At 41.0% G+C, this 129,592-nt stretch overlaps 5 protein-coding genes and 1 pseudogene across 5 annotated transcripts; 1 reads left to right on the top strand and 5 right to left on the bottom strand.

The window, feature by feature from the left end:
* The first annotated feature begins 10,782 nt into the window (after positions 1-10,782).
* Positions 10,783-44,524, top strand: ASAH2 (N-acylsphingosine amidohydrolase 2). The gene is made up of 20 exons (XM_087871743.1): positions 10,783-10,896; positions 12,526-12,617; positions 13,450-13,602; positions 13,827-14,003; positions 18,282-18,409; positions 19,687-19,764; positions 21,447-21,567; positions 23,688-23,813; positions 24,605-24,691; positions 28,655-28,759; positions 28,856-28,937; positions 31,365-31,480; positions 33,905-33,999; positions 34,619-34,658; positions 37,578-37,673; positions 37,811-37,906; positions 39,463-39,609; positions 41,567-41,623; positions 41,979-42,067; positions 43,945-44,524. The coding sequence occupies exons 1-20, from the start codon at positions 10,791-10,793 to the stop codon at positions 44,117-44,119; spliced, it is 2,166 nt and encodes a 721-aa protein (XP_087727869.1). The 5' UTR covers positions 10,783-10,790; the 3' UTR covers positions 44,120-44,524.
* Positions 44,525-51,165: 6,641 nt separating this feature from the next.
* On the bottom strand, positions 51,166-56,519 carry LOC148113144 (interferon-induced protein with tetratricopeptide repeats 5-like). The gene is made up of 2 exons (XM_087871734.1): positions 56,391-56,519; positions 51,166-53,675 (listed from the first exon to the last, which is right to left on the bottom strand). The coding sequence occupies exons 1-2, from the start codon at positions 56,393-56,395 to the stop codon at positions 52,244-52,246; spliced, it is 1,437 nt and encodes a 478-aa protein (XP_087727860.1). The 5' UTR covers positions 56,396-56,519; the 3' UTR covers positions 51,166-52,243.
* Positions 56,520-60,837: 4,318 nt separating this feature from the next.
* LOC148113145 (interferon-induced protein with tetratricopeptide repeats 5-like) lies at positions 60,838-66,167 on the bottom strand. Its single transcript, XM_087871735.1, has 2 exons — positions 66,041-66,167; positions 60,838-63,325 (listed from the first exon to the last, which is right to left on the bottom strand). The coding sequence occupies exons 1-2, from the start codon at positions 66,043-66,045 to the stop codon at positions 61,894-61,896; spliced, it is 1,437 nt and encodes a 478-aa protein (XP_087727861.1). The 5' UTR covers positions 66,046-66,167; the 3' UTR covers positions 60,838-61,893.
* Positions 66,168-70,413: 4,246 nt separating this feature from the next.
* Positions 70,414-84,443, bottom strand: LOC148113146 (interferon-induced protein with tetratricopeptide repeats 5-like). The gene is made up of 2 exons (XM_087871736.1): positions 84,378-84,443; positions 70,414-72,899 (listed from the first exon to the last, which is right to left on the bottom strand). Exons 1-2 carry the CDS (start codon positions 84,380-84,382, stop codon positions 71,456-71,458), a joined length of 1,449 nt encoding a protein of 482 aa, XP_087727862.1. The 5' UTR covers positions 84,383-84,443; the 3' UTR covers positions 70,414-71,455.
* A 6,983-nt stretch (positions 84,444-91,426) lies between these two features.
* LOC148113147 (interferon-induced protein with tetratricopeptide repeats 5 pseudogene) lies at positions 91,427-95,016 on the bottom strand (annotated as a pseudogene).
* Positions 95,017-100,948: 5,932 nt separating this feature from the next.
* On the bottom strand, positions 100,949-121,690 carry LOC148113148 (uncharacterized). Its single transcript, XM_087871737.1, has 5 exons — positions 121,600-121,690; positions 113,382-113,993; positions 108,250-108,861; positions 104,030-104,641; positions 100,949-102,038 (listed from the first exon to the last, which is right to left on the bottom strand). The coding sequence occupies exons 1-5, from the start codon at positions 121,602-121,604 to the stop codon at positions 101,381-101,383; spliced, it is 2,499 nt and encodes an 832-aa protein (XP_087727863.1). The 5' UTR covers positions 121,605-121,690; the 3' UTR covers positions 100,949-101,380.
* Positions 121,691-129,592: the final 7,902 nt, after the last annotated feature.

Raw genomic sequence — 129,592 nt, forward strand, 5'->3', positions numbered from 1 at the left:
GCCTATAGTTTCCAGGGTCCTTTCCTTTTTCTTTATCTTTTTGGATCAAAAATGTCCTTCCAGTTGTCATCCATCCATCATTTTCAGGTGTTTTTAGGATCTGGTTCATCTGGGTTGCCAATCTTTTGTGCAGACTTGTAAGTGCCTTTAACCAGAAGCCATGCAGCTCATCCGGTCCAGGTGCACTCCAGTTCTTCACTTTTCTTGACTGTCTTTGCACCATTGCTTTTGTTATTTTCACGTCTTCCATTTTATGCATTTTAATAGAGTCCTCAACCTGTTTGATCCATTTTGCATTTCTGTTCTTGTTGTTTTCCCACAAATTCTTCCAGAATTTCAGAGCTTTCTCTTTATCAGGCTTTTCATTTGTTGTTACTCCATTTCCATTTTCTAAATTCTTATAAAACTGGTGCTGATTTGCTCTGAACTGTGAGTTTTCCTTGAACTGAGTTACTTGGTTTTCATACCTTTTAATCTTTTCAGCGATGGCAACAACCCTCTGCTTCAGCTCTTCAATTACTATTGCAATCTCCTTATTCCTTAAATCGTATCTTGCTTCCAGGCTGCTTTTGACCTGCTTGTTCTTTAGCTGACCTTGCCTTAGGTTCTTCAAGTTGCTCAAATCTCCACGTACTTTTTTGATCTTCAATTCTAACCGAATTTTCCACTTAGGCTTCCCCTTCTTGCCTCTTTGGTTCTTTTGTATTTTCAACCCTAGTTCTTTGGTGGTTATGACAGCTGCTGCATACATCAGTTGGTTAGTTTCGGCTAATGTAGTGGTTCGAATAGTTTGCACAGCCTCATTGACCTTTTTTAGTACATTTCTCAATTCTTTCCGGTTCACTTGGTTCAGCTTTGGCAAACGTGTTCTTTCATCATCTTCCATTTGGTGCTTTATTTTTCCAGCTAATTGAGCACTATCTGTTGGTGTTTGTTCTTTAGTGCTTCCTTGTTCTTTATCTTCATCCATTTCAGTATCCTCTTCTTCCCTTTCTTCCTCAATTTGCTTTTGAGTCTGGAAATCATTCTTGATGTTACTCCTCTTTGTTGTTGTACTCAGACCATTAATTGCTTTCTCTTCTATTGCTATTAATTCTTCTGTAGTGAAAAATTTGTGGTTTAGGATTACACGTCGTTGGTCCATTAACCTTTGTTCACTGGTGTCACAGTCCGTATGGTTCATCTTCCAAATCTGATACATTCTTTTTTGAAATCCATGTTTTGCTGGTTCAGACTGATAGTAAGCTTTCATAATAGAGGTGTTTTCTTCCCTGGTCCAGATTTTTCGCTTTTTAGGTTTTTCTTCCAGTAGCTTGTCAGCTCCATGCCCTGGTTGCCTAGCAGAGGGAGTTGAGCCCTGTAACTCATTTTGCGTAGAATGCCCAGGAGCCATAGCATCCAACGGAACCCTTGTTAATCCGGGCGACAGTTCAGCCGGCATAAATTTCATTTTTTCTGTATTCACCATATTTGAATGGGTTATGGAGCAGATTTTGTCTGGCCCTTCACCTAAGGTCTGTCTGATATGGTTGTACCTGTTCAGCATAGCCCTTAGGATCACTAGAGCACGCAAGCCCCTCCACCACAACAAGGTAGAGCTCCTCGGAGGGGTTTTCATTATTATTATTATTATTATTATTATTATTATTATTAATTAATTAATTTATTTATTTATTTATTTTAATAAATTATAGGACTCGGGGCAGTGAACAGCCAGCAGATAAAATACAGAAAATACAAAAATTAAAACAATATTAAAAAACCAATTAAATTAATTTGGCCCACAGTTAAAACACCCCCATATTAAAAACCATAATTTAGCAATTTAAAATTAAAGCAACTTAAAAAATATGGACAGATCAGCCCTGCTTGATGAAACAAAAACGTCTTTAAGGCACGGCAGAAAGTGCGCAGATCCGGGATCCGCCGTATCTCCGGTGGCAACTCGTTCCAGAGGGTTGGTGCCCCCACAGAGAAGGCTCTCCTCCTGGGGGCTGCCAGCCCACATTGTTTGGCCGAAGGAACCCTGAGGAGCCCCTCTCTGTGGGAGCGTACTGGTCGGTGGCAGAAGGCGGTCTCGTAAATACCCGGGCCCTAAGCCATGGAGCGCTCTAAAGGTGGTAACCAATACCTTGAAGCGCACACAGAAGACCATTGGGAGCCAGTGCAGCTTGTGCAGGAGAGGTGCACCGAGTCGCCTCCATCACCACCCGCGCAGCCACATTCTGGACCAGTTGGAGCCTCCGGGTGTTCCTCAAGGGGAGCCCCATGTAGAGAGCATTACAGTAGTCCAAGCAGGACGTGACGAGGGCATGAGTGACTGTGCGTAAGTCATCCCGATCCAGAAAGGGACGCAACCGGTGGATCAGGCGAACCTGATAAAAAGCCCCCCTGACCACAGCTATCATATGCCCTTCCAAAGACAGCCGTGTATCCAGGAGGACACGCAAGTTGCGAGCCCTCTCTGTGGTACCAATGACTCGCCCCCAAAAGTCAGCGATGGTACCAACTGACTATATCGGGATGCCAGAAGCCACAGCCACTCAGTCTTGGATGGGTTGAGCCTGAGCCTGTTTCTCCCCATCCAGATCCGCACGGCCTCCAGGCACCGGGACATCACATCAAGGGCATCGTTGGGGTGGTCCGGGGTGGAGATGTACAGCTGAGTATCATCAGCGTATGATTCACCCATCCCCCAAAAATAAAATAAAATAGAATTCAGTTCTTTTTTTGGATCCAATTTAAGAGGCTTGCTGCACAGAAGCCTCTCCTCTCCTATCCCTTCTTTTCCTCAAGCTTGCCGCACAGAAGTCTCTCTCCTATCCCCTTCTTTCCCACAGGCTTGCCCCACAGAAGACTCTCTTCTCCTATCCCCTTCTTTCCCTCAGGGTCACCCCACAAAAGACTCTCTTCTCCTATCCCCTTCTCTCACTCAGGCTTGCCCCACACAAGACTCTTCTCCTAGCTCTTGTTCTGCTAGGTTGTGGGGTGTGGCTGCAAGTTGCACCCAATTCAATAAAACATAATTTACATCAGAGAGGTGGAATTACCTTTGCAGATGCTTTCATAGCTGTTTATTGTTAAATAGCTTAAAATTAACTGCTTAATACCCTGATTCTTTTTAGATTGCATCCATTAAAAAAAATGTTTTGCTGTTGTTGTTTTGCTTCCTCTTTTCCTTTTCCCTGCCTTAATTTTTCTTGTCATTACTCTTGGTCTTGTATTATTGTCACTGGAATTGTGTTGCCACCTCCAAAGGGTTGGCCAAGCTATTGCATATTGATCTTGCTCTTAAAAATCAAAGCCTCCAAGCAATAGTTCAATTGCCGGAGCCAACTCAAAGTAGCAAAGGGAGGCATTAGAAACTGAAGAAACCAAACAATGCCTCTTTCGGTATTTTGTTTATGGAATAAATAATAACCCAAAGCCCCACAGAAGACTCTCTTGTCCTATCCCCTTCTTTCCCTCAGGCTTGCCGCACAGAAGTCTCTCTCCTATCCCTTTCTTTCCCTCAGGCTTGCCCCACACAAGACTCTCCTATCCTATGCCTTCTTTCCCTCAGGCTTGCTGCAAGAAGGCTCTCCTCTCCTCTCCCCTTCTTTCCCTCAGGCTTGCCCCATAGAAGCCTCTCTTCGCCTATCCCCTTCTCTCCCTCAGGCTTGTCCCACACAAGACTCTCCTCTCCTATCCCCTTCTCTCTCTCTCAGGTCTTCCCTCACAGAAGCCTCTCTGATTGCCTTCACTTCCTCTCTCTTTCCCCAGGCCTCTTTTCCTATTCTCTCAGGCCTCTCTTTCTCATTTTCCCCAGGCCTCCCTTCCAATCCTTCCCTTCCAGCTTTCCCCAAAGAAAAACCCTCCCTTTCCTTCCTTCTTCCTTTTCCTCTATCTCCTCTTTTCCCGCCAAAACCTCCTCCTTTTATTCCCTTCTCCCCCCTCCCCCGCTACATTAAGCTAACTGATCATCTGACTGCAGCTCACTCCTCTTCCAGTTATAAACTTCAGTCAGGTCTCTAATTAATTGGGTTTCTTCATTTATGAGCCAGGTACATAAATGTGGTAGCCAGACAGGCCAATTCATATGAAGATATTTGGGTTTGGTGTCTGTCAATTTTCATTCGTCAGCCACTCATCAGTTATAAACAGTTGATCATTGGGCTTCTTTAGAACAGGGATTTAATGGAAGACAGCGTGATACTTTTCTGCTACACAACATTTTAGTAGTGATGCAAAATTCCTGTTCATAATGTACCCAGTAATTAGGAAATAGTCCTGGTTTCTTTAGGATTCACCTCTGCCAACAAATAAAATAAAATAGAATTCAGTTCTTTTTTTGGACCCAATTTAAGAGGTATTATTTGACTCTTCATAGAAATACTTCTATTAATGTTATTTTATAATGCTGAGCTAACAAAAGAAAAGCAAATACAGCAGAACCAACAACGTCAATACTGATAAGCATACCAATAAAAAGGTCTGCAAATTATTAGATATCATCTTCCAAAGTACACTGTTACCAGAATTCTAAGATTAAGAAGGGGGGGAAAGATATGCTTTAATAACCAGACAAATCCTTGATTGAAAAGGATTGTACGTTGTGGGGCTAAGAAGATAGATTTGTAGACTCTTGGTTGACGAGGATAATAGATAGAACAATTTTTTTTTATTTTCAAGAGTACAGCATAGAAATTGGCTTTTGAAAATGGTAGGCTACAGAGTTTTTGGTGCTGAGATCTAAGCTTTTTATAAGGAAGAATGTGTATATATGTTTATGGGAGGAGTATGCATAAGGGAGAAGGGTGTATGTGTTATGCAGTTTTGTGGTCATGCAGTTTACATACTCTATTTGAGTATGTAAAACATTTGCATGTCTGGGTGCAGCATGTTGAGTGTTACTGTACGTTTTTGTGTATCTGTGGAATTGAATGTTTTGGTATTTTCTTTGTTAGTGTGTCTCTCACTTAATCAAAGAGTCCCCAGCATTACTTTCAGCATTACATTGGCATTGACATCCTTCAGTCTCAAGAGACTATGGTATCGGGCTCTGGAAAGAGGTCCTAAAACAGCATCTTGTGTGACTAAAAAGGCCAATTTGGGAGTGGTCATTACATTAGTCTTGCAATATCTTATTAGTCTTGCCACACTGTTTCCTTGGGTTATTGAAGGTCAGATTAAGAAATTTATCTTAAATTTTTATTGAAGGTCAGATTAAGAGATTTAGTGATTAAGAAAGCTTTTAAAGCTTTCTTAAAGGGTTATATTATTATAATAATATAATAATATGAAGGGAGGGTTATAATAATAATAGAACAATAAGAATTAATCTGACCTTATGTAGCTGCTTGCAACTCGTACTTACAAAATACATCATGTATCCATTAAAACTTGCAACATACATTAGTACATTTTTTTAAAAAATCAGCCCAACATTAAGACAATATCTGCTGATGTCCTCAATTAAAATCTTTTCTTTCTGAAGGTCTTACAAAAGAGGGAAATTTTTACCATTTTTTAAAAAGAAAAGATAGAGCGGGGACAGTTAGACCAAGTAGAGAGGTGCATATCCTATTGGTCCTGAAGATACAAATCAGATAGTCTTTGACTTACGACCATGATTGAGCCCAAAATTTATATTGCTAAGAGAGAAATTAGTTAAATGAGTTTTGCCCCATTTTATGGCTTTTTTTGCCACTTTTGTTAAGTGAATCACTGCAGTTATTAAATTAGGAACATGGTTGTTAAGTGAATCTGGCTTCCCCATTGACTATGCTTATCAGAAGGTCACAAAAGGGGATAACACTGTGATAGTCATAAATACAAACCAGCTGTCAAGCTTCTGAATGTAAATCACATGACCATGGGGATGCTGCAGTGGTCATAAGTGTGAAAAAGGGTCATAAGTCATTTTTTTCAGTGCTGTTACAACTTCGAACGGTCATTGAATGAACTGTTGTAACTTGAGGTAGTCCTTGACTTAAAACAATTTGTTTAGTGATCGTTCTGACTAATGACTGGTCCTCACACTTACAGTGTCCCCGCATTGATCATGAGATCAAAATTCAAGCTCATGGCAACAGGCATTGTCCTTAATGATGGTTGCAGTGACAGGAGGTCTTGGGATTACAATTTGTGACCTTCTTAGCCAGTTTCCAACCAGCAAAGCCAATGGGGGTAAGCTGGATTCATTTAACAATTTAACTGCATGATTCGTTTAATAACTTTGGGGAGGGGGAATGGTAATAAAATTGGGCACAACTCATTTAAAAACCTTCTTGCTTGGCGACAGAAATTCTGCTCTCAATTTTGGTTGTAAGTCGAAGGCTACCTGTAAGAAGGGCCCAAGCCAGGTTGGGTTTTATAGGTTATGACCAGCAACTTGCATTAGACTCCAAAGTCTGTGGCTGACCAAGGCAGTTCCTGAAAAGTAATCGGCATTGTACTGAACTGGATAGTGCCAATCAGCAAATAGGCACATGCAGGGGTGAAATTCAAAAATTTTCCCTACCGGTTCTGTGGGTGTGGCTTGGTGGGCGTGGCAGGGGAAGGATATTGCAAAATCACCATTCCCACCCCATTCTGGGACCAGCCAGAGGTGGTATTTGCCAGTTCTCCAAACTACTCAAAATTTCCGCTACCAGTTCTCCAGAACCTGTTAGAACCTGCTGGATTTCACCCCTGGGCACATGTATTCTTCCCAGCTGCTATTTATAGGACATTTTCAAGGTCATGAAAATTCCTGTAGTCTCAGAGATTACAAGGGCATGAAATTTCAATTCCTTCCAATGAAATATGAAGTATGCATGAGGTTCACATCTAAAGTCCCATTCAAACCACGGGCAATGTGATTGCAAGTTATTAATATCATAGCCATCATAGTTAACCATTAGTTGAATTGGGATCAATAGATGAACCCAACCATTTTCAATCTGATGCCTTCTAAATCCGTTGAACTTTATTTTCTAGCCTGGAGTTTATATCAGCAAACAATACAGTATTTGATAACATTCAAGTTTCATGTGATCTGTTGGTAATGAATCAAACGTTCGAAACAGCTATTATCATTGCACAATTTATCAAATCCATCATGTCCTATAGAACAAACTCTGATAACACTTAATGGCGTTTTGTACAGTGAAAAATCTTATCTTCGCAATCAGTAATTCTTAGCCTTCAGCACAAAAGTTGCTGGTTACAACAGGCGGTATCTGTTTTCATGTTATTTTATTGCTTAAACAGGATGTCAGTTGTGTATGTATATCGTTTTCATCAGTAAATACACGCCAACATTTTTCACAAGGTTACAAGGTTACATTTCCAATCTGAAAAGTTAAAAAAAAAAACATCCTGGGCAGCGGTGGGTCTCACATTTTGTTACCACCAATTTGCCACACGTGTGCACGTGCACTTCATTTCCACGCCTTCCGTGCATGCGCCCGGCTTTCTGCGCATCCATTTTGCTCACGCACGCACCTTCCGCACATGCGCTCGGCCTCAAAAATGTGCCTAAATAGGACGGCATAGGGCGGGCTCACCTGCAATTTCCCCTACCGGTTTGCGCGAACCGGTCTGAACCGGATGAACACCACCTCTGATCCTGGGGAAGAAGGCACTGGCCCTCCAGCCTTCCCAGGTAAACCAACAGAAAACACAACCAGATGAGCTTATTCTACTCTATGATAAGGCTACGTTAACAAAATCTTGCAAGTCTGAAAGTACAAATCTTCTACCTTCTCTTTTTGCAGCCTGATAAACTAGGCAGCTTCCTTTCTGGTTTTTTTTCTCTGCCAGTTTATGTAGCTTTAAGCTCCCTCCCTCCCCATCTGATCATTCACTAGGCATCATCTCTTCCCCCATTTTTCTCAAGGTCATTCCCAGATATCATTACAATTTCGGGATTGAGTTTTCCCTAAATGAAGGCCTCCTTTGTAGCTCTTGGGAGGGGAAGCCTGGGGTGCTGCTCAGAAAAGAGTTGGACGCTTGCTAGCCCCATATTCTGTTGATTTGCAAGATCTGCATTGCATTGTTGTGCCAGACCCTGGCATTTTTATTGGGCATCATCTGGTTAAAAGAGCAATAAAAAAACAGCCCATGATCTCTTCTTTGCTTCTCTTTTGATGATAGGCATATATATATATATATATATATAAAGTGTTTTTCTGTTGAAGCACCTGGTCTACCCCAATATGGGAGGGAGCATACTACTTCCCTTTCACCTTTCAGCTCCAATCCAGGAGCCCTCAAGCAGTCGCATTCATTACAAACCATTTTATACAAAATGTATATATACACATACAGTAGCTGGATACCTATGTGCCACTACAAAACTATGTGATCGGGCTTGATAAATTGACACTTACAGCTTGAAAATTAATTAGTAGTTATGATCAGCCTCTCCTCTCCCCTTCTTTTTCCCAGGCTTGCCCCACAGAAGCCTCCTCTCTCCTATCCCGCTACTCTCCCTCAGGCTGGCCCCATTGATCCTCTCCTATCCCCTTCTCTTCCTCAGGCTTGCCCCACAGAGGCCTCTTTTGTCTTATCTCTTTCTCTCACTGAGGCTGGCTCCAATGATCCTCTCCTATCCCCTTCTCTCCCTCAGGCTTGCCCCACAGAGGCCTCTCCTATCTTATCCCCTTCTCTCCCTTTCAGGTGGAGAGTAGGATGTTTAAACTCCCAGCCCACAGGCCAGATGAGTCATATGCTGGCCAAGCCCACACCCAAGTGGCAGTTGGAATAGAGTTCTTTTGAGATGGGGAAGGGGAGTAGAAAGTCTAACTCCTTAGCATCAGAGCGTGTTAATAATAATGTAAAAAATACCAAGTCATTTTGAAAAATCCTTTCTTAGTGAGCACCTAGAAGCCATGAGAAACATATGGGCCAAATTTCAAGTTTTTAGGCTTTAAAGGTTCTGGAGATTTTGTGATGATGTGTGAGTGGTATTTCACTTTTACATATGTAGATGTATATATTTGTGAGTATATACACACATACATACATATACATACATACATACATACACATGGACTTTGCTGTCTAAATGCTGCAAATTTCAGGAGGTTAGGAGTTCAAGGTTGAAGTGATATATGATCTTGCTTACTTGTTTTTCTTCCCCAGTATTAAATGATAAAGCAGAGGTTATCAGGGAATCCTCGTTAGATAATGCTATTCTCAATTGCTAGATTATAAAAGCATTGCTAGATTATAACAGTATGATAAAATTTCTATATTATAAAAGTGAGAGTAACATGCAAAACTTTTCTTTCTCAGTGGAATGTCGTTAGAAACCACTTCGACTGTCCCCCCACGCTACCATGTTATTTTGATAGTTCTGTGTTTCTTTCAGTATCCATGAAGAACAAGGAGAAGAGTCCAAATTCTACACAGTGAAATACAGGAATCTCCAGCTTTCTTCTGCAACCATTCATCAGGTAAGGGTGCTTTTGTATTTTCCAGTTCAAGACAATAGCTCTCTTTTTATTTATATTCTATCTCTTATCACATGGGGATCGACTCGTGGGCCAAACTAAAAAAAAAAAAAATCACAATCAAAAGAGTCCGGCCTCAGAAAAACAAACAAATAGCTCCAGCTATTTGGTGGTTTGCTGAATAGATTAATATAAATTAACTAAGGATGACTGTAATTGAATATATTCAATGTTTTGATATATTTGTCCCCATGGACCATAGCAGGCTAGGCTCCACCATCCTCCACTGTCTCCCTGAATCTGCCCAGATTCATGCATTGCGTTGGTGACACTATCATTGCTTTGGTGACATTATCATTGTGTTGGTGACACTGTTTAACCATCCAGTTCTCTGCTGTCCCTTTGTCCTTTTGCCTTCAATCTTTCCCAACATCAGAATCTTTTCCAGTGAGTCCTCTCTTCTCATTTGGTGGCTGTTTTTGAGCTTTAGCTTCATCTGTTTTGATATATGCATGTCTGTAAATATACATTTTATACCTTTCTGTTTCTTTTTTCTAACTCTCCTCTTTTCAATAATTTTGTGCATTCTTTTCCTCTGCTTTTGATTTTGGTTGGTTAAAGAACAGAGAGAGAACACAACATAGTAGCTACCCAGGCTCTGGGCATGCTGCATATGTAAAAATAAAATCAAGACAGGATCTCCTATGAGCCATGGTGGCGCAGTGGTTAAAATGCAGTATTGCAGGCTAATTCTGCTGACTGCCGACTGCCAGCAGTTCAAGTGTCACCAGGTCAAGGTTGACTCATCCTTTCGAGGTTGGTAAAATGAGGATTCAGATTGTTGGGTGTAATATAGTGGTGGGTTGCTACCAGTTTGCACCGGATCAGGTGAGTCGGTAGCGGCGGTGGTGGAAGGCTCTGCCCACCTGCCTGGACGCTTCTGCGAATGTGCAGAAGTGCTGCGCACACACACAAGCAAACCCGTAGCAACAGGATTTGGAACCTGCCCCTGGTGTAATATTCTTTCTCTGTAAAACACTCAGAGAAGGCTGTAAAGTACTGTGAAGCGGTATATAAGTGTAAGTGCTACTGCTATTGCTACTGTTGGATAATGTGAAACAGTTGCCCAAGGATCAATGGTAGTATTAAGTAACTGGAAGCCAGAGTTATGGATATTTTGTAATCCACCTTGCAGCCCTAACCACCTGTCTTATTGAGATTGACTTCCGTCTGTGAGACTGTGTGGTCTTCTTCTTCATGAGTACAAAATATTTGAGGTTATCCAAAGATATATAAGACATCTACCTAGGTTACCGATACTTCTTTTGACTTATTTCCTCTACTTTTCTTTTTATAGTTGCTGTTCCATTGATGAAATCCAAAACAGCAATTGCTCTTGGCATTGTTACTGTTGCCTTCGTGATGGTAGTGCTAGCGGTGGTCATATCCCTCTTAGTCCTCTATGTTCAGCCAAGTGGTAAGTCTCTGGAGGTCTTCTATCAGTATTGTAATAGTGATGGAATAGTGGTGTCCATGAAGTTATTATCAATTGCACTTGAGAGATTTCCTACCAAGGATGGGATTGGAATGACTTTGGTCCATTCATTTTCCCTCATAAGATTTTTTTTTACCCCAGAGTATTCATGTTCCCATATGCTCATTAAAAAAGAAGACAGATGAGATGACAATGAAGAGAAAATACTGGGCCAGAAGATTTTGAAGAAAGGATGGTCCTGGCATAAAAGAAGAAAAGGATTAGGTGTTTACAATTAATTCTCAAATTGTATTTCTTTTCCGATGGTAATTGTTACATTGCCAACTGCCAAATAAAGGGAATGTTTATATGCAGTGTTGAAGGTTGTACTCTGGTGACAGGCATGGATATAGCAAGGCACATAATGGGGGGAAATAAGAGAAAAAGGGGAAACTAAGCTAAATTAAAAAAAAAAGTTAAGGGATAGTAAGTGCCTTGAAACATTATTCCCGAGGGACTCAAAATTTCCTAAAGCTTTCTTCTAAAAATGGCACTATTTATACTTTTCCCTTGGTTCCTTGTGTTCTCTTCCTTTTTGCCCAAAAGAAAAGAAAAAGCAAGACAGCATCTGAAACCAATCAGATCTTTATTACGGTCAAAGTCCAGCATAAGGACAGCGGGGCGCAGTCAGTTTAAAAGCAAACATACTGGCTTCTTTGGGATCTATTAACAATAGTGAGAGACAGATGTCATAATCTTCCATTCCACCATTGATTTTGTTGCTTATCAAACTTGGAAATAAAATTTGCAACAACAACCAAAAAAAAAAAAGAAAGAAAGAAAGAAAGAAAGAAAGAAAGAAAGAAAGAAAGAAAGAAAGGTGACAAAGAAAATAAACTAGTTGTTTTTTTAACCGGTGTTTTTGAGGGTACCAAACCTTACATAGAGTATCGGTTCCACTTACCTTCGCTACTGGTTCAAAACTGGGAGCATGCGCAGAGCGTCCGTGATGATGTCCGGTTGGGTGGGTGGAGCCTCCCGAACTGGGGCGAACCAGTAGAAACCCACCTCTGCTTACATGCTTTTAGAATCAAAATACTGTTCCTCACAAAATGGCTTATTGCAGTCACCACGACTGAAATCTCCCATCTGAGGAAACACACTTCTTCTCATCCTGAAGGTGCTGTGCTGTGTTTCATTTCATTGGACTTAATTTTGAACCCCTCAAGCAGTGTTCTTTCACCCGTATCAACCTAGGTTTAAGATTTTAGATAGGCTTTTAAATTTGAAATTCTGCATAACCCTGCTCCTGTCTTGGAAGGAATGCCTAATTTTTTTAAAAAATTTTTTTTTTAAAAAAATCTGATTTATATGCCGCCCTTCTCCGGAGACTCAGGGCGGCTTACAATGCACTAAGCAATAGCCTTCATCCTTTTGTATATTTATACAAAGTCAGCTTATTGCCCCCACAAACTGGGTCCTCAATTTACCTACCTTAGAAACGATGGAAGGCTGAGTCAACCTTGAGCCTGGCGAGATTCGAACCTGCAGTAATTGCAGGCAGCTGGTCTTAATAACAGGGTGCTTTAGACCACTGTACTACCAAGGCTCTTCTATCTATGTTTTTTTCAGATGCTGTTCCTGAATTCTCTAAAGGTTCTGAGGGTTACTTAATCGGTGTTGGTCGGGCGGATTGTACTGGTCCTATAGCTGAAGTACCTTTGGTGAGTATTTGCCTGGCCTCAATAGCTCACAGCCTAGTTATCAGGGGTGAAATCCAGCAGGTTCTGACAGGTTCTGGAGAACTGGTAGCGGAAATTTTGAGTAGTTTGGAGAACCGGCAAATACCACCTCTGGCTGGCCCCAAATTGGGGTGGGAATGGAGATTTTGCAATATTGTTCCCCTAGGAGTGGGGAGGGAATGGGAATTTTGCAGTATCCTTTCCCTGAAGTGGGGAGGGAATGGGAATTTTGCAGTATCCTTCCCCTGAAGTGGGGAGGGAATGGGAATTTTGCAGTATCCTTCACTTGCCATGCCCACCAAGCCACGCCCACCAAGTCACATCATGCCCACCAAGTCACGGCCACAGAATTGGTAATAAAAGAAATTGAATTTCACCGCTGCTGAAGAGGTAATACCATCAGGGATTGCAAGGTCTTCTGCATTTCTCCCTCACCCCACTTTTTTTGGAACAGTATTTCTCCCACGTTTAATCTGGCAATAATCCTAAAAAAGGTTGGCTGTTCCAAAATGGGATTGAGATGATTAGATTTCCTCTTACAGTAAAATCAGGGGCATATATGAGTTTGCTTGATGTTCCTTGGTTCAGGATGATGGCATGATGTGAGAGACTAATTATCGTTCCTATATGAGAATATAGAGTATAACAATATGAGTACAGAATGTAAGGATTTATGAGTATAGAATGTAAGGATTTATATTCCTATATTTTATTTTTATTTTTTTTTACTTAGTCACTCAAAGTCAATAACCACCAAAGCAGTTTTTAATCTTAAACAAATGAATTAATAATGACATGTTGTGTTTCACTGTAGCTGGGGTATGCCAATCCTGATCAGAAAGGTGGTGGCATCCTCTCACGACAATATTGTAGAACTTTCATCCTTGCAGAGCGACAGAATCCCACCAAACGAGTAGTGCACATAGTTGCTGAAATAGGAATGATGTCTGAAAGAGTAAGGCTAGAGGTAGGTGAGGAATGACCAGTATCTCATCTCATCTCTTCTCTTCTCTTCTCTTCTCTTCTCTTCTCTTCTCTTCTCTTCTCTTCTCTTCTCTTCTCTTCTCTTCTCTTCTCTTCTCTTCTCTTCTCTTCTCTTCTTCCCTCTCCTTGTCCTATTGAAAATATTTTATATAAAAGTAAAATGGAACAATGAAAGACAATATATTTCTTTCAAACCTTTCTTTTAAGGTACTGAAGCAGTTAAAATATAAGTACGGAGATCTCTACAATCAGAACAATGTCATAATGACTGGAACCCATACCCATTCAGGACCTGGAGGCTTTGCCCAATACACCCTCCTCATGATATCATCTGGAGGTCTTATAAGGCCAACACTGAATGCCATTGTCAATGGGATCGTTAATGTAAGGCAACATCCAATTTAGCATTTTAACTTCATGTAATGGTATTTTTTGAGGCTGAAAGGGATTCTTATTCTCCTTTGGACATTCCTTTAAGAGGACAGTTTCTTTCTCCATACTCTAGAGAAAATAGCTACAGGTAGTCCTTGATTTATGACCATTCATTCCATGACTGTTCAAAGATACGATGGCACTGAATGAAGGGAATTGCGACTCATACCCAAAGTTATGGCCATTGCAACGCCTCTATTGTCAATTTGATGAATTTATTTTATTTATTTAGTGTATGGTATATCATACAGGGGCAATGTATCCTCCCTGTGGGTGTGGCTTACTGATGAATCATACATGAGATGTGGGTGTGGCTTACTGATGAAGGCTAATGAGCTAGAAATAGATCTATATAAGTCTCTCACCTGGCAGCAGGAACTTGCTGGCTGCCAGAAAAGAAAAAAGCCCAGAATCGAGTGGATGTGATTCCACTGAGCTAGGGTATATATATATGTTTAAAACATGCTGCCGTCTAGTAATGGGCCACGGCCCGGGGGTTGGAGACCCTTGTTCCAGCTGATAATTGAAGAAAATTAGCATGTACCAGTAGGAGAAATTTGATGAAAATTTGGGCACTTGGCAGCTCACTTGCACTTATGATCACAGGGACATTGCAACTCCCCCATCCATCTATCTTCCTCCACTTCTGTATCATTTTGGACCCTGCCACTCTGTGCTAACCTTCACCACCATGTTCTTGTTCCTGCTGCTGCTGGGGTATGCCCAGCCTGGCTGTTGGACTATATGGTGCTGGCTTTGATTTGCAAAAATGGAGAGTGGGGCGGGGAAGCATAAAGCAGTTTAAAGTAGCCAGAGCCCTTCTGGTTGTCTTCCTGAACCATATGGGACTGGCTTTGCACAGTGAAAAATGGAAAAAGAGAAAATAAATCCAAAACAGCCTTCCTCCCCTCACTTTTATTTTCTGCGGTGCAAAGCCAGCCCCGTGACCTAGTAAAGTGGTAGAAAGGGGCATTTTGACACTCTACAGCCCCTTTAACCTGATTTGGGAAGCCATGCTGGTGCAGTGGTTAAAATGCAGTGTGGCATTATTACTATATGGAATATAATTATAATGTCACTCGGGTGGTTGTTTTTACTTTTATACATATAAGAAGATATTTACTACTGATGGGGGCAGATATGATTGAAGATCCTGAATAAACTGTTGCACCAGTAAGCTATGTTACCCGATTATGGATGTTGGTTCTACCAATCCAGTGGAAAGACCTCAAAGAAGATACTATATGGATTATAAATTTAAAGTCATTGTCTTTTCTTTTTTTTTATTTAGATATAATGGAAAATATAGACATATATTTTTAAGAAGTGTGGGCAGTGAATCAAAGATGTTAAGAAATGTTGTGTATGGCAACTTTGCATGATAGTGGGTGAATAAGCTATTTAGTAGATTGATTAGTCTAAGAAAAGGGAGTTTTAAGTGTTATATTTAGGGGAGTGGAGGAAATGGATAGAGTGGAATAAATGTTAAACTAGATTTTATGGGGAAGGCCGCTTTGGAATGTTATAGTAATATATATAGAAGATTAAATGTTAAAGTAGGACTTATCGTATAGTTTTAAAGTGGAGAAGTTATTTTATAATGTCATAGTATAATGTCTTTTTTTTCCCCTTTCTTTTCTCTTTTTTGATATGTATGGATAAAGGGGGATGTTATAATATTAATAATATTTTTAGTAAGTAAAGGTCAATATCTAGAGGAGGGAGTAAGTAATCTGTTATGAATTAGGTTTTTTTTTTTGTTATGAAGAAGTCACAGGGGGGGATGGGTGGGGAGGGGGGGTTAGGGAGGGGGAGGGAGAGGGGGGAAAAAAAGGGGGAAAAATTTGTATTTGAAAACTTTTTCAATTAAAAAAAAATGCAGTGTGGCAAGCTAATTTGCTGACTGCCAACTGCCAGCAGTTCAAGTCTCACTGGGTCATCCTTCCAAGGTGGGCTAAAATGAGGAGCCAGATTGTTGGGGGCAATATTCTGATTCTGTAAAACGCTTAGAGAGGGCTGTAAAGCATTATGAAGCGGTATATAAGTCTAAGTGCTATTGTGTTTTCTAAAAATCTTTGCAATGCATAAAGCGAGCCCTGGGTGCCAGCGAGGCCAGGCATGTCTCCTTAGCAGTGGGAGCAAGAAGACAGCAACAAAGATCGGCTGGGGCAGTGGAGCGCAAGGCCGCAGAGCAGGGATGGTATTCACTTACCTTTGCTACTGGTTCACAAATGTGAGCACGCGCGCCTCCTCCATGCATGTGCAGAGCCTTCTGCGCATGTGCAGAGGGTTAAAAACGGGACGTGATGACATCCGGGTGGGTGAGTGGAGCCTCCCACCACTGGCGTTACTGGATCGCACGATCCGGATAGAACCAGCTGAATTTCACCACTGCTACAGAGGTCTCAGATTGTGGGATAGTGAGGGTAACTAGAATGGGGCTTAAGCAGTTGTGGCTTCCTGGGACATGACTCTGAGTTGTGTGGTTCTGGTGTTACTTGCTGCCCTGTAATGGTTTTTGTGTTAAATACACATGGGATTGTGATGTTAATATTCAATTGCAGGCTGATGATACCTGGTCCTGATCTATCTAGTGGCATATTAGGATGTGTTTAATTTATTTATGGGATAGGATGCAGCCTATCTCTGCGCATTTCTTTGAAATATCATTTTATTTATTTCTCATATTATTTAATGTTCAGTCCATGATTCCCATTCTATGTTACAAAACATCTATGTTCAAGCAACCACTCTTGCCTTTGGAAGGAAGGCTGGTACATGAGGGCCATCCAGGAATAAAATTATCCCATGCATTCTCCCAGCTACTTTTCTTACATTTATTTTATTTTATTTATTTATAAAATTTGTATGCCGCCCTATCTCCAAGGACTCAGGGTGGCTCACAACAACAATCAACCAAGCAACTGTTAAAATCAACAAATATACACAAAAATATGAAAAGTTTTAAAAATTTTAAAATATACTACCCCATCTGTCCAGGCTGGGGGACATAAATAGCCAGGTTTTCAATTCACGGCGGAAGGTGCGAAGGTCAGGGGCCAACCGGAGCCCCAAGGGAAGTTGATTCCAAAGAGTGGGGGCGCTCACAGAAAAATCTCTAGCCCTGGGGGTCGCCAGCCGACATTGTCTAGCCAATGACACCCTGAGTAGACCCTCTCTGTGAGAGCTCACTGGGTGATGGGAAGTTGACGCTGGTTGCAGGTGGTTCGACAAATAGCCTGGGCCTAAGCCATGAAGGGCTTTATAGGTTAACACCAGCACCTTGAATCTCATCCGGAGGGCAACCGGCAACGAATGCAAGCCGCGCAGGAGAGGTGTAATATGGGAGTATCGGGTCCCACCTGCAACAACCCACGCGGCCGCATTCTGTACCAGCTGAAGCCTCCCGGTGGTCTTCACGGGCAGCCCCAGATAGAGAGCATTGCAGTAGTCAATCCGGGCGAACCTGGGCAAACGCCCCCCTGGTCACGGCCGTGATATGACCTCCAAACTCAGCCGTGAATCCAAGAGGATGCCCAAGTTGCGCGCCCTGTCTACGGGAGGCAACACCTCGCCCCCAATAGACAGCGTTGGAACTTCTTGCTCGGCCCGAGATGCCGGTATCCACAGCCACTCGGTCTTGGCCGGGTTGAGTCGAAGCCTGTTACTCCCCATCCAGATCTGTACCACTTCCAGGCACCGGGACATCATGTCGAGGGCATCACTGGGCTGGTGGATATAAAAAGCTGGGTATCATCAGCGTACTGATGATACCCCAGCCCAAAACCACAGATGATCTCTCCCAGCAGCTTCATGTAAATGTTGAACAGAAAGGGCAAGAGGACCGACCACTGGGGCACTCATGGCCAACCTCTGCCCTCCTGCCAACACCGCTTGCGTACGACCCGAGAGGTAAGAGGCGAACCACCGTAAAACGGTGCCACCCACTCCCAACCCCTCAAGGCGTCGCAGCATGATACCATGGTTGATGGTATCAAAAGCCGCCGAGAGATCTAATAGGACCAGAACTGAGGAATGACCCCTGTCCCGAGTCCTCCAGAGAGCATCCACCAGCTATATAATAGCTCTATTCCATGATAATATCTTTGAGATCTTCTGGGACTGCAAGGTTGATTTTTCTGTTATGTAACTAGTCTTGTGCTGAAAAGCTGGATGCAAATCAAAATGTCTCAGTTTCCATGTTTTTAATCCCTGTTTTCTAATTTTCAGAGTATTGACATGGCCCATCAGAATATGGTGCAAGGACACATTTTTATCGGTACAGGTTTGGTAGAGAACAGTCAGATCAACCGAAGTCCTCTTTCTTACCTTCAGAATCCAGTTTCTGAAAGACGCCGGTAAATGAAGGAAAATCTTGAGGCATTTTCATTTATTGTAATGGATGTATTGTGAATCTTATAATTTAGCTAAGACATAGTATTTACATCTACGCAACCCTGGATTAAGATTTGCTTGCTCAAAGGGAGCGTTTCTCAATTTTAGTAACTTTAAGCTGTTTGGATTTCAGCTGCCACAATTCTCTCCAACATATTGACTGGGGAATTTGACAACTGAAGTCCACAGAGCTTAAATTTATCATGGTTGATAAATGCTCTGAACAATTATCTGTTTGTTTGTTTAGAACTTGCTCGATAAAAAACAGAATCCTATAGGTAATGTATAGCAGCCCTATCTGAAATACTGTATAATGAATTACTGTTTTGTTCTCTTTCCAAAATGCCCAGAAGGAGAGGAAAATATATTTAGAGGGTATTATTTTTTCCCCTCCTTCTTCCATTTCTTTGATGAGGGAAGGCCACTATCAACTGTTGATCATAGGAATGGCAATGCTGGAAGGTTCAAGAGACAGACTCCTTCCTCAGCCATTCATTTATTCATTCATTTTAGACCACCTGGAACTTACGTTATTCAGCAGTTTACAGACAACAGAACATCCATGGTATAATAATGACATGATTGAAATTATAAATTATAATGGTAAAGCAACATGGATCGTTAAACGAACAACCAGAATCAACATAAAAATGGAAATTGGCACATACTTGACAAAGTCTATCTATAGTAAAACCTCCATGACATTAGGAGTGTGAATATAGGTAAAAGTGGTACATATGTGAATCAGTGGTGGGTTTTTTTTACTACCGGTTCTGTGGGCATGGCTTGGTGGGCGTGGCATGGCTTGGTGGGTGTGACTTGGTGGGCATGGCAGGGGAAGGATACTGCAAAATCCCCATTTCCTCCTGATCAACTGGGACTTGGGAGGCAGAGAATAGATGGAGACGGAGCCAGTCAGAATTTTTACTACTGGTTCTCCGAACTACTCAAAATTTCTGCTACCGGTTCTTCAGAACTGGTCAGAACCTGCTGAAACCCACCTCTGATGTGAATGTCCAAGAAACATTAATGTTGATGTTGCTAAGGATGTTGATAATGCTGAGAATGAATTTTGACTGCTCAGAATGCTGAATGCTGAGAATGTTGAATTCTTCAAGCTGGTGAGGAATTCTGGGAATTGAAGTCCACAAATCTTTGTTAAGATTGAGAAGCTCTAGTCTAGTTGCTGTGAAAGTCTCTCTTTTCTCCTCCCTCCCCCAACTTCCTCTCTGTTTTCCAGGTATTCATCAAACGTAGACAAAGAAATGACGGTGCTGAAAATGGTTGCAGATAATGGCCAAGAGATTGGAATGTTTAGGTGAGAAGTTGAAAACAAGAAGCAAGTCAACTCAGGCAGACTGTATTGGTTCATTTTATTCCCAGCAGGGCTTACAGCCTACATATATAACAGTTCATAAAGGCTGGGATAGTAAGGTGGGTTGGGATAAGGCAGCAAGAATGACTGGTTCAAACATACAGGTGAGCTTGAATGGCCAAAGGTTGTCTTGAACCTTGGTCTTCTTTTTTCAAGTTCATCCCCTTTGTCTTCTTTCATACGTTGTCTGATGAGTTAGTGAAGTTGAAGGTGGGTAAGGAAAAAAAGTTGAGAGAAGCTGACTTGTGTGATGAAGAACAAAGGAAGTAAAGTAAGACCATACCCCCATTGTTTTGGAAGTATAACTTACTGGAAGTGACGTTAAACATGTGTTCTTGCTGGTTATTAATCATTGACTGCTTACTAGCAGTCTGCATGCTAGCATGCTTCCCTTTCAAGAACAGAGATTTAAAAGAGTGGTTATTGTTTTTTTGTTTAAAAATAAAAAAAAATGTTCCCACAAAATGTCGAAAGGGTTATATTAAGCTTGGGTTTCTTTTAGCATTAATATGTTGCTTAATGTTTTTCCCCCAAAAAAAGAGTAAGGATAGCTGAATCTGAAAGCTTTCATGCCCTAATCACCTTCCAGTTGGATTATTATAATGTATTCTAAATAGAGTTTTCCTTGAAGAACATTCTGGAAGCTGCAGCTGGTGCAAAATCCTGTAGCTCAGGCAGTGATGGATATGCTCAAATATATTTGAGTGATCTTTCTGCTGCAGGAGTGCCATTGTTTGCCAATGGTCTGGATGAGATCTTTTGGTTGTCATTTTTAAAGTCCAATAGGACTTTTATCTAAGGTATCTAAGAAACCATTTCCTTTGGCATTCCTCTATCCATCCAATCAGATGTCAATCCAATGAGTCAATGATTTCCAGGTCCCAACCCTGCAGGATTATTATTGGAGAGTGCCTCAGAGACAGGCATTTCCATCACAGCTCCATTGCCTGGAACTCCCTCCCAGTAAAGTTTCATTCCACTTCATCCCTCCTGTATTTCAAAAAAATAAATTTCTGGAATGTATTTAATTTATAAATATATTCTCTTCTGGTCTGCACAGAAAAGTGCAGAAGAATGCTTTACATTATACAGGTGGGACATGTGGCATGCATGGCAAATTTACTCATCACAGGAGTTGAGATCTGCCACATCTCTTTTAACATTCAGGAAAAGCCTTAAAACCTGGCTATGTCAATTGGCTTGAAGTCCTGAAGGAGAAGCTGTTGGCTGGAGGTGGTCGGTGCAGTAATACAGAAGGCCCCATCCGCATCTCTCCACTCCAAACCCAGGCTTTTGAATTTATTGTAATTTTAACCTGTTCATATATTTATAGTTTGGATATTTGCATATTTTATCACATTGTAAGCTGCTCAGAGTCACTGCAAGATGTGCGGCAAATATATTTAATAATAAATAAAAATAAATGGATTAGTGATAGACAGGATTTTGGGATAGGAAGTGTTAAATCATATTTTTAGCTGCCTATTTCCTTTGGGAATAGATGGCATACAAGTAAGTAAGTAAGTAAGTAAGTAAGTAAGTAAGTAAGTAAGTAAGTAAGTAAGTAAATAAATATTTTCCCAACAGTTACTTTCTTAACTTTCCCTTTTTAATTTTTTTACTAGCTGGTTTGCTGTTCATCCTGTCAGTATGAATAACACCAACGTTTTAGTTAATAGTGACAATATTGGCTATGCAGCTTATCTCTTTGAACAAGAGAAGAATAAAGGATATCTTCCAGGAAAGGTAAAAACAATTAATGTGCATCATTGTATATAACATAGTTTTTTAAAAAAAAATATTTAAAATTTATTTTTATATGCCGCCCTTCTCCGGAGACTCAGGGCGGCTTACAATGCGTTAAGCAATAGCCTTCATACTTTTGTATATTTTATACAAAGTCAGCTTATTGCCCCCACAAACCGGGTCCTCATTTTATCCACCTTAGAAAGGATGGAAGGCTGAGTTGACCTTGAGCCTGGTGAGAATTGAACTCGCAGTAATTGCAGGCAGCTGGATGTTAAATGCTGCCTTAGTAGGAGGCATTAGCCTCCTACGCCACTCAGGCTCCTTGTACTGACACTAGTAAATTGGGTCAGCCCTTCTATTGAATGTAGCTAGTAGTTCAAATAGCTCCATGTGGTTGGCAGTGACTGACAGCTACCCACAGTTTTATACAGGAAATGTTATATTTCTATGTGAAGATCTTGGGATTTGCATCTGGGACCTTTCCCATGCAATACATGGAATAATAGCCCCAAATGGTTATTCCCCATTAGGTTTTAAACCCTGTCCAAGATACTTTAGTACTTTAGGTTTTATCAATCTAAAGTTCAACTATATTACTCTCTGGAAGCATTGCAAATTCAATTCCTAGAATTCCAGGTTCTATTGACTAAGAAATTTGGAGATTATACTCACAGTACAGGTGAGGAGGTTAAGGTGAGGAGCCTAAATTGGAGAAGTGCGTTCCTTTCTTCAGTTGGCAGGAGAAATGTGGGACAGTAGCTCACTCTTCTGGAGTTCTAGAAAGCCTTAACATTTGGTTCTATTCCCAGACCTGTGGGTGATGTGCTTATTGGTCCTTTGGTGTGGATTGATTTGTTATTGTTTGATTGCTTTGGTCTGGGTTTCCTGTGGGATTGTATGTTATTAACTGTTTTTTTTAATTGTTTTTGGATTTTGTAAGCCACCCAGACTTTATACATAAATAATAATTATATCCCAGATACCTTGGAAAGGACTAAATAAGTGAATAAAAATGCCAAATCCAGTCTGAACATCTGGCTGACTGTGCAACGAACCACAACAACAAAGCATGGCAGTACAAGTGAAATGAAATAAATACAAGAAAGCAAACTTTGATTTCCATGTGACTACTCACAAAATCTAAAAGCACAGAATATTATTTGAATGTGGCAGGCAATGAAAACATTGCAGTAAATGTCAGGTCTCATTAAGTCATTTTGATAAGTATCTGTTTGATCAAATTTCCTCAAATATTGTTATACTGTTTTAGTCTAGTCTCATAAGGGAAGCGTACTCCTTGACTTACAACCATAATTGAGCTCAACATTTTTGTTGCTAAGTGAGATGGTTGGTTTTTTACGACCTTTCTTGCCTCAACTGTTAAGTGAATCACTGCAGTTGTTAAGTTAGCAACACCTTAAGCGAATTGTTAAGCGAAAATGACTTCTCCATTGACTTTGCTTGTCAGAAGGTCACAAAAGCTGATCACATGACCCCAGGACACTGCAATCGCCATAAATATGAACCAATTGTCAAGCAGCCCAATTTTGATCACGTGATCAAAACCGCTGCAACAGTTGTAAGTGTGAAAAACAGATATAAGTCATTTTTTTCGGTGCTGTTGTAACTTCAATCACTAAACAAATGGTTGTAAATCATATATGTTTTTGTAAATCATATATGCTACCAAGAATAATACACAAATTTCTTACTTGAGACTTGAGGATGTTTTTTTGTGGCAATGTCTGCAGGTTACCATGTATTTGTATCAATATTCACACAAAGATAGGTGTGGTGTTATACAGTAGTAGGTTCCATGCGCAGAGTGTCTGTGATGACGTCCCGGTGGGTGGGTGGAGCCTCCCACTGCCATTACTACTGGTTTTCCCGAACCGGGCCGAACCAGTAGAAACTCACCACTGGTGTTACAGGCCAATCCCAACAATTTTTCTACATACATCGACCCTATATGCATTTATAAAGAGTAGGGCTTCTTTCTTTTCACCTTGCCATCTTGCAATTTTAATACTCCCACCTCCATCAAATGCTGATGATTCTGAGCTATAAATGTTGTGGGATCAATGGGAGTCACTGATATGACTTTCTTCCTCTTTCAGGGTCCCTTTGTAGCAGCTTTTACATCGTCTAACTTGGGTGATGTGTCTCCGAATACAAAGGGCCCACACTGCATCAACACTGGAGAGCCATGTGAAAACATGGGGAATTACTGCCTTATAGGTGGGGTAAGTATTAGATCTGGATCAAATGTTTGTGCATTTTGTGGTTGAAATTATATGAGGTTTCATATAACTCCCTCTTACATACCAGAGGTACTCAGGAGGAAACTAGCAAGAACCTTATAAATTCAACTCCAGTAAGACTGTCTTTCAAAGAGAGCAACTAATTGTTTTGATTTCAGGATAATTTACCTCATAGATTACTGTTCAAAATGCTCAAGATGGTCTAAGTTCCCACTGATAAATATTGAATATAATCATTCCATTGTGCATTTGGTTACATCATAACCCACTGACTGTTGGATAATAGTATGTATTCGTTCAAGTCCACATTTTGGAGAGAGAGGACCGCTGGTTTGAAAGAGGGGTAAAACAGGCCATCTATGTCAAAATTGAACAGCCCTCTTTCATCAGAGGGGAAGAGATACAATGTCATCTATCTCAGTCTATAACACAATCCTTTCAACAATCCTAAGAAGGCTCCACATCCATTTGCACCACTCAGGTGATCCTTTTTTGACAATTTTTTCAGAAGAGGTTTGCCATTGCCTCCTTCCTAGGGCTGAGAGAAAGTGACTGGACCAAATGGCTTTATGCCTAAATCAGAACTAGAATTCATGGATGCCTACCTGTAGTCTCTGACCTGGTGCCTTAACCATAACTGGCTCTGATCTGCTGCTTGATTAGTGGCAAGTTAAAGGGAAATTGAAAGGGGTTTATAATTGGAATTTAGAATTGAAGGCTGATCAGCCACATATCTTTTCCCTTCTAATTTGTTGTTCTGAAATCCAATTTAGGCTAAGTTCTGCATTGCTACAGGTCCTGGGAAAGACATGTTTCAGAGCACACAAATAATTGGGACACACGTCTACTCAAAAGCAAAGGTATGTCTAAAATCATAACATTTTAGAAAAACGTTGTTGTTAAGTGCTAGCCTCTATATTTTCTAGGAGAGCATTCTAGGAAAATATACTGTAGAAAATATGCTAGAATCTTAACATTCTTGGTAAATATAGATGATAGAGGTTGTCACTTTTCTAATAATATGCCAACTTTCCTTTTAACTAGAATATTTTTCTGTTAAAAAGACTTTATTTAGCAATGATACAATGTATACAGATATGCAAATATGATTGATAGATGATAAATAGATAGATAGATAGATAGATAGATAGATAGATAGATAGATAGATAGATAGATAACATCATGTTCAATGTAAAATTTTATTGCTGTATGGCATTTGACAGACCTGGGAAAAGCTATCTTAACTTTGCATCTGTTTCCTATGAAGCCTTGGACCTAAATTTTGTTCAAATGGATTGTAGGATTCAGGAAGGGTACAAACTATTCTTCCGTTACTACTACAACTCCCATACCTCCAACTAAATTACCCTTCCGGGATAGGAGGAAGTTGACACCTGTCATAGCTATTTTCTAACCTTATCTTATATGCTTAGAGTTCTTACTTCCTAACTACCCTATTTCCCCGAAAATAAGACCTCCCCGGATAATAAGCCCAGTCGGGCTTTTGAGCGCATGGGCTAAAATAAGCCCCCTTGAAAAAAAAGCCCTCCCCGAAAATAAGCCCTTCCTGAAAATATTTAAATGCATGCGCAGCTGGTCCCCACCATTTCCTCTGGTTAGGGTTAGGGAGACAGAGCTGGAAATCAGGTAAAATGGCAAGAGGAGCCCCGTATTGCTCCACAGGCCCCAAAATAATAAGACCTCCTTAAAAACAAGGCCAAGCTCTTATTTCAGGGTTAAAAAAAATATAAGACAGGGTCTTATTTTCATGGAAACATGGTAGTAAGAAATCATGGGTGTATGAGTTATATTGGGGAAAAACCAAAGCTATGGCGGGAGTAGGAGGCCACATCATGTTGTGGGAGTGCGTGCTCGCTGTTTGCAAGCGGTGGCTCGCTCCGACCCTCAAAACTCTTCTCGTTCCCCTGGTTGTATGGAACCTCAGGCCCTGGGCCTTCGGCTGATGCTGTGCAATGCAGATCCGTGGTAAATAAAGCTTCCCTCATTTGCGAGCTTATTCAGGAGGGGGGCGCGGACCTGGCGGATATTACGGAGACCTGGTTGGGCCAGGAGGGGGGAGTCCCCCTTGTTGATATGTGCCCACCTGGTTTTCGTGCATTCCATCAACCAAGGTCACAGGGGAGGGGCGGGGGTGGTGGCGGTTGTTATCAACGAGGGTCTTGGTCTGAGGGAGGCCACTGTTCCTCAGACGGCCGGATGTGAGTCCCTCCTTGTGAAGTGGGGTCATAGGGTGCAGATGGGCTTGCTAGTCAAGTACCTGGCTCCCTGCCACATGGCAGTGGCCCTGCCCGAGCTGCTCGACGTTATAGCCGTGGTGGCGGTTGATACCCCCAGGCTTATGGTCATGGGAGATTTTAACCTGCCATCAGTCGGCCAGATGTCCGAGGCGGCCCGGGAGTTCATGGCTTCCATGATGGCCATGGACCTGACCCAGCTAATTTATGGCCCTACTCACATGGGGGGACACATGCTGGACCTGGTTTTTGTCTCTGGCCAGTGGTTGAGTGATCTTGAGATAGGGGATATAGCGATTGAACCCTTGTCATGGTCAGATCACTCCCTCCTTCACTTAGACCTTCGAACCACCACACCCCACTGCAGGGAGGCGGAACCGACGAGGTGGTTCCGCCCCAGGTGCCTGATGGACCCTGACAGGTTCCAGACGGAGCTTAGGCCACTTCCTGAGGCTCTGGCACACGGCTCGGCTGAAGACTTAGTGGCCGCCTGGGATAGGGCGGCCACTGGAGCTTTGGACCGGGTTGTGCCTTTGTAGACTGAGTGCGTCCACATGTGTATTGGACCCGTGTCCCTCCTGGTTGGTGCTGGCCTCTCGGGAGGTTACACGAGGCTGGCTCCAGGGGATTATAAATGCTTCTTTGAGTGAGGGTGTCTTCCTCACCACCTTGAAAGAGGCGGTGGTGAGGCCTCTCCTCAAGAAGCCTTCCCTGGACCCAGCAGTGTTGGCAAATTATCGTCCAGTCTCCAACCTTTGCTTTGTTGTGAAGGTTGTTGAGAGTGTGGTTGCACGACAGTTGCCTCAGTACCTGGATGAATCGGCTTATCTAGATACATTCCAGTCGGGCTGCAGGCCTGGGTACAGCACGGAGACGGCATTGGTCGCATTGGTTGATGATCTCTGGAGGGCTCGGGACAGGGGTTGCTCCTCTGTCCTAGTCCTGTTAGACCTCTCAGCGGCTTTTGATACCATCGACCATGGTATCATGCTGCACCGGTTGGAAGGGGTGGGGGTGGGAGGCACCATGTTGCGGTGGTTCTCCTCCTTTCTCTCCGACCAGTTGCAGTCTGTGTTGACAGGGGGGCAGAGGTTGACCCCGAGGCCCCTTGTATGTGGGGTGCCACAAGGATCGGTCCTCTCGCCCCTTCTGTTCAACATTTATGTGAAGCCGCTGGGCGAGATCATCCATGGTTTCGGGGTGAAGTACCACCAGTACGCTGATGACACTCAGCTGTACATCTCCACCCTGGATCACCCCAATGATGCCCTCGAAGTGATGTCCCAGTGCCTGGAGGTCGTGCGGATCTGGATGGGGAGAAACAGACTCAGACTCAACCCATCCAAGACCAAGTGGCTGTGATTTCCGACATCCCGATATAGTCAGTTGGTGCCATCACTGACTATTGGAGGCGAGTCGTTGGCCCCCATGGATAGGGCTCGCAACTTGGGCATCCTCCTGGACTCACGGCTGTCTTTAGAAGAGCATTTGATGGCTGTGGCTGGGAGGACTTTTTATCAGGTTCACCTGATTAGCCAGTTGCATCTGGATCGGGACTCGTTACATACGGTCACTCACGCCCTTGTCACCTCACGCCTGGACTACTGTAATGCTCTCTACATGGGGCTCCCCTTGAGGAACACCCGGAGGCTCCAGCTGGTCCAGAATGCGGCCGCGCAGGTGGTTATGGGAGCGACGTGGCGTTCCCATGTGACCCCCCTCCTGCGCGAGCTGCACTGGCTCCCGGTGGTCTTCCGAGTACGCTTCAAGGTTTTGGTTACCACCTTTAGAGCGCTCCATGGCTTAGGACCAGGGTACTTATGAGACCGCCTTCTGCCACCAGTAGCCTCTCACCGACCAGTACACTCCCATAGAGAGGGGCTCCTCAGGGTGCCGTTGGCCAAACAATGCGGACTGGCGGCCCCCAGGGAGTGAGCCTTCTCTGTGGGGGCACCGGCTATCTGGAACGAGCTCCCCCTGGAGATACGGAGGATCCCAGATTTATGCACTTTCCGCCGCGCCCTCAAAACATTTTTATTCCAGCAGGCTGGTCTGGCTTGACTCTCCCTTTTAAATTTGTTTTTTAAGTTTTATACAAATTGGGTGTTTTAAATTTGTCTTGGGCCTAGATTATTTAATGTATTTTTAAATGGTTTTTAACTTTTGTATGATGTATTTTATTTTGTGGCTGTTCACCGCCCTGAGTCCTTCGGGAGTAGGGCGGTATATAAATTGAATAAAATAAATAAATAAATAATAAATAAATAAATACTTCTCCTGTGAGGAAGAGTTTTACTCTTCTGTCAGGGTAAGAGTTTGGTTGTGGGTATTTCATGTCTCTCCTGCCTGCTAGATTTGTTGAAGAAATGATGCCCATTGTTGAACTGCAAATCATAGTAGCTTCCGCTTGTATGAGGGTCCCTGGGAGTTGCAGTTCAGAAGTCCAGAAATTCCTTATCACATATTCACACATACAGATCCACACTTAAACAATATATATGTGCTCACGTACAGTAATAAAATTATCACCAGATTCGAGTGATGATTGGTTCTCATTTGTATTTCAGGAAATATATATGAAGGCCTCAAAAGAGCTTGATGGGCCCATCAGTTCAGTTCATCAATGGGTGGACATGAGTAACATCACTGTTCAACTTAACTCTACACACACGGTAGTGTATCTCCATGGTGATGTTCCAGGCAGATGGTAACAATATAGAAGTATTTACAATGCAGACCGTAACTCTTTACATTGTTTTTTTCCAAAGGGTAAAACATGTAAACCAGCCTTGGGATACAGCTTTGCTGCAGGTACCATAGATGGACCAGGAATGTTCAATTTTACTCAAGGCAAGTAGAAAGAAATATTGACATTACTATTACTGTTACTCTTTCTGTTACACAGCATTCCCCAAGCTACTCGTCTGCATATGTGATGGGACTGCAGCAGAGATGAAATGTAAAATTTGTTACTACTGGTTCTGTGGGTGTGGCTTTGTGTGTGTGTGGGGGTGTAATGTGACTGGGTGGGCGTGGCTAACTTTTTAAATAAACTTTTTTAAAGCATTTATTTATTTATTTATTTATTTATTTATTTGTTTGTTTATTTATTAATTAGATTTTTATACCACCCCCTCTCCCGAAGGACTCGGGGCGGTGAACAGCCAAAATTAAAAAACATACAATATAAACAATTAAAATACGTTTAAAACAGAATTAAATCCAGGCGAATAGGTTGTAAAAAATGCTTTTAAGGTAAAGAAAAGGCTCTGATGATCACACACTACAGTTGTGATCATCAGAGCCTCTTTTTTTACTTTTTAAAAGCAGAAAGTAACGACACCCGGGAAGATGGGTGGAGCCTTATGCCGCCATTGCTACTGGTTCTCCGAACCACCTGCCACAATCGCTACCGGATCGCCTGATCTGGTCTGAACAGGGAGCATTTCACCCCTGGACTACAGATTCTCAAATTCTCAGCCACCATATTCTGCAAAGCATCTGAGTCTGGAAGACAAATTTGGAGAGCCAGTTTGGGGAAATGGCTACGGTGCTGGGCTAAAAATGAGACTGTGAGTTGTAGGCCTCCCAAAACCAAGGTTGACTTTGGACCAGTTACACTCTTTAAGCTCAATGCATCTCACAAGGTTGTTATTGTGAGGAAAATAAGAGCATTAGGTATGTACACTGCCTTGAGTTGACTGAAAAATAAAGGTAAATCTAATAATTTTTTTTTTAAAAGTGTGCATTCTGCCTGACCCTGCAATATGAAGAAATAGATTTTGAAAAACTTGTGAACTTGTATTCAAATATTTAAAATAGTTTTGTTCTAGAAGTTTTATATCGTGGATTTTTGTCCCTGTAATGGTATGTGGGGAAAGACCTTGGGATACAAGACTAATAGATGCTGCTTGGGGAAGACTCAGATAAGAGAGGGCAATGTGGGCAAAGATGAGGCTCAGAAGGGGTTCTTCCTAATTTATCAGTAGCATCATCCAATTTACTTCTAGGTAGAACAAAACCTGCTGCTTTCTTTCTCTAGTTTCACCAGGCAATAAAACACTGTTCAGTAGGGTAGTTTCCAAGCTTTCTATCACCACAGTGCAAAGGACACAAGATAAGAATGTCATCAACAAAACAAAATGAACTGAGATAAAATAATCCGTGAATACATGATTTAAAGATGTAGTTAATACATAATATTAATTATTATTAATATTAATGTATTAATAGTCCATTCTTATAAAATGGCATAGCAGCCCATGGGTTTGGAGTATCAGCGAAGTTACTGAAAACAAATCATGTTCCAGTTATCTGGAACATGTTAATACTACCTACATTGTATTTCTGCACTGAAGTTTATTTAATTAGTTACTTGAGTATTTCATTAATTAATCATCAGGCCAAGCCTTGTTGAACTAGGGAAGATCAAGATAGCAAAACCTATACAGATTACAATAAAACATATTTAATGCTAATCTGGGCATCATTAAAAATTCTTAGAAATTATAAAAGGAATTTCCAATCCTCGTTCATAAGGAGGTGATTAAGTATTTTTGAATGATCTGTAGCACTTTACCCCCAGATTTCTTGCTTGCTGGGATAGGTTGATGAGATAAACTGCCAAGTGTCTTGCCCATTATCTGTTGATTGGAAATCTATTCCATTTTTTGTTTCTTTCCTAAGCTCCCAACAATCTTTCTCACATCTGCAACTTCTGTTAAAAAATTAGATTGCTGTAAATATCAGTCATCCTTAACTTTACAATTAGTCCTCACTATCAGTCAAAACAAATGGTTTATATTTGTAAACATTTTTAGATGAGTTTCTTGTTTGTTTGTCAAAAGGCGAAAGGAAATTAGAAATCTGTTAAATGCCTTTTGATAGTTATAGGTTGTATACATTATACTGGGGTTTTTTTCCCCCAAAACAAAATAAAAGCACGCAAACTTTTAAGTTAGTTTTGGTTTCTGGCAACTACATGGACAAATTCCTGTGGGTTTTTTTAAATCTACATTTTCAGAAGTGGTTTCCCATCTTCTTCTTCTTAGGGAGGGGAGAGAGGACTGGCCCAAACTCATCCTATGGCAGGTCTACAACTCATAGATTCCCAGCTTCCTTCCTTTTTTTTTTATAACTCCTGCACCAAACTGGTTCTTTTTTAATGATATTTACTAGAATGCAATGAGATGTTCTTAAATATTTTATATTAATTCAATAATGTATTTTAACATGATGGAAAACATTCTACTATTACATGCTTTTTTAAAAAAACAGGCACCACTGAAGGCCATCCATTCTGGGATTTTATCCGTGATGCTTTCCTTGTTCAACCATCCAATGAATCGATAGAATGCCACAAACCTAAGCCTATTCTACTTCCTGTAGGAGAGGTATGCACCATTAGGTCTTACTGGGAGAAGCAAGCTCGTTGTTTAAACCAGGGGTTCCCAATGTTTCGAACCTCAGGGACCACTAAATTCATAATTTTAAATCCCGTGGACCACTAATATGATCTGCCTAATGACCGGCTGGGTGGGCATGGCTAGGTGGTCATGTGATTGGGTGGGTGTGGTCAACTCAATGTCACTCACGTCAAGGGGCACCTCAACAGCCTCTACTTGCCCCTCCCCTCCCAGCCACTCCTCGCCTGCCTGGCTGGGCTCCTTAGGGCCCCAACAGGAAGCAGTTGTTGGAGCTAAGCAGCCACCATGAGAAAGGGTTGGCAAAACAGCTGGCTCAGGTCAAATTGGATCTGACTGAGGAGGTGGCTCAGCAGAAGCACCTCACTGAGGACTACAAGCATAGGCTTTCCAAGCAGAGGGAAGACCTGTGGGATTACAAGGCCAGGTACTGGTGCCTGGAGGCTCAGCGGGCTGAGATGGTTAGCCAGTTCCAGGCCATGATGCAGTCCCACTGGAACAAGGCCCTCTGGCTCTTCGCCACCAGCAGCCTTTCCCTCCAGCCTTCGGCCAAAGCCCCGCACCAGGAGGCTGAAGCAGACCCCAAGTCGGAATTTCTGCTCCCCTCTGCCCCACACAAAAAGACCCCAAAGGGTGAGACTGTCTGCAGCAACAGAAACATTCATTGCACGTATCCGGCCCAGGGACCATAGTTTCAGGACCCCTGATTTAGTGCAATATAAAAAAATGCAAATTATTTTTCTGCAGACCACCAAAAAATTTTCTGCGGACCACCCGTTGGTTGCCACAGGTTTAAACTAATTATTGCCTCACAGATTATATTTATTGCACAGAACCAGCAAGAAGTGCAGCCCTTGCTCAGATGTATTGTTTTAGGAAAGATCATAAAAAGGACACATTTATTTAGTGGGTATTTATTATTTTATGGGTGTGAGCTATCCAGAACTTGTAGTGTAGATGATCCATACAAATACGTGTAAGCAAGCAAGCAGCAAACAAATGGAAGGAAAGAGGCAATGCCATCTCCTTTGAAGCACTTGGTACCTTCCAGTCTTCTCTTATCATCTTCCTGTGCAGAATTCTGTTCTGAGGAGGTTGTAGAAGAAAGCAAAGCCGAGCATGAAATATTATGCTTCACAACATGGGAGTTTTGCATTCTACTTACTAACTGGCGCAAAATATTGGAAACAAAATATTGTATTAAAGGCAAAAACAGGGCTGTTCAGAATTCATTCATTCATTCATTCATTCATTCATTCATTCATTCATTCAGCAATAGCACTTAGACTTATATATCGCTTCACAGCCCTCTCTAAGCAGTTTACAGAATTAGCATATCGGCCACAACAATCTGGGTCTTCACTTTACACACCTCAGAAGGATGGAAGGCTGGGGCAACCTTGAGCCAGTCAGAATCAAACTCCTGATAGTAAGCAGTGAGTTAGCCTGCAATACCGCATTCAAACCACTGCACCACCACGGCTTGCTTATTTATTTATTTATTTATTTATTTATTTATTTATTTATTTATTTATTTATTTATTTATTTTCATTCATTCATTCATTCATTCATTCATTCATTCATTCATTCATTCATTCAACTAAGTTATATACCTACCCATACTTGACTCTGGATGGTTTACAACAGTTAAAAAAGTTAAAAATCCACCATTTAATAAAACTGTTAAAATCCCTACTACCCACCCACCGCCAATGGCAGCAACAATACAATCAGATTAGCCACTTGATCAGCTCCAGAAAAGGCAGAATTTTGGCAAAATACTCATATTTGGCTGTTGCTATACTCTTTGGGGCCCAAGGCTGTCATCATCAACATCATTTGGGCAACGGAAGCCACACAACAACAAAGTAGAAACTTCATGACATCAGCGAAATAGTGGACATATTTTTTGAAGTTTCAGAAATTTGGAATTCAAGATTTATTGTGTTTAGGTGTGCTAAATCCATCAAACAATTTGTGTATTGTATTTCTAAAGTGTTCTGCTGGAAAACAGTAACGAATCAATTCTAGGGAGAACCGGTAGTGGAAATGTTGAGTAGTTCAGAGAACCAGTAAATATCACCTCTGACTGGTCCCTCCCCCATCTATTCTCTGCCTCACGAGTCCCAGCTGATCGGGAGGAAATGGGGATTTTGCAGTAACCTTCCCCTGCCACGCCCACCAAGTCATGCCACACCCATAGAACCGGTAGTTTTGAAGCCCATCACTGTTCTAGGGGTTGGTTTGAGAGTTCCATGTGCTCACTTTGCCAACCCATTTCTAATCTTTCACAAATCCCTTGAGCGACAAAGGAGAGTAAATGTGGTTTTATTGTTGATGATATTATTTAATAGAAAGGCTAAAATTTCTTCTTCTCTTTTGAATTGCTTAAGCTTACCAAACCTTACCCGTGGCAGTCCAGTATAGTTGATATCCAGATGTTTACCATTGGATCTGCAGCCTTCGTGGCTGTTCCAGGAGAGTTTACGTATGAATTCATATTCTGTCTTTTATAATATAATTCATGCACATGCTTTGTGTTTTATGGTTAGCTTAGAAAAAGAAAGCAGGTTTATTTAGGGGGAAAGGCTTGTTCTAGAGGACAGATAGTGGGAACTATAGAAAGACAGACGAGACCAGCTGAATTGGTGTGATAGATGGAAATTTGGGGAACTAAAACTGAACTGAAACCCACATATATCTGAAAGGCAATAGATTGCAGGCAATACTCTGCTTATGTACTATAAATTTAACAGGGCAAAATTAAAGCCAGTGATCGACATTACAATATTCTTGATTTAATTTAAGGTACTTAAGGTGCAATCTACCACTTTCTTTGGTGAACAACCCCCTAAATTAACTGACTCTTGAATAGCATGATTAAGTCCCTCCCCCTTTTTTAATGTGACAAGTGAATAATGACTCAACTATTTGGTTAGCGTTGAATAAGAGGAGATAGGAAACCTTTTTGGTATTTATTCTCTTATTCAGAAATATTAATGATTATCTTTAAGTTTTTCATAACGAGAATAATCTAACAACATTCTTTGAGAATCAAAGAGTATGGAAACTGATACTCCTTTTGTGTATGTGTGTGTGTCTTCCAGGACAATGTCTGGCCGAAGAGTCCGTGAAGCTGTGAAAAAAGTAAGTTGGTGATTTTAGAATAAGAAAGCAATTACTGAACGGTGGTAGAGACCTTTCCCTGCAATTTTTAAAGGACTCATTCAACTTGACAAAAGACGCTTTGTCTTTGGAAGAAGTTGAGAAATTCTTAAGAGTCGAGTATGACGTTGCTGCACATACAGGTAGTCCTTGACTTACGACCATTCATTTAGTGACCATTCAAAGTTACAATGGCACTGAAATAAAGTGACTTACAACAGGTTTTCATACTTACAACTGTCATAGCATCCCCATGGGCACAAATTTGACAACTGGCATGTATTTATGACGGTTGTAGTGTCCTGGGGTCATTTTCCCAGCTGGCTTCTGACAAGCAAAGACAATGGAGGAAGCTAGATTTGCTTAACAACTGTGTGATTTATTTAACGACTATGGTGGTTCCTCGTAATAACACAGCAAAAAAGCTCATAGAATTGGACATGACTCATCTCACTTAGCAATGGAATTTCTAGTCCCACTTGTTGTAAGTCGAGACCAACCTGTATTTGTGAGCCAAGGACGATATTGTGAACATATAAGAATGTCTTGCCCTTCATTACATAGTTAGCTTACTAACAACTCCTTGATTTTTTTAAATAGCAGGATTAGTGTCACTGCAAAAATAAAAAGAAACCAACAACTATTGGAGAATATTTTCTTCCTGTGGAAAAAATAGGAGAAATCCAGTCCAGGTTCTCCGTTCGTATGTTTATTGAGGAATTTCAAAAGCCCTGCTGTTTGCATTTTAATTTTTGTATCATGATGGCAATTTTTTAAAAAATTGTCTTATGATTGGCCAGACAAATTGAATAAATAAATAGATTTATTCTCAATTTCTAATGGATGGATTTTAGATGAATTTCTCTCCTTTTTTTAATGGCTTCTCAATTTCTTCTTGACTTCAGAATTGTTTAATACACAAGACTTAATTAAACTGCGGTAATACTTTTTGTGATTAAAAATGTTTCATTTGATAAGAAAGGAAATAATTTCTTTTAAGTTTGTTTTGGGAATAAATTAACATTGACCAAATTTACCTGCCATAATCATAATAATAAACTCTTGGAAACGCTATTAAATAAACTCTTCATTATTATCTCTCTTCTAGTTTTTTCTGGTAATTCTCCCTCCCCCACCTCCTTTCCCACTCAGGTGCTTATTTCACACTGCATTGCAACCAATCTCCCACTCAAATCACAAACATCACAAATCCACAACCTGTGCATGAAATTACAGCACTACTTCAGTAGCCTGCTTCAGAAGCTTTTGTTTTCAGAGCTTTGCTTATTAGGGATTAGAATCTAAAGAATGATGAAGGGACTAAGTTGCAAGATGTTTCTTGCATCCGACTGGGTCCAATTCTTTGTCTCCCTGCAGAATCTAATCTTATGCCTCTTCTTGTTGTTGTTCTTCCAGTTTCTGCAGGATTTGCTTGTCTTACACTGTGCTTGCTGCAGTTCTTGCAGTAAAATTATCTGCGCACGATGGAATGAATTTTGTTCTTTAATTCACAGTCTGATGCTGATTCAGCTGAGAGGGAGTGACTTGCCTAAGGTTATCTAGCTGGCTTCCATGCCTAAGAGAGGCCTAGAACCCAGGATCTCCTCTTCTTTGTCTAGAACCTTAAAATATTATATCTTTGTCAGAGTTTGTTGCAGAAATTAAATCAGAAGCACACACAGATAACTGATTCAGCAGGATCCATTAACTTCTCTTCATATACATAATAACAGATGAAGTAAATTTTACAATACCAATAGCAGAGTTCTTTCAACTTGGTAACAAGTAGAGAGATCAGTTTTCAGTTTCATTTTCAGGAGACAGACAAGCCCAGGCTTGTTTGATTTCAGAGCTGATCACAGAACTTAATACAAAGAGAGCCTCCTCTATACAGGGCAGTTAAGCTTCTGCACAGACTCAGTTGCCTAAGCCACACCCAGACTTCAGACTTAAGTTTTTGTTTCCAAATAAACTGCACTGGCTGAGCCTGTTACCATGCCTATTCATTGGTTGACCTTGTTACCATGTCTCCATTCAGTCCCCATTGGCTGATCTATTCCAATCCATGAATATTCATATTCTGACAATCTTATTGGCTCTCCAGAATACCTTCTTAGAATTTTGAATTTCTTCTTATTCATGTATTCTATGATCATTGATCAATATGACTAAATCCATAGCCTCTCTCATCCATAGATGAGAGAGAAAACAACTGTCTTCTTGAGGAAGACTTGTTTGGTCAGATCAGTAAATCAGTTTTATAATTGGACCTTGACTATATTTATATTAGAACCCTTTGGTAACAAGATATTTTAGAGTAATTTAAATATGGCAAATTTGTGAACTCTTTGCTGTTTAAGTATGGGGCAAAGTTTGGGATACCTGATTCTTTTCAATACTAGTTCTTTACATGATGATATCTTTGCTTAGTATCTACAAGTTTTCATTTAAGCAGAAAGGAAAATATTTTTTTTCCTCCTGGCTTTATAATACACGACTATTTTATTTGCCAGCAGGTTTCTTTGGGGTAGAGGAATTTTTTGCAGACATTAATGTAATAGCCTGTTGTAATTATTTTAAGGATAGCCTATTAAATTCTAACATGTTTCTGTTTGCCATTGTGGTCAATGACCCTAATAAAAATAGTCTATTCTAATTATTCATCATATTTTCCTTTTTTTTGAAATTGCTAGCCATGGTATAAAACTTGAACACATGAATTAATGCTACCTGTGCTCTGAATTCAGAATGGCCTTTCTTTCTTTCTTTCTTTCTTTCTTTCTTTCTTTCTTTCTTTCTTTCTTTCTTTCTTTCTTTCTTTCTTTCTTTCTTTCTTTCTTTTTTTCTCCCTCCCTCCCTCCCTCTCTTTCTTCCTTCCTTCACTCTTTTTCTGTTGCATAGGAATTTGAAATTCAAGGAAAAGCAGGAATGGATATTATAATTTCAGGATTGAGCGGCCTTTACACCCACTACATAACTACTTATGAAGAATATCAGGTAATTAACCAGTAATATTCTTAAAACAAAAATAAGTAGCATGAATGATTTGTGACTACACTTTGTAGAAAATTTAGTTTTCTGTTAGGATTATGAGGCAATCATGAATTCATAGATCTTCATGTCTCACTTTGTAGGTTCAACGATATGAAGGAGGGTCCACCATTTTTGGACCACACACCCTTTCTGCCTATATACAGTTATTTCAAGGCCTGGCCAGAGCTCTTGCTACGGTAATAACAAATTGCAACTACGCAGTGTTAAAGAATTCCTGATTCTTAGTTACAAGTGGAAATAGATTGCAATCTGTAGAGGCGCACATATGATAGATGGTTTCAAAAGAGCTGCATTCAGATGTGGAGATGTTCCATCAATATAAACTCCAAACAAGTGATTTTGTTGTCTATCCCACCACCTCCCATCGCCCATAAATCAGGGGTGCAATCAAGCAGGTTCTGACTGGTTCTGGAGAACCGGAAGTGGAAATTTTGAGCAGTTCAGAGAACCGCTAGCGGAAATTTTGAGTAGTTCGGAGAACCGGCAAATACCACCTCTGGCTGGCCCCAGAGTTGGGTGGGAATGGGGATTTTGCAGTATCCTTCTCCTGGAGTGGGGTGAGAATGGGGATTTTGCAGTATCTTTCACCTGGAGTGGGGTGGGAATGGAGATTTTGCAGTATCCTTCCCCTGCCACATCCACCAAGCCACGCCCACAGAACCGGTAGTAAAAAAAATTGAATTTCACCACTGCCATAAATGTATTGTTAATCTATGCTGACTACTGACTACAATCCATGCAAAAATTATTCAAGAGAATTATTTTTTTTTGCCAAGTACATTCCCAGAGTAAACAAGCAGCAAAGTGTGAATAATATTGCTTCTATAGTTTGCTATGGAAGTTTAAAACTAGGCCTGTGTATTTCAAGGCAGAATGAGAGAACTCGCCACAGCCATCTCACCACCAGTTCACCGTGGCCAACTCACCACTGACAACTCACAACCGGACAACTCGCTGCAAGACAATTCAACAATTCAATTTAATTATTTAAAATAATTGAAAATTATTTTAATTTTTGTCATTTACATTTCATTTTGTCCCTCATTCTTTCTTTAATGATTCTATTCCATGGATGTCAAACTCGATCATGTCATGTGACATCATGTGATGTTTCATGACCTTTTTTGCCTTTGTGGAGCCAGGGTGGGCGTGGCCTGCACGTGATGCATCTGGCCTGTGAGCTGCTAGTTTGTCTGTTCTATTCCATTATTTCTTCGATATTAGTGTAATTTCTGCCCCATTGCATGTTGTCCAGCAGTGAATTGGCCATGGTGAGTTAACCATGGCGTGTTGGCTGTTGCAAGTTGTTGTAGACCAGGGATGGGTTCTACTTACCTTTTACTACCAGTTCGCAATGGGATCGCATGCTCACTCTCACTTTGCTCACGCACGCACCTTGCTTCTGTGCATGCGCAGATCGCCAATGACAACATCTGGGGTGGTTGGCGGGGCCTCCCACCAGTTTTGCTACCGGTTCTTGCGAACCGGTCCAAACCGGGGGCAAACCACCACTGTTGTAGACCCATTTCAAGGAGCCCGTAAATAAAAAACAAGGGAAGAAGAAAAATAGAACTGAAGATTTGGAAGAGGATACAGAAATATTGAACAGGATCTCTCAACTCCATGCAGCAGAATATTTTTATTATATATTCCCTCTCCTTTTTCCTTTTGCTTTATTTCCTGGTTAAGATCAAAGCACCTTTCATTTCAAACTGAATTACATTTTTTTCAGAATACCACTCAAGATTTACCAAATGTTCCAGAGCCACCCATCTTAAACATAACAAACCTGAATTTTTTGCCTCCTGTTATTGATAAAAAACCACTTGGTCAGAAGTATGGTGATGTTCTACAAGATGTTCAACCAACATACAAAGTGGTATGTATACTCCTCCCTCCCCCCCCAACCATTTTATTTGGCTGTATTTTTAAACCTTGTTTAATCATATCATTTTGAGGGGCAATATATTAGCTCACTACATAACAGTGTCTTGGTGTTCCAAGAATTTCCAGTGGTGCAGCAGTGAGGACATTAAATTAGGATCAGGGTTAGGAAACCTCAAGTATGGAAGTTCACAGAGAGCCTTTGCATCAGATCTCTCATGAAATGTACACCAAAGAAAGTGCAAAATATAAACATGACAGTAAAATAAAAATAAGGATTGTACATTTTCTGTTGTGGCATCCATCCTAAGGAAGGTGCCAATCCTTCTGGTTTTTTGTAAGACCTTAAGAGGCCAGGTTGTGGGCTTGGGGCTCCAGAGGATATGAAGGGACTCATCTCCTGGCTGTACTAGTAATTGTTGACTCTGATATCTTCCAGAGTCATTAGTTGAGATGATCAGCTATAAAAAATTGATAAAATAAATAAGGATCCTAATTGTCAATTAAAAGCTTAGAAAGCTTCTAAACATAACCCAAGAAGAAGGATCAAACACATTGGAAACCAGCATCTTCGACTTCATCAGATGGACAAAAAGATACCATAGCTGATGATATTAAATGCTACTGATGTATTTATTTATTTTATTTACTTTTCAAATTTATTTGCCACCTATCTCACGATATTCAGAACAATTGGTAGGATTGAACCCCTTCTCCATTTTAGTGTAATTTCCAGTATAGGTCATTCACAGAGGCAACCAATGCAGTCTCAATATCATATCCTAGATCAGTGGTGGCTAACTTTTTTGCCATCGCGTGCCAAAAGCATGGGGAATGCGTGGGGGTCACACGCATTGTGCCACACCCATAATTCTATGCGCCCCACCCCTGCGCATGTGTGCGTGACCCTCCTGCGCTTCCCCTGCTTTTGTGCGTGATGGCCCAGTGGGCCCGGTAGGCCTGTTTTTCGCCCCCCCCAGGCTCCGGAGCCTTTCTAGGAGCCTGGGGAGGGCAAAAACAGCCTTCCCCACCCCTCCAGAGGCTGGAAACGGCCTGTTTGTTGACTTCCAGTGGGCCCAGAAGGCCCAAAAATCAGCTGGCCAGCGCGTGCATGTGCGCCAGAGCTGAGCTCACGTGCCTACTAATATGGCTCCATGTGCCACCTGTGGCACACATGCCATAGGTTCGCCATCATGGTCCTAGATGAAAGTCTAATTGAAATGGGTCAGCTTCATCCAAATGCATCTGGAACTTTGAGGTCATAATTTCCTCAATCACCTTAGCTGGACAGCAATATTTGAGAGTAATTTATAATTATAGCTGTAGAGAAGGTTGTTCCAGTAAAAGTCTTGTAACTGATCCCTAATTGTACATCTCAAGCCCAAGCTGCATAGTTGAAGCTATCAGTGTATTGACCTAGACTCTGGAGGCTACAGTATTTAGCTTGGTGGGTGAAACACTTAGTTATAATGACGGAGGATTGCATTTCTCCATTCAAGAGTAGTGAATAATTTGGGGTTCCTCCTGAACTCATAGTTGCTGCTCCAGGCTATTCCTGAACAGCTACCAGCCATTGAGTCAATACACTGACCACTTCACTTTGTGCGCCATTTGTATCCTTTCATTGACATTTCAGGAAAGGGTGATTATCTTCTATGTTGAAGCTCTGAATGCTGTTGTATATATGCCTGCATTCATACTACAAGGTTTCTAGCATTAAGGATATTTCCACTCTTTAAAGAAATGCCTAGTAGGATGTGTACCTGCACAGATATATACACATCTCCTTACCCATTTGTATTTGAAGAGTTGAATGGCCATCAAGAAAGCTGCTCATTTTGAGCATAAGAAAAGCTCTGAAGTTCTTGTGCCATAGCAGAATTGATTGATTTATACCATGGATGTGATTTACAGTTGATTTTCTCAACGCTCATTCCATCTCTTTCACCCAGGGAGAGGTTGCTGAAGTGCATTTTGTAGGAGCAAATCCAAGGAGTTCTGCAAATATGGTGAGATATGAAACCAATGGAAAAATTGCAGAGAAAAATTCAGCGAGTCCTTAGATTTCCTGCATTTGACCAAATAATTCTGAGATGCAATGTCTATTTATTTTATTTTTTTCTCTTTCTCTCTTCCTCCCTTCCTCTTTCTCATCATAATTGCCTATACGGAGAAGGAGGACGGGGAAGAGGAAACAAATGAACGCAAAAGATACAACTGTGAAGGAGATTTAAATAATAAACCATTAGACAATCTAAGGAGATCCTCTGATCTTATCCAATATATATCCATAATTGATATATTTCTGGGGAGCTATTTTACGGGTGGGTATTTCATGTCTCTATCACTGCTTATTCTTTCCAGGCCAATTTTACTTTCCTTACGGTGGAGAAACATGATAACATTTCTAAAAGCTGGCAAGTGCTGCATGATGATGCCTCGTGGGATACTCGGTAAGCAATCCCGTCAAGACTTTATATATTTCAGCAGATATTGAAACTGTGCTACATTTTCCAAAAACAGATGCGCAGAATCATTTGATGTCACTTCGGTCTTTTTTAAAATATTGAAACAGTGCAGGGAGGTCAAAAATCAGGATCAGGACCTGCACAGAAAGAAATGTAAAGGTTCATTCATCTCTGGAAAGTTCCTTTTCTGGTCAAATAATACTTGAAAGTAGACAACTATGGGGAGGAATGATTTCAACACTTTTCTACGTCCAATTGCACCTGAATCAGTGCAATCATAGGATCTAGCAAAAGGCATGGCATGCATCTATTCCAAGATGAAATACTCCTGGTTCAGACTGAATCACCCAATCTGGTAGCGATGGTGGCGGGTGGTTCAGAGAACTGGTAACAAAAATCCCTGCCCCCCCCCACCCATGCCCGGCTGAGCCACGCGATCATCAGAGGCTTTTTAAAAGTAAACAAAAAAAACTCTGATGATCACGCGGCTCAGCTGGAATCGTCAGAGCCTTTTAAAAGCATTTTTTTCTACAACCAAGAGGTTGTAGAAAAAAATGCTTTTAAAAGTAAAAGTAAAAAAGTAAAAAAAAAAAAAGCCTCTGACGGTCATGGTTGAGCAGCGCAATGGTCAGAGGCTTTTTTTTTTTTTACTTTTAAAAGCAATGCTTTTAAAAGTTAAAAAAAAAAAGATTGCACGCTACAGCTGATCACACCCCCCCCGTTAAAGACTTTGAGCATAAGTGAAAAATAATTTCCAAGATTGTTTTTTTTTTAATTTTACACTCTTTCCCTGAAGACATTGGCTTTAAAAGTACAAGGCAGGTACTGTTCCTCCTTTCCCCACAATAAATGAATTCCTATAATCATAGGCTATAATGATTCCACTCTTGACTCCACCTCTTGTCTCTGCTTATCTTTCTCCTACATATAATCCAGTATGTCTTTACCTATAATGCTACATCAAACGTGGTTTCTCTGACTTTGTTCTTGACTTTCATCATCCCCATATTACTGTGTTCTAGTACAGAAAGTGTTGGATTAGCACTTGGCAAAACAATGGACAAATTTGTCAGGGCGTTGATTAATCCCATGTTTGGCTCTGGGAAAAATCACCCTAGTTTAGAGGATGGATCAAGGCTTATTCCTTGTTGCAATATTCTGAAAAAGAAATGCGAAGAAAAGTTTCTAATAAAACTCATTTATTTGTTATAAAGAAAATCAAACACCTCACTAACTAAGAAAAGTAATTGCTACATTTTTGAAATAATTCTTGCCGGCTATTTCTCAGCCGGACCTTGCTGGCAAGAGAACAAAGGAAAGAGTGTGTGAAGCAAGTGAAGAGAATGCAGACATGCGTAGTAACTTTTGATAACAATTCTTGGCAAGGTACGGAAAGTCAGATAGTCCAGAAATGATGAGTTCAGCTGGCAAATAAAATAACGCAGTGACAAAGTTCACCTTAGCTATAGAAATCTTTATGAGAAAGCCTTTTCTATCCCACAGAATTTGGTAGCATCTTCATTTTTCTTTCTATGGAAATCTGAATTTGGAAAGGGAAGAATTTATAGAAAATGTCTGTTCAAATCAGTATTCCACTAATGAAGGTGTTTTAAGAGAATGGATTATGTCTTCAAAGCATGGAATTTTGAGAGACTGTTTGCTAGTTTTTGATTGAATTTATTTTGTTAACTAAGTAGCGCTGCTGTATGGGTATAAATGCAGCAATTTTTCAGAAACTGCGAAATGCGATTATATGATTAAACCCTGAGTTGAAATCGTATTGAAACTTGAGATTTATCTGCATTTGATTAAATCAACCTGCATTAAGACTTTCATTCATGAAACTTCTTTTTTTCCATTAGGTTGATCTGGAAGAAAGGCATGATGGGCCAAAGTACATCTATAATAGAATGGCACATCCCAAAGACCACTGAATCAGGAAAATACAGAATACAATATTTTGGACACAGCAAAGAATTATTTAGTTCAATTCGGGCATTTAATGGGACATCTTCAACATTTGAAGTTTCTAATTGATGATTTCCTATTGAAAAGCATGAAGTTGCCACTTTCATCTTGGAAAAAAACAGATAATCTCATAACCCCTCCATTGTCCATTAAGACTTTGCAAGTTGCTATAGCAGAGACAGAAAATATACTATTTGTTTGACTGTATGTAGCCTGCAGTTCCCAGTACTATCAAACTTTGGAAACTCATTGTGTTTACATACTACTAAAATTTATTTTTGTCAGTTTTTCAACACAAACCCATCAGAAGTGAAAGAGGCTCCTAAATTTATGCCCTATTCTTTTCAAAATAGTCACTGCATCACCACCTTGGTCAATGATGCTCTCGAAACCATCCCAGAAATAAAGGACCTTGCAAAAACGTTCTTCATGTCTTCTCTTGGGAAATGTGCATTAAAGATTTGGAGGAGCAAACTACAGTATGGTGTGAATTCTTGTGCTACAATTAGCTCCCTCACTCAAGTCTCAGAATCTCTTCTTGCTAGAACAGCCACAATTTCTGAAATTTAACATATGTATAAAGGAGCTAGAACTAGGACTCCATGTTGGTTGAGATCCATCACAGATAATACCTTATAGCTTATTTGGCAGTATCAACAAGAGAACCAGTAATTAAATCTAATCAACAATTTGGAAAGTGCTTTCTGAACTTCAGTAGGTTGATTTGGATGAAAATGTGGGTTACTTCACCTTGCATTGAAACCGATGAAGGGACACAATCAGTTTATGTAGAAACTGTTTAGCTATGTTTGCAAATGAATTCAACAAACAGTTTGGTTTCTAAAGGAAGGATCAGACTGCAAAATAATTTGTTTTATCAAGCAACAGTGAAAATTGAAAATGACAACACCAAAGATACATAATTCAGAACCACGAAGTGTATTCATGCAACTGGATATCTTCAATGAGGCTGCTACTGTTGAGAAAATCCTGATTAAAATTCTCTACAAATTTATTGTAAACAAGTGTGTTTATGTATGTTTATATACACATAAACACACTTGGGGGCATAAGCATCCAATAGTTAGTTAAACTCTCTTTACCTCCTCTCTCTTATATTTCTAAAATATGTTTATAAGCATTTGGATCAGCTGCTGGCAAAATATCCTCAACTGGAAGAAGAAAAGAGGAGAGGAGGACAATTTTGCCATTTTTCTTTTGATTTTTTCCCCCAATATGTTCAAAGTTGAATTTAAGTTCCTACCGAGCTTTAGCAACACTGGTGAAGTTGCTGATACAGCAATTTCCAAATTCTGTTGCAGATCAGATAATATATTCAATAGTTGAGCTAGAGACTCTGAACAGATTTCCATCAAGTCCACCAAGTACCAGTATTTGGCATACAGCTGCGAAAGAATGGCAAACTTTCCCATGCTGCAATAAACGTAATGAGCCATAAGATTCCTATCTGTTTTTATATTTTTGTAAATACATCTACCTCTGAGAAATGTCCAAACATTTGAAGTCACAAAGACTGCTTTAGGAAATAAACGTGGCTATAACAGTGTCATTTCAACATGGTCATTTCACAAGCAAGAATTCCTATGTATAGACACTTGTTTAAAAAGGGGTCACAGTGACCTCTGAAGTATCTGATACTCCAAAGCAGTGTTTCTCAACCATGTCAACTTTGAAAATGTGGAACTGCTGGCTGGGGAACTCTGGGAGTCGAAGTTGATATGTCTTCAAGTTGCCAACGTTGAGAAACACTGTCCCAAAGGATTTGGCTGAAACTAGTTGAAGCCAACACTCATTAGGGTAGCATAGGGATAAACCTAGGAAGTTTTGGCAGCCCTGTAGTGTGCTTTCTAAATAAGCCCTCTGTTTCACACGCTAAAAGTAATTAGAGGTTAACATAACGCCATTAGGAAATCCAGAAGGTGCCTGATTAAATGTGTGGTTCCTACCTCCAGCAATCGCTATCAGGATTTTCCACTGCAGCTAATGCAGCCATGCCTGGAAACTTTATTGCATTTAAAAATGCAATAAAGGGCAGCATAGAAATATGATAATTAAATTAAATTAAATTAAATTATTAAATTAAATTAAATGTGTGAATGCATTCGGAAACTTGACACCAACATCAATAATGATGAACATTCTCCAGTTTCCATTAAACTTGATAGATGGGAAAAAATCAGCTGGAAACATTTGATATTGGATAGTATTTTAGAAAAAGCAGAGAGGTTCCTTTGAAAATTTCCATCAGTAATGAATGGGTCTCAGATGTGTTGAATAGTAAACCACTGACCTCTTCAGCCTTCCAGAGCCAATTTCCAGTGAATATGTAATCCAAATGAACGATTGTTCTTTGACATTAATTAGAAGGTATGTTACACGGGGCCCTAACCAACAAAATGAAATTGAACATAGAGAAAAGTACGGTGTTACACTTAGGCAAGAAAATCCAAAATTACAGATATAGATTAGGTGAAATCTGGATTAATAGCAGTAACTGTGAGAGGGATCTTGGAGTCCTAGTGGACAATCAAATATGAGCCCACACTCAGGGGTGAAATCGACTTACCTTCCCTACTGGTTTGGAAGTGTGCACGCTGCGCCATCGTCATGTAAGGTCCCAAAATACACTTGAGTCACCAGAATGCCAAAGAGGCTTGCAAAACTCAAGACGAGGCTTGCAAAAAAACAGATTTTATTTACGGCCAAAAACAAAATACTGGGTGGAACTATAACCAGAAGCTACAGATACAATGCATGCGAGGAGATAGCCACACCTTGGGGAAGGTGTGGCGTCCTTTTATACCCTCAGAGTTGTCAGCTTAGTACCCAATTCTGGCTTCCTAATTTAGGTTTGTGTATTCCTTGTTGCCCTGCAAGGGGGAATAGAAACTTCCCAATTAGTCATCTTGAGCATTTCTTTGTTTACTCAATTGGCCACTTTGGCCCCCTGGCCCTGGAAAGCAGGAGTTTATCCAGATCAAACATAAATTAGGGCTGAGATGTAAATTATCCCTTGGAGATACATACCATGCTCTTAGATGGAAAGGAATCCATCTAAGGAAAAACAGGGAGAAGATTGATATGGGTTCAGGTCAAATGGCAGGGACATATGTTTGACAAATACCAGATACATTACAGAGGCCTAATAACAGAATATGTTTGTTACAGGAGATACAAATATAAAGGCATATATGTATTACAGGAACCTAATGGTTACAGAATCTAATATATCAGTATATCATATTCTAGTATTATTTATTATATCCTTATTATTGTTTCCCTTCAGTCATATCTGATTTTTGACCTTCTGCGCATGCGCAGAGCAGAGGTAGGTTTCAGCAGGTTCTGACCAGTTCTGGAGAACCGGTAGTGGAAATTTTGGGTAGTTCAGAGAACAGGTAAATACCTCCTCTGACTGGCCCCACCCCATCTATTCTCTGCCTCCTGAGTCCCAGCTGATCGGGAGGAAATGGGGATTTTGCAGTAACCTTCTCCTGGAGCGGGGAGGGAATGGAAATTTTACAGTATCCTTCCCCAGCCATGCCCACCAAGCCATGCCCACAGAACCAGGAGTAAAAAATTTTGAAACCGACCACTGGTGCAGAGGATAAAAAATGGGTTACTTCCTGGTTAAAACCAGGAAGTAATGACATCCGGATGGGTGGGTGGAGCCTCGTGCTGCCACCACTACCGGTTTGCGCAAGCCGGACAGAACTGGCAGGATTTCACCACTGCCCATACTGTGGCATCAGCCAAACCAGCCAATGTAATCCTAAATGACATTAACAGAGGGATAGAAGCAAGATCACATTTGGACTAGTTAAATTAACTTTGAAAATCATGGTTTATTGACAGTTGGGTTTATGCAGTGTGGTATAAACCATGGTGTACAAATAATAGTGGAGAGGGTGTGTTTCTTTTTGAAACTTAGCAAAGCCTATGAATCCAGTCAACAGGTCTTGAAAAGAGTGTCCGTACTCTTACAACAATACAATATCCTAAGTTATTAAGTGACACATCCATTCTTATTCTAAAGTTAGTGGCACATCCATTCAATCAATCCGTACCCTGTTTACTCTTTAGGAGGGCACTTAAGATGGATGTTCCCTTGGATGTTGAGGCCACCGTATTGCTGAGCAGATTGTGTGAGAACATATGAAGGGGGTCCCCAAAAATTTATGTTGCCTTGCTAGGACTTTTGTTTCCGTTTATATGACTGATTATATTCTGCTTTTATTGTTGTCCTTCCCCCTCCCATTTTTGCAAGTTGAGCAGTCTGATAAGGCCCTTAAATGAACGACTAATCATTTTCCTGTAGAAATCAAACCATTTCACTTCTTCATTCCACCATGTCCAGATTTCTTTGCATTCATAAGGGGTCAACTCTCCCTGGAGTTCAGGAGGGAATAAACCTTCAACTGCAGAGGCAGAAGTTTATCTTAAAGGGGGATAGTCCTTCCACAATTTCAAAAACAAGATGGCCCAACAGCTGTTTTAGTCCCTTGCCCCATTTGTATAAGTCTTTAATTTTCAGAAATTGAGGCCAAATTGCTCAGTAGAAGATAATCTAGGATGAGATGCATATGTGAAGAAACAAACAAACCCACAACTATTCTCAATGGTGTCCACATACGGGTGAGCAAAATGGTGGACGTAGCATTGTGATGTAGACCCCGGTCTTTAGAAGATCTGCTGGTCCCGAGCAGAGATGGGATTGCCATATATCCTTTCAAATAGAGACACCATCACAATGTCTGTCCACCATCTTGCTGGTTTTGACTTCACCTCCTCCACAGCTTCTGCTGACCATTTTCATAGGTTTGATGGGGAAACAGTCTTGTTAGAACTACAAATCCCAGTATCCCTTCCCATGAACTGTGCACAAAGAGCTTGCTATTCTCCTGAGAATTGGTGACTGGTACTTGAAAGTCCACTGATCACTAGTGGGTTTCAAATTATTTTACTGCCGGTTTTGTGGGTGTGGCTTGGTGGGTGTGGCATGGCTTGGTGGCCTGGTAGGGGAAGGTTACTGCAAAATCCCCATTTCCTCCTGATCAGTTGGGACTTGGGAGGCAGAGAATAGATGGGGGCGGGACCAGTCAGAATTCTTACTACCGGTTCTCCGAACTACTCAAAATTTCCGCTACCGGTTCTCCAGAACTGGTCAGAAACTGCTGAAACCCACCTCTGCCACTGATTCTCCCTTATGTTTAAATTTGATTTATATGCCGCCCTTCTCCGGAGACTCAGGGCGGCTTACAATGCATTAAGCAATAGCCTTCATTCTTTTGTATATTTTATACAAAGTCAGCTTATTGCCCCCACAAACTGGGTCCTCATTTCACCTACCTTAGAAAGGATGGAAGGCTGAGTCAACCTTGAGCCTTGGAGAGATTTGAACCAGCAGAAATTGCAGGCAGCTGTGTTAATAACAGGGTGCACTAAACCACTGTACTATCAAGGCTCTTTAATTGCTTTCTTATACTACACAAACAGGAGTTTTAACCAGTTTGCTGAATCAGCATAATATAAGTGCAATGTGTAATTCTGGTTATCTTGGCAGTGTTTCAGATCCTTGGTACAAAGGTTTAGCTTAATTATTTTCTTCTTAAAAAAAAAAGACGTACTGTACAGCAGGCCTGGTTAGAACCTTAAAAAGGTTATGAAGGTTGAGCTGGAAAAAATATGAAGAAATACGAAACGCTTCTCTTCTAATCAAAAGTGTAGATATATCTAAGATGTACAGAAGTACTTTGAATCTGTGTTGGAAATGTGGAAAACAGAAAAAATGAAAGGTCATTTTATCATGAATGGCGACCTTATGAAAGGACAAAAAAAAATGCAAATACATGACAGAATAATAGAGTTGAAAGGCAACTTGGAGATAGGAACATTCTGCCACCTAGTGTTGAATGCATGGAAAATGAAGCTTTTGATTAATTGATAAGCAGAACGACACCCATTTTGGGATGTTACTTATTCATTTGTAAGTTGATACAATGAAATATGTATTTTTGTAAGCATGATAAATATTTTATGTATAATATATGTGTATTTAAAATATTTAAAGTTTTAGTTTCAAACGCATTTTCTCAGAACAGATGTATAGGACAAGTGCAGGAAAAGCTCTCGTGGCCCTCAGAATCCCCTCCAAACTTCCAGTGTAGTGGTAAAAATAAGAGAGAGGATTCCAGTATATTTTCTCAAATATATTACATAACTGAAAAGAAAAATCCCCAAATGGGGGGAAATTTGCCCTGTCCATGTTTATAGGTGCCCTTACTCACTTTACATCATCGTTGTATCCACTATAATCTCTAATGAACAACCCCCCCCCCATGTTTCTTCAATGATCCTTCTGTTAAATAAATAAGGAACTGAATAATATGTAAACTTGGAAAAGTACATGGAGAGAGTTCTGGTAAAATCAGGCCGTTCAACATGAAGTCAGCTGAGAATATACTGGATGAAACATTTTGAAACATGCCAACATTCAAATGTTTGCCATTATAACACACGCTAGTTATTTATTAGGTTGTACAATACAGTAAAAGAATAAAGTATAAAGAACCAAAATATAAAGAAGAATATGGAACCATAACTTACTTACTTACTTTTTTTTTTATTGAAAAAGTTTTACAAAAACCAATTTTTCCCCATTCCCCCCATCCCTCCCTAACCCCCCATAACCCTCCCCTCTTCCCATGACTTCCCCAAGGTGAAATCTGTCCACATTATATTGTATCATTTTTTTTTTATTTTTTTTTTTATATTGGATTTCTATACCGCCCTTCTCCCTAAGGACTCAGGGCGGTGTACAGCCAGATTAAAAAAACATGCAGAACAAATATTAAAAACAATTAAAAGATACTTTACCATCCCTCTATTCTCCCCCGTGTACTATACATTTCTACATAACAATATGCTATTTTAGCCCCTATATACTATATAACTTACTTACTTACTTTTTCTTTCTTTCTTTCTTTCTTTCTTTCTTTCTTTCTTTCTTTCTTTCTTTCTTTCTTTCTTTCTTTCCTTCCTTCTCTCTCTCTCTCTCTCTTTCTTTCTTTTTCTTTCTTTTTTCTTTTTCTTTCTTTCTTTCTCTCTCTCTCTCTTTCTCTCTTTTCTGTGTCTTTCAAGAAGATCATTACTGCATTTTGGTCAGCTTTGCCATTTCTGCAGGTTCTCTCAATTTTTTAATCCAATTTTCTACAGGGGGCAGGGGCATTTGATTATTCTATCTTTGTTCATACATTAAACAGATATTAATTTCCTGTGTTTTTTCCCTAGTTCAATGTACATAAAACCCAATAGAAAGAATGCTATTTCCAGCATAATATTAGTTCACAATAACTTTTGCATCATTATATTGATTTGCGCCCAAAATTTCCTTGCTTTGTTACAACTCCACCGTGCACGATAAAAGGTCCCTTGTTCCTTTTCACATCTCCAACTCTGGTTTGATATTCCTTTATCCATTTTTGACAGCTTGGCTGATACTTTATACTATTGATACATCAATTTTCATCACCACAATACAAAAAAGATGTTGAGACTTCAGAAAGAGTGCAGAAAAGAACAAGAAAAATATTTTGGGGGCTGAAACATATGATGAACAGTGGCAGGAACCAGGTACATCTAGTCTAACAAAGAGACGGACAAGCGGTGATATGATAGCAGTACTCCAATATTTGAGAGGCTGCCACAAAGAAGAGGAAGACAACCTATTCTCCAAGGCACTTGAGGTCAAGACAAGAAGTAATGGATGAAAACTTATCAAAAAGAGATCTTACCTAGAATTAAGTATTTTTTTCCTGACAATAGAAAGGCTTGCTTTCAGAAGTTGTGGGTGTCCAACACTGGAGGTTTTCCAGAAGAGATTGAGCAACTATTTATCCAGAATGGTGTACAATTTCCTACTCTATTCTATTCTATTCTATTCTATTCTATTCTATTCTATTCTATTCTATTCTATTCTATTCTATTCTATTCTACTCTACTCTACTCTACTCTACTCTACTCTACTCTACTCTACTCTACTCTACTCTATCCTTATTCTATGCTATCCTATTCTATATTCTGCCAAATGGAAGAAGCAGACTGGCAGCATATGTTCATGCATTTTTAAAACCAGTATTGCTGGGGAAAAAGTCTACTTATGTATATGTTGTTTTACAAAGAAAGCTTCAAGTTCATAAGTGCACTCAGATATTCTTCATTCCCAGGATCAATGTCCAAGGCTTCTTCATAGGCTTTCAATGCTTGTTGCTTTTTTCCATTGAGCTGATGAATAAATCCAAGGATGGCAAAATTCTCGGCCTCGGCTTCACCATACCTGATTTTCTTCTCCATCAATTTCTTTAATATACCCTTGCATTTCTCTCTCTCTGAAGACTCAAAGTTAATCTTCAGAACTGCAAAGTATTGTTTGATGGCTTTTGATTGTGACCTTCTGTAAAAATTTTGAAAACACCCATAATTAAAATGGGCTTGTTGCTTCTCCAAGGGAGTTAGGTTGCTCATGGTAAAGAGCTTCTGATATATTTCATCCGCTTTCTGTAGCCTTCCTTGTTCTGCATACATCTTCGCAAGGTCAATATTAGCAAAGAAAAACTTGGGTTTACGCTCCACCACTTTTTCGAAATAAGAAACGCAAAGTCTGATCAATTCCTCCATTTTATCCTTGTCACATCGGCTTTCATTTTTCATCACATAATACTGTGCCCTATAGCAAAGGCCAATCTGATGGTACAAGAATCCAGCATTTGGGGTCAAGCTTAATGCTTTCTTCAAATGTTGCAATGATGTCTCTACGTCTCCTTTCTTCCTGTAAAATTTGGCAGCGTACCTTAATACATATGGAATGTCAGGATGTTTTCCAAGCACTTCCTTAATGTATTTTTCTCCTTCCTTCGCTCTGTTTGTTTCCTGTAACTTTAACGCAAGGAGAGGAAGAACAAAAACATCATCAGGATTCAGTTTTGCTGCAAGGCTCAAAGGTTCCAGGGATGACTTTTTCCCTGAAGGGTTTTCTTCATAATGATCTTCCAAGCGGTATACCGTGATTGCATAGCCCGAGTTAAATTCTGGGTTTTTGGGTTCTTTATCCAGGGCTTTTTCAAAGCTCTCTTTGGCCTTTTCATAATTCCAGGCTCCAAATTTGAGGAGCGCCCAACCCTTATCACAGTCAATCTGTGGGAGCTCCACCTTATAAGGAGACTCACTTCCAAGTTGCTTGCAGGTGTTTTCTACCTTCTCCACGTAGGCTTGGGATTCAGTAAGGTTGCCCATGTGGTAGTGCACCCAGGCATAGTTGCCCCAGGTAACCAGGCTTCCCTTTTCAACATCCACAGGGTATTCTATGGGCACAGCCTCTTCAGCTTTCTGCAGGTTTTCCAGGGCTTCGTCCTTCTTGTCGTTCAGGAATTTCACATAGGCAAGAAGGTTGTAATTTCGAACTTTGGATTTGTTGGTTAAGAACTGGATCTGCTCAGCAATTCTTTCCTCCAATTCATCAGGAGCAATATCCTTTTTCTGCAACTCCCATGTAAAATGGCATTCAAGTTTTTGGAGAATCTCCTTTAAACCTTCTTGGGAGAGGAGACTGCAGGACAAAAGGAAAGAGAATGAAAGACATGTACAGTTTGTGGACAAAGAAATTCAATTCATAGTTTTATACTACTTTTTTTCCTACCTTTTATTGAAATCAATTAGTGATAATTAGGCTATGAATTTAGATTATATTCCTTTGTTATATTTTCCCATTGTAACCTCAGCACTGCCTGCATATTAAGCTTTATGCCTGCCAAAATTGTATTAAAACCTCTATGACTGTGGTATGATCAGTGTTTAGGAATTGATTGCAAAATAAGAAGGAACTAGAGAAAGGTTTATTAAAGTATGGTTCCAGAACCTCTTGAGGTCCCTCAAGACCTTCTAAGGAGTCCATGAAATCAAAATTATTTATCAAATATTGAAGATATTTGCCAAAATCTAAAGCAATATCATTCTTCTCATTTTTTAAAAATTTTGCCCCATTTTAGGACTTTTCTCATCACATTTGTTAAGCGAATCATGGCAGTTCTTAAATTAGAAACATGGTTGTTAAGTGAATCTGGTTTCACCACTGACTTTGCTTGTCAGAAGGTCACAAAAGGGGATCGCAAAACCATGGGATACTGCAACCGTCATAAATGTGAGTCACATCCGAATGTAAATCCCGTGACCACGGGGATGCTGTGATGGTCGTAAGTGTGAAAAATGGTCATAACTTACTTAACTGTTGTAAGTTAAGGACTACCTGTAGTTTAACAAGAAAAGTGATTACACAACACACTGAACAAGGGAGCCCGGTATGTATGTTGTGTGAACCTTGTCTACTTCTTTTAAGTTCTACTTCTCATATACCGGTAGAAAACTGCTTTATTAATAAATCATGATTCAGTTAAATATGGGTAATAATCAGAAGTGGGTTTCAGCAGGTTCTGACCAGTTCTGGAGAACCGGTAGCGGAAATTTTGAGTCATTTGGAGAACCGGTAAATACCACCTCTGCCTGGCCCCCATCTATTCTCTGCCTCCCGAGTCCCAGCTGATCGGGAGGAAATGGGCATTTGCAGTATCCTTCCCCTGCCACGCCTACCAAGCCATGCCATGCCCACAAGCCACACCCACAGAACCGGTAGTAAAAAAAATTGAAACCCACCACTGGTAATGATGACATGCAAATATAGATTGTCTTCCTCCCCAAAGTAAAGGTAGCTGTGATAGCCCTCAATAATACAGGTAGTCCTCAACGTATGACAATTGGGGCATGAATTTCCATCTGCAGTCGTAAGTGGAGACGCCATGTGATTGGACCCAATTTTACAACAAGTTGTAAAGTGAATCATGAAGGTCACTAAGCAATTTTTGTTTCCTCAATGGGCTTTTTTGCTGGAAATTAATAAAAAATATTGCGATCAGGGTGGATTTGATTTAAATCAAGTTGATTTAAATCATGATTTTTAAAGAGCAACTGTCATCTCTGTCCTGCAGCGGCTCCTCTCACCCGCTGTTGACTCACTGACAGTCCCATTCACTTTAATGGGTCGGCTGGTGATACGGCAGTGACACAACAAGGTAACGGGCATGGTAAAGGTAAAAGATGGCTTCCAGGTCTAACAGCGGCAGCGACACAACAAGGTGAGGGGCGTGGCAGGCAGGAGGTGAGTGGATGCCCGCTAACAGGTGCTGCTGCCACGATGGATCTAAAATGACAGGTGCTCTTTAAACATGAGGACTCATTCTTGCTGGTAGTCAGAATCTTTAATAATGCTGAGCTTGGATTCATTTGAAGACAATTAGCACCCACCCCTCCTAGAAGAATGAAATATTCTAGGAAATATTAAATATTAAGAAGGCAGAATATTATATTTCCCTGGATGAGAAAAGGAGAAATAGGTTTTAAAGACAGCTCCCTGCCCCCAGCAGATATTTGGTGCACATTAAGACTGGATCAGCCGATCTACAAGACAATTAGACCTTCAGCTCCAGCCTGATGGGATTAAGACATGACCCTCAGGACATAATAGGATTAGCCCTCTACCCATCTAGCAGCAGAGCTCACCAACTTTTTCTAGATAGTTTTTTATTTCAAAAGCATTTTATTAAAATAAATTTGATAAAAATAAAAAAAAATCCAATTTAATTTTTCAAAAATCTGATTTTTTTGATTTAAAAAAACCCATCAATTTTTATCTACCCTGATCGTGATCACCCAACTGTAAAATATTGCAACTGGTAGTAAATGTCAGCTAGTTGCCAAACTCCCAAATTGTGATGAAGTGTGTGTGTGTGTGTGTGTGTGTGTGTGATATTTCTGACAGTCATAAATGGGACTAAAGGGCATTACTTTTTCCAAGGCTGTAATAGCTTTGAGCCATTGTAAAATGAATTATAAGTTAAGGACTACCTGAAAAGTATTATCATTTAATCTATTTAGAGGTCTAGTATAAAAAAAAAACCATTTTCCCAACAACTGTTCAAATCTCCCTCCCTATGCTCACAGAAGCTATTATTTATATTAGAAATGATAAATTGTGCATGAAAACTATCTAGTAATTGGCTCTGAGACCTAATGATACAGATTAAATTGGATTCATTGCAGTTGATTTATACTCTGGATAACTGTTTGAAGTTCTTTTGTGGTATTATACATTTATAAAACAGACTGTGTATTTTTTTAAGAAAACACGATGAAAAAGAGCTTTTAAACACTAAACACTTTATAAGAAAAATAATTGAGAAGGATAATATAATGTTACTTCTTGTTCACTTACCTCATATTGCCAGATTAGAAGTTTTTTAAAGAGAGCTTGCTTCTCCGAAAATAATGGGTTTCTCTTTCCGATGATCTGATCTGAAATATTGCATTGGTTTGTTGCTACTCGCTTTTAAAAGGAAAAGAATAGAGTTTCGTTTCCTGTTCCTAGAAAAGGAAACTGCAAGTTGCTGTATTAGCCCACCCAGATGTAGAATCAGTTTCTATTTCTTCTGGTCTTGCTTGTGTTGTTCCGGTACAGTAACGATAGAAGATTCAGCATTCTAGAAGATTCTTTTCTGTAAAGAAATTCTGTATTTGATTTGTTGCTAAACAGCAATGCTAAAGGTATGATGAGTGGAGTTTTCTTGTTCTTGAAAGATGTGATATAGTATCATTTAGTTGGTGCAAAAATGTTAGAAAGAAATACAGGATACCAAGAGAGAAATATAAAAAAGTCACCAAAAAGACAATAAATGTTGAAAAAGAGTAAGAGATGATGGATAGAGATAAAATATTTGGTAATATGGTGATTGTATTAAAAACTAATAGAAAACAGTAGAAAGTATAAATTGGGAAAATAGCACACATATGGATACATAATAGAATTTATTATATATTTGCCCTGTAATCTGCAACTCCTACACTGCAGAAACATTTGATCAGGGTAAAGCAATAGATGCAATTTACATAGCCTTTGATTCAGTGATGCATGACAAATTACTGTTAAAACTTAGTTCTTACGGCATTTCCGGATCGCTGCACAAATGGAGAGCCATGTTTCTGTCAAACAGGCAATAAGTAGTCAAAGTAGGGAGGGCCCTATCAAATCCGGCACCAGTTAACAGCGGTGTCCCCAAAGGCAGCGTTTAGGACCCACACTCTTTCTGCTTTACATCAATGACCTATGCGATCATATTAAAAGCAGCTGCGTCCTCTTCGTTGATGACATAAAATTATTTAACACCACTGACAATGCTGCTGCCCTACAAAGCAACCTTGACCATGTGTCAGAATGGTCGCGCATTTGGCAAATCCAAATCTCAACTAATAAATGCTCTGTCCTACACATTGGCAATAAAAATCAGAACACCAAATATAAATTGGGTGGAAACAACCTCGTAGATGATCCTCACTCTATCAAGGGCCTAGGAGTACTCATCTCAGACTATCTAAACCCCAGAGCTCACTGTAACAGCATTGACAAAAAGAGATTAAGAATTGTTAACCTAGTTTTGCAAAGCTTCTTCTCTGGTAACATTGTATTGCTAAGTAGGGCATTCAAAACCTTTGCCAGACCAAGTTTCAAATACAGCTCATCTGCCTGGAATCCACACTGTATATCGGACATTAATATGATTGAGCAGGTCCAGAGGTATTTCGCAATAAGAGTACTCCACTCCTCTACTCACAATAGAATCCCTTATGCCACCAGGCTCGAAATTTTGGGCTTAGACAATCTAGAACTGCACCGCCTGCGTGTTGGGGGTGTCTGTGGTGGCCTGAGGCTCTTCCAGCGAAAACAGGCTCTCAAGCTCCATTTTCAGCTGCAATGGCCTCCTGCAACTCTCTCCTAGCAAGCTCTGTTTTTGCTGACAGAGGCACCATGAGTTGGTCCTTCACTATTTCCAGGGCAGCCCCACGAGCCAGATCTAAGCACCCTGCAGGTGTTGAATTTGACACCCGTGCTCTAGGATGAGACGTGTATGTGAAGAAAAAAACCCCTACAACTATTCTCAATGGTGTCCATGTATGGTTGGGCAAAATGGTGGATGCAGCATTGTGATGTAGATCCCAGTCTTTTGAAGATCTGCTGGTCCTGAGCAGAGATGGGATTGCATTGCAGTAGAACCTCTAGTCACAATCATAATTTGTTCCGAGTTGGTTGAGACCCGAACCTAATTTTGGAAATTTGGTGCTTACAAAAAAAATGGGGTGGAAGGGGAAATCGGACGTGAAAAAAAATTGTGAATTTTTTGGTCGGACCCCGATTTGGTCGTGGTCAGAAGCATTTGTGACCAGAGGTTCTGCTCAGGGGTGGAATGCTCCTGGTTTGAACCAGATCGCCTGATTCGGTAGCGATGGCGGTGGGTGGTTTGGAGAACTGGTAGCAACAATCCCCCTCCCATGCCCAGCTGAGCCGCACGATCATCAGAGGCTTTTTTTTTTACTTTAAAAGCAACACCAGCTGCCTGCAATTATTGCAAGTTCAAATCTCACCAGGCTCAAGGTTGACTCAGCCTTCCATCCTTTCGAGGTAGGTAAAATGAGGACCCGGATTGTGGGGGCAATAAGCTGATTTTGTATAAAAAAGAACACAGCTTAGGGGGGGCCGAAAGCCCTACTAAGCAGGTATATACAAAACGTATGAAGGCTATTGCTTAACGCATTGTAAGCTGCCCTGAGTCTCTGAAGAAGGGCGGCATATAAATCGAACCAATAAATAAATAAATAAATTTGTTCTTCGGCCGAAAAAATGCTTTTAAAGGTAAAAAAAATAGCCTCTGATGATCACGCAGCTCAGCTGGGATTGTAAGAGCCTTTTAAAAATGTTTTTTTACAACCTCTTCGGTCGAAGAGGTTCTAGAGAAAATGCCTTTAAAAGTTAAAAAAAAAAGTTGGCCACACCCACCCAGTCACATTCCCTCCCACACCAAGCCACGCCCACAGAACTGGTAGTAGCAAATTTTATATTTCACCACTGGTTCTACTGTATATCCTTTCAAATAGGGACTCCATCACAATGTCTGTCCACCATCTTGCAGGTTTTGACCTCACCTCTTGCACAGCTTCCGCTGACCATTTTCATAGATTTGATGGGGAAATAGTCTCATTAAACTACAAATCCCAGCATTCCTTACCATGCACTGTGCATGGTACCTTAGGTTTAATTGCTCTCTTATAAAACACAAACAGGAGTTTTAACCAGTTTGTTCAATCCGCATAATATCAGTGTGATGTGTAATTCTGCTTATTTTGGCAGAGTTTCAGAGCCTTGGCACAAATGTTTAGCTTAATTTCTTCTTCTTCTTCTTTTTTTTTTTGGAAAAAGACGTACTGTACAGCAGGCCTGGTTAGAACCTTAAAAAGGTTATGAACGTTGTGCTGGAAAAAATATGAAGAAATATGAAACGCTTCTCTTCTAATCAAAAGTGTAGATATATCTAAGATGTACAGAAGTACTTTAAATCTGTGTTGGAAATGTGGAAAACAGAAAAAATGAAAGGTCATTTTACCATGAATGGCGACCTTATGAAAGGACAAAAAAAAAAAAAAATGCAAATACGTAACAGAATAATAGAGTTGGAATGGACCTTGGAGATAGGAACATTCTGCCCCCTAGTGTTGAATGCATGGAAAATCAAGCTTTTGATTAATTGATAAGCAGAACGACATCCGTTTTGGGATGTTACTTGCTCATTTGTAAGTTGATACGATGAAATATGTATTTTAGTAAGCATGATAAATATTTTATGTATAATATATGTGTATTTAAAATATTTAAAGTTTTAGTTTCAAACGCATTTTCTCAGAACAGATGTATAGGACAAGTGCAGGAAAAGCTCTCGTGGCCCTCAGAATCCCCTCCAAACTTCCAGTGTAGTGATAAAAATAAGAGAGAGGATTCCAGTATATCTTCTCAAATATATTACATAACTGAAAAGAAAAATCCCCAAATGGGGGGAAAGTAGTCCTGTCCATGTTTATAGGTGCCCATACTCACTTTACATCATTGTTGTATCCACTATAATCTCTAATGAACAACACCCCCCCCCCATGTTTCTTCAATGATCCTTCTGTTAAATAAATAAGGAAGTGAATAATATGTAAACTTGGAAAAGTACATGGAGAGAGTTCTGGTAAAATCAGGCTGTTCAACATGAAGCCAGCTGAGAATATACTGGATGAAACATTTTGAAACATGCCAACATTCAAACGTTTGCCATTATAACACACGCTAGTTATTTATTAGGTTGTACAATACAGTAAAAGAATAAAGTATAAAGAACCAAAATATAAAGAAGAATATGGAACCATAACTTACTTACTTTTTTTTTATTGAAAGAGTTTTACAAAAACCAATTTTTCCCCATCCCCCCCCATCCCTCCCTAACCCCCCATAACCCTCCCCTCTTCCCATGACTTCCCCAAGGTGAAATCCGTCCACATTATATTATATCATATGTTACCACCCCTCTATTCTCCCCCCTGTGCACTATACATTTCTACATAACAATATGCTATTTTAGCCCCTATATACTATATAACTTACTTACTTTCTCTCTCTCTCTCTCTCTTTCTTTCTTTCTTTCCTTCTTTCTTTTTCTTTCTTTCTTTCTTTCTTTCTTTCTTTTTCTTTCTCTCTCTCTTTCTTTCCTTCCTTCCTTCCTTTCTTTCCTTCCTCCCTTCTCTCTCTCTCTCTCTTCTTTCTTTTTTCTTTTTCTTTCTTTCTTTCTTTCTTTCTCTCTCTCTCTCTTTCTCTCTTTTCTGTGTCTTTCAAGAAGATCATTACTGCCTTTTGGTCAGCTTTGCCATTTCTGCAGGTTCTCTCAATTTTATAATCCAACTTTCTATAGGGAGCAGGGGCATTTGATTATTTTATCTTTGTTCATACATTAATCAGATATTTTTTTTCCTAGTTCAATGTACATAAAACCCAATAGAAAGAATGCTATTTCCAGCATAATATTAGTTCACAATAACTTTTGCATCATTATATGGATTTGCGCCCAAAATTTCCTTGCTTTGTTACAACTCCACCGTGCACGATAAAAGGTCCCTTGTTCCTTTTCACATCTCCAACTCTGGTTTGATATTCCTTTATCCATTTTTGACAGCTTGGCTGATACTTTATACTATTGATACATCAATTTTCATCACCACAATACAAAAAAGATGTTGAGACTTCAGAAAGAGTGCAGAAAAGAACAAGAAAAATATTTTGGGGGCTGAAACATATGATGAACAGTGGCAGGAACCAGGTACATCTAGTCTAACAAAGAGACGGACAAGCGGTGATATGATAGCAGTACTCCAATATTTGAGAGGCTGCCACAAAGAAGAGGAAGACAACCTATTCTCCAAGGCACTTGAGGTCAAGACAAGAAGTAATGGATGAAAACTTATCAAAAAGAGATCTTACCTAGAATTAAGAATTTTTTTCCTGACAATAGAAAGGCTTGCTTTCAGAAGTTGTGGGTGTCCAACACTGGAGGTTTTCCAGAAGAGATTGAGCAACTATTTATCCAGAATGGTGTACAATTTCCTACTCTATTCTATTCTATTCTATTCTATTCTATTCTATTCTATTCTATTCTATTCTATTCTATTCTATTCTATTCTACTCTACTCTACTCTACTCTACTCTACTCTACTCTACTCTACTCTACTCTACTCTATCCTTATTCTATGCTATCCTATTCTATATTCTGCCAAATGGAAGAAGCAGACTGGCAGCATATGTTCATGCATTTTTAAAACCAGTATTGCTGGGGAAAAAGTCTACTTATGTATATGTTGTTTTACAAAGAAAGCTTCAAGTTCATAAGTGCACTCAGATATTCTTCATTCCCAGGATCAATGTCCAAGGCTTCTTCATAGGCTTTCAATGCTTGTTGCTTTTTTCCATTGAGCTGATGAATAAATCCAAGGATGGCAAAATTCTCGGCCTCGGCTTCACCATACCTGATTTTCTTCTCCATCAATTTCTTTAATATACCCTTGCATTTCTCTCTCTCTGAAGACTCAAAGTTAATCTTCAGAACTGCAAAGTATTGTTTGATGGCTTTTGATTGTGACCTTCTGTAAAAATTTTGAAAACACCCATAATTAAAATGGGCTTGTTGCTTCTCCAAGGGAGTTAGGTTGCTCATGGTAAAGAGCTTCTGATATATTTCATCCGCTTTCTGTAGCCTTCCTTGTTCTGCATACATCTTCGCAAGGTCAATATTAGCAAAGAAAAACTTGGGTTTACGCTCCACCACTTTTTCGAAATAAGAAACGCAAAGTCTGATCAATTCCTCCATTTTATCCTTGTCACATCGGCTTTCATTTTTCATCACATAATACTGTGCCCTATAGCAAAGGCCAATCTGATGGTACAAGAATCCAGCATTTGGGGTCAAGCTTAATGCTTTCTTCAAATGTTGCAATGATGTCTCTACGTCTCCTTTCTTCCTGTAAAATTTGGCAGCGTACCTTAATACATATGGAATGTCAGGATGTTTTCCAAGCACTTCCTTAATGTATTTTTCTCCTTCCTTCGCTCTGTTTGTTTCCTGTAACTTTAACGCAAGGAGAGGAAGAACAAAAACATCATCAGGATTCAGTTTTGCTGCAAGGCTCAAAGGTTCCAGGGATGACTTTTTCTCTGAAGGGTTTTCTTCATAATGATCTTCCAAGCGGTATACCGTGATTGCATAGCCCGAGTTAAATTCTGGGTTTTTGGGTTCTTTATCCAGGGCTTTTTCAAAGCTCTCTTTGGCCTTTTCATAATTCCAGGCTCCAAATTTGAGGAGCGCCCAACCCTTATCACAGTCAATCTGTGGGAGCTCCACCTTATAAGGAGACTCACTTCCAAGTTGCTTGCAGGTGTTTTCTACCTTCTCCACGTAGGCTTGGGATTCAGTAAGATTGCCCATGTGGTAGTGCACCCAGGCATAGTTGCCCCAGGTAACCAGGCTTCCCTTTTCAACATCCTCAGGGTATTCTATGGGCACAGCCTCTTCAGCTTTCTGCAGGTTTTCCAGGGCTTCGTCCTTCTTGTCGTTCAGGAATTTCACATAGGCAAGAAGGTTGTAATTTCGAACTTTGGATTTGTTGGTTAAGAACTGGATCTGCTCAGCAATTCTTTCCTCCAATTCATCAGGAGCAATATCCTTTTTCTGCAACTCCCATGTAAAATGGCATTCAAGTTTTTGGAGAATCTCCTTTAAACCTTCTTGGGAGAGGAGACTGCAGGACAAAAGGAAAGAGAATGAAAGACATGTACAGTTTGTGGACAAAGAAATTCAATTCATAGTTTTATACTACTTTTTTTCCTACCTTTTATTGAAATCAATTAGTGATAATTAGGCTATGAATTTAGATTATATTCCTTTGTTATATTTTCCCATTGTAACCTCAGCACTGCCTGCATATTAAGCTTTATGCCTGCCAAAATTGTATTAAAACCTCTATGACTGTGGTATGATCAGTGTTTAGGAATTGATTGCAAAATAAGAAGGAACTAGAGAAAGGTTTATTAAAGTATGGTTCCAGAACCTCTTGAGGTCCCTCAAGACCTTCTAAGGAGTCCATGAAATCAAAATTATTTATCAAATATTGAAGATATTTGCCAAAATCTAAAGCAATATCATTCTTCTCATTTTTTAAAAATTTTGCCCCATTTTAGGACTTTTCTCATCACATTTGTTAAGCGAATCATGGCAGTTCTTAAATTAGAAACATGGTTGTTAAGTGAATCTGGTTTCACCACTGACTTTGCTTGTCAGAAGGTCACAAAAGGGGATCGCAAAACCATGGGATACTGCAACCGTCATAAATGTGAGTCACATCCGAATGTAAATCCCGTGACCACGGGGATGCTGTGATGGTCGTAAGTGTGAAAAATGGTCATAACTTACTTAACTGTTGTAAGTTAAGGACTACCTGTAGTTTAACAAGAAAAGTGATTACACAACACACTGAACAAGGGAGCCCGGTATGTATGTTGTGTGAACCTTGTCTACTTCTTTTAAGTTCTACTTCTCATATACCGGTAGAAAACTGCTTTATTAATAAATCATGATTCAGTTAAATATGGGTAATAATCAGAAGTGGGTTTCAGCAGGTTCTGACCAGTTCTGGAGAACCGGTAGCGGAAATTTTGAGTCATTTGGAGAACCGGTAAATACCACCTCTGCCTGGCCCCCATCTATTCTCTGCCTCCCGAGTCCCAGCTGATCGGGAGGAAATGGGCATTTGCAGTATCCTTCCCCTGCCACGCCTACCAAGCCATGCCATGCCCACAAGCCACACCCACAGAACCGGTAGTAAAAAAAATTGAAACCCACCACTGGTAATGATGACATGCAAATATAGATTGTCTTCCTCCCCAAAGTAAAGGTAGCTGTGATAGCCCTCAATAATACAGGTAGTCCTCAACGTATGACAATTGGGGCATGAATTTCCATCTGCAGTCGTAAGTGGAGACGCCATGTGATTGGACCCAATTTTACAACAAGTTGTAAAGTGAATCATGAAGGTCACTAAGCAATTTTTGTTTCCTCAATGGGCTTTTTTGCTGGAAATTAATAAAAAATATTGCGATCAGGGTGGATTTGATTTAAATCAAGTTGATTTAAATCATGATTTTTAAAGAGCAACTGTCATCTCTGTCCTGCAGCGGCTCCTCTCACCCGCTGTTGACTCACTGACAGTCCCATTCACTTTAATGGGTCGGCTGGTGATACGGCAGTGACACAACAAGGTAACGGGCATGGTAAAGGTAAAAGATGGCTTCCAGGTCTAACAGCGGCAGCGACACAACAAGGTGAGGGGCGTGGCAGGCAGGAGGTGAGTGGATGCCCGCTAACAGGTGCTGCTGCCACGATGGATCTAAAATGACAGGTGCTCTTTAAACATGAGGACTCATTCTTGCTGGTAGTCAGAATCTTTAATAATGCTGAGCTTGGATTCATTTGAAGACAATTAGCACCCACCCCTCCTAGAAGAATGAAATATTCTAGGAAATATTAAATATTAAGAAGGCAGAATATTATATTTCCCTGGATGAGAAAAGGAGAAATAGGTTTTAAAGACAGCTCCCTGCCCCCAGCAGATATTTGGTGCACATTAAGACTGGATCAGCCGATCTACAAGACAATTAGACCTTCAGCTCCAGCCTGATGGGATTAAGACATGACCCTCAGGACATAATAGGATTAGCCCTCTACCCATCTAGCAGCAGAGCTCACCAACTTTTTCTAGATAGTTTTTTATTTCAAAAGCATTTTATTAAAATAAATTTGATAAAAATAAAAAAAAATCCAATTTAATTTTTCAAAAATCTGATTTTTTTGATTTAAAAAAACCCATCAATTTTTATCTACCCTGATCGTGATCACCCAACTGTAAAATATTGCAACTGGTAGTAAATGTCAGCTAGTTGCCAAACTCCCAAATTGTGATGAAGTGTGTGTGTGTGTGTGTGTGTGTGTGTGATATTTCTGACAGTCATAAATGGGACTAAAGGGCATTACTTTTTCCAAGGCTGTAATAGCTTTGAGCCATTGTAAAATGAATTATAAGTTAAGGACTACCTGAAAAGTATTATCATTTAATCTATTTAGAGGTCTAGTATAAAAAAAAAACCATTTTCCCAACAACTGTTCAAATCTCCCTCCCTATGCTCACAGAAGCTATTATTTATATTAGAAATGATAAATTGTGCATGAAAACTATCTAGTAATTGGCTCTGAGACCTAATGATACAGATTAAATTGGATTCATTGCAGTTGATTTATACTCTGGATAACTGTTTGAAGTTCTTTTGTGGTATTATACATTTATAAAACAGACTGTGTATTTTTTTAAGAAAACACGATGAAAAAGAGCTTTTAAACACTAAACACTTTATAAGAAAAATAATTGAGAAGGATAATATAATGTTACTTCTTGTTCACTTACCTCATATTGCCAGATTAGAAGTTTTTTAAAGAGAGCTTGCTTCTCCGAAAATAATGGGTTTCTCTTTCCGATGATCTGATCTGAAATATTGCATTGGTTTGTTGCTACTCGCTTTTAAAAGGAAAAGAATAGAGTTTCGTTTCCTGTTCCTAGAAAAGGAAACTGCAAGTTGCTGTATTAGCCCACCCAGATGTAGAATCAGTTTCTATTTCTTCTGGTCTTGCTTGTGTTGTTCCGGTACAGTAACGATAGAAGATTCAGCATTCTAGAAGATTCTTTTCTGTAAAGAAATTCTGTATTTGATTTGTTGCTAAACAGCAATGCTAAAGGTATGATGAGTGGAGTTTTCTTGTTCTTGAAAGATGTGATATAGTATCATTTAGTTGGTGCAAAAATGTTAGAAAGAAATACAGGATACCAAGAGAGAAATATAAAAAAGTCACCAAAAAGACAATAAATGTTGAAAAAGAGTAAGAGATGATGGATAGAGATAAAATATTTGGTAATATGGTGATTGTATTAAAAACTAATAGAAAACAGTAGAAAGTATAAATTGGGAAAATAGCACACATATGGATACATAATAGAATTTATTATATATTTGCCCTGTAATCTGCAACTCCTACACTGCAGAAACATTTGATCAGGGTAAAGCAATAGATGCAATTTACATAGCCTTTGATTCAGTGATGCATGACAAATTACTGTTAAAACTTAGTTCTTACGGCATTTCCGGATCGCTGCACAAATGGAGAGCCATGTTTCTGTCAAACAGGCAATAAGTAGTCAAAGTAGGGAGGGCCCTATCAAATCCGGCACCAGTTAACAGCGGTGTCCCCAAAGGCAGCGTTTAGGACCCACACTCTTTCTGCTTTACATCAATGACCTATGCGATCATATTAAAAGCAGCTGCGTCCTCTTCGTTGATGACATAAAATTATTTAACACCACTGACAATGCTGCTGCCCTACAAAGCAACCTTGACCATGTGTCAGAATGGTCGCGCATTTGGCAAATCCAAATCTCAACTAATAAATGCTCTGTCCTACACATTGGCAATAAAAATCAGAACACCAAATATAAATTGGGTGGAAACAACCTCGTAGATGATCCTCACTCTATCAAGGGCCTAGGAGTACTCATCTCAGACTATCTAAACCCCAGAGCTCACTGTAACAGCATTGACAAAAAGAGATTAAGAATTGTTAACCTAGTTTTGCAAAGCTTCTTCTCTGGTAACATTGTATTGCTAAGTAGGGCATTCAAAACCTTTGCCAGACCAAGTTTCAAATACAGCTCATCTGCCTGGAATCCACACTGTATATCGGACATTAATATGATTGAGCAGGTCCAGAGGTATTTCGCAATAAGAGTACTCCACTCCTCTACTCACAATAGAATCCCTTATGCCACCAGGCTCGAAATTTTGGGCTTAGACAATCTAGAACTGCACCGCCTGCGTGTTGGGGGTGTCTGTGGTGGCCTGAGGCTCTTCCAGCGAAAACAGGCTCTCAAGCTCCATTTTCAGCTGCAATGGCCTCCTGCAACTCTCTCCTAGCAAGCTCTGTTTTTGCTGACAGAGGCACCATGAGTTGGTCCTTCACTATTTCCAGGGCAGCCCCACGAGCCAGATCTAAGCACCCTGCAGGTGTTGAATTTGACACCCGTGCTCTAGGATGAGACGTGTATGTGAAGAAAAAAACCCCTACAACTATTCTCAATGGTGTCCATGTATGGTTGGGCAAAATGGTGGATGCAGCATTGTGATGTAGATCCCAGTCTTTTGAAGATCTGCTGGTCCTGAGCAGAGATGGGATTGCATTGCAGTAGAACCTCTAGTCACAATCATAATTTGTTCCGAGTTGGTTGAGACCCGAACCTAATTTTGGAAATTTGGTGCTTACAAAAAAAATGGGGTGGAAGGGGAAATCGGACGTGAAAAAAAATTGTGAATTTTTTGGTCGGACCCCGATTTGGTCGTGGTCAGAAGCATTTGTGACCAGAGGTTCTGCTCAGGGGTGGAATGCTCCTGGTTTGAACCAGATCGCCTGATTCGGTAGCGATGGCGGTGGGTGGTTTGGAGAACTGGTAGCAACAATCCCCCTCCCATGCCCAGCTGAGCCGCACGATCATCAGAGGCTTTTTTTTTTACTTTAAAAGCAACACCAGCTGCCTGCAATTATTGCAAGTTCAAATCTCACCAGGCTCAAGGTTGACTCAGCCTTCCATCCTTTCGAGGTAGGTAAAATGAGGACCCGGATTGTGGGGGCAATAAGCTGATTTTGTATAAAAAAGAACACAGCTTAGGGGGGGCCGAAAGCCCTACTAAGCAGGTATATACAAAACGTATGAAGGCTATTGCTTAACGCATTGTAAGCTGCCCTGAGTCTCTGAAGAAGGGCGGCATATAAATCGAACCAATAAATAAATAAATAAATTTGTTCTTCGGCCGAAAAAATGCTTTTAAAGGTAAAAAAAATAGCCTCTGATGATCACGCAGCTCAGCTGGGATTGTAAGAGCCTTTTAAAAATGTTTTTTTACAACCTCTTCGGTCGAAGAGGTTCTAGAGAAAATGCCTTTAAAAGTTAAAAAAAAAAGTTGGCCACACCCACCCAGTCACATTCCCTCCCACACCAAGCCACGCCCACAGAACTGGTAGTAGCAAATTTTATATTTCACCACTGGTTCTACTGTATATCCTTTCAAATAGGGACTCCATCACAATGTCTGTCCACCATCTTGCAGGTTTTGACCTCACCTCTTGCACAGCTTCCGCTGACCATTTTCATAGATTTGATGGGGAAATAGTCTCATTAAACTACAAATCCCAGCATTCCTTACCATGCACTGTGCATGGTACCTTAGGTTTAATTGCTCTCTTATAAAACACAAACAGGAGTTTTAACCAGTTTGTTCAATCCGCATAATATCAGTGTGATGTGTAATTCTGCTTATTTTGGCAGAGTTTCAGAGCCTTGGCACAAATGTTTAGCTTAATTTCTTCTTCTTCTTCTTTTTTTTTTTGGAAAAAGACGTACTGTACAGCAGGCCTGGTTAGAACCTTAAAAAGGTTATGAACGTTGTGCTGGAAAAAATATGAAGAAATATGAAACGCTTCTCTTCTAATCAAAAGTGTAGATATATCTAAGATGTACAGAAGTACTTTAAATCTGTGTTGGAAATGTGGAAAACAGAAAAAATGAAAGGTCATTTTACCATGAATGGCGACCTTATGAAAGGACAAAAAAAAAAAAAAATGCAAATACGTAACAGAATAATAGAGTTGGAATGGACCTTGGAGATAGGAACATTCTGCCCCCTAGTGTTGAATGCATGGAAAATCAAGCTTTTGATTAATTGATAAGCAGAACGACATCCGTTTTGGGATGTTACTTGCTCATTTGTAAGTTGATACGATGAAATATGTATTTTAGTAAGCATGATAAATATTTTATGTATAATATATGTGTTTTTAAAATATTTAAAGTTTTAGTTTCAAACGCATTTTCTCAGAACAGATGTATAGGACAAGTGCAGGAAAAGCTCTCGTGGCCCTCAGAATCCCCTCCAAACTTCCAGTGTAGTGGTAAAAATAAGAGAGAGGATTCCAGTATATCTTCTCAAATATATTACATAACTGAAAAGAAAAATCCCCAAATGGGGGGAAATTTGCCCTGTCCATGTTTATAGGTGCCCATACTCACTTTACATCATCGTTGTATCCACTATAATCTCTAATGAACAACCCCCCCCCCATGTTTCTTCAATGATCCTTCTGTTAAATAAATAAGGAACTGAATAATATGTAAACTTCGAAAAGTACATGGAGAGAGTTCTGATAAAATCAGGCCGTTCAACATGAAGCCAGCTGAAAATATACTGGATGAAACATTTTGAAACATGCCAACATTCAAATGTTTGCCATCATAATACACACTAGTTATTTATTAGGTTGTACAATACAGTAAAAGAATAAAGTATAAAGAACCAAAATATAAAGAAGAATATGGAACCATAACTTACTTACTTACTTTTTTTTTATTGAAAAAGTTTTACAAAAACCAATTTTTCCCCATTTCCCCCCCATCCCTCCCTAACCCCCCATAACCCTCCCCTCTTCCCATGACTTCCCCAAGGTGAAATCTGTCCACATTATATTGTATCATACTTTAACACCCCTCTATTCTCCCCCCTGTGCACTATACATTTCTACATAACAATATGCTATTTTAGCCCCTATATACTATATAACTTACTTACTTACTTTCTCTTTCTTCTTTCTTTCTTTCTTTCTTTCTTTCTCTCTCTCTCTCTCTCATTCTTTCCTTCCTTTCTTTCTTTCTTTCTTTCCTTCCTTCCTTCTCTCTCTCTCTCTCTCTCTCTTTCTTTCTTTTTCTTTCTTTTTTCTTTTTCTTTCTTTCTCTCTCTCTCTCTCTCTTTCTCTCTTTTCTGTGTTTTTCAAGAAGATCATTACTGCATTTTGGTCAGCTTTGCCATTTCTGCAGGTTCTCTCAATTTTATAATCCAATTTTCTACAGGGGGCAGGGGCATTTGATTATTCTATCTTTGTTCATACATTAAACAGATATTAATTTCCTGTGTTTTTTTCCCTAGTTCAATGTACAAAAAACCCAATAGAAAGAATGCTATTTTCAGCATAATATTAGTTCACAATAACTTTTGCATCATTATATGGATTTGCGTCCAAAATTTCCTTGCTTTGTTACAACTCCACCGTGCACGATAAAAGGTCCCTTGTTCCTTTTCACATCTCCAACTCTGGTTTGATATTCCTTTATCCATTTTTGACACTTGGCTGATACTTTATATTATTGATACATCAATTTTCATCACCACAATACAAAAAAGATGTTGAGACTTCAGAAAGAGTGAAGAAAAGAACAACAAAAGTATTTTGGCGGCTGAAACATATGATGAACAGTTGAGGAACCGGGTATGTTTAGTCTAACAAAGAGAAGGACGAGCGGTGATATGATAGCAGTACTCCAATATTTGAGTGGCTGTCACAAAGAAGAGGAAGGCAACCTATTCTCCAAGGAACCTGAAGTCAAGACAATCTTATCAAAGAGAGATCCTACCTAGAATGGGAAGGCTTGTTTTCAGAAGTTATGGGTGCTAGAACACTGGGGTTTTTAAAGAAGAGATTGGGCAACCATTTGTCCAGAATGGTGTACAGTTTCCTCCAGAAGGTTGGACTAGAAGACCTCCAAGGTCACATCCAACTCTGTTTGTTCTGTTCTACTCTACTCTACTCTACTCTACTCTACTCTATCCTTAATCTATGCTATCCTATTCTATATTCTGCCAAATGGAGAAAGCAGACTGGCAGCATATTTCCATGCATTTTTAAAACCAGTATTCCTGGAAAAATTCCCACTTTGGCATGTATTGTTTTATAAAGATAACCTCAACTTCCTAATTTTATTGAAATATCCTTCATTCACAGGATCAAGGTCAAAGGCTTTTTCATAGGCTTTCATTGCTTGTTTCTTGTCTCCATTGAGCTGATGAATAAATCCAAGGATGGCGAAATTCTCAGCCTCGGCTTCACCTTTACTGATTTTCTTGTCCATCAATTTCTTCAATATACACTTGCATTTGTCTCTCTCTATAGAGTCATTTTCAATCTTCAGCGCTGCAAAGTAGTGTTTGATGGCTTCTGATTGCAACTTTCTGTCAGCTTCTTGAAAACGCCCATAATTAAAATGGGCCTGTTGCTTCTCTAAGGGAGTTAGGTTGCTCATGGTAAAGAGCTTCTGGTATATTTCATCCGCTTTCTGTAGCTCTCCTTGTTCTGCATACCTCTTTGCAAGGTCAATATTAGCATAGAAAAACTCGGGTTTATTCTCCACTGCTTTTTCAAAATGAAAAATGCATAATCTGGTCAATTTGTCCATTTTATCATTGACTTGGCACTTGTCATATCGGCTTTCATTTTTCATCACTAAATACTGTGCCCTATAGCAAAGGCCAATCTGATGGTGCAAGAATGCAGAGTTTGGGGTCAAGCTCAATGCTTTCTCCAAAAGTTGCAATGATATCTCTACATCTCCTTTCTTCCTGTAAAATTTGGCAGCGTACCTTAATACATAAGGAATGCCTGGATGCTTTCGAAGGGCTTCTTTAATCCACTTTTCTCCTTCTTCTTTTTTGTCTGATTCTTGAAGCTTTACTGCAAGTAGAGGAAGAACAAAAACATCTTCAGGATTCAGTTTTAATGCACGCTTCAAAACTTCCAGAGATGACTCTTTCCGTGAAGGGTTTTTGGCAAAATGATCTTCCAAGTGGTATATTGTGAGTGCATAGCCCAAGTTAAATTCTGGGTTTTCGGGTTCTTTTTCCAGGGCTTTTTCAAAGCTCTCCTTGGCCTTTTCATAATTCCTGGCTCCAAATTTGAGGAGCGTCCAACCCTTATCACAGTCGATCTGTGGGAGCTCCACCTTATAAGGAGACTCACTTCCAAGTTGCTTGCAGGTGTTTTCTACCTTCTCCACGTAGGCTTGGGATTCAATAAGATTGCCCATGTGGTAGTACACCCAGGCATAGTTGCCCCAGGTGACCAGGCTTCCCTTTTCAACATCCTCAGGGTATTCTATGGGCACAGCCTCTTCAGCTTTCTGCAGGTTTTCCAGGGCTTCGTCCTTCTTGTCGTTCAGGAATTTCACATAGGCAAGAAGGTTGTAATTTCGAACTTTGGATTTATTGGTTAAGAACCGGATCTCCTCAGCAATTCTTTCCTCCAATTCATCAGGATCAATATGCTTTTTCTGCAACTCCCATGTAAAATGGCATTCAAGTTTTTGGAGAATCTCCTTTAAACCTTCCTGGGAGAGGAGACTGCAGGACAAAAGGAAAGAGAACAAAAGAGATGTACAGTTTGTGGACAAAGAAATTCAATTCATAGTTTTATACTACTTTTTTACTACCTTTTATTGAATGTATAGAAATCAATTAGTGATAATTAGGCTATGTATCTAGATTGTATTCCTTTGTTATATTTTCCCACTGTACCCTCAGGACTGCCTGTATATTAAGCTTTAGGAATTAAGTTTATGAATTGTTTGCAAAATAAGAATGAACTAGAGAAATGTTTATTAAAGTATGGTCCCAGGACCTCTTGAGGTCCCTCAAGACCTTCTAAGGAGTCCATAAAATCAAAATTATTTATCAAATATTGAAGATATTTGCCAAAATGTAAAGCAATATTGTTGAGTTGGGCGATTGAGGAGGCAGAAGCAAGGTAGTGACAACAGCTCTTTAATGTAGAGTGAGACTTCAGCAAAAGTTACAGGCAAACAACCCTCCTTATATACCCAGCCAGCCAGGCAGCTGACCAATCACAAGTTACCTATTGTTGTTTAAATCTCCCGCCAAAACTATATACATAACACCTTTCCCCTCCCAGAAGGCACTTAGTCTATAGATTTGCATACAAAACCGCACAGGTGACCAGGGCGTCTCTGGACCCTAGTTGACCTGCACAGTTCAGACTGAGGTGTGGCATCGAACCGGTCGGAGGGACCTTTTGTTTCTCCCGGCTCCGCCAATGGAACCTCCTGGATTTCATTGGGGGCGTTGGAGTCTCCGTCTGGGAGTGGCATCTCGCTGGGGCGGCGATGGATCCCTGAGTCCCCAGCTAAGTCTTCTGACCTTCTCGGGCTTGAGTTAGCTATTGTAGGAAAACTTTGGTAGTCAGGGCCTGGTATTTCTGCATACATTTCTGGCTGTCCGGCCACCCTCTTCCTAAATTGATCGATATGCCTATGCCAGATCCTTCCATCTCCCACGTCCACCGTGTATGATTTGGGCCCCTTTTTCTCAGAGATCACCCCGGCCACCCATAGGGGCCCTCTGAGTAATTTGTAGCGAACACCAGTGTTCCTATCTGAAACCCACGTAACTTCTGGTCAGCCCCTCTAAACCCATCCGGGGAGTAGTTAGGGTGCAATCGGTCCAAAGTACACCTGAGCTTTCTACCCATGAGGAGTTCGGCTAGACTGTGCCCCATAGCCATACGAGGGGTGGCATGTTGGACTGCTAAGAATTTGTCTATTCGGGCTTGCCAGTCTCCCGCGTCCAGCCGTGCCAGTGCCTCTTTGGCTGTTCTTACAAATCTCTCAGCCAATCCATTACTGGCCGGATGGAATGGGGCCAAGAGTGTGTGCCGGATGCCTAATTCTGCCAAGTACCCCTCGAACTGGATGACCGTGAATTGGGGCCCGTTATCTAACACTAGGGTTTCGGAGAGCCCATGGGTGGCAAAGAGTTTGCGGAGTGCCTTTATGACTGCTTTGGCAGTCATGGATGGCATGAGAATGATCTCGAGCCACTTTGAAAAGGTGTCGACGACTACCATAAAGGTTTGGCCATGGAAGGCCCTGCAAAATCTATGTGGATCCTCGACCAGGGCCCCTGGGGACGCTCCCATTCCCTGACAGGTGCTGTGGGGGGATCTGGCTTGGACTCTTGACAGGGTTTACACTTCCCCACCCACTCGGTGATGTCATTATCCATTTGGGGCCACCATACATAGCTCCTAGCTAGACCCTTCATTCGTACAATTCCCGGGTGTCCTTCATGTAACATCTTTAAAACTTTTCCCCATAAGCATAAGGGCACAATGATGCAGTCACCCCACAACAAACAACCCCCTTGCATAGACAGTTCATTTTTTTAGTAAAGAATGCTTTGAATTCCCCGCCCTCAGTCTTTGCTGGCCAACCCCTTGTGACCCAACTCATGACAGTTCTCAGCACATGGTCTTTAGCTGAGGCTCTCGCTACTTCCGTTGAAATAAGAGGCCCCGAGTCCAAAACATCAATAAGGAGAACTGGTGCCTCCGGGGTTAGGTCTTCTAAGAGGTCTGGTAATGGGCAGCGGCTGAGGGCGTCAGCATGCCCCAGACTCAGTCCCGGTCAGTGGACAAGTTGGTAGGAGTAAGCTGCCAGGAATATGGTCCACAGTGTCATGCGTGGAGACAAGGCAGTGGAGGTGGGCCGATCCCCAGTCAGGAGGCCCAAAAGTGGATGATGGTCCAGGACCAATTCGAAATGTCGGCTGAATAGATATTCGTGAAATTTCTTGATCCCCAACACTGCTGCGAGGGCCTCCCTTTCCAGCTGGCTGTAGTTCCGTTCCGCACTGGACAGGGTTCGCGAGTAGTAGGCGATGGGTGCCTCTAGCCTGTTTGGTAGTCTATGGCTCAAGACGGCTCCCATGCCAAAGGGGGACGCGTCGCAGACTAGCACAAGCGGTAGCGTCGCATTATACTGAATCAGGAAACTGTCCGCAGATAGGAGTTTTTTCACTGTGTTGAATGCGGTAGCTTCAGCCTTCCCCCAGACCCAAGGTGCCTTTTTAGCCAGTAACCAGTGTAGTGGCTCGGCGACTGTTGCCTTGTCTCTTAGGAATATGGCGTAAAAGTTGAGGAGACCCAAGAAAGCCTGTAGCTCCGCTTTGTTTGTGGGTGTGGGCACATTCTGGATGGTCCTTATTTTGCTCTCGGTGGGGTGTATTCCCGATCCATCCACCTGGTACCCCAAGAATTCCACAGAGGGGACTGCAATCATGCACTTAGTCTGTTTTACACGTAGTCCAGTTTACCTGAATTTGGCCAACACCCACCTTAGTCTGTCCCCTAGCTGTTTCTTGTCTGTTGTGCTAATGAGTACATCATCAAAGTAGGGCACCACCCCTGGCAGTCATTGTAAAAGACATTCCATGGTACTTTGAAATAATCCGGGGGCTATGCTGACTCCGAATTGGAGTCTGGTGCACTTGAATGCACCTCTGTGGGTGACTATAGTCTGTGCTTCCGCGGTAGCGCCATCTACCCGTAGTTGCTGGTATGCCTGCGCAAGATCGAGTTTCGCGAAGATCTTGTCAGGGCCCAGCAAATGGAGCAGATGATGCACGATCGGGACAGGGTATGCACTCTGCTGAAGGGCCTTATTTAAGGTACATTTGTAGTCTCTGCAGATGCGCACAGACCCATCTGATTTGACCGGGGTCACTATTGGGGTCTCCCATTTGGCGTGGTCTACTGGGACTAACACCCCTTGCTTGATTAGCTTGTCCAATTCCAAGTCAATTTTGGGTTTGAGTGCAAAACTCGCCTAGCCTTCAGTCTGATTGTAGCTACGTTGGGGTCTAGGTTAAAGGAAATAGGGGTCCCCATGTACTTGCCCAGCTGGTCATCGAACGTCCTGGAACTCCTGCATGAGGTCATCCTTCAGGGTGCGGCCGCTGGCACTGTGGACGCTGGTGAATCCCATTCCTAAGGCCTTGAACCAGTCCAGCCCTAGGAGGCTCGGTAGTGTCTCGTTGACCACGGTGAGGGATCAACGGTGAGCTCCTTCCGGTACTCGCCATAGGTGACTTGGAACGTGCCGACTCCTGCCACAGGGATGTTGTTCCCCTGGCAGTCTCGCAGCCGGATTCGTCGGATCTGGAGCCGGCTCTTCTTGATGCTGGGGAGGGCGGCCTTCAGGGTGGTCCAGGGCATGATGGACAGGGACGACCCGGTGTCGATCTCCATCTCGCAGGGTTGTCCTTCGATCTCAACCGTTGTGTGGACTTTTTTCTCGATGGTCGCGCTGGCCTGGCCGATCAAGGTGCTGCAGGTCTCGTGGCTTTGAAATTCGTGCCTTTTCCACTGGTCGCCATCTTTACTGGTTCACTTATGCCGCGTCAGCTCTGATTGATTGAAGTTGTTCTGGGGCTTGTGATTGGCCGGTAGGCTTGCCCTGCAGACTCTCGCCAGATGCCCCTTCTTCTCGCAACGCCTGCAGATAGCATCCCTGAACTTGCAGGTTTGCCTCTGGTGTGCTCCTCCACAGCTCGAGCAGCTTCCTCATCACTCTTTCTGCTTCTGTGTCTGTCTCTCTGTTTGGAATACGTCCTCCTCGGACTCTTCCTCACTGCTGGTCGGGGGGATTCTCGGTGCACCGGCGCCGAGTTGTTGCAGAGTCTCCGCAGCCTTGGTCGATGACTCGTGTGCCCTGGCCTCGTCAAGAGCGATGGGTAGAGTCAGATTTTGTCTCTCAAGCAACCTTCTCTGTAAGCGTATATCTCACACTCCACAAATTAGTTGCTCTAGGAGCACGTCATCGAGATCCCGGTACTCACAGTGCGTCACAGCCTTATGCAGGGCGGCCATGTATGCGCTGATCGGGTCTCCTTCACGCTGTACTCATTGCCGGAACTTGTAGCACTGCACAAACTTCGATGGTAGTGTGCCTTGAGTGTGGTTTGTAGCACTTCCCACGAGATGGTCTGGACTAGTGTCGGTTCCAAGAGTGACTCCGCCATGTCGAAGATCTCCGGTCCGCAGTGGCTCAGGAACAGGGCCCTCTTTCGGTTGCCGGGGAGACCCTGCATGTTGCTGGCTTCCAGGGCGCACTCGAACTGGATCATTTACGACCACCACTTCTCTCTGACCGTGTCAAAAGGCTTTGGCGGTACAAACGCAGACATTGTAGTCCTGTTGAGTACGGCTCATCAGCCTGGCTGAATCCACTGTAGGTAGCTCTTTTTCGGCTTGCTTCTCCGTGCCTCAATCCCACCTTTGCTGCCAATGTTGAGTTGGGTGATTGAGGAGGCAGAAGCAAGGTAGTGACAACAGCTCTTTAATGTAGAGTGAGACTTCAGCAAAAGTTACAGGCAAACAGCCCTCCTTATATACCCGGCCAGCTGGGCAGATGACCAATCACAAGTTACCTATTTTCGTTTAAATCTCCCGCCAAAACTATATACATAACAAATATCATTCTTCTCATTTTTTAAAATTTTTGCCCCATTTCCGGACTTTTCTCATCACATTTGTTAAGCAGATCATGGCAGTTCTTAAATTAGAAACACGGTTGTTAAGTGAATCTGGTTTCGCCACTGACTTTGCTTGTCAGAAGGTCACAAAAGGGGATCACAAGACTGTGGGACACTGCAACTGTCATAAATGTGAGTCACATCCGAATGTAAATCCCGTGACCACGGGGATGCTGCAACTGTTGTAAGTGTGAAAAATGGTCATAACTCACTTTTTTCAGTCAAAACTCACTTTTTGAATGGTCACTAAGTGAACTGTTGTAAATTAAGGACTACCTGTAGTTTAACAAGAAAAGTGATTACACAGCACACTGAACAAGCGAGCCCAGTATGTATGTTGTGTGAACCTTGTCTTCTTCTTTTAAGTTCTACTTCTCATATACAGGTAGAAAACTGCTTTATTAATAAATCATAATTCAGTTAAATATGGGTAATAATCAGAGGTGGGTTTCAGCAGGTTCTGACCAGTTCTGGAGAACCGGTAGCAGAAATTGGATTACAAAACAATGAAGACTAATAAAAAGTCTAGAACAGTGATAGCTAATCTTTTCTGGACTGAGTGTCCAAAGCATGTGCGCAAGTGCGAGAATGTGTGTGCGCATGCCCGAACCCCCAAAATGCAATGTGCGCATGGCCCCACGCATGCGCCTCACCCCATGCGTATGGGGCCCTCGCACATCCAGCCCATCCCCTGCGCATGCATGGCAGGGACCCAAAGACCACCTGGCCGGCAGGAGGCATGCATGCTTGTACAGCAGAACTGAGCTGGGGCGACAGCTCGCGTGCCCACAGAGAGGGTGCTGTGTGCCACCTCTGGCACATGTGCCATAGGTTCGCCATCACAGGTCTAGAAGAATACTGCTGAGTTCTTTTTTTACAATGATGGAAGAACTGAACATTCAAGATGTTTGGAGACAAAAGCATTTGAAAGAAAAGCAATATACTTTTTATTCAAATAGACATTTATCATGGTCAAGGTTAGATATGATATGGATGTCAATAGAGTTTATGGACAGTATACAAGAAGCAAATATTGACTCAAACATTTGGGTGGATCATAACTCAATGATAATAACATGGAAAGGTCAAAAAATAGGACAAGATGGACTTTAAATGCAACAATATTAAATGAAAAAGATTTTCAACAGTTTAATGAAAAAGAATTAGAGTTTTTGTTAAAGTAAATGAAAAAGAGGACATCACTTCACTTCAGGTTGTTTGGGACACCATGAAAGCTTATATTAGAGGTCTGGCAATAACCTATTTGGGAAAAAAGAATAAAAAGAAAAGACAAAAACAGATGAGACTGGAGGAGGAGTATAAGAAACTAGAAAAAGAATGTCAAAAAGATGTTGAAAATAAAAAAATTAAGAAGTTGATGGAAGTGAAAAAACATGAAATAAATTTAAATGAACAGGAACAGTTAGCAAATAAATTAAGAGCAACTAAACAGAATTTTCTTGAAAATGCAAATAAACCAGGAAGGTGGTTAGCATATAAATTGAAAAAAGAGAAGGAGAAAAAGATTATAAAATACTTACAAGATGAAGAGGGGAAACTGCTACAGAAATGAGGAAAAGAAGAGGATAATTCAAACATATTATAAAAAACTTTACTCTCAAGAGAAAATTCCCGAGGAAGAGATATTAAAATATTTGGAAAAGTCAGATCAACCTAAAATAACAGATCAATATAAGGGAATGTTAAAAGAAAGAATAACAATGATGGAATTAACAGAAGCGATAAAAAGACAAAAAAATGGAAAAGCACCTGGACCGGATGGTTTACCAGCAGAGTTATATAAAACACTACAAGAAGTGATGAGCAATGTAATGCTAGAAGTAGTTAATGAGCTTCTAATGAAGGCTAGAATGCCAGACTCCTGGAGGGAGGCCTATGTGACACTTATTCCCAAAGAAGATACAGACTTACAACTAATAAAAAACTATAGACCTATTTCACTATTAAAGGTAGATTATAAGATTTTTGCTTCAAGAGAAGAGAAGACATCTTTGAAGATAACACCGAAATGTCACATGGAAGAAATGAATGATGTATTAAATGTTTGTTTGTCTTAAAAACTAAAAAACACTTAAAAAAAAATAATAATACAGGTAGTCCTCAACTTATGACAATTGGGATAAGAATTTCCATCTGCAGTCGTAAGTTGAGATGTGATTGGAACCAATTTTACAACAAGTTGTAAAGTGAGTCATGAAGGTCGTTGATCAATCTCTGTTTCCTCAATGGGCATTTTTGCTGGAAATTGATAAAAAATATTGTGAATTGTAATCAGGGTGGATTTGATTTAAATCAGGTCGATCTAAATCATGATTTAAATCATGATTTAAATCACTAGTAAAGAGGCTTGATTTAAATCAACTTGATTTAAATCATAATTTTTAAAGAGTAACTGTCATCTCTGTCCTGCTGAGGTTCCTCTGACCAGCTGTTGACTCACTCACAGACCCACAGTCCCATTCACTTTAATGGTACAGCTGGTGATGTCAGGGTTCAAAGGAAGAAGAAAGAAAGAAAGAAAGAAAGAAAGAAAGAAAGAAAGAAAGAAAGAAAGAAAGAAAGAAAGAAAGAAAGAAAGAAAGCGCAGAGGCTTTGATTCCCTCAAAGTTACTTTTTACTTGAAATAAAGGTAAAAGATGGCTTCCAGGTCTAACAGCGGCAGTGACACAGCAAGGTGAGGGGCGTGGCAGGCAGCAGGTGAGTGGATGCCCGCTAACAGGTGCTGCTGCCACGATGGATCTGAAATGACAGGTGCTCTTTAAACATGAGGACTCATTCTTGCTGGTAGTCAGAATCTTTAATAATGCTGAGCTTGGATTCATTTGAAGACAATTAGCACCCACCCCTCCTAGAAGAATGAAATATTCTAGGAAATATTAAGAAGGCACAATATTATATTTCCCTGGATGAGAAAAGGAGAAACAGGTTTTTAAAGACAAAGAGCAGCTCCCTGCCCCCAGCAGATATTTGGTGCACATTAAGACTGAGCCAGCCGATCTACAAAACAACTAGACCATTGGTGGATTGCTCCCGGTTCTGTCTGGTTCTATAGAACTGGTAGTAAAATTGGCGGGAGGCTCTGCCCACCCACCCGGATGTCATAAATGATGATCTGCGCATGTGCAGAAGCGCAGCCCCATTGCGAACCGGTAGTAAAGGTAAGTAGAATCCACCCCTGAATTAGACCTTCAGGTCCAGGCTGATGGGATTAAGACATGACCCTCAGGACATAATAGGATTAGTCCTCTACCCATCTAGCAGCAGAGCTCACCACATGGCACCTGGGTTCACACATCACCCAGCACAGTTCAACCAAGCTTATATCAGAGAAACTCCCAGCACATGATCCCTACAGCAGCCATTAGGATGCGTTTCTTGCACAGGAACAGGAAGCTCAAGTTCAAAGCCCAAGAGAGGGTATAAATAACACTCACTCTCCATTCCATGTGATCAGCTGCACCAGGACTATGTGCTTAATGGTTTTGCTCCATTAAACCATCCTTCCAAGCAGCCTCCATGTTTCCAGTGTCTTTCTCCCCACTTGGAACTGAACCCAGATGGGTTCTTCCAACGATTTGAATGAGTTTACTAAAGATGTAAATATTGCAGAATTTAAAGCCTCATGCTACATAACTAAGCTCCATTTCATGCTGAATAAACTAAATGATTAATGTATTTTAAATAGAAAACTATCTTTAGATAGATTTTTACTTCAAAAACATTTTATTAAAATAAATTTGATAAAAATGAAAAAAATCCAATTTAAATTTTTTAAAATCTGATTTTTTTATTTAAAAAAAAATAGATTTTTATCCACTCTGATTGTGATCACCCGACTGTAAAATATTGCAACTGGTAGTAAATTGTGATCAAATGTTCGTGTGTGTGTGGGGGGGGTGTCTAATTTTTTTTACTACTGGTTCTGTAGGTGTGGCTTATTTTGTGGGCGTGGTTTGATGGTCATGTGACAATTATTTAGGATTTAGCAGTGGTACTGGTCTACCAGGCTTTTAACTGCTTGCAGAGCTGTACCGGTCTACCCATTTGTTTTTCGAGTGCAGTTTCTACCACACACTGACTTTTTTTTTTTTTTTAATTTGATTTATATGCCGCCCTTCTCCGGAGACTCAGGGCGGCTTACAATGCGTTAAGCAATAGCCTTCATACTTTTGTATATTTATACAAAGTCAGCTTATTGCCCCCACAAACTTGAGGTAGAAATAAGGTAGAAATGAGGTAAATAAAAGGTGAATAAAAGAAATAATCATTCCAAGTCAGGTACATAAAGTCAGATCAAATCTATGAACTCTGAATAACCTTCTCTATTAAACTTTGAGAGAACCTATCTATTCACATAAGTATACGTGCTGGCTAAAGGCAGCTGGACTCCATTATTGGTAAATATATCTTCTGATGAGGCCCAGCTGTCATCCAGCAGGAAAGCTAAGAGTGGGGTTCTGGTGAATGAAACTAAGCAATTAGTTCATGGATGTCCCCATAATTACTTGACCTATGGCCCTGTGTCAAACCCACTGATTCTATACATCTTCTTAATAGATTCAAAAACTACGGAAATTCAGATATATGCGAACATCTGAAAAGACAGAAGGTTACTTATGGTTTAAAGTATAGCCATAATTTCTGCATTTAAACATTACAGCAGTTAAAGGACCGTTGTAAAACATAAAGTGATGGGTTAGTAAAAGTTGTAATAGTTTAATTATGAATAAAGGATGGAGTAGTAAAAATGTGTAGCCAAATAATTTTATTAACTCGTATGTAATGGTTTGGTAATTAGTAAAGTGTAATGTAAGTATAATGTATTTTTAATGTAACCATATATGGAAGCCGGAAAGGCTCATAGAACTCTTTGTCTTGAAAACATATTTAAATCATGAAATCATAATCAATCCTTGTTCAGTTTGCAAGAATCAAACAAAGCACTGAACCTTTGCGCAAATAAATGTATCTGTCTGACCCAGGAATGTATTTCAGCTTCTCATTTTCTACAACAAACTGGGTCCTCAATTTACCTACCTTAGAAAGGATGGAAGGCTGAGTCAACCTTGAGCCTGGGGAGATTCGAACATGCAGTAATTGCAGGCAGCTGAATGTTAATAACAGGCTATTAGTCTGCTGCGTCACCAGGCTCTTAATCTTTTAACATTGATCAGCTATAGGGTGGCCCTTTGAAGCCCCTTGGTAAGAGTTTAAGCAGTTTTTTTCCTTCTAGCCGATCAGCTGGGACTTGGAGGCAGCGAATAGATTGGGGGCGGAGCCAAATAAAACTTAAGAATAACGGGGGGGGGGGGAGTGCCCAGCTCCCGAACAAAGAGAACCGGTTCGGTGACGTCATATTGTCACTGCTACTGGCTTGGCAGAACCGGGCCAAACCGGGAGGAACCCACCACTGGTGTGTGTGTGTGTGTGTGTGTGTGTGATATTTCTAACAGTCATAAATGGGACTAAAGGGCATTACTTTTTCCAAGGCTTTTATAATTTTTGAGCCATTGTTAAATGAATTATAAATTGAGGACTACCTGAAAAGTATTATCTTTTTCATTTAATCTATTTAGAAGTTCTAGTCTAAAAAACCGCATTTTCCTAACCCCTGTTCAAATCTGCCTCCCTGCGCTCACAGAATCTCTTATTTATATTAGAAATGATAAATTGTGCATGAAAACTATCTAGTAATTGGTTCTGAGACTGTGGGAAGTATACCCCAAAAGGACAGTGCCAGAAACCTCACAGCAGGAGAAACCTCAGAAAACAGTGGCAAGAGATTCAAGCCAGTGGGTCCCCCTTCTAAGAAAACCCCAGGCAAAAGCACCAGCTAAAAGGAACACTTAAATAGAGCCATTGCGATAAGGGGAATCAGACTAAAAATAAACTCTCCAAGGTAAACCGAAACTCCCTTTTTTCTTCCTCCCTGACAGGATTAACTCCTAGGACAGGAAAAACAAAAGACCTGGGACCAAGATTAACCCAGGAAAACAAAACCCATCAAACTGCAGGAGCTTCAAAGGGGAATTAAGGGTAAAAGGTTCAAAGTCAGGCTTCCAAGTTTGCTTGCAAGTCAGGAACAGCTGGAGCTGTGTCACTACTTTTCTTGCCTTCCTGAATTAAAGGATCCATTTTCTGGCAGCTGCTTCCGTGTCTATTTCTTCTCAGCATCGGTGACTGATTCCCAGCTGGGAACGAACCAGGGAAATTTCTTCCAACAAGAAATCTTCCAATGATAGATTAAATTGGATTCATTGCAGTTAATTTATACTCTGGATAACTGCTTTAAGTTCCTTTACGGCATTATACGTTTATAAAACAGACAGTGTATTTTTTTTTAAAGAAAGCACCTAACCCTATAAAAAGAAGCTGAAGCTTTGCACGATGAAAAACAGCTTTTTAACGCTAAATACTTTATAAGTAAAATAATTGAGAAGGATAATATAATGTTAATTCTTGTTCACTTACCTCATATTGCCTGATTAGAAGTTTTTAAAGAGAGCTTGCTTCTCTGAAAATAATGGGTTTCTCCTTCCGGTGGTGTGGTCTGAAATGCTGCATTGGGTTTTTTTAAATTCGCTTTTAACTTGTCATAAAGGGAAAGGAATAGAGTTTCGTTTCATGTTTCTGCAAAGCAAACTGAAAATTTCTGTATTAGTCCACCCAGATAAGGCATGATAAGTTTTTTGATTTCTTCTGGCCTTGCTTGTGTTGTTCCAGTACAGTAACTATAAAAGTTTCAGCATTATAGAAGATTCTTTTCTATAAAGAAATTCTGTATTTGATGTGTTGCTAAACAACAATACCAACAGTATGATGAGTGGGTTGTCTTTGTTCTTGAAAGATATGACATACTTTTTCCATGTTTGTTATGTTTAAACATGAACTGTTGAAAATTTCATTTCTACTGGCTTTGTACTTGTTGGAAGATGTAGGGCTGATCTGTGGTCCCCCCCCCTCCTCCTGATGCTCAGGGTTGCTGCAATGCAGTGGTGGGAATTTGCCGGTTCTACCCGGTTCAGACGAACCAGTAGCTGTGGCTGCTGGAGGCTCCGCCTACTTGCCCGGATGTCATCACGTCCTTTTTTTTATGCTCTGCATATGCGTAGAAGGTCCTGTGCATGCACGGAGGTGGTAAGCACAGAGTTGGCTGATCATATTTGCGAACCGGTAGCTAAGTCAATACCACCCCTGGCTGCAAGCCCTAGTCAAGTTGATTCCTGGGCTGGCCCGCCCAGCCTACCTGCTGCCGCGGAAAGCCCCAGTCGAGTGCTGACTCCTGGGCCTCCAGCAGGGCCTTCTGCAAGGAGATGGTGTGTGGGCTCTCTGTGTTTTTCAGGAGAAGGAGATGACCCTGTTCTTCGAGCTGGCAGAAGCTGCTCAGAAGGCAGCTGCCACAGCCTGTCCTTGCTACTTAAAGGCAGCTTCCAAGGCAGGAAAGTTTGGACAAATCGTCTCCTTCTCAGCCTGAAACACACTGAGAGCATGCACACATCTTACAGCACCAGGACCTTCTGCGAGGAGATGGTGCGTGGGCACACACCGTCTCCTTGCAGAAGATCCCAGCGCCATGAGGTGCGTGTGCCTGTTTGTTTGAGGCCGAGAAGGAGGAGAAATCTGGGCTGAACTTTTCTGCCTCCCTCTCCTCTGACACTGGCCAGGCAGGTGAGCAGCCTCCTGACCAGTGGGGCAAGTGTCCTCCCAGCAGGGCCGTCTTAGCTTCAGGCCAGGTTCTCCGAACTACTCAAAATTTCCGCTGCCAGTTCTCCGAACTGCTCAAAATGTCCGCTACCAGTTCTCCAGAACTTGTCAGAACCTGCTGGATTTCACCCCTGCTTCATATCATCCCCAACCCATGAAGGATTTAGACTTAGCTATTGCCTCACTCTGACTTTCTCCAGGACCAGCTTCAAACTCTGTCCAGCATTATCACCCCATCACTTTGGAGAAACACAACAAGATTGCAGGCATAAATAAATGTAATGAGCAAAAGTAATGACTTTGAGATGGGGATTCCCCAACACCCAGGCCATGATCCACTACTGGGCTGTGGCCGGTTCGGAAGTGGGCCATGTGAGTGGCAGACCAGCACGCGAATGCACAGGCACCGGCCCACTACTTGCATGGGCTAGTTCCCTTCTCTGTTCCTCCCCTGGCTGCTAAGCCATAAAGGTTGAGGACTGCTGCTTTGAGGGACAGGTCCTGAGTCCGGTGCAGAACTGTAAAATGAGAAAACCTCTTAGAGAATATTCCCCCCTCCCCCAAAAAGATAAAGACAGGAATGGAGGTAAGCGCATTCAGACTTGAAAGATTCTGTCACTACTACTGTGTAATAAAGAATCATTAGCCTGCATAACTGGTTTTTGAAGGACTAACAGTAACACTGGAGGTTTTTAAGAAGAGATTGGACAACCATTTGTCTGAAATGGTATAGTGCAGTGATGGCTAATGTTTTCGGGACCAAGTGCCCATAATGCGCATGTGCGTGCATGAATGCATGTGTGCACACCCAAACCCTCAAAATGCAATGCGTGCGCAGCAGCTGTGCATGCACTCCACCCCCGCACATGCACGTGTGGCCCGCGCACACCCTTTGCCCCCCTGTGTGCGCAGCAGAGACCTGAAAACCAGCTGGCTGGTGGGATGCACACGCATATGCACTGAAGAGCTGAACTGGGGTGATGGCTCGCGTGCCATCACAAAGGACTCTGCATGCCACACGTGCCATAGGTTTGCCATCATGGGTAAAGGGCAGTGATGGCTAACCTTTTTGCCACCGCGTGCCAGGAGAGGGGTGGCGGGGAAGGGTTGCGTGCGCACGTGCCCACGCGCATGTGTGCGCAACCCCCTCCCCCCCCGCTCCTGGCACATGATGGCCTGGTAGGCCTGTTTTTCTTTCTTATCTGGTTCCAGATCCTCTCTGTGTATCTGGGAACGGCGAAAACAGCCTTTTCCACTCCCTTGGAGGCCCTACGGAGGCGAAAGGGCCCATTTCCCAACTCCCAGTGGGACAGGAAGTGACATTTTTTGCTGTCCCCAGCCTCCAGAACCTCTCTAGGAGTCTGTAGGAGCCTCTCTAGGAGTCTGTAGGAGCCTCTCGAGGAGTCTCTGGAGGCTGGGAACAGGAAAAAACGTCACTTCCTGTCCCACCGGGAGTGGGGAAATGGGCCCTTTCACCTCCGTAGGGCCTCCAAGGGAGTGGGAAAGGCTGTTTTCGCCGTTCCCAGATACACAGAGAGGATCTGGAGCCAGGTAAGAAAGAAAAACGGGCCTTCCCCACCCTCCCAGGCCCTCCAGAGGCAGGAAACAGCCTGTTTCCCTACTTCTGGTGGGCCCAGAAGGCCCGAAAATCAGCTGGCCGGCACGCGCATGCGCCCCAGAGCTGAGCTGGCGTGCCCACTAATATGGCTCTGCGTGCCACCTCTGGCACACGTGCCATAGGTTCGCCATCACAAGTATAGGGTTTCCTGCCTGAAAAGCAGGGGGTTGAACTAAAAGATCTCCAAGGTCCCTTCCAACTCTGTTATTCTAATTCTAATAAGAATTGGCAAGGTGGCAGCAACTTTCACACTACTTTAGTTTCCCACCAACTCAAGGTGTATGTGTGTGGGAGGGACATTTCAACTTGGCAGGGAGCAGGGGTGGCCAGGAGGTAGGGTCAAGCTGCTATGCTATAGTAGCCACCATGGTATGATTGAAGCTTCTCCTGTTTTTTATTGCACGTAAACAGAGAGGTAGGACTTCGAATGCACTTCAACATTTTTGACCATACCTTATAGACGCAGCAAGCAGTGTGAAAGGCTCCAAGTCAAGGGTGTCAAACCAGTGGTGAAATGTAAAATTTGTTACTACTGGTTCTGTGGGTTGATGGGAGGGGTTAATGTGACTGGGTGGGCGTGGCTAACTTTTTTTTTTAACTTTTAAAAGCATTTTTTCTACAACCAGAGGATGTTAAAAAAATGCTTTTAAAAGCCTCTGATGATCCCAGCTTTGTTGCCTGATCGTCAGAGGCTTTTAAAAGCATTTTTGCTACCGAAGGAAATGAAACAACATGAGAGACATGTGGGGGGAGTGGGGGAAATCACAGTGGAAAGCAGTCCTCTTTTTTTGTTAAAAAGAGGATATGTTAATATGTTGTATGCTATGTGTTTGTCGTAATGTGTAGTAATAAAACAATAAAACTTTTTTTTTTAAATAAAAGCATTTTTTGGGCCGAAGAAAAAATGCTTTTAAAAATAAAAAAAAAGCCTCTGATGATCGTGTGGCTCAGCTGGGCATGGGAGGGGGTGCGGAAAGGGCAAGGATTTTTGCTACCGGTTCTCTGAACCACCCGCCGCTATCGCTACCGGATCGGGCGATCTGGTCCTAACCAGGAGCATTTCACCCGTGTCAAACTCAAGGCCTGCGGGCTGAATCTGGCCCACAGGGTACTTAGATCTGGCATGCAGGCCAACAAAGAATTCTATTCTATTCTATTCTATTCTATTCTATTCTATTCTATTCTATTCTATTCTATTCTATTCTATTCTATTCTATTCTATTCCATTCCATTCCATTCCATTCCATTCCATTCCATTCCATTCTTGGTTCTGCTCCATTAAACCATCCTTCCAAGCAGCCTCCATATTTCCAGTGTCTTTCTCCCCCACTTGGAACTGAACCCAGAATGGACATTTCTTCCAACAGTTTGAATGAGTTTACCAAAGATGTAAATATTGCAGAATTTACAGCCTCATGCTACATAACTAAGCTCCATTTCATGCTGAATAAACTAAATGATTAATGTATTTTAAATAGAAAACTATCTTTAGATAGATTTTTACTCCAAAAGCATTTTATTAAAATAAATTTGATAAAAATGAAAAAAATCCAATTTAATTTCTTTTTTAAATCTGGGGGGTTTTTTTATTTAAAAAAAAAACCATCGATTTTTATCCACCCTGATCGTGATCACCTGATTGTAAAATATTGGAACTAGTAGTAAATGTCAGCTAGTTCCCAAACTCCCAAATTGTGATCAAATGTTTGTGTATGTGTGTGATATTTCTGACAGTCGTAAGTGGGACTAAAGGGCATTACTTTTTCCAAGGCTTATAGCTTTGAGCCATTGTTAAATGAATTATAAGTTCAGGCCCACCTGAAAAGTATTATCATTTAATCTATTTAGAGGTCTAGTATAAAAAAAAAAAACATTTTCCTAACAACTGTTCAAATCTCCCTCCCTGTGCTCACAGAAGCTATTATTTATATTAGAAATGATAAATTGTGCATGAAAACTATCTAGTAATTGGCTCTGAGACCTAATGATACAGATTAAATTGGATTCATTGCAGTTGATTTATACTCTGCTTTAAGTTCTTTTATGGTATTATACATTTATAAAACAGACTGTGTATTTTTTTGCTTCTCTGAAAATAATGGGTTTCTCTTTCCGATGATCAGATCTGAAATATTGCATTGGTTTGTTGCTACTCGCTTTTAAAAGGAAAAGAATAGAGTTTCGTTTCCTGTTCCTAGAAAAGGAAATTGCAAGTTGCTGTATTAGTCCACCCAGATGTAAGATGAGTTTCTATTTCTTCTGTTCTTGCTTGTGTTGTTCCGGTACAGTAACGATAGAAGATTCAGCATTCTAGAAGATTCTTTTCTGTAAAGAAATTCTGTATTTGATTTGTTGTTAAACAGCAATGCTAAAGGTATGATGAGTGGAGTTTTCTTGTTCTTGAAAGATGTGATATAGTAACATTTAGTTGGTGCAAAAATGTTAGAAAGAAATACAGGATACCAAGAAAGAAATATAAAAAAGTCACCAAAAAGACAATAAATGTTGAAATTCTAAAAAGAGTAAGAGATGATGGATAGAGATAAAATATTTGGTAATATGGTGATTGTATTAAAAACTAATAGAAAACAGTAGAAAGTATAAATTGGGAAAATAGCACACATATGGATACATAATAGAATTTATTATATATTTGCCCTGTAATCTGCAACTCCTACACTGCAAAAACCTTTGGATCACACAGCTTGACCAGGGTAAAGCAATAGACCTAATTTACATAGACTTCTACAAAGCCTTTGATTCAGTGGTACTAAACCTTAGTTATTACAGCAATTCCGGATCCCTGCACAAATGGAAAGCCGCATTCCTGTCAAACAGGCAATAAGTAGTCAAAATACGGAGGACCCTATCAAATCCGGCACCAGTTAACAGCGGTGTCCCCAAAGGCAGCGTTCTAGGACCTGCACTCTTTCTGCTTTACATCAACAACCTATGCGATCATATTAAAAGCAGCTGCGTCCTCTTTGCTGATGATGTAAAATTATTTAACATCGCTCATAATGCTGCTGCCCTACAAAACGACCTTGATCATGTGTCAGAATGGTCGCGCATTTGGCAACTCCAAATCTCAACTAATAAATGCTCTGTCCTACACATTGGCAATAAAAATCAGAACATCAAATATAAATTGGGTGGAAACAACCTCGTAGATGATCCTCACTCTGTCAAGGGCCTAGGAGTACTCATCTCAGACTATCTAAACCCCAGAACTCACTGTAACAGCATTGCCAAAAAGGCATTAAGAATTCTTAACCTAATTTTGAGAAGCTTCTTCTCCAGTAACATTGTATGGCTAACTAGGGCATTCCAAAACCTTTGCCAGACCAATTCTCGAATACAGCTTGTCTGCCTGGAATCCACACTGTATATTGGACATTAATACGATTGAGCAGGTCCAGAAGAGTACTCCACTCCTCTACTCACAATAGAATCCCTTATGCCACCAGGCTTGAAATTTTGGACTTGGACAATCTAGAACTGCGCCACCTGCGATCTGATAAGTATAGTACACAAAATTGTCTGCTACAATGCCTTACTGGTCAATGACTTCTTCAGCTTCAACCTCAATAATACACGGGCAAACAATCAATACAAACTCAGGGTTTGCCCTTATAACACACACTAGTTATTTATTAGATTGTATACAGTAAAAGAATAAGAATAAAGTATAAGGAACCAAAATATAAAGAAGAATATGGAACTATAAATCTTTCTTTCTTTCTTTCTTTCTTTCTTTCTTTCTTTCTTTCTTTCTTTCTTTCTTTCTTTCTTTCTTTCTTTCTTGTTCCTTCCTCCCTCCCTCTTTCTTTCTTTCTTTCTTTCTTTCTTTCTTTCTTTCTTTCTTTCTTTCTTTCGTCTTTCAAGAAGATCATTTCTGCATTTTGGTCAGCTTTGCCATTTCTGCAGGTTCTCTCAATTTTATAATCCAACTTTCTACAGAGGGCGGGGGCATTTGATTATTCTATCTTTGTTCATACATTAATCAGATATTAATTTCCTGTATTCTATTCTACTCTACTCTACTCTACTCTACTCTACTCTACTCTACTCTACTCTACTCTACTCTACTCTACTCTACTCTACTCTACTCTACTCTACTCTAACCTTATCCTATCCTATCCTATCCTACTCTATCCTATTTCTATATTCTACCAATGGAGAAAGCAGACTGGCAGCATATGTTCATGCATTTTTAATACCAGTATTCATAGAAAAATTCCCACTTTGGCATGTATTGTTTTACGAAGAAAACCTCAACTTCCGAAATGTATTGAAATATTCCTTATTCACAGGATCAAGGTCAAAGGCTTTTTCATAGGCTTTCCATGCTTGTTCCTTGTCCCCATTGAGCTGATGAATAAATCCAAGGACGGCGAAATTCTCAGCATCGGCTCTACCATTCCTGATTTTCTTGTCCATCAATTTCTTCAATATACACTTGCATTTGTCTCTCTCTATAGAGTCATTTTCAATCTTCAGCGCTGCAAAGTAGTGTTTGATGGCTTCTGATAGCAACCTTCTGTCAGATTCTTGAAAACGCCCATAATTAAAATGGGCCTGTTGCTTCTCTAAGGGAGTTAGGTTGCTCATGGTAAAGAGCTTCTGGTATATTTCATCCGCTTTCTGTAGCTCTCCTTGTTCTGCATACCTCTTTGCAAGGTCAATATTAGCATAGAAAAACTCGGGTTTATTCTCCACTGCTTTTTCAAAATGAAAAAGGCATAATCTCATCAATTCGTCCATTTTATCATTGACTTGGCACTTATCATATTGGCTTTCATTTTTCATCACTAAATACTGTGCCCTATAGCAAAGGCCAATCTGATGGTGCAAGAATGCAGAGTTTGGGGTCAAGCTCAATGCTTTCGCCAAATGTTGCAATGATGTCTCGACGTCTCCTTTCTTCCTGTAAAATTTGGCAGCGTACCTTAATACGTAAGGAACGCCTGGATGCTTTCGAAGGGCTTCTTTAATCCACTTTTCTCCTTCTTCTTTTTTTTCTGATTCTTGAAGCTTTACTGCAAGTAGAGGAAGAACAAAAACATCATCAGGATTCAGTTTTAATGCACGCTTCAAAAGTTCCAGGGATGACGCTTTCCCTGAAGGGTTTTTGGCAAAATGATCTTCCAAGTGGCATACCGTGATTGCATAGCCCAATTTAAACGTTTGGCTTTTTTTCCTCCTACCAAAGTCTTTCTGGGGTTCTTCACAGGAAGGGAGAAAGGAGAAAGGGAGGGAGAAAAAAAAGAAAGAGAGAGAGAGAGAGAAGAAAGAAAGAAAGAGAGAAAGAAAGAGAGAGAGAAAGGGAAAGAAAAAGAAAAAGGAAGGGAGAGAGAGAATGCAGGGATCTCTTAACAGAGGCTTGAACTTGTCTGAAATTAGATCAAGCCTTACATCACTTAACCTAATGTATCAGATTAATTTGTTATTGAACTATTTTTGATATACATACTACATTCTCTTGTTTAATTTAGTTACAGTGTAAAACTAGTCCATTATGTCTCAAGATAAAAGGGAGATCAAAAATCCAATTAGTGCCATGTAAATTCTGGAATCCCCAAAGACCTTTCCCATAGTATTTATTAAACAAATTTATATAAGTATGAGTATAAATATAATTTTATTTCTATACCGCCCTTCTCCCGAAGGACTCAGGGTGGTGCACAGCAACGTAAAAACACAGAATATACAGATATAATAATTTAAATTTAAAATTATTAAAACTAAAACTATTACAATTTCGGCCAAATTAATTAAAAATCCAAATTAAAATCCCAATTAAAATTCATTACATAGACAGCCCTGCCTGTCGGAAGAACAGGGTCTTGAGGGCACAGCAAAAAACACGGAGGTCGGAGATCTTGCGTATTTCCGGGGGCAGTTCGTTCCAAAGGGCAGGAGCTCCCACAGATAAGCCTCTCCCCCCGGGTGTTGCCAGCTGACATAATTTTGCCGATGGCACCCTGAGGAGTCCCTCTCTGTGTGAGTGAACTGTGGGAGGCTATCGGTGGCAGAAGACGGTCTTGTAGGTACCCAGGTCCTAAGCCATGGAGTGCTTTAAAGGTGGTAACCAGCACTTTGAATCGTGCCCGGAAGACCACTGGGAGCCAGTGCAGCTTGCGCAGGAGAGGTGTTCACCCGCGCGGCTGCATTCTGGACCAGTTGGAGCCTCTGAGTGCTCTTCAAGGGGAGCCCCATGTAGAGAGCATTGCAGTAGTCCAGCCGGGAGGTGACGAGGGCCTGAGTGACCGTGCGTAAGGCGTCCCAGTCCAGAAAGGGACGCAATGGTGGATCAGGCAAACCTGATAAAAAGCCCCCCTGGCCACGGCCATCATATGCTCTTCCAAAGACAGCCGTGCATCCAGGAGGACACCCAGATTGCGAACCCTCTCTGTGGGGGCCAAGGATTCATGCCCAATAGACAGCGATGGCACCAGCTGACTATACTGGGACGCCGGAAGCCACAGCCACTCAGTCTTGGAAGAGTTGAGCTTGAGCCTATTTCTACCCATCCAGACCCGTACGGCCTCCAGGCAGTGGGACATCACGTCAAGGGCATCATTGGGGTGGTTTGGGTTGGAGATGTACAGCTGGGTGTCATCAGCGTACTGGTGGACCCTCACCCCAAAACCATGGATGATCTCACCCAGCAGCTTCACATAAATGTTGAACAGAAGGGGCGAGAGGACTGACCCTTGCGGCACCCAAATGAGGCACCTCGAGGTCGACCTCTGCCCCCCTGCCAACACAAACTGCGAACGGTCGAAGAGGAAGGAGGAGAACCACCGTAGCACGGTGCCTCCTATTCCTAACCCCTCCAACCGCTGCAGCATGATACCATGGTCAATGGTATCAAAAGCTGCTGAGAGATCTAATAGGACCAGGACAGAGGAGCAGCCCCTGTCCCAAGCTCTCCAGAGATCATCAACCAATGCGACCAATGCCACAAAGCGGCATTGTGGAAACGGCCACAAAGCGAAGGTTGGAGACTGGACAATAATTTGCTAATACAGCAGGGTCCATGGAAGGCTTCTTGAGGAGGGGTCTCACCACCACCTCTTTTAAGGCGGCGGGAAAGACACCCTCACTCAAAGAAGCATTTATAATCCCCTGGAGCCAGCCTCGTGTAAACTCCCGGGAGGCCAGTACCAACCAGAAGGGACACGGGTCCAATAAACATGTGGCAGCACTAAGCCTACCTAGAATCCTGTCCACGTCCTCAGGAGTCACAGGGTCAAACTCTTCCCAGATAATGTTCTCAAGACCTACCCCCATCTCCCCCCCTGGACTCACCCAGTCGGAGTCCATGCCTTCCCGAATCTGAGCGACTTTATCATGCAGGAATTGCACAAAATCCTCAGCTCAACCCTGCAAGGGATCTTCCACGCTCCCCCCCGAAGAAGGGAGTGGGTCACCCTAAACAGAGCAGCTGGGAGGTTCTCTGCAGATGCCATAAGAGCGGAAAAATAATTAGATTTTGCTGTTTTTATCGCCACTAGGTAGGTCTTCATATAAGACCTCACCAGTGTTTGTCAGATTCAGATTGACTAGTCACCCAGACGGTCTCTAGGCGTCTTTTTCTTAATCTCTCTCAGCTCCCCTCAGCTCCTCAGAGAACCAAGGAGCCAATTGAGATCGGCATAGCTACCCAACTCATATACAGTGACTTTATCACATTCGTGTTCCTTTCATGTTCTCAATGTGTCAATCTCCTTGCTACTCTATTTCCTCCACCAAAATTCTATTATAAATAATATTACCACACATTATGGCTCTAATTTTGTGTATTTACGCCAGTAATTTTCAGAAAAATATTTATTCCTCTCTTACATAGTTATATAGAAGTAGCTTCATATGTCAGTTTACTTTTACCATTTAAAAAATGTTTTGTTGCATTTTATGACTGCAAAAGCCTTTTAGCGGTTTCATGTAACAAGAAATATCCAGTAACAATTTTGAAAGTAGTTGTCATAGCCACAAACACCCTCCCCCTAAAAAGACAGAGAAAGAGACAGAGAGAAAGAAAGAGGAAGGGAGGGAGGGAGAGAAACTCTGTGCTATTATTTTTAATTGTTCCATTATTTATCATGTGTTAATATTTTACACTGTCCCTACACCTAGAGTGATTTTACTGCCTTTCTTTTGCCCAGGGCTACCACATATTTTTCAGGGATTTACATGCATTCAATGTCTACAGTCTAGAGCATAAATATGTTGTTTATTTTGTACATCAGGTTGCATAAGTCCATCTTAATATGCTATTCCTGGTATATGATGTTTTGTATACATTTGTGATCTTTGACTTTTATGCTTGCTTTCAAACATCAGCCATAATACTAATTACTGTTTTGAACAATATGCACGAATGGCTATTTTATATGTGAAATTATGACTGAAATATTTCTGCACCTATATTGGTTCTCACTGTCAGGAAGTTTCTCCTTAGTTTTAGGAGAAAAATTAACTTCTCTCTTTGTTCAGTTTTCATCCATTGTTTCTTGTTTTGCCTTGTGGTGCTTTGGAAAATACATTGCCTATAGATTCTTTCTGTCAGTTACTAAACAGAAGATATATACCATTCAAATGGATAACCCCGGAAGGAATGTTAGTAATGTGGCAGGGAAAGAAAATCAAGATGGATTCACACAGCAAAGCAAAAGAATTATATGACCAAATGATGGGTGCTGAAGCAACAAATGGTAATAAAGAAGAGGAAGGACGGAATATCAAAGGAAAACAGAAGAGAGATCAGGAAAGAACACCACAAAAAGGAGGGAAAGTAGATGAAGGAGAGACTCAGGAAGAGGAAGGAGTGCAGACAAGAGGCAAAAAAAAAGGAACAGGAAGAAATAAAGAAGAAACAACAGGAAAGTCAATTAAAAAAAAATGGAACGGACTTTAAAAATACTATCTGTAAATGTTAATGGACTCAACTCACCATCCAAACGACACCAAATTTACAAAAAAAAATTGAAACAAAAATCAGACATTGTGTGCCTCCAGGAGGTACATATAAGAAAACAGGATATCAAATATATACAATATAAAAAATTAGGTAAAGAATACGCTTCATTGGCAGAGGAAAAAAAAAGAGGAGTGGTGGTATATATCAAGGAAGGATTAGACAGTAATATGAGGTATGTGGATACAGAAGGTAGGATAGTCATGGTAGAGCTAAATCTTGAGCTCAAAAAGATATTATTGGTAGTAATATACGCCCCAAATAGTCAACAATTAGAATTCTACAAAAAAGTGCATGAGAAAATTATAGAACAAAAAATGGAGAATGTCTGTCTGATTGGGGATTTTAATGCTATCTTAGATGTAAGAAAAGATTATGAATGTGGTCAGCAAAACAAAAATAAAAAAAATGTATTACCTAAAACCTTTATGGATATGGTGGAAGAGTTAGATATGGTAGATAGCTGGAGATGTCTTAACCCCGAAGCAAGAAATTATACATATTATTCGAATCCGCATAAATCATGGTCAAGGTTGGATATGATTTGGGTAACTAAGATGTTAATAATGGAGATAGAAGAAGTAGATGTTTTACCAAATAATTGGGCTGACCACAACCCGATAATGATGAAGTGGAGAGGTCAGCAGAGAAAGAAGAATAGATGGACTATGAACACACAGATATTGCAAGAAAAAGAGCATAAGAATTATATAGAAAAGGAGCTAGAATGGTTTTATAAGGAAAACACAAAGCAACACACTTCCCTACGAAACCTATGGGATACAACCAAAGCATATGTAAGAGGCCTCACGATATCATATAATGTAAAACGGAGAAAAGAGAGAGAGAAAGAATATAATAAATTATTAGAAGAAATTCAAAATTGGGAATGTAAATTGCAAAGAAACCCAGGGGATGAAAAAATAAGGTTAAATTGGTTAACAGCAAAACATAACCTAAACATATTAGAGCAGGGGAAATATGCAACAGCATTGAAATATATAAGACAAAATTACTTTGAAAACGCAAACAAACCAGGGAGATGGATGGCGTATAGGCTGAGGAAGGAAAGAGAAAAAAGAACAATTCAGAAATTACGAGATGATGAGGGAAGGATTCAATGGGCCCTAGAGGGAAAAAAGGACATAACAGTCCAATATTATCAAAAACTGTATGAAAAGGATATAGTAACAGAGGAGGAAATTGAATATTATTTAAAAGGGGAGGGATTGCAAATACTAACAGAGGAAGAAAGAGAATTATTAGATAAGGAGATTACGATGGGGGAGCTAAAAGAGGCACTGAAGAGGCAAAAAAATAATAAAACCCCGGGGACAGACGGTTTACCAATAGAATTCTATAAGACATTTGGAGATCCATTAAATGGAATACTGTTAGAAATATATAATGAGGCCCTAATGGAGGCAAAACTACCCAACACATGGAAAGAAGCATATATTTCCTTAATACCTAAAGAGGGGACAGATACCACACTAATAAAAAATTATAGGCTGATTTCTTTGTTGAATACTGATTATAAAGTTTTCATGAGCATAATTGCCAATAGGATGAAAATAATATTACAAAATAAAATACACCAGGATCAAAATGGTTTTCTGCCTACAAGGCAGATAAAAAACAATTTAAGAATAGCATTGGATGTTTTAGAATATTATGAGGTGCATCCAGAGAGACAGGTAGCACTGATCTTTCTGGATGCACAAAAAGCGTTTGACCAAGTTAACTGGCAATTTATGAAGCAACAAATCAAAAGTATGAATTTTGGAGAAAGATTCACTAAAATGATAACATCGATATATCAGAATCAGAAAGCATGTGTCTTGGTGAATGGTGACCCAACAAAATTCTTTGGAATAAATAAAGGAGTAAGGCAGGGATGTCCACTTTCCCCTTTACTATTTATTTTAACATTGGAAAATTTATTAATCAGAATTAGAGCAAATAAAGAAATTCAAGGATTAAAGATCAAGAGAGAGGATTACAAGGTCCAAGCATTTGCAGACGACCTTGTCTTTTTCGTAGAAAACCCATTAGAAACAACCCCAAAATTAATAAAAGAGATTGAAAAATTTGGAAAGGTAGCAGGTTTAAAAATTAATAAAGAAAAGACAAAAATGATAACAAAAAACATGATAACAAAACAAGTAGAGAAATTAGTAAAAGAATCCGGTCTGCAGACAGTTAAAAAAGTTAAATACCTAGGGATAAATTTGACGGCCAAAACGACAACAATAAAAGAAGACAATTATGATACTTTAGTCCAGAAAATAAAGGAAGATTTAGAAAAATGGGGGAAACTAAAATTGTCTTTATTGGGGAAAATAGCAGCAATAAAATCAAACATACTGCCAAGACTCCTTTATTTATTCCAAACAATTCCAATAAAATTAGATAAGAAATTCTTTGATAATTTGGATAAAATAACTAAAAAATTCATGTGGGAAGGGAAGAAATCAAGAATAAAATTGAATATACTACAAGATGATAAAAGTAGAGGTGGATTTGGACTCCCAGCATGGGATAAATATTACAAGGCTGCCAGTTTATTATGGATTAAAGATTGGATAACCTTAGATAATCAAAGATTGCTAAATTTAGAAGGGCATGATTTAATGAAGGGATGGCACGCCTTTATATGGAGTTCAGGAAATAAAATATATAAACATTTTAATAACCATACAATTAGGAGATCTTTAATTAACACATGGCTACAAATTAAACAAAAACACTACATGAAAATTCCCGGCTGGCTATCGACTATAGAAGCAATAACTCACCCCAACATATTATCAAAACAAAAGATTCTAAGATACAGGGAAATAGTAGATGTTCAGGGGAAATTGAAAACTAGGGAAGAGCTCAAAGAACAAGGAATAGGAATAGACTGGTGGCCCTACTCGCAAATAAAAGTAAGATACAGAAAAGACCAAGAGGAAGAAGGAATAGATTTAAAACAAAATCGATTAGACAAACTATTAGAATCAAAAGAAGGGAAATTAATTTCAAAAATCTACAAATATTTACTCGAATTCGATTTGGCAGAAGAGTTGGTCAAAGGGCAGATGATAGCCTGGGCGAGGAACATAGGGCATAATATACAATTAGAAGATTGGGAAAGAGCATGGGAAGATAATTATAGAATGACAAAATCGGTATCATACAAAGAAAATCATTATAAAATGTGGTACCGATGGTATCTGCCACCCGCAAGGTTAGCAAAAATGTATCCAAATGTGAACTCGGCTTGCTGGAAATGTAAAAAAGCGCAGGGAACTTTTTACCATGCTTGGTGGCTTTGCCCAAAAATCAAAAAATATTGGAACAAAATAAAAACATGGATATTAGAGATAACAAATCACGAAATTGAATTAACACCTGAAGTCTTTTTACTCGGCATGATCAATAAGAATATTAGGAAGGACATAAAATACCTAATACTCCACATTATTACAGCGGCAAGATTAGCGTTGGCACAACTCTGGAAAATAGACCGTTTGCCAACTGATCAGGAAGTAATACAGAAAATCTATGTATGCGCAGAGATGGATAAATTAACCCTAAAATTACAGGATAAGGAAGATTCAAAATACTTTAAAATATGGAATAGCTGGTACCAGTGGATAAGTCAGAGAGAGGGAATGCTTAGAGATGAAAGTTAGGAGAAATTAATGCAAATAAACAACTGCACTGTCAGAGAGATATAGAAGGAAATAAGTCACTGTGCGTATATATATATATGTATATATAACATTAGAAAGTAGTTGATAGATGAAGTTGAGCACTATATATGTATAGTATATGTACTTGTAATTTGTGTGTTTGATTAAGAAAAACTTGTTCAGTTTTTCTTATAATTGTTTTAAATGTCCTTTTTTAAAAATACGAATAAAGTTTGTTTTTTTAAAAAAAAAATTAAAAAAAAAAAAGAAAGTACATCTATAGTATGTAGATAATAAAGTTGAAAAAAGGTGAACAACTTTTTTACAGAACTATAGATACATTGAGGCTGGGTATGAAAAGGAATGGCTGGGAGGGGAAGGGCCAGGCAAGATACCCCTTAACGTGAGTGACATTGAGTTGGCCATGCCCACTCAGTCACATGACGATGAAGCCACTCCCACCATCACATGAACAAGCCATGGCCACAAAATAAGCCACGCCCACAGAACCGATAGTAAAAAATGTTAGAACTGATCTGATCTGTAGGGCCACCCATCTCATCTAAAGCCTGGCTCACAACAATCCAATAAAGCAAGGTAAAAACCAATACTGCATCCAAATGTATAAATTCCTTATATTAGATGAGAGTTTCCCAATGATTTTGGCTTTGCAGATTGGCAGGTGAGAAGGCATAATTCGTGCAAGCACCCACTGCTTGTGCAAGTGAGGATGTGCATATGTGCACATCCTCACTTACGCCGCCCTGAGTCTTCAGAGAGGGGTGGCATATAAATTGAATTAATTAATTAATTAATTAAATAAATAAATAAATAAATAAATATATAAATTGCAAACCACTCACAGCCCACTCGTGAGTGGCAGCCCACAGGTTGGGGACCTCTGTCTTAGACCACTATTTTAAGCCCTCTACCACCACTGCACAAAAATGCTTTTGGCAAAAGAAATCTCTTAATTTATTTAGCAAGGCTACTTTCCAATTCTTAAGGAATGAGGATAAATCCAATGTGACACTTAATAAAGAGTGGATGCAGTTCATGTGATTGCTATCCTGCATTTAATCATTTGTTCTTTCACTAAGATATATTGCAAAATTAGTGATAATATTTTCTGGGCACTTAAATTTTTAAGATGCCCCAGAGGAAGCCTCAAATGGAAGAATTTAATTTTATCATCATCATCTTTTATTAACCCCATAATCCCAAATGAATGGAGCTAGCAGAATGTTTAAGGATGCTCTTCCCGTCGCCATTGCAGAGTTTTTGTTCAGCAGAAATATTCTCATTGTGCCCAGAGAGAGAGAAATATCTGCCTCTACCTAGGATCAAACTCATAGCCTCCTGATTGTCAGGCAAGAGTTTCACCTTTAGGTCACCTCGTCACTCCTGGAAGAATTGAATTTATGGTGTGTGAAAAATAGCAGGATTTAGTTGAACAAACAGGATCAGAGAGGGCTGCCTGTAAGGTAAGCTACAAAGCATTTTTTTTTCTTCTTTTCCCCTGCATGGAAACTTGCCTCAAAGGTCGCAGGGATGACTCTATCTGTGAAGGGTTTTCTTCATAAAGATATTTCAAGTGGTATACTGTGAGTGCATAGCCCAAGTCAAATTCTGAGTTTTCGGGTTCTTTTTCCAGGGCTTTTTCAAAGCTCTCCTTGGCCTTTTCATAATACCTGGCTCCAAATTTGAGGAGAGCCCAACCCTTATCACAGTAGATGTGTGGGAGCTCCACCTTATAAGGAGACGCACTTCCAAGTTGCTTGCAGGTGTTTTCTACCTTCTCCACATAGGCTTGGGATTCAGTAAGATTGCCCATGTGGTAGTGCACCCAGGCATAGTTGCCCCAGGTAACCAGGCTTCCCTTTTCAACATCCTCAGGGTATTCTATGGGCACAGCCTCTTCAGCTTTCTGCAGGTTTTCCAGGGCTTCGTCCTTCTTGTCGTTCAGGAATTTCACATAGGCAAGAAGGTTGTAATTTCGAACTTTGGATTTATTGATTACGAACCGGATCTCCTCAGCAGTTGTTTTCTCCAATTTATCAGGATCAATATGCTCTTTCTGCAACTCCCATGTAAAATGGCATTCAAGTTGTTGGAGAATCTCCTTTAAACCTTCCTGGGAGAGGAAACTGCAGGACAAAAGGAAAGAGAACGAAAGAGATGTACAGTTTATGGACAAAAATTCAATTCATAGTTTTACACTACTTTTTTTACTACCTTTTATTGAATGTATAGAAATCAATTAGTGATAATTAGGCTATGTATCTAGATTGTATTCCTTTGTTATATTTTCTCATTGTAATTTCAGGACTGCCTGTATATTAAGCTTTATGCCTGCCCAAAATGTATTAAAACCTCTATGAATGTGGTATGATCAATGTTTAGGAATTCATTGCAAAATAAGAATGAACTAGAGAAATGTTTATTAAAGTATGGTCCCAGAACCTCTTAGGGTCCCTCAGGACCTTCTAAGGAGTAAATGAAATCAAAATTATTTGTCAAATATTGAAGCTATTTGCAAAAATGTAAAGCAATATCATTGTTTTCATTTTTAAATAAAAAAATGAGAAATGAGAAAAATGAATATGATTTTAACAAATCATTTGTTAAAAGGTTATAGATAAGGACAGTATGTAGGAAAGTCCTTGGGAGATTAGGGCAAGAGACACTGCTAAGGGAACGGTCAGATAAGAGACAGCATAACCAAAAAATGGTCAGGAAGCTGGGATAGAGGCTCAAAAGAGACTCTCCGTAGTTTTTCAGGCTGTAGACGAGTGGGAGGGGGGACAGGATTGTACTTTCAGATTACAAGATTCTGTCAATGTTACTTTAGAATAGAATAGCATTTGCTCATATGTTTGTGATTCCTATATGATTTACAATTTGGGGCTAATACTAGAATTTTTGTATGAAAAATATTTTATTTATATTAATATCTAATGGTTGAATATTAGTTTTATACAATTTGATAAGTAAATATTCTACAAATGTGTCAATGTTAACTTTTAATACTGTAAATACGGATGAACTCAAACAAACAAATAAATACCCATATAAAGAAAAGTTCCTTTGGGGTCCTCCATATTTTTTAAAACCAGGTAGGAGTCCCCAGAGCAAAAAGTTTTAAAACACGATTATTCTCGCCTTTCCCAAACGGATGCCGTCTGATTGGTTGGTTTTTAATTTTCTGTGATGCCTGGGAATTCTGGGAGATGAAGTTCAACACACAAGGCTGACTTGAAAGGACTCTAGATTCATTGATCTCCCAGTTTTCCCCAGCAGCTCAGCCAGGCTTACATGGGTATCTCCCTTCAAGTTATCAAATGGTCCCTTCAAATGGTCAGGTTGGTTGGGCTTAGAGGGAATGACTGGGCCTAGCTGAAGGTGGACTTGAAGTGGATCTTATTTTATTTATTTGTTTAGTTATTCAATCTGTAGCAGTGGTGGGTTGCTACCGGTTCAAACCGGTTCGGGAGGACTGGTAGTGATAAATTGGTGAGGGTTGCAGAACCGGTATTAATGGCTGGCTGGCCACGCCCCCAAACCGGTCCCCCCATTGCCGTCCCACCCAGTCACTTCCTTTTCCTCGTCACCATCTGGGCAGAGTGGATGCACTTCATGTGATTGCTATCCTGCATTTAATCATTTGTTCTTTCCCTAAGATAGCATTGCAAAATTAGTGATAATATTTTCTGGGCGCTTAAATTTTTAAGATGCCCCAGAGGAAGCCTCAAATGGAAGAATTTAATTTTATCATCATCATCTTTTAATAACCCCATAATCCCTTGTGGTGTGGACCTTAGGCAACTGAATGGAGCTAGCAGAGTGTTTAAGATGCTCTTCCCGTTGGCATGGCAGAGTTTTTGTTCAGCGGAAATATTCTCATTGTGCCCAGAGAGAGAGAAATATCTGCCTCTACCTAGGATAAAACTCATAGCCTCCTGATTGTCAGGCAAGAGTTTCTCCTCTAGGTCACCTCGTCACTCGTGGAAGAATTTGATTTATGGTGTGTGAAAAATCAATAGCAGGATTTAGTTGAACTTGCAGGATCAGAGAGGACAGCCTGTAAGGTAAGGAACAAAGCATTTTTTTTCTTCCTTTTCCCTGCATGTAAACTTGCCTCAAAGGTTCCAGGGATGACTTTTTCCCTGAAGGGTCTTCTGCATAATGATCTTCCAAGTGGTATACTGTGAACACATAGCCCGAGTAAAATTCTGGGTTTTCGGGTTCTTTTTCCAGGGCTTTTTCAAAGCTCTCCTTGGCCTTTTCATAATTCCTGGCTCCAAATTTGAGCAGAGCCCAACCCTTATCACAGTCGATCTGTGGCAGTTCCACCTTATAAGGAGACTCACTTCCAAGTTGCTTGCAGGTGTTTTCTACCTTCTCCATGTAGGCTTGGGATTCAGTAAGGTTGCCCATGCGGTAGTGCACCCAGGCATAGTTGCCCCAGGTGACCAGGCTTCCCTTTTCAACATCCTCAGGGTATTCTATGGGCACAGCCTCTTCAGCTTTCTGCAGGTTTTCCAGGGCTTCGTCCTTCTTGTCGTTCAGGAATTTCACATAGGCAAGAAGGTTGTAATTTCGAACTTTGGATTTATTGGTTAAGAACTGGATCTGCTCAGCAATTCTTTCCTCCAATTCATCAGGATCAATATGCTCTTTCTGCAACTCCCACGTAAAATGGCATTCAAGTTGTTGGAGAATCTCCTTTAAACCTTCCTGGGAGAGGAGACTGCAGGACAAAAGGAAAAAGAATGAAGGACACGTACAGTTTGTGGACAAAGAAATTCAATTCATAGGTTTATACTACTTTTGTTTTTGTTTTATTGAATGTACAGAAATCAATTAGTGATAATTAGGCTATGTATCTAGATTGTATTCGTTTGTTATATTTTCTCATTGTAACTTCAGGACTGCCTGTATATTAAGCTTTATGCCTGCCCAAAATGTAAAACCTCTATGAATGTTTAGGAATTGATTGCAAAATAAGAATGAACTAGAGAAATGTTTATTAAAGTATGGTCCCAGGACATCTTGAGGTCCCTCAGGACCTTCTAAGGAGTTCATGAAATCAAAATTATTTATCAAATATTGAAGATATTTGCAAAAATGTAAAGCAATATCATTGTTCTCATTTTTAAATAAATTTGTTAAAAGATTATAGATAAGGATTGTATATAGGAAGGACCTTGGGAGATTAGGGCAAGAGACACTGCTAAGGGAATAGTCAGATAAGAGACAGCATAACCCACAAATCGTCAGGAATCTGAGAAAGAGGCTCAAAAGAGACTCTCCCTAATTTTTCAAGCTGTAGAAGAGGGGGGGGGACAGGATTGTACTTTCAGATTACAAGATTCTGTCAATGTTACTTTAGAATAGAATAGCATTAGCTCATATGGTTGTGATTCCTATATGATTTACAATTTGGGGCTAATAATAGAGTTTTTGTATGAAAAATATTTTATTTATATTAATATCTAATGGTTGAATATTAGTTTTATACAATTTGATAAGTAAATATTCTACAAATGTGTCAATGTTAACTTTTAATACTGTAAATACGGATGAACTCAAACAAACAAATAAATACCCATATAAAGAAAAGTTCCTTTGGGGTCCTCCATACTTTTTAAAACCAGGTAGGAGTCCCCAGAGCAAAAAGTTTTAAAACACGATTATTCTTGGCTTTCCCAAATGGATGCCCTCTGATTGGTTGGTTTTTAATTTTCTGTGATGCTTGGGAATTCTGGGAGATGAAGTTCAACATACAAGGCTGACTTGAAAGGACTCTAGATTCATTGATCTCCCAGTTTTCCCCAGCAGCTCAGCCAGGCTTACATGGCTATCTCCCTTCAAGTTATCAAATGGTCCCTTCAAATGGTCAGGTTGGTTGGGCTTAGAGGGAATGACGGCCTAGCTGAAGGTGGACTTGAAGTGGATCTTATTTTATTTATTTGTTTAGTTATTCAATCTGTAGCAGTGGTGGGTTGCTACCGGTTCACACCGGTTCAGGAGGACCAGTAGCGATAAAATGGCGAGGGTCGCAGAACCGGTATTAATGGCTGGCTGGCCACGCCCCCAAACCGGTCCCCCCATTGCCGTCCCACCCAGTCACTTGCTTTTCCTCGTCACCACCTGGGCAGCTCGCCTGCCTAAGCTGCCTTCCTATGTGGTGCCTGCCCTGTGCCCCAACTGAGCTGCCTCCCTCTGCTTACAGGCAGGTCGTGCTAGCACCCCCCCAGAGCATGCTGCGCCACCCCCATCACTCCCGCGACCTTCCCTTCCCTGCCCCTTACAGGAGTCCCCCCTGCATCCTGTTTTGGCTCCCATGGGCTGCAGGGAGATTTGCTAACGCCAAAATGGGGCTTGGGGCAGGGGTGGGTTCTAAATATTTTTATTACCGGTTATGTGGGCGTGGCTTATTTTGTGGGGGTGGCTTAATGGTCATGTGACAATTATTTAGGATTTAGCAGAGGTACTGGTCTACCAGGCTTTTAACTGCTTGCAGAGCTGTACCGATCTACCCATTTATTTTTTGCAGGCACTGATCTACTCATGTATTTTTGCAGGCACTGGTCTACTCAATTGTTTTCTTTTAACCGTGATCAGCTGTAGGGCGGCCCTTTGAAGCCCCACAGCAAGAGTTTAAAATTTTTTTTTCCCTCTAGCCATCAGCTGGGATTAAGGAGACAGCAATCAATTGGGGGTGGGGCCAAATAAAAGGTAAGAATAATGCGGGGGGGTGGGGGTCGTGGGGGGTGGGGCCGGCACTGGGGCCAGAATCGGTTGGTGACGTCATATTGTCACCGCTACCGGCTCAGGAGAACCGGGCCGAACCAGTAGGGACCACCACTGGCGTGGGGGGTGTGCCTAGCAAGACTCCCTGCAGCCACCTGGAAGCAAAAACAGGGGGCGGGGCTTCAAGGGAGAAAGAAACAAAGAAATTCTCACTGTTTAGGAAGATTCCCAGATGCGCTGAGCTTGAGTTGAGAGCTTATTGTAAGTGGCTGCTAGCTATAAGGATAGCTCAGGGTAAGGTAATCAATAGTGGAGCTCTAAAAATGCCAGATGATCAATGGGCATGTTCTGAGTTTCAAAATGTTTGGCTTTTCTTCGTCCTACCAAAGACCTTCTGGGGTTCTTCACAGGAAGGGAGAAAGGAGAAAGAGAGGGAGAAAGAGAGAGAGAGAGAGAGAAAGGGAGAAGGAGGAAGGGAGAGAGGAAAAGGTAAATCCTTTTACTCCCACTTCATCCTCACTGTTTGGGGATCCCCAGTGCACTGAGCTTGAGTTGAGACCTTATTGTAAGTGGCTGCTAGCTATCCTTGCTCAGGCTAAGGTAATCAATAGTGGAGCTCTTAAAAGCCTGTTGCCTAATACACTCTTGAGCAAAGCATGTGGGCCATTTCCTCCTTTCAGTGGTCCATGAAAGTACATCTATAGTATGTAGGTAATAAAGTTGAAAAAAGGTGAACAGCATTTTTACAGAACTATAGATACATTGAGGCTGGGTGTGACAAGGAATGGCTGGGAGAGGAGGGGCCAGGCGAGGGACCCCTTGATGTGAGTCACATTGAGTTGGCCACGTCCACCCAGTCACATGACCATGAAGCCACTCCCACCATCACATGAACAAGCCACACCCACAAAAGAATTCCCCAATGATTTTGGCTTTAAAGATTGGCAGGTGGGAAGGCATGATTCGTGCAAGCACCCACTGCTTGTGCAAGTGAGGATGTGCATATGTGTAAATTGCAAACCACTCACAGCCCACTCATGAGTGGCAGCCCACAGGTTGGGGACCCCGGTTTTAGACCACTATTTTAAGCCCTCTACCACCACTGGCACAAAAATGCTTTTGGCAAAAGAAATCTCTTAATTTATTTAGCACAGGCTACTTTCCAATTCTTAAGGAATGAGGATAAATCCAATGTGACATTTAATTAAGAGTGGATGCAGTTCATGTGATTGCTATCCTGCATTTAATCATTTGTTCTTTCACTAAGATAGCATTGCAAAATTGCTTTGGCAACTGAATGGAGCTAGCCAGATGCTAGATGATTTAATGGCCTGATGCCCTTCCCGTCACCATTGCAGATTTTTTGTTCAAATATTCTCATTGTGCCCAGAGAGAGAAATATGTGCCTCTACCTAGGATCAAACTCACAGCCTCCTAATTGTGAGGCAAGAGTTCCACCTCTAGGCCACCTCGTCACTCCTGGAAGAATTTAATTTATGGTGTGTGAAAAATCAATAGCAGGATTTAGTTGAACTATCAGGATCAGAGAGGGCTGCCTGCCAGGTAAGCTACCCCCTTCCTTTCCCCTGCATGTAAACTTGCCTCAAAGGTTCCAGGGATGACTTTACCCGTGAAGGGTCTTCTGCATAATGATCTTCCAAGTGGTATACCGTGAGTGCATAGCCCGAATTAAATTCTGAGTTTTCTGGTTCTTTATCCAGGGCTTTTTCAAAGCTCTCCTTGGCCTTTTCATAATTCCTGGCTCCAAATTTGAGGAGCGCCCAACCCTTTTCACAGTCGATCTGTGGGAACTCCATCTTATAAGGAGACTCACTTCCAAGTTGCTTGCAGGTGTTTACTACCTTCTCCACGTAGGCTTGGGATTCAATAAGATTGCCCATGTGGTAGTGCACCCAGGCATAGTTGCCCCAGGTAACCAGGCTTCCCTTTTCAACATCCTCAGGGTATTCTACGGGCACAGTCTCTTCAGCTTTCTGCAGGTTTTCCAGGGCTTCGATCTTCTTGTCATTCAGGAATTTCACATAGGCAAGAAGGTTGTAATTTCGAACTTTGGATTTATTGATTACGAACCGGATCTCCTCAGCAGTTGTTTTCTCCAATTTATCAGGATCAATATGCTCTTTCTGCAACTCCCATGTAAAATGGCATTCAAGTTGTTGGAGAATCTCCTTTAAACCTTCCTGGAAGAGGAGACTGCAGGACAAAAGGAAAGAGAATGAAAGACATGTACAGTTTGTGGACAAAAAAAATTCAATTCATAGGTTTATACTACTTTTGTTTACTACCGTTTATTGAATGTATAGAAATCAATTAGTGATAATTAGGCTATGTATCTAGATTGTATTCCTTTGTTATATTTTCTCATTGTAACTTCAGGACTCCCTGTATATTAAGCTTTATGCCTGCCCAAAATGTACAATATTAAAACCTCTATGAATGTGGTATGATCAGTGTTTAGGAATTCATTGCAAAATAAGAATGAACTAGAGAAATGTTTATTAAAGTATGGTCCCAGAACCTCTTGAGATCCCTCAGGACCTTCTAAGGAGTCCATGAAATCAAAATTATTTATCAAATATTGAAGATATTTGCAAAAATGTAAAGCAATATCATTGTTCTCATTTTTAAATAAAAAAGAGAAATGAGAAAAAATGAATATGATTTTAACAAATCATTTGTTAAAAGGTTATAGATAAGGATAGTATGTAGGAAAGTCCTTGGGAGATTAGGGCAAGAGACACTGCTAAGGGAACAGTCAGATAAGAGACAGCATAACCAAAAAATGGTCAGGAAGCTGGGATAGAGGCTCAAAAGAGACTCTCCGTAGTTTTTCAGGCTGTAGACGAGTGGGAGGGGGGACAGGATTGTACTTTCAGATTACAAGATTCTGTCAATGTTACTTTAGAATAGAATAGCATTAGCTCATATGGTTGTGATTCCTATATGATTTACAATGTTGGGCTAATAATAGAGTTTTTGTATGAAAAATATTTTATTTATATTAATATCTAATGGTTGAATATTAGTTTTATACAATTTGATAAGTAAATATTCTACAAATGTGTCAATGTTAACTTTTAATACTGTGAATACGGATGAACTCAAACAAACAAATAAATACCCATATAAAGAAAAGTTCCTTTGGGGTCCTCCATACTTTTTAAAACCAGGTAGGAGTCCCCAGAGCAAAAAGTTTTAAAACACGATTATTCTTGCCTTTCCCAAACGGATGCCCTCTGATTGGTTGGTTTTTAATTTTCTGTGATGCCTGGGAATTCTGGGAGATGAAGTTCAACATACAAGGCTGACTTGAAAGGACTCTAGATTCATTGATCTCCCAGTTTTCCCCAGCAGCTCAGCCAGGCTTACATGGCTATCTCCCTTCAAGTTATCAAATGGTCCCTTCAAATGGTCAGGTTGGTTGGGCTTAGAGGGAATGACTGGGCCTAGCTGAAGGTGGACTTGAAGTGGATCTTATTTTATTTATTTGTTTAGTTATTCAATCTGTAGCAGTGGTGGGTTGCTACCGGTTCACACCGGTTCGGGAGGACCGGTAGCCATAAATTGGTGAGGGTTGCAGAACCGGTATTAATGGCTGGCTGGCCACGCCCCCAAACCGGTCCCGCCATTGCCATCCCACCCATCCCGCCCCTGCTTACAGTTAAATCGCGCTATTCCTTCCAGAGCATTCACCACTCCCACGACATTCCCTTCCCTGCCCTTTTCAGGAGTCCCCCCCTCGCACCCCGTTTTGCCTCCCAGGGGCTGCAGGGAGGCTTGCTAAGGCCAAAATGGGGCTTTGGGGGCTGCCTTTCAAGACTCCCTGCTCCCCCCTGGAAGCAAAAATGGGCTGCCGGAGGGGGGGCTTCAAGGGGGAAAAAAGCAAAGAAATCCTCACTGTTTAGGGAGATCCCCAGGTGCCCTGAGCTTGAGTTGAGAGTTTATTGTAAGTGGCTGCTAGCTATAAGGATAGCTCAGGCTAAACTAATCAACAGTGGAGCTCTAAGAATGCCAGATGGCATTCTGAGAAACTCAGAGTGAGCATGTTCTGAGTTTCAAAACGTTTGGCTTTTTTTCCTCCTACCAAGGTCTTTCTGGGGTTCTTCACAGGAAGGGAGAAAGTAGAAAGGGAGGGAGAAAAAAAGAAAGAGAGAGAGAGAGAGAGAGAGAAGAAAGAAAGAGAGAAAGAAAGAGAGAGAGAAAGGGAAAGAAAAAGAAAAAGGAAGGGAGAGAGAGAATGCAGGTATCTGTTAATAGAGCCTTGAACTTGCCTGAAATTAGATCAAGCCCAACATCACTTAACCCAATGTATCAGATTAAATTGTTTTTGAATTATTTTTAGTATATATACTACAGTCTCTTGTGTAATTTAGTTACAGTGTAAAACTAGTCCATTATGTCTCAAAATAAAAGGGAGATCAAAAATCCAATTAGTGCCATGTAAATTCTGGAATCCCCAAAGACCTTTCCCATTGTATTTATTAAATAAATCTATATAGCTACCCAACTCATATACAGTGACTTTATCACATTCGTGTTCCTTTCATGTAGTTCTCAATGTGTCAATCTCCTTGCTACTCTATTTCCTCCACCAAAATTCTATTATAAATAATATTACCACACATTATGGCTCTAATTTTGTGTATTTACGCCAGTAATTTTCAGAAAAAATATTTATTCCTTTCTTACACAGTTATTTAGAAGTAGCTTCATATGTCAGTTTACTTTTACCATTAAAAAATGTTTTATTGCATTTTATGACTGTAAAAAGCAGTTTCATGTAACAGAAAATATCCAGTAGTTTTGAAAGTAATTGTGATAGCCACAAACACCCTCCCCCGATAAGACAGAGAAAAAGAGAGAAAGAGAGAGAAAGAGAGAAAGAAAGAGGAAGGGAGGGAGAGAGAAAAACACTCTGCTATTATTTTTAATTGTTCCATTATTTATCATGTGTCCATATTTTACACTGCCCCTACACCTAGAGTGATTTTACTGCCTTTCTTTTGCCCAGGGCTACCACATATTTTTCAGGGATTTACATGCATTCAATGTCTACAGTCCAGAGCATAAATATGTGTGTGTTTATTTTGTACATCAGGTTGCATAAGTCCATCTTAATATGCTATTCCTGGTATATGATGTTTTGTATACATTCAGAGAAAGAAGCACTCTTGTGATCTTTGACTTTTATGCTTGCTTTCAAACATCAGCCATAATACTAATTACTGTTTTGAACAATATGCATGAATTGCTATTTTATATGTGAAATTATGACTGAAATATTTCTGCACCTATATTGGTTGTCACTGTCAGGAAGTTTCTCCTTAGTTTTAGGAGAAAAATTAACTTCTCTTTTTGTTCAGTTTCCATCCATTGCTTCTTGTTTTGCCTTGTGGTGCTTTGGAAAATACATTGCCTATAGATTCTTTCTGGCAGCCCCTTAAAAGCCTTTTGCCTATCACACTCTTGAGTAAAGCATGTGGGCCATTTTCTCCTTTCAGTGGTCCATGAAAGTACATCTATAGTATGTAGATAATAAAGTTGAAAAAAGGTGAACAACTTTTTTACAGAACTAAAGATACATTGAGGCTGGGTATGAAAAGGAATGGCTGGGAGGGAAGAAGCCAGGCGAGGGAACCCTTGATGTGAGTGACATTGAGTTGGCCATGCCCACCCAGTCCCATGACCATGAAGCCACTCCCACCATCACATGAACAAGCCACGCCCACAAAATAAGCCATGCCCACAGCACCGGTAGTAAAAAAAAAGTAGGATCCAAACCTAATCTGTAGGGCCACCCATCTCACATAATGCCTGGCTCACAACAATCCAATAAAACAAAGTAAAAACCAATACTGCTTCCAAATGTATAAATTCCTTACCTTAGACGAAAGTTCCCCAATGATTTTGGCTTTGCAGATTGGCAGGTGGGAAGGCATAATTCGTGCAAGCACCCACTGCTTGTGCAAGTGAGGATGTGCATATGTGTAAGTTGCAAACAACTCACAGCCGACTCGTGAGTGGCAGCCCACAGTTGGGGACCCCTGTCTTAGACCACTATTTTAAGCCCTCTACAACCACTGCACAAAAAAGCTTTTGGCAAAAGAAATCTCTTAATTTATTTAGCAAGGCTACTTTCCAATTCTTAAGGAATGAGGATAAATCCAATGTGACACTTAATTAAGAGTGGATGCAGTTCATGTGATTGCTATCCTGCATTTAATCATTTGTTCTTTCCCTAAGATAGCATTGCAAAATTAGTGATAATATTTTCTGGGCACTTAAATTTTTAAGATGCCCCAGAGGAAGCCTCAAATGGAAGAATTTAATTTTATCATCATCATCAACTTTTATTAACCCCATAATCCCTTGGAGTGTGGAGTTTGGGCAACTGAATGGAGCTAGCAGAGTGTTTAATGGCCGGATGCTCTTCCCATCGCCATTGCACACTTTTTTTTCAGCAGATATATTCTCATTGTGCCCAGAGAGAGAAATATCTGCCTCTACCTAGGATCAAACTCACAGCCTCCTGATTGTCAGGCAAGAGTTTCACCTTTAGGTCACCTCGTCACTCCTGGAAGAATTTAATTTATGGTGTGTGAAAAATCAATAGCAGGATTTAGTTGAACTAGTAGGATCAGAGAGGGCTGCCTGTAAGGTAAGGAACAAAGCATTTTTTCTTTCTTTCTTACATCCCCTGCATGTAAACTTGCCTCAAAGGTCGCCGGGATGACTTTTTCCGTGAAGGGTTTTCTGCAAAAAGATATTCCAAGCGGTATACCGTGAGTGCATAGCCCGAGTAAAATTCTGGGTTTTCGTATTCTTTTTCCCAGGCTTTTTCAAAGCTCTCCTTGGCCTTTACATAATACCTGGCTCCAAATTTGAGGAGAGCCCAACCCTTTTCACAGTCGATCTGTGGCAGCTCCATCTTATAAGGAGACTCACTTCCAAGTTGCTTGCAGGTGTTTTCTACCTTCTCCACGTAGGCTTGGGATTCGATAAGGTTGCCCATGTGGTAGTGCACCCAGGCATAGTTGCCCCAGGTAACCAGGCTTCCCTTTTCAACATCCTCAGGGTATTCTATGGGCACAGTCTCTTCAGCTTTCTGCAGGTTTTCCAGGGCTTCGTCCTTCTTGTCGTTGAGGAATTTCACATAGGCAAGAAGGTTGTAATTTCGAACTTTGGATTTATCGGTTAAGATCCGGATCTCCTCAGCAGTTGTTTTCTCCAATTTATCAGAATCAATATGCTCTTTCTGCAACTCCCATGTAAAATGGCATTCAAGTTGTTGGAGAATCTCCTTTAAACCTTCCTGGGAGAGGAAACTGCAGGACAAAAGGAAAGAGAATGAAAGATATGTACAGTTTATGGACAAAGAAATTCAATTCATAGTTTTATACTAGTTTTTTACTACCTTTTATTGAAATCAATTAGTGATAATTAGGCTATGTATCTAGATTGTATTCCTTTGTTATATTTTGTCATTGTAACTTCAGGAGTGCCTGTCTATTGAGCTTTATGCCTGCCCAAAATGTACAATGTGGTATGATCAGTGTTTAGGAATTCATTGCAAAATAAGAATGAACTAGAGAAATGTTTATTAAAGTATGGTCCAAGAACCTCTTGAGGTCCCTCAGGACCTTCTAAGGTGTTCATGAAATCAAAATTATTTATCAAATATTGAAGATATTTGCAAAAATGTCATTGTTCTCATTTTTAAATAAAAAAATGAGAAATGAGAAAAAATGAATATGATTTTAACAAATCATTTGTTAAAAGATTATAGATAAGGATAGTATGTAGGAAAGTCCTTGGGAGATTAGGGCAAGAGACACTGCTAAGGGAACAGTCAGATAAGAGACAGCATAACCTGCAAATTGACAGGAAGCTGGGATAGAGGCTCAAAAGAGACTCTCCGTAGTTTTTCAGGCTGTAGACGAGTGGGGGGGACAGGATTGTACTTTCAGATTACAAGATTCTGTCAATGTTACTTTAGAATAGAATAGCATTTGCTCATATGGTTGTGATTCCTATATGATTTACAATGTCGGGCTACTAATAGAGTTTTTGTATGAAAAATATTTTATTTATATTAATATCTAATGGTTGAATATTAGTTTTATACAATTTGATAAGTAAATATTTTACAAATGTGTCAATGTTAACTTTTAATACTGTAAATACGGATGAACTCAAACAAACAAATAAATACCCATATAAAGAAAAGTTCCTTTGGGGTCCTCCATATTGTTAAAACCAGGTAGGAGTCCCCAGAGCAAAAAGTTTTAAAACACAATTATTCTTGCCTTTCCCAAACGGATGCCCTCTGATTGGTTGATGTTCAATTTTCTGTGATGCTTGGGAATTCTGGGAGATGAAGTTCAACATACAAGGCTGACTTGAAAGGACTCTAGATTCATTGATCTCCCAGTTTTCCCCAGCAGCTCAGCCAGGCTTACATGGCTATCTCCCTTCAAGTTATCAAATGGTCCCTTCAAATGGTCAGGTTGGTTGGGCTTAGAGGGAATGACTGGGCCTAGCTGAAGGTGGACTTGAAGTGGATCTTATTTTATCTATTTGTTTAGTTATTCAATCTGTAGCAGTGGTGGGTTGCTACCGGTTCACACCGGTTTGGGAGGACCGGTAGCGTTAAATTGGTGAGAGTCGCAGAACCGGTATTAATGGTTGGCTGGCCACACCCCCAAACCAATCCCCCCATTGCTGTCCCACCCAGTCACTTGCTTTTCCTCGTCACAACCTGGGCAGCTTGCCTGCCTAAGCTGCCTTCCCACGTGGTGCCTGCCCTGCACCCCAACTGAGCTGCCTCCTCCTGCTTACAGGTAAGTTGCGCTAGCCCCACCCAGAGCATGCTGCGCCAATCTGACCATTCCCACGACCTTACCTTCCCTGCCCCTTACAGGAGTCCCCCCCCCACCCCATTTTGGCTCCCATGGGCTGCAGGGAGGCTTGCTAAGGCCAAGATGGGGGGCATGGGGGAGGTTGTCTAGCTAGACTCCCTGCAGCCCCCTGGAAGCAAAAACGGGCTGCTGGGTGGAGGGGGGCTTCAAGGAAGAAAGAAACAAAAAAAATCCTTACTGTTTAGGGAGATCGCCAGTGCACTGAGCTTGAGTTGAGAGCTTATTATAAGTGGCTGCTAACTAACCTTGCTCAGGCTAAGCTAATCAATAGTGGAGCTCTAAGAATGCCAGATGGTCAATGGGCATGTTCTGAGTTTCAAAACGTTTGGCTTTTCTTCCTCCTACCAAAGACCTTCTGGGGTTTTTCACAGGAAGGGAGAAAGGAGAAAGAGAGAGAGAAAAAAAGAAAAAGAGAGAGAGAGAAAGAAGAAAGAAAGAGAGAAGGAAAGAGAAAGAAAAAGGAAAGGAGAGAGAGAACACAGGTATCTCTCAACAGAGCTTTGAACTTGCCTGCGATCAAGCCTTACATCACTTAACCCAATGTAACAGATTGTTATTTAATTATTTTTGGTATATATACTACATTCTCTTGTGTAATTTAGTTACAGTGTAAAACTAGTCCATTATGTCTCAAAATAAAAGGGAGATCAAAAATCCAATTAGTACCATTTAAATTCTGGAATCCCCAAAGACCTTTTCCATCGTATTTATTAAACAAATTTATATAGCTACCCAACTCGTATACAGTGACCTTAAAATTATTAACACGATAATTGTTAAAATTTATTTATCAAATATTGAAGATATCTAAAGCAATATCATTCTCATTTTTTAAAATTTTTGCCCCATTTTAGGACTTTTCTCATCCCATTTGTTAAGCGGATCATGGAAGTTCTTAAATTAGAAACACTTATTAAGTGAATCTGGTTTCGCCACTGACTTTGCTTGTCAGAAGGTCACAAAAGGGGATCACAAGACTGTGGGACACTGCAACCGTCATAAATGTGAGTCACATCCAAATGTAAATCCCGTGACCACAGGGATGCTGCGACGGTCGTAAGTGTGAAAAATGATCATAACTCACTTTTTTCATTCATGTTGTAACTTTGAAGGGTTACTAAGTGAACTGTTGTAAGTTAAGGACTACCTTAACTTATTGTAGTTTAACAAGAAAATTGATTACACAACACACTGAACAAGTGAGCCCAGTATGTATGTTATCTACGTTTTTTAAGTTCTACTTCTCATATACAGGTAGAAAACTTTATTAATAATTCATGGTTCAATTAAATATGGGTAATAATGTCATGCAAATACAGATTTTCTTCCTCCCCAAAGTAAAGGTAGCTGTATATACGGGTAGTCCTCGACTTATCACAATTGGGATAAGAATTTCCTCAATAATATGGGTAGTCCTCAACTTATCACAATTGGGATAAGAATTTCCTTTAAGTTTGATATTACCTTCTTTAATTCCTCCATTGTAATCTCTCTATTAAGCATTTCCCTTTATTCCTCTTTTATCTGAGGGAGTTTCTCCTTTGCCAAATATTGTTTGATATTTTCCATTGGGGTTTCCTCCTCCTTGTATAAGGCCTCATAGAATTCCCGAGCGAATTCAAGTTTTTCCTCCTCTTTATTCAATAACTTTCCATCCAGATCCTCCAATTGGTAGATAATCCCCTTTTCCTTCTCCTTTTTTAATTTGTACGACAACCACCTCCCCGGTTTATTTGCATTCTCGAAATAATATTGTTTAGATTGTTTAATCTTACATGCCAATTCTTCCTGTTCTAATAGATTTAATTTGTGTCTTATTGTCATCCAATTTTCTTTTATTGCCTCATCACTCGGATTTCGCTGTAATTTCTTTTCTGCTTCACCTAATTGCTCCACCAGATCTGTTTCTTCCTTTTCTCTTTGTTCTTGTATATGTTGTGTGATATTATAAACCCTCTTAGGTATGCCTTCATTGTATCCCAAACTACCACTCAACGGGTCTCTTGACTTTCATTTGCCACAAAAAATAGTCTTAGCTCTTCTTCGAGTTTTTTGGTATACTCCATATCCCTCAGAGTTTGGGTATTTAGCCTCCATCTCTTCTGTTGGTTCCTATGCAAGCTTTTCCACCTTATCTCTAGTGGGCTATGATCAGCCCATATATTTGGGGTTATTTCCGCTGAGTCTATTTCCATCCCCAGTCCTCTACTGACCCACATCATGTCAATCCTTGACCAAGAATTTTGGGGGTTTGAGTAAAAGGTGTATTGCTCTTCATTTGGGTATTAGGAGCCGCCATATATCTACTAAGATATATTCGTCCATTACATCAAAGGCGGCTTTTGGTAGCTTTTCCCTCTTTCTCTTTTTTGTTTTCCCGCTCCTATAGTCCTTGTCTGGATTAATTTCCATCTGCAGTCGTAAATTGAGATGTGATTGCACCCAATTTTACAACAAGTTGTAAAGTAAGTCATGAAGGTCGTTAATCAATTTCTGTTTCCTCAATGGACATTTTTGCTGGAAATTGATAAAAAATATTGCGAATTGTGATCAGGGTGGATTTGATTTAAATCAACTTCATTTAAATCATAATTTTAAAAGAGTAACTGTCAACTCTGTCCTGCTGATGTTCCTCTGACCAGCTGTTGACTCACCCACAGTCCCATTCACTTTAATGGTACAGCTGGTGATGCTGCTGTCAGGGTTACAAGAAAGAAAGAAAGAAAGAAAGAAAGAAAGAAAGAAAGAAAGAAAGAAAGAAAGAAAGAAAGAAAGAAAGAAAGAAAGAAAGGAAGGAAGGAAGGAAGGAAGGAAGGAAGGAAGGAAGGAAGGAAGGAAGGTCTAACAGCGGCAGTGACACAGCAAGGTGAGGGGCGTGGCAGGCAGCAGGTGAGTGGATGCCCGCTAACAGGTGCTGCTGCCACGATGGATCTGACATGACAGGTGCTCTTAAAATGTGAGGACTCATTCTTGCTGGTAGTCAGAATCTTTAATATTGCAGAGCTTGGATTCATTTGAAGACAATTAGCACCCACCCCTCCTAGAAGAATGAAATATTCTAGGAAATATTAAGAAGGCAGAATATTATATTTCCCCGGATGAGAAAAGGAGAAACAGGTTTTTAAAGACAAAGAACAGCTCCCTGCCCCCAGCAGATATTTGGTGCACATTAAGACTGGGCCAGCCAATCTACAAGACAATTAGACCATTGGTGGGTTGCTCCTGGTTCTGTCCAGTTCTATAGAAAAATCAGTAGTAAAATTGGCGGGAGGCTCTGCCGACCCGCCCGGATGTCATAAATAATGATATGCACATCTCAGTGATACAAGCCAGGTATCGGTGATACAATTTTGCAATATCCTTCCCCCAGGAGTGGGGAGGGAATTGGGATTTTGCAGTATCCTTCCAGTGGTGGGATTCTGCCGGTTCTAGGTGGTTCAGCCAAACCTTTGTTAAATTGTTGGCTCGCCTGCCCCTCGCCCTGCCTCCCACCCACGTGGCATCAGCCTAACCTAGCCCAGGGGTGGGCAATTTTGGCTCTTTTGCAACCTGTGGACAACCCTCAGGAATTCTGGGAGTTGAAGTCCACAGGTTGTTAAAGAGCCACAATTGCCCACCCCTGCCCTAGCCCATCCAGTCGCTGGGGGAGAGGCACGACTTTCCTCTGCCCTGGAACACTGGCTGCCCAAGCTACAGCCGAAGCTCCACATCGTAATGGGCTCCAGGAGGAGGAGGGGCACCATCTGCCCCATTGCGAAGCTCAGTAAGAGCAACAAGAGCAGGCTGCAGGCACAGCCGGGCGGACGCACGCACGGTGGGGCACAGGCTTAAGGTGCTGCCTCCAAGCTGAGGGGTGACCCGATGATGCGGTAGGTGCGCTGCCGCCGCCGCCTGAGCGGGAGAGGAGAGAGAGATGGAGGGGAAGAGAGATGAAGGAGAGAAAGGGGGGGGAGAAAGAGATGAAGGAGAGAAAGGGAGGGAGGGAGAAAGAGATGAAAGAGATGAAAGAGACACACAGAGATACCTGTTTAAAAGAAAATACTGGAGTTGGCAATGCCCACCCAGGTTTAAGGATGTGTTTAAGTGTTTACATGTGTTTAAGGTTGAGTGTTTAAAGTTGCAGACCCCTGACCTACCCCATCCGATCGCTTCATCCTGCAGCCAGCCCTGTGGGCCTGCGCCCGCCTCCCACCTGGGCAGCAGCGGCCTACCTACCCTGGTTGTATCACCTTGCCCTTACCCCGAATGCCCGCCTCAGACTGCCTCCGACCACTCCAGCAGGTCATTTTTATTCAATTAATTTAATTAAGAATGCTGCAATGGACATAAATGATGACCGGTCAGAGGACCTGTCAGAAATCACTTTTTTCAGCCCTCTGGGTAGTCCTTATCTGCATATGGACTACTCAGAGGGCTGAAAAAGTTATTTTTGACCGGTCCTCTCACTTTTGACCAGTCCTTGAACTTACGACTGTCCTCACATTTTACGTTTTGCGCCCTCTCTTGTCACTGTGGTGAAGAGAAGTAGTGGTGAAATGACTGACATGGTTGTTAAGAATGCCGCAACGGGCATAAATGTGAGGATGGTCATATGTGCGAGGACCGGTCAAAAGTGCGAGGACCTGTCAGAAATGACTTTTTTCAGCCCTCTGAGCCCTATGTGCAGCCCTATGCACATAGCCACACCCACCCGGTCACGTGACCAGCTAGCCATGCCTACCCAGTCACATGACCAGCTAGCCACACCTGCCCAGTCACATGACCACCAAGCTACACCCCCAACTAAGCCACACCCACAGAACCAGATGTTTAAAAAATTGAATCCCTCCACTGGTCATAAATGATGATCTGGACATGCACAGAAGTGTGGCCCCATTGCGAACCGGTAGTAAAGGTAAGTAGAACCCACCCCTGAATTAGACCTTCAGCTCCCGGCTGATGGGATTAAGACATGACCCTCAGGACATAATAGGATTAGTCCTCTACCCATCTAGCAGCAGAGCTCACCACATGGCACCTGGGTTCACACATCACCCAGCACAGTTCAACCAAGCTTATATCAGAGAAACTCCCAGCACATGATCCCTACAGCAGCCATTAGGATGCGTTTCTTGCACAGGAACAGGAAGCTCAAGTTCAAAGCCCAAGAGAGGGTATAAATAACACTCACTCTCCATTCCATGTGATCAGCTGCACCAGGACTATGTGCTTAATGGTTTTGCTCCATTAAACCATCCTTCCAAGCAGCCTCCATGTTTCCAGTGTCTTTCTCCCCACTTGGAACTGAACCCAGATGGGTTCTTCCAGTACATTGAATGAGTTTAAGAAAACCCCAGGCAAAAGCACCAGCTAAAAGGAACACTTAAGTAGAGCCATTGAGATAAGGGGAATGAGTCTAAAAACAAACTCTCCAAGGTAAACCAAACTCCCTTTTTCCTTCCTTCCTGATCAGGATTAACTCCTAGGACAGGAAAAACAAGAGACCTGGGACCAAGATTAACCCAGGAAAACAAAACCCAGGGCAATCAGAAACACATCAAAACCCATCAAACTGCAGGAGCTTCAAAGGGAAATTAAGCATAAAAGGTTCAAAGTCAGGGTTCCAAGTTTGCTTGCAAGTCAGGAATGCTGGAGCTGTGTCACTACTTTTCTTGCCTTCCTGAATTAAAGGATCCATTTTCTGGCAGCTGCTTCCCTGTCTATTTCTTCTCAGCATCGGTGACTGATTCCCAGCTGGGAACAAACCTGGGAAATTTCTTCCAACAAGAAATCTTCCAATGATACAGATTAAATTGGATTCATTGCAGTTGATTTATACTCTGGATAACTGCTTTAAGTTCTTTTACGGTATTATACGTTTATAAAACAGACTGTGTATTTTTTTAAAGAAAGCACCTAACCATATAAAAAGAAGCTGAAGCTTTGCACGATGAAAAAGAGCTTTTTAATGCTAAATACTTTATAAGTAAAATAATTGAGAAGGATAATATAATGTTAATTCTTGTTCACTTACCTCATATTGCCTGATTAGAAGTTTTTAAAGAGAGCTTGCTTCTCTGAAAATAATGGGTTTCTCCTTCCGGTGGCGTGGTCTGAAATGCTGCATTGGGTTTTTTTTTTAAATTTGCTTTTAACTTGTCATAAAAAGAAAGGATAGAGTTTTGTTTCCTGTTTCTGCAAAGCAAACTGAAAATTGCTGTATTAGCCCGCCCAGATAAAGCAAGATAAGTTTTTTATTTCTTCTGGTCTTGCTTGTGTTGTTCCGGTACAGTAACTATAAAAGTTTCAGCATTATAGAAGATTCTTTTCTGTAAATACTAACTGTATGATGAGTGGGTTCTCTTGTTCTTGAAAAATATGGCATACTTTTTCCATGTTTGTTGTGTTTAAACATGAACTGTTGAAAATTTCATTTGTACTGGCTTTGTACTGTTTTCCAAATGAAAACAATGCATGAATTACACCTTAAACTACTATGCCCAAAACAAAATATGTATGAGCCCCATTTTGTGGCTTGTAACCACAGTTTATGGATTGGTGTGTTACACGGACCCTATTTGTAATTTGAAATGTTGTAGCTATTACTACAGCCAAATGCTGGATTTGTTTTTCTTTGATGTGAGATGAAGTTGCACGGAGATCCATTATGTTGGAAGATATAGGGCTGATCTGGTTTTTTTCCCCCCTCCTGATGCTCAGGGTTGCTGTAATGCAGTGGTGGGATTTTGCCGGTTCTACCCGGTTCAGACAAACCGGTAGCTGTGGCTGCTGGAGGCTCCACCCACCTACCCAGATGTCATCATGTCCTTTTTTTTTATGCTCTGCTTATGCGTAGAAGGTCCTGCGTATGCACAGAGGAGGCATGTGAGGAGGTGGTTGATCACATTTGCGAACCAGTAGCTAAGTCAATATCACCCCTGGCTGCAAGTTCCTGCCTTCTGCGAGGAGACGCAGAAGACATGCACCATCTCCTCGCAAAAAATCCCGGCGCCATGAGGCACGTGTGCCTATTTGCTTGAGGCCAAGAAGGAAGAGAAGACTGGGCTGAACTTTTCTGCCTCCCTCTCTTCTGACACTGGTAAGGAGGCAGGTGAGCAGCCTCCTTACCAGAGGGGCAAGTGTCCTCCCAGCGGGGTTGTGCTAACTTCAGGCCTGCACTGCCCTGATGTGTCCCGCCATGACGGCAGCCACAGCCTTGCTCTCTATTGGGCTCACCAGCACCGATGGTTGCAGCTCTGTGCCCCCTCTCCAGATATGGCAATCCCTAAATTGGGACTTGACAGCATGCTTTGCACTCCAAGCAATTCGGACTTAAAAATGCATGGCTGGGGTGGAGGAGCAGTCCTTCTTAACAAGCTCAAAACTGAGTTGCAACTGAGTTCCCCGCATGAGAGCTGGAAGTCCGGTAGTCCAGTGCACTCATCTCTGTTTCCCTCTATTACCGGCCTTGGAAAAAGCCTGCCCTCAGAATCGCATGTCTGCAGCCAGAGCTGGGCTTGCAGCTCTCGTGCAGGGAACTCAGGCTTGCAGCAACAGTTTTGAGCTTGTTAAAAAGGACCGCTCCTCCACCCCAGCCATGTGTTTTCCAGTCCGGGCTGCTTGGAGTGAAAAGCATTTCATATGCTGCCGCCCCCGGGATTCCCTGCACAAGGGCTGGAAGAAAATTGGCCAAACTCCCAATGCCTGAGCTGGAAGAGAGATTCGCTGTCATGCTGGTGAGTAGGTATGGACTGAGTAGGCTTTTTGCTCCCCCACCCACCTCCCCATCCTGATCCAGCGTGGTGCGAAAAACAGGGTGTTTCCATTGGCTCTTCTCTTCCCCCCCCCAATCTCCTTTTGCCAGTATTCGGGAGGCAGGCAATACTCTTTAGACGGGCTTTTATTTTGCCAGCCCAAGGGCAGTGGGGAGGAAGGTAGGAAATTGCCCTGTCTCTGCAGCATCGGTCATGTGACTGAGTGGGCATAGCCAACGACATCACTCACAGCAATGTGCCACCCATGTTGCTGTGAGTGACGTCAAGTTGGCTATGCCCACCCAATCACATGACCACCTAGCCACGCCCACCTAGCCATGCCCACAGAACCAATTGTTAAATTATTTGAATCCCACCAAGACAGGATGTTTTGAAACTGCTTACAGCAAAGTTTGACAGCTAACAAAAGTGGAATGATAGGATTAGAAACAGCCTCTCACCCAGGATCAAACACAGGACGAAAGCCAATTAAGCCACAATAGGAATTGCCCAACATCCTTTCAGACCTCTTCATTGCAGCCCCAGAAAAGTAAACCTGGAAGTACTGACAAACAATAAGCCAGAGGTTGACCAGATTAGCTCAGACGTAAACACCTAGGATTTGCATTTCTTCTTTTGCTTATAGAGCCAGCTATGACCCTACATAATCCCTACATGACCCCATAGAAATCTGACAACAGCCAATAGAATATTAAAGGACAAGTTCTTGCACAGGAACAGGAAGCTCAAATACAAAGAAGGTATAAAAACCCACCCAGTCTCAACTCCATTTTGTCAGCTGCCCAGAATCACATGTGGATCTGCTTCATCAATAAACCATCCTTCCAATCAGCTTCCATGTTTCCAGTGTCTTTCTCCCATCTTGGAATTGAACCAGATGGATATTACTTCCAACAGGGTCAATATATGAGGTTCTGCCCTACAGAAACTGACTTAGATTTCACTTGCTGCTCCACACAGCTGGAATTCAGATAGTCCCAGACAATAATAAGCACAACCCATTTAGAATGCAATTTACAGAGAATTGGTGGGCTTTAAAGCAAAAAGGCCTGACGTACAGCTCAAAGATCAAGGTACTCAAAACAGAGACAAAACTGTTTTATTTCTATCACAAGGTGGCAATGAAATATTATCAGATTCACAAACATTTTTATTCCTTGGCTCAATCAGATTTATTTCTTCTTCTTCTGTTCAATTCTCAGAGACTATTTAAACAAGTCCCTGCAGTTTTCTTGGCAAGATTTTTTAGATGTGATTTGCCATTGTCTGTTTCCTATAGCTGAGAAAGTGACTGGCCTAAGGTCAACCAAGTGGCTAAAATTTCAAGGGTCCTCAAACTTGGCAGCTTTAAGACTTGTGGACTTCAACTCCCAGAATTCTTGGCTGGAGAATTCTGGGAGTTGAAGTCCACAAGTCTTAAAGCTGCCAAGTTTGAAGACCTCTGGGCTAAATGTTTAAGGCAAGAATAGAAATCATGGTCTCCTGATACCTTAACACCAAACAGTCTCTCTGGCTCAACATACCTGTTGTTTTTGATCTGTATTCTCAATAAGAAACCGCCTGTCCTGACTTGAGATGTACTTGCTATTATAAAGGAGAATCATGTTGTGGATTATCATGCTATTAAACACTTTTTAAAAGAGATGTGCTCTAGTCAATTCATTAAAAGGTTGCATTTAGACACATAACTTCAATGCTCCCATATTGCTGAGCTGTTAGTTCAGTCTTGGGTTTGTCACTGCGTTTTTGTATTTACCAGATGAGCTCATATTTCTGGACTGTCAGACTTTCCGTAGCTTGCCAAATGTCTTATCAGTAAGCTAACTACGCATGTCCGCATTCTTTCACTTACTTACACTTTCTTTGTTCTCTTGCCAAGAAGTCCAACCACAGAGAGGTGGCCGGCAGGAACGTTGCCAAAATGTAATTATTTAGATTAGTAAGATGTTTTATTTTCTTTATAACAAATAAATGAGTTTTTCTTAGAAAAAAATATATCTTTGGGGTTTATTTTCTTAAATGTATACTTGCAAGGAAAAGTCACGATCCACGTCTCTAAATCAAGGTGCAATTACCCAAAAGCAGAATGGGATTAATTAGCACCCTGACAGGGTTTAATAGTGTGAATAGAGTTGTAGACTAAAATAAAATTTTGATCTTCCCTGTGTATGTATGAGAGGGAAGGTTGCCGACAAAATTCCTAGCACCTATAATGTTGTTGTCCTGTTCCTTTAAGGCAGGGATGTCAAACTGGATTTCTTGGAGGGCCGGATCAGCATTGTAGTTGTCCTCTGCAGGTCAGCTGGGGTGGGGAAGGAGATGAGATGGCCAGCCTCCTGCAGCACCCTGCCGGCCAAAATGGGGCATGGGGGTCAACCCCCCGCATGGCCCGTTTTCGGCCTAGACGGCCTCCTGCAGCACCTTGCCAGCCAAAATGGCTGGCAGGGTGCTGCAGGAGGCTGCCCAGGCCGAAAACGGGCCACGCAGGGGCAACCCGTGGCCCATTTTCACTAGCAGAGGCACCGTGGGCCGTTCCTTGTTCCTTTACTATTTCCAGGCTGGCCCTGTGGGTCGAATCTAAGCACCCCACAGGCCAAATCCAGAACACACCTGTTTTAAGGCCCTGGCCTTGCCAGCATAGCAACTGTTTGCTATAAAAGCTGAACAGAGAGACAGCTAGAAGTATTAGTGTGTGTTTGTGGAAATAAAGCAGCTAAAACAGATACTGTCCTCCAGTAGGAGGACTCACAAGGAGTAGTTGGAGGAAGAGTAGCAGTGGGAAAGAGTGGAGTAGTGAGCAGTGAGTTCTAGCCTGTTAATGCATGTGTGTGTGTTGCCTAGAAAACAGTGTTGTGTTGGCTCTCATGTTTTGGAGTCCACTGACTTGGATACACTTAAAAAAAACCTGTGACACTATATAAAAACTTGTCTTCAATGCATGACAAGAACTGGGCTTTTGCAATTAATATATCTCCAGAAAACTGGTTATTATAGTTTTTACTGTGCAGTTCCACTGATCTCAGTAGCTAGAAATATGTAGCTTGGAGGTTAAATACAGATTAACAAGAGTTGGAAGGTCATTTTATGGTGATTTGTAGGTCATCTAGTCTAACCCCCCACCGAGACCTACATCATTTCTGACAAATGGCAGTCCAATCTATTCTTAAAAGCCTGCAGTGATGAAGCTTCAACAACTTCTAAAGGCAAGCTGTTCCATTGGTCGATTGTTCTCACTGTCAGAAAATTTCTCCTTATTTCTAGGCTGAAACTCTCCTTGATCAGCTTCCATTCATTATTCCTTATCTGGCCTTCGGGTGCCTTGGAAAATAGCTTGACCCACTCCTCTCTGTGGCAGCTCCTTAAATACTGGAACATTGCTATTATGTCTCCCCTGGTCCTTCTCTTCACTAGCCATGCTCAGTTCCTGTAACCGTTCATTGTATGTTTTAACCTCCAGTCCCCTAATTATCTTGGTTGCTCTTCTCTGCACTTTTCTTAGAGTCTCAACATCTTTTTTACAGTGTGTGACCAAACCAGTATTCTAGGTGCGGTCTACAAATCCAAACTGATTCCTGGTAGCTGCCTGGGCCAGTCCCTGAGGTTTTCTTGACAAGGTTTCAGAAGTGGTTAAGAGGAATTCGGCCAAGGTTTCCCAAGGTGGCATTAAAATTCAGATCTACCGGTTCCTAGCCGAACTGGCTCTCTTGAATAGCACCTAGCTCAGAAATACAGGTAATCCTCGATTTACTACCACAATTGAGTCGAAAATTTCTGTTGTTAACGAGACATTTGTTAAGTGAGTTTTTTCCCATTTTAAAATCTTTGCCATAGTTGTTAAGTGAATCACTGCAGTTAGTAAGTTAGTAACACGTGTTGGAAGAAAAAAAATCCTGTCAGATTCCAAGCCGGGAGAAAAGCGCTAGAAATAAAATGGAGGCTGATTGGAAAGGACTCTGTTTATTGATGAGCAGAACCAACATCATGCAGTTCTGGGACAGCTGACAAATTAGTTTGATGAGTACATGGATTTTTATAGGGATCTGAGATGCTGTAGGGAGTTGTGCAATATCAGAAATACTCCTAGGGCGGGGGTCGGCAACGTGCGGTTTTAGAGCCGCATGCGGCTCTTTGGGCCCTCTCCTGCGACTCCCTATTGGATGATCCCACCACTGGGTGGCCCACTCCCTTCCCATCACTCCTCGCCTGCCCTGAGAAGGGCGACTGCGGCGGATAGAGACTTGCTCCGTATTCCTCTTTTTCCGGCCCTTGTTGGTGCTGTGCGCACCTTGGCCTGGGGGAGACGCATGACTTTGCCCTGCGCCGAGACATTGGCTGGGCCGCCCGGCTGCAACCGATGTTGCGTGTTGTAATGGGATCCAGGAGGAGGAGGGGACACCGTCTCCCCCATTGTGCAGCGCACTAAGTTTAAGTGGAAGAGCGGCAAGCAGCCACGGAGGCAGAGAGAGGAATATAGGGAGACGTGTGACTTTCTCCACCACATGACACCGGCTGGGGCGCGTCTCTCCATATTCCTCTCGCTGCCTCCGTGGCTGCTTGCTGCTCTTGCACTTAAACTTAGCGTGCTGCACAATGGGGGAGACGGCATCCCTCCTCCTCCTCCTGGAGCCCATTACAACATGCAGCATCGGCTGGGACGGCCCAGCCGGTGTCTCGGGGTGGAGAAAGTTGTGCGTCTCCCAAAAAGGGCCAGAAAAAGAGGCAAGTAGAGGGGCGCTTTGCTTCTGCTCTGAAATACGAAGCGAGTCTCCATCCGCCCTTCTCTTCTCAGGGGAGGTGAGGAGGAGGGGAGGGTGAGGGGGGCAGCTAGCCGATAGGAAGCCAAAGCAGGGAGACGAAAGAGCTTCATTTATCTGGGAACCTGAAATGACTCTTGATTTAAAATTAAATCATATGGTAAAAAGCACCCAAAGAAGAAGAAAGAACAACACCAGAAATAAAAAACCCAACCCTCACCTGTTTTTAGAAATTTTTTTTTATTTATTTTTAATTTGATTTATATGCCGCCCTTCTCCGGAGACTCAGGGCGGCTTACAATGTGCTAAGCAATAGCCTTCATCCTTTTGTATATTTATACAAAGTCAGTTTATTGCCCCCACAAACTGGGTCCTCAATTTACCTACCTTAGAAAGGATGGAAGGCTGAGTCAACCTTGAGCCTGGTGAGATTCGAACCTGCAGTAATTGCAGGCAGCTGGTCTTAATAACAGGGTGCTTTAAACCACTGTACTATCAAGGCTCTTCCAATGAAATGGTTCAAGAGGGAACCCGCGCACACATACACACAGGGGGGGGGGAGAAAGAAAGAGAGAGAGAGGGAGAAAGAAAGAGAGAGAGAGGGAGAAAGAGAGAGAGGAAGGGAGAGGGAGAAAGAGAGGGAGAAAGATGAGAGTGAGGAAGAAAGAGAGGGGGGAGAAAGATGAGAGGGGGGGAGAGAGAAACCTGTTTAAAAGAAAATACCTGTGGCCACAAAACCTGGGTAGGCATAGCTGGGGGTGTCACGTGACTGGGTGGAAGTGAGTGCTGTCGAGTTGGCCACGCCCACCCAGGTGTTTTGCTTTCTGTGGGAAATGGGCCCAAGTGGCTCTTTGAGTGTTTAAGGTTGCAGACCCCTGTCCTAGGGGGTTGTGCAATGTAGTGAGCGGTGTGTCCTTTGCTATTCTAATGGTGATGAGTTAATCCTATTATATCCTAAAGGTCACGTCCTGGTTTTAGAATTTGGATGTAAATTCTTAATCCCATCATCTGGAGTTAAAGGCGTTTTTGTTTGTGAATAAGTTGAGCTGGGTTTCTTAATGGCACAAATTGCCAAGTTGGCAAGCATCTGAATTTTGATCCCGTGATCGTGGGAGCCATGCTACTGTTAAGTAGAAGGAAAATGATCATTTAAAAGAATAATAATTATCATGTATTATTATTTTGTATAAGAAAATGGAGTTGGTACTGTTTCTAAAAAGGTAAATGCTTGGTATGTCAAATGGAACAATTATAAGCTGTTTCAAAATTACCTATATGCAGCAGCTAACAGCTAAGAACCAGAAGCTGATAGCCTGAATGCCAGCTGAAACCACAACCGGAGGAAGTACAAAAATAACAATAGAGCTTATGCTACCCTAGCAAGGAAGGAGTTGGTGAACTTGTTAAAAAATTTTGAACAAAGGTGGAGGGGGCTTTTAGAAGAAAATAGGATGCTGTGTCAAATACGTGAATAAACCTCTTTGCTGCTTTCAAGTTG

This window comes from Pantherophis guttatus, chromosome 6 (assembly GCF_059756535.1).
Source record: "Pantherophis guttatus breed Tessera chromosome 6, ASM5975653v1, whole genome shotgun sequence".
NCBI classification, from domain to species: Eukaryota; Metazoa; Chordata; class Lepidosauria; order Squamata; family Colubridae; genus Pantherophis; species Pantherophis guttatus.

Coding starts and splice junctions, on each gene's coding strand:
- ASAH2 (XM_087871743.1), top strand. CDS start 10,791: ATGAAATCCAAAACAGCAATTGCTCTTGGCATTGTTACTGTTGCCTTC. Junction 13,603..13,826: donor CTGAAAGAGTAAGGCTAGAG/GTAGGTGAGGAA, acceptor CTTTCTTTTAAG/GTACTGAAGCAGTTAAAATA. Junction 39,610..41,566: donor TTCAACCAACATACAAAGTG/GTATGTATACTC, acceptor TCTTTCACCCAG/GGAGAGGTTGCTGAAGTGCA.
- LOC148113148 (XM_087871737.1), bottom strand. Junction 108,862..113,381: donor TCATCCCGGCGACCTTTGAG/GCAAGTTTACAT, acceptor TTTGTCCTGCAG/TCTCCTCTTCCAGGAAGGTT. Junction 102,039..104,029: donor TCATCCCTGGAACCTTTGAG/GCAAGTTTACAT, acceptor TTTGTCCTGCAG/TTTCCTCTCCCAGGAAGGTT.